Here is a 144,179-nt window from a genome sequence, read left to right on the forward strand (position 1 = left end):
AATGCTAACCAAGATGTTTCAGTGAGTGAGGTTGTCTCTTGTTCATCAATTTAACATTAATATATTCGAGAAGCTCCAACTCCCAGAAGCATTACACAGATTGTTGTGCACATCTTTCCGCCCTTGGGTGCCCAGTAAGTTACAGGAAGTAGTTCTCTGATTGAACCTTGCGGTCACGGCAACATAATGACCCTCAACAATTAGCACAAAACACAAATTGGTCAACACATTGGCCTCATCTAACCCTTGAAATTTTGACACTGCCCTCTGAAAAACCACACTTCTCGCTAGATTGTTGAAGACCTGTACTGAGATGATAACAATTAAAATTATTGCCCCAATGGAAACTTGCACCAAAAGAATCAGCAGGATCCTTAATAAGGATTTCCCGGCAAAAGCTTTTGAAATTCTACAACTCCTTCCTGGTGTCTTCACATAAATTTTACATAATTCACAGATTCACCACAGCACAGAAAGATGTGGGACCAGTGTAGTAATACTTCAGTCTGTCCGTTCAAGTACATTCTGCAATAAACTTGTTCGTACACCAACCAACAAAATTCTGGAATTCAAAAATTATGCCACAGCAATGACCTCAGTGAACAGTCGAGGTAGCAGAGACCCACGCCTCCAGCATTTTCGAGTGCTTCTCCCTGCAATATAATTTCCACATTAAAGGCACTTCAAAAGTACCTCAAACATGTTCTAATCAAGCTCCTTTTTTGACCCTTCAAAACAGTGAAACTTCATCCAAGGTTCCATTCAACACCCAAAGGTTTAAATTTTTAAAACAAGGTAATGATAAACATAATAGAATGCCAAAATCTATGCTAAGCTTTCTAACGTGTCCTTGTGGCCAAAATCAGAAAACAAAACCAAGAACCTCAAAATCAGAAAACAACAGAAACTGTGCAGAGCACCAATCAAACCAGTAGACTTCATTTATAAGAATTCACTATTGCTGCATAAGATTAATAACTTGTAAATTGATGCACATCCAAAGTCTTCTTCTTCATAACAATGTGCATGAAAAATCATGAATTACAATAAATCAAAAGCTTGAAATGAGGAATTTAATTTGGACGGGCTTCAGGCGTCTCATTTAAATACACATAAATTGGCTTTGATATTAGTCCATCATAATGAACGTATTAAAATGTACTTTCAAAAGAATAAATAGCATTCCATCTTAGTTTAGTTTCTGAGAAAGTCACCACTGTTGCACTAGAAGCATTAGCACTAACATATAGAAAACAATTATCACAAATTTATGTCAAAGCAACAAACATGTAGTGCAGAGACCCAGTCATGCTAATTCAGGCAAGGCACAGAGATCTCGTAGTTACTTTTGGTTGTCTCATGGGTGTGGGATGTGGGAGCTGGTGCAGGAGCAAGCATTCTTCAGAACTACCTGGGTGCATGTGCCGTAAGTGTAAGTGTGTGAGAGTGTGTGTGTAATTAATTAATAAACAATATAATAAGTATATTTTTGGCTGAAAATCAAATTTCATTAAAAATGTCATTTTAGTCCTTTTTTTAAATTTTACGTTGAATAAAGTTTTTTTTAAAAATAGTGGCAGACCTTATCGTCCTTTTAAAAGGATGACAGCCTGTTTTCCTTTTAATAGGTAGACAGGCCTGTCGTCCTTTAAAAGGATGACAAGCTGGTCAGAGAGAAAGAGGCTTGGTCAGAGAGAGAAAGAGAGAGAGAGAGAGAGAGAGAGAGAGAATGGCCGGGGAAGAAAAAGAGAGAGAAAAGGAGAAAAGAAATGGAAGGATAAGAAGAGAGGAGAAAAGAAAGAGGGAAAGAAATTTTTTTGCCAAAAAAAGAAATGGGTTTGGTCAACAACAAACGTGTGTTGACCATGCCCAGGTTTGTGTCAGAGCCACACCCTCGTCCAAACCTGCATTGTGTCGATAAAGGTCTGGGTCCCTTTTCGAAGAATCTGTGACATAACTTTTGGAACAGCAAATGTACATAACCAAGAAAAGATGAACAAAATAATCATTCTTGATAGAACAGAATGTTCATGCCAGATGACACCTCCACAACTAAAAAGAAGCATAAGTTGTGGAACTTACGGGTGAAGATCATTTGAATGGACCTCCTTGAACAGATTAACATAAAAGCGAAGGCCCTCATGGCTGACATCTCGGCAAAGGAGACCTTCAAAATAAAGACACCTATAAGCAACCCCATAGCATACAGATAATAAAAAGCTGACTGGCATCGCAGTATAGGTAAATGTACAACCTCTACTTTCAGCTGCAACAAGATGCTCCTTTGCCAATGCAGGAGCAATCCCTAATGTTCGTGCAGCATCACTTGCACTTATCCCCAATCGAAGGGCATCAGGTCTTACCACAAGGCTTTCAATTCTGGCAAAAACCTAAGTTGGACAGAATACGCAATGGTTGAGAGCTTTGAAAGGAAGAAAAAGTACCACAAAATTGGGACAGCAAAAGGAAAACATATGGGATATAATAATCCATAAATAACTTCTTGCAGTAAAAAAGAATGACAATATTAAATGTGAAAAAGTTTACTCCAGCAACTTCTGCACCAAAAAAGATCTTCAAATAAACCCTTCACTAGAATTTTCGAAGTTAGTGCGAGGAGTACCTCCTCATCACTGTGCGTCTTGTTCTGTATGACCTTGACTCCACTGTCAAATTTTCTGAGCATTACAGGACTGCAAATAGGAAAAGACACAATAATAAGAACAAAACACATTGCCTCTCAGCATAAAATGTGTACATACTTGGATCCAAATAAGAACATGAAGTTCTTTATTGTCTCCTTTTCCACAGTAATTGCTAGACAAAATAGCAGCATAGGAACCTGAATGCGAGTTCAGGTAAGGTTCTGGTGTGCATACACATCATATTTCTCCCAAATCGCACAAGCTTGTAGCATGTCTTCTGGAGATATTAACTCTGCCAGGAGTGGCCGATTAGAATGGAGAAAAGACACCTAAGAAAAATGCTGTAGTAAACAAGTACCTGTTCCTCTAGCACGGTTAAAGAGACAATATGCATCTATCAACGCAACCATTCCTCCCGACCTCTCCAGATGCCCTTTGATAAAATCTGCCAACTGCAGAACAAAAAATTAAACATGAAAATAGATGGCATATTTGAACCAAATGTACACTGTGAGCAACATACATAATGGATCCTGCTGACGGCAGGGAGAGAAGAAGAATCAATAAAGACCAAGCAGTTAACATGACATGACATTGTAGCCACACGACAGCTATCATTGGGGCTGTAAACAAATAAAAGGGAAACACAAGTGTAAACCTCATAGGTCCCACAGCAGTTTCATAAAGGCACTTTGAGCTCATATTTTAAGCCCACCAAGCCTGCTTCTTTGAGATTTAAATGGGAACCCAAACGACATAACTCAGCCAAAAACATTCAGACTGCCCGAAAAAAGGTCTGAGAGTAGAAGAACAGTAAAATACAGGATCACATTATCCATATTTCAACTACGGAAAGAGGACAACACAACTTGAGGATGATCATTAGAATGACCTAAGAGAATACCTGACGAGATAGTTGCTGATGATACAGAGCACCAGCTGTTTCTTTCGTAACAGGAGACACAATTCCAACGCTTAGAAGCCAATCTTGCATGTCCTGCTTCGAACCCATTTCTTCGTCGGTTGATGCATTGGTAGCAGATGGACCTGCTAAAAGCTTTACTCTCATTTTCTCAGCGAGCAAGACCATCTCTTTAGCTTTACCCTGAATGCACAATAGTTTTCAGCCACAAAATGGAAACAGCTCCCAGTTATTACACTTTTTATAAGGTGGAAAAAGAATAATAAATGCACAACCAGCAACAAGATTTTACCACCATTTTGTTGTAAATCAGAAAATTTTCGAAAGTATAATTATATAACAAAGCCAATTATTGGGGCAGGTTGTACATCAGTGTATGACAATAACCTAGTGGATTTACAAAATGCATATTTTACAAGTATTACCCATCCCAATGCTTGATACTAGCATGACCTAGTTCAACCTAAATAAAGCTAAAAACTAAAGAATTCCGTCCCAAAACACCAATACCTTTCTAACCTTATTTCTGTAAAATGAAATCATGATTTTGATTTTTTTAAGTTTTTTTTTTTTTTTAATGTATATAATTGGAACTAGTCCAATGGCTAGTTCTCTCTAGGCTTCCCCTTCTTCTCTTGTATAAAAATCTCACTATTCATTGTACAAAGAAGGCTGTTATGAACAGCAGTTTTCTAGTAATTGACTAAAGGATCCTTATTCTCCCACTTGGCCTTGGTGCCTATTTTCTGCTTAGTGACTGTTGAAGTCACATTTTCATGGTATCATAGCCCTGTTGGGCTGATTCTTCATAGGATTTCTAAAGTTGGGTTGCTGCTTCTATTTCTGAAGACTGAATCATCAGACTTCTACCTCTTCGTCGCTATCATTCTCACGTTGCGCACCACCTGTATGTGAAATCTTCTCAAAGACTGCCTGCTTCTAAGTTAAGTTATCTTCTATTCCTTTCTGCTGCACCTCTGAGAAAGGATATTCATCCTAAACAGCACCTCAACATTCAGCTGTTTTGATCTTGGTTTACTGCTGCACTCCAAAGTATACATCCAATTCTAGGCAGAATATGGTCTGAAGCTATTCTAGCCTCAGTTTTTGAAACTGATTTCTCTAAATGTGAAGAAATCAGCTAATCATCATCCACCAACTGTTCGGTGAAACGTCCAAAGTATTACTTAGTCCTCTATAGCAGCTTTCATGGAGGATTCCAAAATTTCGATCGAAGGAGGGAGCTTTCATGCTTCATACAAGCTCGATGGAACTAACTATACGTTATGGGCTAAAGTTTGGAAATACACATCAAAGGAAAATGCTTATGGAGCTTCATAAGGGGTATGTCCATTCCTCCTTCTCTCAAGTTAGCTAAACTAGAAAATGAGATTGAGAAAGAATTGGATAAAGTAGAAAGACAAAATGCTATTAATGAATATTATAAGAAACTAAATGAGGGAAATCAAGAACTGAAGAATTAAAGAATGGATTTATGAAAGCATCGAACCTATAATTGCCCAAAACCTCATGTACTATGAGAGGGCAAGTGAGGTATGAGAATACCTCAAAGGAATGTTTACCCAAAAAGACATGGTCCGGAAGTATCTATTGATTTAAAAACTCAAAATATCAAACGAGGAGAGAAAAATGTAAGAGATTACTTTATGAAAATCTCTAGTGTTTGGAATGAGTTAGATCAACTTAGCCCTAAACTAGAAAAGGTTTGCAAATGTCACGCGATTAGAAGAGATAAAGTTGATGAATTTAGATTTTTTTAATTTTCTTCAAGGGCTAAGACCCGAATTTGGACAAATAAGATCAGACCTATTGTCCTTGACTTCTTCTCCACTTATTCATGAACTTCTTACCCAATTAAGTGGAGAAGAGACTAGAATGAATTTATCCAAAGAAGAAATGAATAGTATTTTCATTTCCAAACAAGAAGACAAAGTTATAGCCGCTTCTAAACCTGAAAACAACATTAGAACTTATAGACCCCCTCATTTTAAAAATCAAAATAAAGGAAGGTTTGTCATTTTTTTCATGAACTGGGTCACATAAGACCTAATTGCCCAAAATTGAAGGGGAACAACAATGAAGGACGATCACAAAATTATGGAGGAAATTTTCATAGAGGAGGCTTACATTCTCAAGGTGGGCAACCCTAGAGAATTTGATCAAGCTCTCAAGAAAGTTGCAAATATTCAAAATGAAGGATGTGATCTTGCGTCAATCTCCTCAATGTTGAACCAAATTATGACGGCTCTTCAACCTATGATAAAGGAGTCAAATTTCGGAGTTCTAGCAACAACGACATCCACCTCCAACACTTCTGGTATGGTCCCTTGGCTTTTAGATTCTGGTGCTTCATTTCATATGACACCTAATATATCCTTTTTGACCAAGTATGAACAAGCAAAAAAGGAATCAAATGTATTTACCGCCGATGGAATGACTTTGAATGTTCAATGAGTTGAAAATTTTGAAAAAGAATTTGGAGAAAAACAAAAATTCTTCATACCAAAAGTTAGTTATGTTCCTAAACTTAATCTTAACTTACTTTTTGTCTCTCAAATTTCAAGTCATTGTTTTGATATAGTTTTTCTCACCAAGTAAATATTTTGTGTAGGATCACCAAACCGATAGACTGATTGGAGTAGGTTTTAGAAAGGGAGATCTTCACTACATGAACAATTTATTTATTCCCAAAGAAAACTTTTGTAACCACGTCAAAAATGTTGACATCAATGTTTGGCATCAAATATTAGAGCATCCAAACATTAAAAAATTATCTTTGATGACTTTTACCAAGGATTTTTGTATTGAGAATTTTAAATGTAATAATTATATACATAGGAAAATGAAATCCTTATCTTCTGGACAAAGAAGTTTCTTTACTTCTATGCGCTTTGAGCTTGTTCATTCAAAAATTTGCACAACTTGGCACAATTTGATGCTAAATTAAAAATCCTAAGAACCGATTCCAGAGGTGAATATATTTCAAATGAATTTAAAAGTTATTTGAAAAACTATGGAATAGTTCATCAAAAATCACTCAACAAAATGGACTTTTTGAAAGAAAACATAGACACATGGTACAAACAACAAGAACCTTACTTATTGGGAAAAATATACCTACAAACTTTTGGGCTGCAGCCCTTGCCTCGGTTTATCTCATAAATAGAATGCCTTCAAAAGTTTTAAAGAATACGACTCCTTTTGAAAAATTATTTAAATGTGAGCTTGATTTCAATCGACTTTGAATTTTTGGATACAAATATTATGCTTTAAATGACAAGACTTACAATCTGAGTTCACAAAGGTTATTGAACCTTTATTGATTATCTGAGAAACAAAAAGGCTATAAATGCTATGACCCAATCAAAGACAAAATCATAGTTTCAAGAAATATAAAATTTAATGAAGAAAATGGATTTGAAAAATGTAGAGAACCACAAAACAACAATGATTATTCTTTTCTATTCAAGTATCTCTCCCAACTTGATGATGAAATGTATGATGATATTGACGATAGTAATATTAATGATAGAAATGATGATGGAGTATCCAAAGACATAATTACATATCATAGAAGAAACTGGCAACAAAACATAGGTGAAGAAGAACACCATGAAACTCTTGATCTTCAATTCCACAAGAATTTACTTCAAATGAAGAAAATCTGAGAAGAAGGCAACCCAATAGGTTTGTGTCATTTGAAACATTAACCCCAACATATAGAGCTAGAATCATTGCCATTCACTCTCACTTTAAAGTTTAAACCATCTACATTTAGTGAAGCCTCAAATTATATTAAGTAGAAGAATGCTATGTTACAAGAATTAAATGCCTTGAGGAAAGCTCAAACATGGGAAATACAAGATTTACCTATAAGAAAAAATACAATTAGATGCAAATGAGTATAAAAAGTAAAAACAAAAAGTGATGGATCTTTAGAAAGATAAAAAGTTAGGCTTGTTGCTAAGGGATATACTCAAGAATATGAAATTGACTATGAAGAGACATTTGTTCATGTAGCTAGAATGACTACTGTTAGGACTCTTATTGCATTAGCATCTATTAGAAACTGGAACAATTATCAAATGAATGTTAAAAATGCATTCTTAAATGGAGATCTTACAGAAGAAGTTTACATGGATGCACCACGAGGTTTGCGACTTCCACAAGGAAAAGTTTGAAGACTTAAGAAGGCTCTATATGGTATCAAACAAGCCCCTAAAGCTTGGTTTGATTGATTTAACTCTGTTATCTCTAACTATGGATTCCATTCATGTTTGATTGACACTGTCTTGTTTGTCAAGAATACTACTGCAGGTATCATAATCCTCCTACTATATGTTGATGACATGATCATTACAAGTAGAGACAAAGAAGGAATTAAAAAATGTAAGAACCTACTATAAAAAAAAACATTGAAATGAAAGATTTGGGTTTCCCAACGTACTTTTTGAGAATTGAGGTTACATATTCCACTAGAGGCTATTTTTTATCACAAACTAAGTTTACTGTAGATATTATTGTTAAGTCAGGTATAACATATGATAAAATTACGGAAACTCCTAAAGCAATAGGAAGCAAAATGAAGATTAATGATGGAGTTCCTCTTACAAATCCTACTCCTTACCGATAGCTTGTGGGATCTTTAATGTATCTCAGCATCACCTGCCCCGATATTGCTCATGTGGTTCATACAGTAAATCAATTTCAACATGCTCCGTCAACCGTTCATAAGAGAGTTATTCTTCCCATCATTAGATACATCAAAGGGACAATAAATAAGAGAGTATTTATGGCTTCTTCTTCCTCTCTAAACTTAATTGTTTATACTGATGCTGATTGGGGAGGAGATCCAAATGACAAAAGCTCAACCACTTGATTTTGCATTTTTTTAGGGGAATCACTCATCCCATGGAAGTGCAAAAAGCAACATAATATTTCTCTTTCTTCTAACGAAGCTGAATATTGAGCCATGGCCTCCACTATAAGATTTTGAGTATCGAACTATAACCCACGATTAGTTTCAGCAAAGGAAAGGTTAAGAGAGAACAAGAAAAAGAAATGAGGAAGGGAGGTGAGTGCTTAGAGTCTCACGCAACCCATTTATATAATGATCCTTCTACACAATTTACAAGAATCCAGAATGAAGCAATCACAATAATCTAGAGTCTAGAATGAAGCAAACACAATAATCTAGAGTCTCGAATGAAACAATTACAAAAATTACAATCATGACCCTACCTAGATAAATGTGATCAGATATAGTTAGACATGGTGCCAAACCATATACAACTTGAGGGAGGATGATAAGATGTTAGATATGGATGAGACTAGATCCAACATCTTATCATCCTCCCTCAAGTTGTACATGGTTTTGCACCATGTACAACTTGCTTTTTAGAAATTAAAATCGTTGATTTGTTAGTCTTTTTGTAAATAAGTCTGCGACTTGTTCATCTGTACGAACATAAATAGGCTGAATCTCCTTGTCTTCCACTTTTTGTTTAATAAAATGTTGATCAATCTCAATGTGCTTTGTTCGACCATGTTGTATGGGAATAAAATCAATGTTAATAGCGCTTTGATTATCGCACATTAACATTGATATTTTAATCTTTTCTCCAATGTCCTCTAGCAAATGTCTAACCATGTAACTTCAACAGTACCGCAGCCATACATCTGTATTCAGCTTCAGTGCTGAATCTTGCCATTGTTTTTTGCTTTCGACAACTCCAAAGACACAAGGTTACGTCCAATGAAAATACAAAAACTAGAAATAGACTTTCTTTGATCGGGATCTCAGCCCAATCTGCATCTATGAATGCCATAAGTTGATGTCCAACAGTTATATTTCCACTCTTACCATAAGCTAAGGCATCTCCTGTTGTCCCTTTTAGATATCTTAATATTCTTTTGATAGAATCCATGTGAGTATCTCTAGATGCATGCATAAATTGAGATACTTGATTCACAGCATAAATATTATTTGGTCTAGTGAATGGAAGATATTGGAGTGCCCCAGCAATGCTTTGATATTGTGTAGAATCTTCATATAACTTCTCGTCCTGAGCACTTAGTCTTTGATTCCAACATGCTTACAATTAGACATACCTGTCTTTCCAATAGATCCAACGTGTATTTTTGTTGTGTCAATGTGAGACGATCATTGTGCCTATCAATCTCCACTCCAAGAAAGATTCGTAAATCACCAAGCATTGTTGTGTTCTAGCTCATCCCCTGTTTCTAAATCAATGGTCAGGCATCTTACGCCGGAGCAGATCAAGGAGAAGCGCCGAAAGGGAGTTTGTTTCCATTGCGACAAACCCTAGGCGCTTGGGCACACATGCGGATGACTTCATATGTATTTGGTCGAACAAGGGGATGCAATGGAAGATGAAGAAGAAACGCTATAGGAGGAAGAGGCAAACAGGAAAACGACGCTAGATGGATCGCCTGAGATCTTCTGGCATGCCTTGATGGGGGATGAGGTGCCTCAATTAATGAGGGTAGAGGGGCGACTGTGTGGGCAAACAATGAATGTGCTGGTGGATATGGGATCCATCCATAAACTTCATCTCTGAGAAATCAACGAAGCTGCTGGGCTGAGTGGTATAGAGACAACCAGCATTCGATGTGGTGGTAGGAGATGGAAGCACGCTGAAGTGTAGTAAAGAAATACTGAAAATTCAAGGACACAGGTTTACCGTAACCCTCTTCACATTGGCGATGGCTGGAGCAGACCTGGTGTTGGGTATATACTGGCTACGAGGTCTAGGAGAGGTGGTCTAGGACTTTATTGGGATGAAAATTCACTTCAAGAAGAGGGAACAAGGACCATTTACATTACAGGCTAAGGCCAAGAATCCAGTGGTTGAGGAATCTGCACTCAAGATTATGAAGTAGTCAGCAGCTTCATTCTTGTTAATGAAGGCAATCGAGTCGGATAGGAGAACCGGAGAGGAGTGGCTTCACAGAGCGAAAATCAACCCTTCAAGGCTGCAGAAATTGATACACGATTACATGGAGATCTTCGCTGCTCCTACTGGCCTGCCTCCCCCCCGTGCGAGTGACCACGTATCATCTTGCAGCAAGGCATTGAAGCAATCAGGTTGAAACCACATTGCTACAGCCGAACACAATGACAAGCACTGGAAGAATTAGTGCAGGAGATGTTGGAGCAGGGTATCATTCAACCTAGCCATAGCTCATTTGCCTCACTCACCTCGTTGGTTCAGAAAAAAGGATGGAAACTGGTGGTTCTGCATTGGATTACCATGCCCTAAATGCAGTACCGATCAAAGACAGGTTTCCAATCCCTATTATCATCGATCTCTTGGACGAACTGCATGGAGCTGCTAATTTTTCAAGACTGGATTTACGCACGCAGACTGTCATCAAATCAGGGTAGCTCCGGATGATGTCCCAAAAACAGCCTGCCATACTAATGATGGACACTATGAATTCAGGGTCATGCCCTTTGGCCTGACCAACGCACCAGCAACTTTTCAATCAATCATGAATGACATATTCCCCCCTCCCCCCCCCCCCCCCACCCCACTCCTACGCAGGTATGTGTTAGTATTTTTTTTTTTTTGACGACATACTCATATATAGCAGGAATGAAGAGGACCATGTAGAACATCTAAAGAGGTTGCTGTCTCTACTGCACCAGCATCAACTCAGGGAAAAGTTGTCTAACTGTTCATTCAGGGCAACATAATAGCCTACTTGGGGCATATGATTAGTTGCAGGCAGGTGAGAATGGAGGAGAAGATTTCAAAGGTGAGAGATAGGAGGACTTCTACAACTGTTTGAGAGTTGAGGACCTTTTTAGGACTTGCTGGATACTACAAGTTCGTGAAGGGGTATTGGATGCCAGCGGCACCCCTAACAGCACTGACAAAGAGAGGAAAATTCCTATGGACACGGCAAGCCGAAGATGCCTTCACTGCAATAAAAGGGGCAGTAACGTCTGCGCCAGTCCTCATGATGCCAAAATTTTCAAGCGCCATTCATCGTGGAATCTGATGCATTAGACATGGGGGTGGGCGCTGTTCTCAATCAGGATCAGAACCCCATCGCGTTTTTCAGCAAGGCCATGGGGGTAGCATTCACCGCAAGGTCAGCATATGAGAGCGAATTGATAGCCATCGTGTTGGCTAGTACCAAGTGGAAACATTTTCTGATGGGCAGACGCTTTACTGTTCTTACTGACCATAGTAACCTGAGATATTGTTTACAGCAACAGAATTTATCAGCTACCTGCAGAAGTGGGTCTTGAAGCTCATGGGATTCGATTTCGAGATACAATACCAAAGAGGAAAGGAGAATTCAGCAGCAGATGGCCTGTCCCGGGCTGCCACTGCTACTGCCACTTACACTACCACTACCACAGCCATGCCAACGTCTGCCCTCTTAACGTTGTCTCATATTCAAGTCGAGCTGTGGAACCAGATTCGACAAAGCCACCAAAATGCCCAATCAGTGCAAGAGATTAGGGAATGTTTGAGGAATGATCCCCTAAGGTGCTATGGGTATATCATTGGGAGGACCCCTACCTGTATTTCCAATGACGTATCTTCATTCCACCTGAGATGGAGCTACTGCAGGTGCTTATGACCCATTATCATAATTCCAAGGTGGCAGGGCACGACGGGGTGGAGGGAACCTACCGAAGAATGCAAGACACCTTTCTGGCCAGGCCTGAAGAAAAATATTCAGGACTTCATTAAAAACTGTGATACATGCCAGCGCAATAAGTATGAAACCATGAGACCAGCCGGCTTCCTGCAGCCTCTGCCCATACCGGAGATGGTGTGGGAAAATATTTCCATGGACTTCGTCGAAGGTCTGCCATCCTCCCATGGAAAATCAGTCATTCTAGTAGTTGTAGATAGACTGTCGAAATATGCCCATTTCATTGCTTTTGCTCACCCTTTCAGCCAAATCTATTGCTAAAACATTCCAAGACAGCATGGGCAGACTCCATGAAATGCCCAGGTCCATAACCAGTGGCCAAGATCCTTTATTTCTGAACACCTTCTGGAAGGAGTACTTCCAATTGCAAGGAACCAGGTTGCAGATGAGCACAGCATATCATCCGCAGACGGACAGGCAAACGGAGGTGATTAATCGATACTTAGAGACATATCTTCAATGCTTTGCAGGGCAACAACCAAAAGTTTGATCTGACTATTTGTCGTGGGCTGAGCAAGCATATAATTCTCAGGTTGACACCGTTTGAAGCTGTTTATGGAAGGCTCCCACCCGATATCAGACGATATCAACCTGACACTGCCAAGGAAGCATCAGTGGACCTTCATCTTTGCTGCCGAGATGCCATTTTGCAAGACTTGAAGCACCACTTGGAACAGGCCTGAAACAGAATGATCATCCAATACAATCACAGGCATCGTAATCAGCAACATGAGGTGAACTCCTGGGTATACTTACACAGGCTGCACAAAACAGCAGCACTCAACTCCCCAACAGGACCTAACAAACTCTCAACCATTAAGTAAGGCCATACAAAGTAATACGCAGGATAGGGCCACTGACCTATGAACTGCAGCTGCCAGAGGGGAATGTGATACACCCTGTTTTCCATGCATTTTAGCTGAAAGACTGTCCACAAGAGATCACAGGTTGGTCTGACGGGACCCAGGTTGGCCCAACGGGGTCTGATTCGGCCCTATATGTTTTTTTAGTATTATTTTTATTTTTATAATGATATTATGATATATATTTTATTATGATTAATTATACTTATGTATTGTTTTATATTTAAAAACATATTTTTCATTTTAACGGGCCAGGCCAGGCACGCTCGAATTTCAGGTGTCAGACCGGGCTTGGGCTGCAGTTACGAGCTGTGACCCGGCCCGACTCTTATCGGGTTGCGCCGGCCCGATGCCCAGTCTAAATAAAGACATCATAGTCACAAAAAATATTTCGGAGTTTTAAACGGCGAGGTTTTTTTCGGGTAGAGCTTGAAAAAAAAGGAAAAAAATAGGAAAAACAATTTTGAAATATTGGATCTTTCATTATTTAAACCCTGTATCTCCTTCACTTGTAGTGATTTATCATTCACTGAATGAGTGACGAACTGATTTAATCTGACAACATAAAGAAGATTGTAATGTCACTTTGTATATAAACAAACCATTCAAAATCTTACTCATTCTTTATGCTTTGGGATACTCACGGACAGAATGCAGTCAATTTGATAATGATCGAGTGACATTGCTTCTTCAGTCCGAACAAAGGAATCAGTTAGATATGATGCAAAATGGACCTTGTTCTATCGTTGATCAGAGATTTCTATATGAAAAATACGAATCGTACAATTCCTTTGTTGTGGGGTCATTTGCCCACGAGGGGTAATGAGAATAATTATAAAATGGATTGCAAACTATGCCTAGATATCGGATAAATGAATTTAAAAAAAAATTAAAAAAATCCTAAAATGAGGAAAAGATAAATGAGAAACTAATAAGATAACATTAAAAAAAGTACATAACGTAACACCATAAATCTCATTTCATCTTAAAAAAAATCATAATTCATAAATGATAAAATCATAAAAGTAAAACAAAGACAAGAAAATGAGGCCTTATCTGAATAGCTATGCACAACAACATAATATTTATTCACCAAACATTGAATCACGTCTATAAAGTATGAAATATTAACTATTATTAAGTTATAGAGTTATCGTATATTAACCCCTTCTATAGAATTGAAACGTCGAACTAAAAAATCAGTCTTCAGCCGAAGGGCTATGCACAAAATATGGATTCCACAGAAATGAAAAAATCAGAAATAAACATAACGCATTAACTATTCCAAGGCACAGAAAATCCAAAAACAAAAACTAAAAAGTTTCTAATGGACAGAATGCATAGCTCAGTTTCTAACGGGCAGAGTTTCTAACAGACAGAATGCATAGCATAAAAAGACCAAAACAACCAACAAAAAGCCAATGCACAATAAACTAAAAAATCCAACACAAATACAGTGAAAAATCCATCGTTTGTAATCAAATCCGGCCGCTGTGGCTGCTTTTCGCAATCGGAGGTCTGCTGGGTGCTGGAAAATGCACCTTTCCGTCGGCAAGTACCACCGTTGACGCTACCGCTCACCGGAAATCACCCAAGGGAGAAACTCGTCGGAAGTCAGAAATTTACAAAACCTAAAATGCCGATGAGTTTTTCCCCTTTCTTCGTCGACTGATTTCCTATTTGTTGATGCAGGCTTTTTAACTTTTAACTTTCAATTTTTATTACATTTATTCTGCATCTACCATTAATTTTTTTAAAAATTACAAATGATGCCACTGTTTGTCCAAAAAAAAAACACATCAAAAAAGATGCAAAAAAATGCGTTTAAACATGTTTTTTTCATTTCGACTGTATTTTTGAAAAAAAAAATGTTTTTTTTTTGTTTTTCTGCGGCAAGTCAAAATTTTGGGTTTTTTACATGTTTTTCCAAAAAAATATCATGTTTTTGTGACTATGAATAAAGTCCAGCGAGATACCCTCCCAAATGCAAGAGGGAATTGGTAAAAGCTGCAGTAGGCCAGCAGGCTTGAGGGTTTCATACTTGTGCCTTTGGCATGTGGGACAGCTCTTGACATACACTCTTGCAACTCTTTTCAGACCCGAACAGAAGAAGGTATGTTTGGTTCTTTGATATGTTCCCTCCACACCTTGATGCCATGCTTCTATGGTATTGTGGAACTGAAACGGCAATTAACTCACTAAACTAGATTGAGGGGTATAAAAACACAGTCCTAGTTGTTAAGGTTGTACGAATTGGATCAGGTCTGCCTAGACCCAATCCATCTTACCTACACACCAAAACATAATGGGCGGTGGCATACCTGTAAATACTTGTTGTTTTTTGTATTTACTTGTAACATAAATTAGGTTATATCAAAGACAAGGAGGAAGGGCCACGGTTGCTGCCCTCTTTTCTTTTCCCTCTCTCTATTGCACGTGCAGTCACCTCTTCTTCTTCTTCTCCTCTTGCATCTACAAAAGATTCCATCCAGTGGTTTGGCATTATATCTCAAAATCTTACATGGTATCAGAGCAAGGTTGTTGCCACTGAAATTGTCCGGTAAGATTCTCTGCCCTAATTTTTGTTTTTCTGCCCTAACCCTAAAATCTTTGACCTAACCCTAAAATCCTTGATCTCTGCCCTACCCTAAAATCCATGCCCTAATTTCTGTTTTTCTGCCCTAACCCTAAAATCTTTGACCTAACCCTAAAATCCTTGATCTCTGCCCTAATCCAAAATTCGCTGTTTTTTTTGGTTGCTATCGTGACCCAGTACCTACCATAAGTCTTCATCCTTATACGTTTAGCCTCAAAATCCACCATGGACCATCACAACCGCAATTCTTCCATATTGTTGTCCAGTTTCCTCTCTCAACTCATTTCCCAACAGTTGAATTACACCAACTATTTGACTTGAAAACGTCAAATAGTCCATTTCATCAAGAGTTACCGTCTCTATGGGCATCTCAATGGCACCACACCTGCGCCACCCGAATGGATCAAGCGAAAGGTAAAGAATGCTGCAAGGCAAATTCAAGAAACCGTTGCTGAAATTAATCCCGAATATGAACGTGGATGGCACATGATCAATCCCTTGTAGCATATATCACCTCCATTTATCAGAAGAAGTCTTCTTCTGGCGGGTGTTGATGATGATCTTTCAGTTGTGGAATGTACAAGCTACCACGTATTCTCAAGTATCAGAAGCGAGATTTCTACAACTCAAGAGGCAATTTCAGGATATCAAGCTAGGAACACGTTCAGTTTTGGAATATATACATGAAATCAAAAATGTCAGTGACCAACTTGCAATCATCGGGCACCCAGTCAGTGACAAGAACAAGGTACAGCAGACTTTGAGTGGTTTGGGGTCAGATTTTGATGTTTTCTGCACTGCTTTAAAGGTATTACCTGTTCTTCCCTCTTTTGAAGACCTGAAAGCAAAATTGATTAAACATGAAGCAAGTCGTGTACAACGACAAGAATTATTTCCTTCTGGCAGTCACAATGTGTTAGTCACCAGGACCCATGCTTTGCAAGGAAGCCGTGATAGGGTTTGGAACTCACAGGCAGGCATGGGGAAATGTATTCTTCCAACGCTAAATACAAATGCTCAGGCAAATGTACCAAGAAGGATACTACTTGCTTTTATTGCAATAAGAGAGGTCATGTGAAGTCAGAATGTTGGTATAACCCTCGAAACAAGGGAAACAAGTCAGACGTGACAATAAGGCAGCAGGGTCAACTGTATCGAACACGATTGTAGCATCGAACATTCCTTCTGATGTGCAACAGATTTTAATGACAGCCTTGTCTAAAGTCAATCTTAAGCAAGATGAAGAAGAACAATGGTATGTGGATTCTGGTGCTGCAGCCCATGTGACCGGTGACGCAAGTAAGCTTTCTAGTGCTCTCCCTTATTTAAAAGGCTCAGTTGTCACAGGAGATGGTTCTCATCACAAAATATCACATATTGGAAATGCACACATATCCATGGCTCATTCCTCCTTTCCTTTAAAGAATGTTCTTGTTGTTCCAAACGTCAAGAAAAATATCATTTTTGTGTCAAAGCTTATTGATGATATTCATTCCTCTGTTGATTTTACTCCTTCTGTTTATGTCAAGGATGCTCAAACTAAGAAGACATTCGTTGAGGGTGTTCGCAAAGGAGACATGTACGTCATTGAAGAACCTCCAAAGGTGTCCAAGTCTTGTGTTTCAGATTCATCTTTTCCCAGTCATAGTGAAGTCAATATAGCAGAGTATGATGAGCCATCCATTTGGCATGGTCGTTTAGCACATTGTAGTCAGTCTTTCATTCAAAGTCTTGTTGCAGACGGACTATTACAAAAGTCTAGTCTAAGTCCAGTAAATGAGTCTAGCATGTGCTCAAGCTGCCATATTTGTAAGAGTCATGCTCTCCCTTTTCAGTCAATAAATAAGCGAGCTTCGAAGTTATTTGATACCATATATTCTGATGTTTGGGGGTCTGCTCCTATTTCTTCTTCTTTCGGGAGTAGATATTATCTTGTTTTTATTGATTCTTATTCTCGTTACACTTGGATTCACTTCATGAAAATCAAATAAGAGGTTTTCCGCTTGTTCACTCAATTCCATGTCTTGGTCCAAAACAAATACTCTAGTAATATCGTGCATTTCCAATGTGATGGTGGTGGTGAGTTCATTTCAAATGATTTTACTGAGTATTTACTCTAGTAATATCGTGCACACCTTCATCTACTCAGACCAACAACATGTCTTCACCTACTCGGTTTTTAGGAGTAGTGTATACTCGACGATCAGTTTCAGCAACTGCTCCAGAAACTGTCCTTGCTTGTCCACGTAGATCAAAACGTGTGTGGCACCCTATTGATAGATGGGTAAGTCATGATAATTTCTCTTTGGATTTTCAGTCTTTTATAACAGAATAGAACAAAAAGGTGGAGCCAAAATGCTATGAGCATGCATGCAAAAGCAAATATTGGGTCGAGGCCATGAACAAAGAAATGGCTGCCTTGAATGAATGTCAAACTTGGGAGATTGTTCCTCGTCCACATGGTAAGAATGTAGTGGGCTTAAAATGGGTTTACAAACTCAAATACAAACCCGATGGCAACATTGATAGATATAAGGCTCGTCTTGTGGCTAGAGGCTTCACTCAGAAGTATGAGGAAGATTATGATGAAACTTTCAGTCCAGTCATCAAGATGGGAACGATCTGTGTTATCATCTCTCTTGCAGTCTCACATGGATGGACTTTATATCAGTTGAATTTTAAAAATGCTTTCCTTCATGACTTTCTAAAGGAAGAGGTATACATTGAACAATTCCCAGGTAATGCTACCAATGATCCAACTCAATGGGTGTGCAAACTATAAAAATCATTGTATGGGCTTAAGCAAGCATCTCGCTCATGGTTCGCTAGATTTTCTCTTCATATACAGCAGGTTGGTTTTCTCCGAAGTTCACTTGATCATTCCTTATTCATATATCATGCAGGTGAAGTTACCACTTGGCTACTCATATATGTAGATGACATAGTTCTTACTGGAAATTCTTCATGTCATATATCTCATGTTAAGGAGGTATTGAAACAAGAATTCAAGATGAAGGACCTCGGCGAACTACGATATTTCTTGGGTGTTGAGCTTGACAGAAAATGTGACACATTAACTCTTATGTAACATAAATATACTCTTGATATTTTGGATAGAGCAGGTATGACAAATTGTAAGCCCATAAATACTCCTAGTGTTCTCAACACAAAATTGAATGCATCTGATGGGACTGATGCAAACTCAAATCCTAGTTTCTATCGAAGTATAGTTGGCATGCTGCAATATCTCACCTTTACACGTCTAAACATAGTGTATGCAGTGAATCAAGTATCTCAGTTTATGCATGCACCCACAGAAGGGCATATGGATACGACCAAACGCATTTTGCGTTACCTCAAGGCTACTCTTGGGGATGGACTCATTTACACAAGATAGTCAACTATTTTGAATGCACATAACATTTCCATCTACACTGATGCAGACTGGGCAGGTGATCCAGACGATAGACGATCAGTTTCAGGTTATTATTTCTTCCTTGATTCCAATCTTATTGTGAAGTTTGTGCGCCTAGGATCGGGTCTGTCCAGACCCGATCCAATTCTTTTATATCCACACGCCCCAATATACTAGGCGGTGGCATACTTGTAATTTTTTACATATTTTTGTACAAACTATTGTAATCTGATTAGTTATCTTAATATAACAGTGATTAAGGATTGCAGGGCGTCTCTAACGCCAACTGCACCTTCTCTTCCATCGGCTTCTACCTTCTCTACTCAATCACTCTTGTTTCAGGCTGGAGAGACACAGATTTCTGGAAAATCTTGCATGGTATCAGAGACAGGTTCAGCATCGTCCTTCGGTAAGTGGATTCAGTCCTGGCGTGATTTGACCTAAATCCTATTTCTGGCATGATTTGCCCTAAATCCTATTTCTGGCGTGATTTTCCCTAATTCCGGTACTTCCCCTAAATTTTACCTCTGTGTTATCTACCCTAATTGTGTTCCATTTAATTTCTACATCACATAATCCTCTAATCCTTCTTGCCCTAGTTCTGTCCAAACTCCAAACCAAACCCGTTTCATTATTCCTCTTCGATTTTTGTTCTCGTTATTCAGCCATGGACCAGCGAAATTCCTCTCTTATCCTCCAGTTTCCTCTCCCAACTTATCTCCCAAAAACTGAATCACAACAACCATATGACTTGGAAACGTCAAATAGTCCCATTTATTAAGAGCCATTGACTCTATGGACATATCGATGGCACCACTCCAGCGCCTCCAAAGTACATCGACCGTGAAGTGAAGAGGACTGTAGTAGCAGATCAAGCTGATGGGACGCCGGCTGGGACTGAGATCAGATTTGAATATGAAACTCTTACTGAAAACAACCCTCAGTATGAAGTTTGGCTGGCTCACGACCAGTCCCTTGTTGCCTACATTACTTCTACTCTGTCAGAGGAAGTATTGGGAGGCGTTGATGATGATTTAACAGCTCTAGAGTTGTGGTCTATGCTTGCCACGACGTACTCTCAAGTATCGGAAGCACGATTTCTACAATTAAAAAGGCAGTTTCAGGACATCAAGCGCAAGACGCGTATAGTTTTGGAATATTTGAATGAAATAAAAAAATGTAAGCGACCAGCTTGCTGTTATTGGACATCCGGTCAGCGACAAGGACAAGGTGCAGCAAGCTTTAAGTGGACTGGGAATAGATTTTGACATATTTTGCATAGCTTTGGAAGTTCTACCTGTCCTCCCATCCTTTGAAGATCTGGAGGCCAAGTTATTTCAGCACGAAGCTAGTCGTGTACAGCGACAGAACTTGATTTCTTCCAACAGCCACAATGTACTGATTAAAGGGACACGCAACGTGCAAGGGAATCGCACCCGTCCTTGGACTCCTCAGGCAGGAATGGGAAGCGGTATTCTCCCAAAACCACCAGGCATGAATACTACATCTACCACGCCTAGAAGGGTTCCTACTTGCTTCTATTGCAACAAAAGAGGGCATGTAAAATCAGAACGTTGGCACAACGGTCAGAACAAAAATAACCAGATCAGGCGTGAGAACAAGGCAGCAACAGGGTCAGCTTCATCATCATCCGGCTCAAATGTGACATCAAATATTTCAGCAGACGTGCAGCAGCTTTTAATGACAGCCCTATCTAAACTCCAGTTGAAACAAAATGAGCAAGGAGAATGGTATGTGGACTCTGGAGCAACAGCCCATGTTACTGGTGACACACGTAATCTCTCTAGTGTTTTCCCTTATTTAGATCAAGGCTCAGTTGTCACGAGAGATGGTTCCCATCACACAATATCGCACATTGGAAATGCACAAATATCTATGGGTCGTTCTTCCATACCATTAAAGAATGTCCTTGTTGTTCCAAATGTCAAGAAAAATATTATCTCAGTGCCCAAACTTATTGATGATACTCATTCCTCTGTTGAATTCACACCATCTTCTGTTTATGTCAAGGATGCTCGAACCAAGAAGACATTCGCTGAGGGCACTCACAAAGGAGATATGTATGTCCTTGAAGAAGCTCCAAAGATGTCAAAACCTTACCTTTCAGATTCATCTCCGAGACATAGTGAAGTTAATGTCGCAGAGTATAATAAGTCGTCCATTTGGCACGGTCGATTAGCTCATTGTAGTCAGTCTTTTGTTCGGAGTCATGTTGCAGACGAACTCTTAGATAAGTCCAATCTGAATTCAGTTAGTGAGTCCAGCATGTGCTCGAGTTGTCACATCTGTAAGAGTCATGCCCTTCCTTTTCAATTAATCAATAAAAGAGCTTCAAAGGTTTTTGACACTATATATTCCAATGTTTGGGGGCCCGCTCCAATTCCTTCTTCTTCCGGGAGTCGATACTATGTCATTTTTATTGATTCATATTCCCGATATACTTGGATCCATTTCATGAAACACAAATCAAAAGTTTTCCGCTTGTTCATTCAATTTCATGCCTTGGTTCGAAATAAATACTCCAGTGATATTGTGCATTTTCAATGTGATGGTGGTGGTGAATTTATTTCAAACGAATTTACTGAGTACTTACTAAATCATGGGATCACTAGACAAATCTCATGCCCGCATACACCTCAGCAAAACGGAATTGTTGAAAGGAAACATAGGCATATCGTTGAAAGTGTGCTCAACATGATGCATGACACAGATTTACCTATGACGTTGTGGACCGAGGCTTTTCATACGGCTGTCCATGTTATAAACCGACTGCCATTGGCTTTGCTTGATGGAAAATCACCATTCTTTCTATTACATCAATCACCATTCTTTCTATTACATCAAGAACAGCCAGATTATGAGGAATTGTGTGTTTTTGGATGTGTGTGCTACGTGCATATTGATGTTTCCTTAAGGACCAAATTTCAAGATCGTGCTGTTTTATGCAGATTTATGGGGTATGCAGAAAATTACAAGGGCTATAGATGTTACAATCCTAAAACTGGGCGTGTGCATATTTCACGGCATGTTGTTTTTTATGAAAGCAGGTTATAGGATCCAAAGGCGTCTTCTGTGACACTCAATGACAAAAATGAGGTATATGATACTTTGTTACATGCTGAAATTTTAAGACAAGGAATGGAAATGTTGCCTGAGCAGAGAGAGCAAGTTGTTGATGAGCCCGAAAAATTTGTCAGTAGTTCCTTGGACAGCACCACTTTCTTGGACAACCTGCCTTCATCCTCTCAGCCCAATGATCCACCTATAGATAACCGCTTCTCAGGCCTAGTGTATTCTCGGCGGTCAGTCCCTACTGCACCTCCACGTAAGTCACAACGCGTACGACATCCTATTGATAGATGGGTGAGCTATAACAAATTTTCCTTGGATTTTCAATTTTTTATGACAGAAGTCAGCAAAAAGGTGGAACCAAAATGTTATCAACATGCGAGTAAGGAAAAATGTTGGGTTGAAGCTATGAATGAGGAAATGGCAGCCTTGAATGAGTGTCAGACTTGGCAGATTGTTCCTCATCCAGATGGTAAGAATGTTGTGGGCTCCAAATGGGTTTACAAACTGAAATATAAGCCTGATGGTAGCATAGATCGATATAAAGCTCGCCTTGTGACGCGAGGCTTCACTCAGCAATACGGGGAAGATTATGATGAAACATTCAGTCCGGTCATCAAGATGGGAACGATCCGCGTAATTATTTCTCTTGCAGTCTCATATGGATGGACTCTCTATCAGTTGGATGTCAAAAATGCCTTCCTTCCTAGGATTCTAAAGGAAGAAGTATACATGGAGCAACCTCCCGGCTATGCTACACATGATCCTCAAAAATGGGTATGTAAGTTACACAAGTCTCTATATGGGTTGAAGCAGGCTTCTAGGTCATGGTTCGATCGGTTTTCTCATCATATACAACAAGTTGGTTTTCTTCGAAGCTCTCTCGATCACTCTTTATTTATCTACCATACCGGGGAAGCTACCACTTGGTTACTTATCTATGTTGATGATATTGTTATTACTGGAAATTCTACTTCACATATATCTTATGTTAAAGATATGTTGAAGCAAGAATTCAAGATGAAGGATCTCAGCGAATTACGATACTTCTTGGGTGTTGAACTTGACAGGACAGATGATAGATTGACTCTTACGCAGCACAAGTATACTCTTGATATTTTGAACAGGGCAGGCATGATTAATTGCAAACCCATAACCACTCGTAGTGTTCTCAACACTAAATTAACTGCCTCTGATGGAACTGCTGCATATCCCAATCCTACATTCTATCGCAACATTGTTGGTACGTTACAATACCTCACTTTTACACGCCCAGACATAGTATATGTTGTAAATCAGATCTCTCAATTTATGCATGCACCCATGGAAGGACATATGGATGCCACTAAGCGAATCTTACGGTATCTCAAAGCTACTCTTGGAGATGGACTAGTCTACTCAAGAGGCCCCAATGTTACGCTTGGACATTGCATTTATACCTATACCGATGCAGACTGGGCAGGAGATCCCGATGATCGACGATCAGTTTCAGGTTTCTGTCTTTTTCTTGATTCTAATCTCATTTGTTGGAGCAGTAAGAAGCAGCGCGCAGTTGCTCGATCAAGCACTGAGGCAGAATATAGAGTAATGGCTGCTGGGACAGCTGAAGCATCATGGTTACGCCATTTGCTTGGAGAACTCAGCCTTCCTATTGTTCAGTCATCCTTACTATGTGACAACCAAAGTGCGATAAAAATTGTCTTCAACCCCGTTCTACATAATCGCACCAAACACATAGAGATTGATCAACACTTCATCCGTCAGAAGGTTGAAGAAGCCGAGATCTTGCCTACTTATGTACCCACCAGTGAACAAGTAGCTGACCTCTTCATCAAAGGACTCACAGGACAACACTTTTGGGAATTGAAGAACAAGTTAAGCATGATCAAATCTCATGCACAACTTGAGGGGGGCTGTTAAGTTTGTGCGCCTAGGATCGGGTCTGTCCAGACCCGATCCAATTCTTTTATATTCACACGCCCAAATATACTAGGTGGTGGCATACTTGTAATTTTTTACATATTTTTGTACAAACTGTTGTAATCTGATTAGGTTATCTTAATATAACAGTGATTAAGCCATTAAGGATTGCAGGGCGTCTCTAACGCCAACTGCACCTTCTCTTCCATCAGCTTCTACCTTCTCTACTCAATCACTCTTGTTTCAGGCCGGAGAGACACAAATTTCTAGAAAATCTTACACTTATTTGTTGGAATAGTAGGAAACAACATGCAGTTGCCAGATCCAGCATTGAGGCAAAATATAGGGCAATGGCTGCAGGCACAACTGAAGCCTCATGGTTATGTCATCTGCTTGGGAAACTCTCCCTTTTCATTGCTCAGTCATCTTTATTCTGTGACAACCAAAGTGCGATCCAGATTGTTTTCAATCATGTTCTACATAATTGTACTAAGCATATAGAGATTGATCAACACTTCATTCATCAAAAGGTCGAGGAATACGAGATTGTTCCTACTTATATAGCCACATCTCAACAAGTAGCTGATCTTTTTACCAAGGGGCTCATAGGGTGGACTTCGAACTTGTATTCTAGCAGTTTGAGGACTCATTTCTGTTGGGTGGGGTTCAGCACCTTTTGCAGCACGCAGCAACGCAAACTACTATGGTCAGTGTGCATCAAAAATTTGCTCTCTAGGAAGTAACGTCTCTACTTTTGAACAGCCATGATTAAGCAATTAACTCCCTTTCATATGCTAACTTACCCTCAAAATTTTTGCCCATCACTTTGCTGAAATATGCTATTGGATGTTTGTCTTGGGTTAGAACTGCCCCCACATCCAAATCTGATGCATCGGTCTCTAGGGGCCTTCATTATAGCTTCTTTCAGTTGGAACAAGGCTCTCAGCCTATCCCCACTCCATTCCCATATATTTCTCTTAATCATATAAGTTAAGGGAGCAGCTATTCTCCCAAAATCCTTCACAAACCTACAGTGATATCCAGCCAGTCCTAAGAAGGCTCTCATCCCTTTAAGGTTGGATGAAGGTTGTCAATACGTTATGGCAGCTACCTTATCACTCTCCATACATGCTACTGGCCAGTAATCGCACGGCCCAAATAGGTGACATGGGTCATACCAAAGGAGCATTTGGATGCTTTAGCTTGGAGTTTGTGGAGTCTTAGTACCAGCACACTTCTAACATGATCTGTCATTTCTACCGTAAATGAGTATATCATCAAAGAACACCAAAACATACTTGTGCAAGCAAGGTAAGGCCTGAAATGTAGCAGGAGCATTAGTAAGGGCAAAAGCCATTACTCTAAATTCGTAAAGGCCCTCATGAGTCTGAAATGTTGTCTTTGGGGCATCATTGTGCGGAATCGGGTGCAACGTTGACCGCAACGGGTACGATCAACGTACCCCGGGTCATTTTTTACCATTTTCAGACTCAGTCAACTTTGACCGAGTCCAAAATTGTTTGGTTTTGAATTTTAACGTTTTTTACAATTTTCACATTAAAATTATCGAAACCCTTAAACGATGATGGTTCTTCTTCGTCTTCACCCTTCACCGACAGACTCACTAAAACAGAAGAACGGCGAATGGCGAGCGGCGATGGCAAGCAGCGACAGCAAGCAGAGACGGCAGGCCGCGAACGTTGTTTTCTTCATTTTTAATCGAGCTCCGTTCTTGTAGAGTGTTAGAGAAGGAAGAAGAAGAAGAAGTTTTGGGTCGTACTGAGTTTTGGATTTTGTGGGGTCGATCAAAGGCGATTCTCTGCTAACGTTCTTGTTATTGTCGCTTTTGGTGAGTGATGTGGAGCTTCTCTTTGTTCTCGTTTTCTCGTTTTGGTGACATGAAAAAGTAGAAACAGAGTATAAGCTTTTTTTTGCATGCCGCTGTTCATTTTTCTTTCGTCCTTTTTTCTTTCGTCCTGGCTTTCTCATGAGATATTGTTGCATGCATTGGTAATCTGTCTTTGTTACCATGATGGTTTTTCTCCTTGATTCTACATTTTTTGTTTTTGGTTTTTCTTTGATATTGATGAGTCTGCAAGTAACCATTCTCTCTCTCTCGCCGTTCCCTTTTAGGATATATTTTGGTTTAATTTGTGGTTCAGATGATACATTGGATTCCTTTTAGTGTTTTGATCCAGCTGGTTTTTAGTTTTATCTTTTCATTTTCGTTTTCCTTTCCTCGTTTAATTTCCTTTTCGAGTTCGGTGTTCTAATTGTTATTTGCTCTATATAGTTGGAACAAAATAAGCCAGAGAAAAGGGCGATTCTGGTTGTTTTGTTCAGTCCAAATCGCCCCAATGATTTTATTTGTAACAAATTTGTGATTCTTATGATATGCAATTGTCACCCTACAATTTCGTCTGCGTTTCTATACTTTTCTTCTACTATGATGTTCTTTTGTACTCTTGTCTTTGTGGTTCTTATGTTGTTTTGGATTCATTTGTATCTTTAACTGCCAGGCTTTTCAGTTATCGCCTTATCGGTTACAGTTTTTTGCTTTTCAGATATAAATTGTAATGGCTGATAAAGGAACATAAAAGATGCCTACAAGTGGAAATGGAAATATGGCAAGCAGTAGTAGTAGTGTTAATACCGTTGCATTAGAAATGGATAATAATCCATCTCAGCCTCTTTGGCGTTGTGTAAAAAAACTAGGAAAAGCACCAGGTGGCGGTGGGAATATAATTTTTTCTTGCAATTTCTGTCATAATACGTTCACTGGCTCTTATACACGTTGCAAGGCACATTTATTGCATATCAAAGGCAATGGAAATTAGACCATGCGAAAAAGTTAGCAAAGAATCGATGAAGGTATTCAAAAAAGAACAAGATGCAGCTGAGATGAAAAAATCTTCAACCAAGTCAAGTGAACTATCTGTTCCTCTTCATGCAATTGAAGAAGGTGAAGATGCTTCAAAGAAAAGAAAAACAAACATGGCGATTGGAGCTACCAAAACATTAGCACAAGCATTCAAAAATATGGGAAGTGTAGAGATGGATAGAAGGATCGGAAGGTTCTTTTTTGCAAGTTCACTTGCTTTTAATGTAGCCAAAAGTCCTTATTGGAAAGATGTTATAGGTTTGGATAATTGCAGTTTGGTTGGTTATGTACCCCCGAGTCAGAGAAGTTGAGAACAGTAATTCTTGCAGAAGAGAAGGCAAACATCAAAAAATTATTAGAGAAGAAGAAATTTTCATGGACACAATATGGAGTATCTATTGTTTCTAACCGGTGGACTGATATACAAAGACGGCCACTGATAAATTTTATTGCTTATTCGCTTAATGGACCAATCTTCTTGAAATGTGATGATGCATCTAGGGAGTATAAAGATGTTGAGTATTTAAAAGGGCTATTTATAGAAGTCATCAAAGAAGTGGGTGAAGATAATGTTATGCAAATTATTACTCATAATGTTCCACTTTGCCAATGAGCAGGGATGAATTTGGCAAGTGATCCAAGTATAATCACATATTCTGGACTCATTGTGTGGCACACAGTATAAATCTAGCACTTAAAAGTATTAGCAACCCATCAAAAGATGATACAAACACTGTTAAATTGTGTTCATGGATTGAGGAGCTTGAGCATAATGTCAAAAACATCAGAAATTTTGTTGTAAATCACAACAATGCTCTTGCTATATTTAATAGGCATTCTGATTTGAAATTGCTGAAGGTAGCAGAGACTCGTTTTGCATCCATTATTGTAATGATGAAAAACAAAGCAGGTGAAACATGCATTAACACTTACGGTGACTGACAATGATTGGGAGTTTTATCGGAGTGATGACATTGTGAAGACTCAAGAAATTAAAAAATGTATTTTAGATGATGAATGGTGGGATAAGATTACATATTTTCTGCAGTTTACAGAGCCTATGTGGTAGATACTGAGAGAAGTTGATAAAGAAGGGTCCATGCTTCATAGAGTTTATGATATGTGGGATAATATGATCGAAAAAATTCAAAACATTATTTTTAGACATGAGAAGAAGAATGTTGCACTTGATGATTCTGAGTTTTTCGATCATGTGTATAAAATTTCAGTAAGAAGATGGAATAGAAGCAATAACCCTTTGCATTGTATGGCACACTCTTAAATCCCAAATATTATGGGCAAACATGGTTGGCAGGAAGTACTGGTCGTGTTCCTCTTAATCGAGATCCAAAAATATCAAACAATAGGGAGATATGTTTGGAAAAACTATTTTTTTATTCTCGTCGATTGAAGATAATAAATAATGAGTTTGCGAGCTTCTCTGGTGGAAGAAGTGATTCAATACAAACTACAATGGCAAGAGAAGAAGAAGATCCTGTTAATTGGTGGTTATGTTTTGGAGCATCGACACCAAATCTCCAACAACTTGCATTGAAGTTATTATCTCAACCTGCAACCTCTTCATGTTGTGAAAGAAATTGGAGCACTTATTCTCAAATTCACAACATCAAGAGAAATAAGCAAACTAGTAAGCGAGCAGAAGATTTAGTTTATGTCCACTCCAACCTACGCTTACTTTCATGTACTTCAAATGATTACAGGTATTTCTTCATTCCGATGGTAGAAGAATTATTGGACAAATTGAAAGGCACAAACATATTTTCAAAACTGGATTTAAGGGCAGAGTATCATCAAATTAGGATATTTCCTAAAGACATTCTACATACAGCATTTCAAACTCATGAAGGCTTTATAAATTTAATGTTATACGATTTGGACAACTGGACTAACTAATGTACCCGCAACCCTTAAAGTATTGATGGATTATGTATTCTGCCAATCTGCCCATATTTGTGTAAGTTTGTCTTAGTATCCTTTGATGATATACTAGTTTATAGTGCAGACATGGACAAGCAATTGGAGCAGTTGACTAAAGTGCTCAGCGTGTTGATGGAACACAAAATGCATGCCAAGACTTCAAAATGTTTGTTTGGGAGCACTCAGATTATTTATCTTGGCCATGCAATCTCTGGCAAAGAGGTTCACATGGACTAGGACAGAATTATATCATCAAGGAATGGCAATTACCCAAAGGAATAAAAGGATTAAGGGCTTTGCTTGGACTCGTATGGTATTACCGAAGATTTCTAAAGAATTTCAGAAAGATAAATGCACCCCTAACTATTATCTAGTGGGGAGAATATTTCAAATTCATACATATCATAACAGCCTACGACACTACATACAACAGAAGAACCTCAATCCAATCTGGCAGAAATAGATGATAAGGTTGCTTGGCAATTATTTTGAGATCCTTTATAGGAAAGGCTCGGATAACTTAGTGGCAGACGGCTGCCAAGGCAGATTGAACAGGACCAAGGAGGAAGTTAGCTCAGATTTCATTCAACACACTAATTCTTCCAACTTTAGACCTTTGAAGCAGAACTGGCAAAGCACATCAGCATGCACTTTCAGTTCGAGAAATAAGGAAAAAGCTGGAATCCACATCAGTGCAGATGTATGGATACAGGTGGTGAGCAGTATATTATCAGTTATCAAAAATGCATTCATCAAGGAGGCAGGCCCAGAGGAAATACAAAGTATAAACTACATACCAAAGGATTAAACACACCCTCTGTGGGCCCAGGATGAGAAGAGAAGGGAGTATGTGCAACAATGCACCATTTGTTAGAGGCATAAATATGAAACTCTTAAACCTGCCAGCCTCCTCCAGCCACTACCAATTCAAACACATATTTGGGAGGACCTATCAATAGATTTCATTGACGGCCTCCCCAGGTCCAAAGGGAAATCATCCTAGTGCTTGTTGATCGACTTTTGAAGTATGTGCATTTTATGGTTCTTGCCATCCCTTAGTAACAAAGGAAGTGGCTAAGGCTTTTCAGGAGAACAACGAAAGTTGCATGGAATAAGTCAATAGTAAGTGATAGGGACACCTTTTCTTGAGCAAAATTTGGCAACGATATTTTTCATTGCACGGTACTAAACTCAACATGAGCACAGCCTACACCAACCGACCGATGGACAGACCGAAGGGTCCTAGAAACCTATCTAAGGTGCTACACGAAGATGCAATTGGATTGATTTTCTGTCTTAGGCTAGTTTCACTTATAGCTCAGCTCCACGTTCAGCTACCAAGATGTGTCTGTTCAAGACCATCTATGGTCGACCTCGACTAGATCAGCGTTGCTTTTAGCCTCATACTAGGCATGGGTTTACTCTTGCCTAGAAGGCATTAATTTAATCCAGTAGCTGACGTACTGCACCTTCATCATAAGCGAGACAATGAAGGAAAACAACTGCGTTGTAGTCCTTACATGTGACGATTTTATATGACGACTAAAATATAGGGCTAAGAAGTAGGAATACCTATTACATCAACAACACGTAACCAATCCACCGACATGCAGCACAAAGGAAAAGCGACCCAAGGTAAAAGGAAAACCTTGTATCGGCTACAAACTGAAGAACTTTTTCTTATGGATGGGTACAAAGTGAAGATTAATAACGATAGAAACAACGATAAAATAGAGACGAGTATTTCTGTTACCATGAGCGCATTGAGATCTTGAAACGCTTCCTGCAAGCTCCGGTCCGTGCTCTCCCATAGTTCCTGCTCCTTCCGGAGAATTCCCGAGACCCCGACAACAGATGCGCGGCTTCCTACTGAGCCCTCGCCCGAGCTAGCAGACGCCCTTCCCGACGAACCCGAGCCCTCACCATCTCTCTTGCTTTCCCAAGTCCTAGACCTCAGAATCTCCCAAAACCGGGTCAAAAACGCATCATGATCCATCTTGCCCCTCATAACCACGTAAATCACCACCGATCGCTTTCCCTTCTCCTCGATCGACCCGTCATCCGAGGCACATAGCTGGATTCCGAGCCTCGGGCTGCGGAACATCTTCTTGATAGATTTCTTCGGCTGATGGACATGAACGACAGCTGATAGAGGGATCGCAGAACCCGAGGTGTAGCGACGATCTTCGCCGATCCAGATGAGCCTCAGCGTGGTGAGGATGAGCACGCCGGCCCGCAGTGTGGAGAAACCAGGAATCTCGTCGGTTTCAATGTCCACAGAGTCGAGGGTGGAGCACTCGACCTCCCCGGGTTGCAACACCGGCAGCCCGCTACTCGTCAACGGCACCGGTGGCAAAGGCTCTGGCCGTCTTCCGTCCATTAATAAAAACAATTGCCGGAATTGACCCAATGCGGCGGAAAGAACGGCTAGACGAAGCGGTTGCTTTATCGCAACGTAGAATCTAACTTAACAACGAAGCAGGACGAAAGAGGAAGGAAGAAGAAGAAGAAGAAGACGCAGTCAACCCCAACTGCAGCCCTCTGGTCGGAGAGAGAGAGGGTGTCCGCAATCGAGTGAGAGGGAGGGAGATCAATAGGAAGGCCGGCAGCGGGGACAATGAGAAAGTGACAAGCGGAGGAGCGAGAGGGAAGGGTTGGCACTTGGCAGAAAGAGATGAAAGGGTGAAGAGGCCGCGGACTGAATGGGCGCGCAACCAGCCGGACCTCCGACGGCCCCGCACCAAGCCGAGTTCGGATGATGGATCAGACCCAAAGGCCCAAAGAGATGGGCCTGGCCCCAGATAAAATTTTCACTTGGGTCGGGCGGGAGGTCATTAGGGCAAGGTATGACGTCATCTTTCCTCCATCCCTCATGCCCCCTTTTCATATATATATATATATATATATATATATATAAAGGCACTATGTCGACCACTCTCTCACACGTTGTTGAGTCTTATCTTATCTTCTCTCCCCCACCCTCCCTCGTGCCCCCTTCTCTCTCTCTCTCTCTCTCTCTCTCTCTCTCTCTCTCTCTCTATATATATATATATATATATATATATATATATATATATATATATATATATATATATATATATATAGGCACTATGTCGACCACTCTCTCTCTCTTATCCAACATAGGTTTTCTCTCTCTAATGCACGGTTCTACGATCTCTTACATTTTGTTTAGATTGAAGGAAAAAATATAGTAAATGATGAAAGGGGAAAAAATGGAGGGATTAGTAATGAGAAGGAAAAAAAAAAAGAAATTATTATAAAATTCAGTTTAAATAGGGGGGAAAGGAAATAAAGGGACTTAGGTTAGGTTACAATAATGCCCTTATCACTATAGCTAATAGTCGTGCAACAACAAATCAGACAAGTCGTGCAATAACAAATCAGACAGGAAATAGTTGTACACCTTAAATGTCCATAACAATATACACATACGCATGACACAAGGTCGAATTTGCATCCATAGGAATAAACTCATTTGAAAGTAGGGAAACGACTGAGACAATTATTCAAGTGGTTAATCACCATTAGCCAAGCCATTCAGGTGCATAACAATTAACTACTATGTAAAGCATGTATTTATTAAGAGTTCCTAAAATATCCAATGCTGCATGCATTTATTAAGAGTTCCTAAAATAATTTTGTGACAAATCTAACTTTACAAACAATTTCAAGAATAAGGTGGACGACCAACTATGACATTCATCTAAGGTATGTACAAGTGACATGTATAAACCTTACATTATATGAAATATGTAATATAAATAATAACCTAGGCAACAATTAAATATCTAAGGCAATTAAAAAAATTCTTCACACGAACAAATAATAATAGGAATTTGTTCAGTATCCAATAACAGACTCAAATGTGAATGGTGCAAACACCATAAGGATCTATTCAGGAATTGGAAACAAGAGACTTGTTGAAGTTAAAATGGTTGTTACTCTCTTTATTTTTTCCTTGCTCGCTTGGTCTATTTTTTCCTTACTGGCTTTGTTTTTTCCTTCCTCACCTGCTTTGTAACACCCATGTGTTTCAGCTCTTACTTCTTTGTGTGTGAAAAGATCAAAACTGTTGGGTGTTATATGTCATCCACAATGTAAAAAAAACAAATGCGGATATATGATCCATCCTTAGGCGATGGCAACAATAAAATAGTGGAAGACATTTATAGATTGGCATATGGTTTAACCTTAAGTGTGTATGATAACTTATATATTTGGTATGTTTTTTTTTTTTGTTCTTTTACAATGCAATTGAATGAATGATGTCTTCAACTTCAAATGTTGTGTGTTCGTGATGAAATACGTATGGGAGAGAACGAGTGGAAAAAAACTTGTCAATGTTCTACCATTATATCTAGCACCACCAGATTGTTGCACTGTTCTTGCTACTGTCAACCTTGTGGCCTCGCTGATCCATCATCCTAACGTTGTCACAATCATCTATGCCTCTGTTGACCTACGCAGTACGCTCATACCTCTATTTGTTGCATCCCTGCTGCTATGCCCTTGTGTATTGTTCTGCCATTCTTGTCTAGCATTCTTAACAAAATGTTTGTAGGCCCTTGCGTAGCGCACGGTTATCCTACCTCTATTCGACGCACTATTCGAACACTCCTGACACTATCGTCATCATCACGAGCCCCTATTCACTGCATTGCTGTTGTTGCTTTGACCATTTGTTGACTCCTAGTCGTCATGTTTCTGCCATCCCCAGCCACTTAAAGTTGCTGATGTTCTCGGCCTTTTTGCTTCTTTTGTCTCCCATCCCTCGCTGGCTTGGCCATTGCGATTAGTTTCAACCACAATTTGTCATGTTGATTTCATTTTGGATGTTCATGCTTCCTATCGTCTCTAGCCCTAGTCGGCCTTCCTGTTTCGTCGTCCTTAGTCCATGTTTCTACCCATTGGGCTCGCTTAGCATTGAAATTGCTATTTCTAGATTTTATACTAACAAAGTTGATTTCCTACTACTTTTTTGTGCCATGTGGGGGGACCGCTCTGCTTTTTTTCGATCTGCATTCCTTTACATGCTGCAACTTCATTAACAGCTTAGCCTTATTGTTATGGCACTCTTTTAATTATCTCGTTGTACAAGAGTGGCATGTTATGTGTGGCTTCTCATTAGCCCATGGCTTACATAGTTCGGCACTTTAACTTTGTCTCACAAATATGCAACCATTAATGGGCTTTCTAAACTGTTACTCTTCGTAATAGTTTTGGCCTCCAACTTTCAGTATATAGTTTTAGGTTCCAATTTTCCATGGGACCTCTTAGTAATGTTGGCTCGCTCTCTCTCTCTCTCTCACACAAGTTTACACTTGCTCAAGTATTGGTTGTTTGATTGCTTGATTGTGGCCTAAGTTGATAGTTACGTTGGCTATTCTCTCTCTCTCAATGTATCAATCATTCTCTCTCTCTCTCTCTCTCCTCCTAATTGAAGGCCTCGACAACTACCTAGGTGCTTTTGATGAAGCCCCTTTTTCATCTCTTAAGACCGGGCTTGGATCATGAAAATTATCCTCCAGTCAACCCGGCTTGACAACTAAGAGGGCCGGGGCCTGGGCTGTAGACAGGCATCAAGCATGCCCAACCCGACCATATCATGCATTGGGCCCGTAGCCCTAGTTGCTCTTCTTCTCCTTTTTTATGGTAAAGCCACAACGGAAAAGTGTAATGCATTACCAAAATGGTACATTTAGTATCTATCTATAACATCAATTTCTACAAATGCAGTGTTGTTTCTCCTATGGATGAAGTTGGATTTATAAAACCAAAACCTCTAATTGGGAAAAGGCATGATCAGGTAGGTAGATACCTAATTAAAGCTTAATTCCATCTTGAGGATACAATAGAATTAATTAGTAATCCCAACGGCAAACATGTAAAATTGGAAATTAACTAAAATCCTAAGGGTAAAAACGTAGTTATAGGACTAGGTACATGCCTAGTAATAGTTATAATTGAAGACCATAGAAATATTACGGGGAAAAAGAAGGCATTTAATAAAATGTTAGGGGTAAACTCGGAATGAAAATGAAAAGGGCACAATAGGTATTTAGCATAAAAGTAAAGGTAAAAATGGAAAACTAAACAAATAAGTGTCCAACTAGTGAACTGATTCAATGGTTTGTGAAATATTTTTTAAAATATTTAATAGAACTTTGGATCACACATGAATCAGCGGGGAGTCCACCTAGTGTACAACCCAACCACATTATCAACAACAACAATAAAAAAAATATAATTAATATAATTAACTACAAATAAGAACAGAGGGCAATACCCCCTAGGGAGGAAAAGTGGGAAGGAGAGAGAGAATGAGCTAGAGAAAGGACGAGGAGGAGAAGGAAAAGGAAAGAGGAGAAGAAGAAGAGGTGGAACATGAAAGAGGAGGAGGAGAGAGATGGCACCTAGGTACAGTCAAATCCTTGCTTGATCAAGAGTTAATCAACATTTTAATCATCTTAGAATAAGGCAAAAGGATGAGATCTTCCCAATGTTAGGTTCTTTTTGTGTGCGCCTAAATATTGGTTTGTAATTGGCGAGATGGCATAAATAATAAAAGAAGATTGTACGAGGACATACATGTTATCTCCTTCATATAACATTTAGTAGAACAATTATGCCACTCTATAAATTTAATCCTATTATACCTAATTACTTAATATAACATGTCAAAGGTAATAGCAAACAGGTCAGACTAAAATAGAAGTTTTCCAAAATTTTCAGAAAAATAAATACACCTTGTTTCCTAGCATCAAAGTAGCTCCTATGGATAAATAAGATTATTCTAAATAATCAATACATATTTCAAATTACATTTTATTCAAAGAGTATCCAACATCATTCTATGTATTAAAATCCGTAACAAGCTCGAACATTATAGAAGTTAATATTTAACAAAATTATGTTCATAAATCTGCACAAGAATTGAACATATGAAGCAACAAGCAGAATTGCAAATGCAACACAAAATTATTAAGGGAAGCCATTCAAGGTATGGAACAACATTAACACACTTGGGCTATGATGCAGCTCATCTTCTAATGCATAAAGGAGAAAATTGGTAACCATAATACTTAGACAGAGAACCTGTCACGGTGTCATAATGATCGCCATAATGACGAAAGAAAGCTGAAAAATAAATAACTCAATTCAGCTCTGAATTTCCAAGAGCACCTGCTGGTCTAGAATTAGTTCAAATTACTTGCCACTGAAGCCAAAAGGAACCCCAACTGGATATTTTAACCACTTTGGATCTCTCAAATGAACTAAAAAACAACAACATAAATTGTAAGTTAGCTTGTTGTCAGAACTTAATTTCCTAAATAATATATGAATGGGGCACTGAGAAACCACTTTCGTGCCTTAAAATGAAAAGAAAAACAAAAGCATATGGTTTTGCTGCTCTTGTAACTTAATTTCCTAAAAAATACCTAGAAGGGACAAACAAACTTATACACTATATGAAATATCAGCAAGATATTAAAACACTGAGGCGATTGCATCGGTTAAAATTAGTCACAACAATTCCTAAACTAAAGTATATCCAACATAAGTTGCACAAGACTTCATTAGCTCATTCACATTAGAAACACTGTGTCTAAACAAAATGAGGTCCACATGAGTACTGAAAACACCAAAGGCACATGGGTATGATCAACCTACCAAGCATGGTCAACCCTTTTTGCATATGTTACCATTGACAAGACATACATAGTAAAAAAGTGGAAGTCTACATATAATCATCTATCAACTTCATTTTCTTTTCTTGGACTTTGCTTTTGAAGTACATTCATGTTAATTATAGTCCCACCCATATCTGCCCTAACCCAACCCATGTTGTTGTCTTCATCAATTTTGTAACTGCCTTCAAAGTCCCAACATATGTCAAAATCATCAACAGTTATACCTCCACCTTCTTCATTCATAGCAAACAAATCTCTTGGTTTTGTATCACTGACAACTTTCCAATAATTATCTAAAAGATCTTCAACATAGAAACCTTATTAAACTTGAGATGCAAAAAAAAAAAAAGACTCGTCTTTCATACATCTACGATTATAATTAATGAGTGTGAAACCAACCTCATCATTTTTCAAACTTTGTAACCTAAGAACATTGAACCATTCACATTTCAACAACATAAATATGAATTCTCCATAATATTGCAGCCCAATAATATTTTCAATAATACCATAATAAGTGACATTTCACCTTCTAAGTCAGGTATCTCTAGCACTCAAGAAACTTGATGTAAGTGCATCAACAATATCGCTGTTGCTTTTTGTTTTTTATTACTTTCTCTCTCTTTATTATAAATTTGAAACCCATTCATGAGATATCTTGTAAACCTTTTTGCGAGTGATTGAGGACCATCTGATAGCCATTTAATTTTTTCTATCAAATCCTTGATTAGGTTGAAGTAACTTTTGCACTTAGAAATAAATAAATGTTTATAAAAGAATTTCTATAAAATAAAAAAATATAGTGAGACCAGATTACGGTCAACTTGTGTGATTCCTACTTGAAATTGGATTTTAAGCATGTTTTTCAACTTCACGTATAGAGTCTATGATGTTGACTTTTTATTTCTCTAATATATTGTTTGCATCAACCATTAGAAATATGTAAGCATATTATTAAATGACATGTATGTATTGATGTAAATATTAAATGACATCCATGTATTGATGTGCATGCTGCATTGTATTGTCATCCAAAAAACATCTTCTCAATTATAAAATTATTCATTCACTTACTTATATGGTAATATCATCATTTCATTGTTTATGATCCAACCACATTAACACATTGTGCAAGTATCAAACATGCAATTTCATGCACTAGTCAGCTAGGTAACCTTCGACAATAGAACCTTTTGGATGACTTTTATTTTAAATGTAAGATTTCAATCTTCTTAAAAATTTGTCATCATGCAATATCATAATTATCAGCTATAAAAAACTTATGGAAAAATAAAAGTATTATAGTGATACTAGTACTAGCACATCTCAAATGATACATCCATCAATGTTGCACTAGACGGCTAGTAATGTCTCCTTCATTAGGTAATAGGCAAATATATCATGATATCAAAAAATGCAGGAGGACAAAACCGTTTTAGATTGCATAATGTAAGGGAAATATTTTCTTCTAAATCTTTCAATTCATTTTCGCACAAAACTTTTGAATATTGTTTGAAAAATTTGCATAACTTCATATTCACTAGAGTCACATGTTTTGGCAATGATCTACATAAGGCCAGTGGAAGAAGCCGATGCATCAAATCATGAGAGTCATGAGACTTGAGCCTTGAAAGTTTGTGTTCTTTAATATGCACACATCAAGAGACATTTGAAGAGTAACCATTTAGAGTAATGATATTTTTCAACACTTTACAAGAAACATCTTTCTCACTTTGTGCATCGAGAAGGAAACTAGAGACAAATATACTTTATCAACTCCTTCAACTTGTACAAGGTGAAAAGAATGTATGATCGACAAAGTTTGTTGTTTGCACATAAAATTTTCCAATATTACATGCATACCGAAATAAATGCAACTTGTTTACCTATACTCACATTCGTTCCTTGCATGGGATTCTATGAGACAGGACCCGACCAATCGGTATGAGGTCCGACCACTCGTGGCACCTTTACAAGGAGTAATTAGACAATGGACTAGACTAAATGTTTCAATTTTTAAATATAAATGTCATCTAAAACCTAAGGAAAGCAAATGTGCCATAATTTTGAAATCATGCATGTCTTAAAATCTAAATAGATATCATAAATAGACTTATGAACAAGAAGAAGTAAAACATGATGTTTGTTTATGTCCCGATAATCATAGATCAATGCAATCAATGTCCTAAATCTAATATAAAAACTAGGTCATATAGTTCCAGAATCCGGTCTTTACTAAGACATGGATGTAGGATGTGGACTAATTAGGAAAAATGGATCTGAATCCAAGGATTAAAGTCATGACCTGAAAATTTTATATAATTATTGTTCTAATTTTGAAATGACAGATGTATAGAAATTCAAACTCACGTTAATAAGCCTCATGATCCAAAATCAAGGTAAAAGATCCAGTAGATTTGATCTTGTATTAATAATAAAATATTCTAAGATCCAAATTCTGAGAAAACAAATCCAAATCTAATGATTGTCATAGTTTAAAATCTTGTATTTGGGCATGATTCTATGGGAATTGATCTATGGTTTTATTATCCAAAACTCAACATATGAAATCCAATCCAAAATCCAAGGCCTGAGATCCAAGATCCAAAATCTAAGGTCTGACATCCAAAATTCAATATCTAGGATTTACAGTTCGAGAGCCAAAATCCAAGATCTAGAATTCAAAATCCACAATATGAGATTTATGATCCAAAATCCATGATTACATATTTAGAGTCCAAGATAATGATTGTCATAGTTTAAAATCTTGTATTTGGGCATGATTCTATGGGAATTGATCTATGGTTTTATTATCCAAAACTCATCATATGAAATCCAATCCAAAATCCAAGGCCTGGTATCCAAGATCCAAAATCTAAGGTCTGACATCCAAAATTCAATATCTAGGATTTACAGTTCGAGAGCCAAAATCCAAGATCTAGAATTCAGAATCCACAATCTGAGATTTATGATCCAAAATCCATGATCACATATTTAGAGTCCAAGATTTGAAATCCAATACTTGAGATCCAAAATACAAAATCCATAACTTGAAGTATGATGTTTGAGATCCATAATTTGAGATTCATAATGTAAGATCAATAATCTAAAATTCATCATCTATTATTGTGATTATTGACTTCTAAATCCAAAGGCATGATAATATCATGTTTTAAGATTAAATCCAATTGAAATCTAGGATTTTGATGAGTAGGGCTAGGTCGGCCACAGGGCTAGGTTCGGTTTCGCCAAAGCGACTTTACCTACCTAAGGATGATTTGATTGTAGTAAATATGCTTGATCCTAGTCAAACCATATGATTTGTGATATAAACTCAATTCGACTTGTGTAGATGGATATTGAGGAAATTGATTAGATCCACATCATGCGATCAGGTTCAGACATAGTGGAGTCTAATAGCCTGTTTGGATGGAGGGAGAGGGAGAGAAAGGAATGGAAAGAAAGCATTTCCTATGTTTGGATGATTAGTTAATATGGAGGGAAAAGAAGGGAGATGTAATAACTGTATTTGGATGTAAGGGAAAAGAAAGAAAAGGGAGAGAAAGAAAATGAGTTTTTAATGTAATTTCAATCCCTCCGAAAATGGAGAGATTGGAAGGAAAAGGAATGGATGATCATTTCCTTTCCTTTCTTCTCCTTTCCCTCCCCATTCTCTTTCATTCCCTTTCCCTTCCATCCATTCCTTTGGTTTGGGCTAGGTCTTAGAGAACTGAACTAAAATTGACTCCACATCTCCATGAACTAGGTTTTTTGAAATCATGTAAAAAGTCGATTTTGAAAACATTTTTAGAAAACTATGATTTTAAATAGTTTTTTCATGAAAACTGGACTATATTCAGGTTTTCACGTACCTAGGCTAATAACACATGGTATGCGACTACCTAACATGGATTGGTTTTAGACAAGGGGTGCATGATGATCCAAGTACGTGTTAAAATAGATGTGCAATGCATGACTAATGAAAGCATGAAAGAAATATAGTCTATTATACATGAAGCAAAAGCAAAAGGCAAGAAATTATGAAATTGAAATAGAAAAGAGAAAAGAGAGAGAAACATACTATAACGAGGATGTGTGCACTAAATTCTTTCGAAAATTAAACTATATGGATGAATTCTAATTTGAAAACAAGAAAAGCGTTAAAACTGGAAAAGATGAAGGTTACTTTGAGATAGACTTGATGACATTTAGAGTCATGAGTGCAATTCCCACACCTAACCTTGTTGATCTTTGGAAATTCATTTGAAAACATTATTATTGTGGATTTTATCATTTTTAGATCCAAGTTTGAAACCTACTTTTATGGAAGATGGCTTAGGATATGGGAATAAGCTTTTACTGGATTTATAGATCGACCAAAATCATTTGGATGTGGATTTGAAAATCCGTTTATTTACAAATGAGTTTTGGAATTTGAATTTAATATGAGATTTTGGATAGAACTTGGGTATAGATCTGAAATCTAATTTATTTGGATCCAAATATAACTTGGTTAAGTTTATGTTCAAATATAAAATCAAATTTTTATTTAATTTGAGAACACATTTATTTTATACTTAGAAACTTATTGAAATTTGGCACTTTTAGACATGGACCGAGGAAATGGATTATGAATTTGGAGAATTGATTTGAAAACCCTGGTTTGATGAAATTGGCATGAATTGAATCTGCCCAGGTATGGATTTTATAAACTATATTTGGATTTTAAAATGGTGGTCTATAAAATTGGATTTGTTTAATGAAATGATATTGGATATGATTTTGAAAACCAGATTGAGTTTTAAATTTGAGGTTCTGAATTTGAAAGCCATTTGAAAATATTGTTAATGTCGCCTCCGGTATGGCTTGAATGCATTGAAAGGAATAAGCCTTGGGCTAAAGAGGTATTGCGAGAGGAGAACTTGGCCATGCATGTGCTTCCATCAAATAAGCGATAATCCTCAAGACGCCAACTGAAGAGTTCTCTCCATCTAGAGACACGCAGATCGATGCTTGACACTCGCTTAGGTAAGCTTTCGATGGGATGTCATTGATTCAACTAAATGAATTGTGGTTTCCCCAACCACACATTCAAATAGGAACAACCTAGCCAACAAGCAATTATTAAAGATTTACAAATAACGACACCCAACCGGGCAGGACCCTAGCACAAAATCCAAAAAATAAAAATTTCTAAATTGCCCCTAAGTTTCACTTAAACATGCATGTACCCATCCCCAATCAAATCATACGATCTGAATCCAAATATTGAGAAATCACGTTGGCCGTTCATTGCTCTCCTTTCAATTTTCTTAGGTGGTCAAGGCAAAATAAAAAATGATGAGGTAGATGCCACCACACTTTATCTTGAAAACCACCAACTAAAAAGAAAACTTTAGTCTTCTATTGACAGAAATATTTGGTTAGGATTGATGATATGGGAAAGAGAATTAAATTCTCTTTCATTTTCGAAATTATTAGACCCACCTAGTCCACATGCAAGAACTAGGTGAGTCTAGGTTCAGTCAAAGCCACAGGCTTTGATTGGACTCTAATTTAGTTATTTTTATTCTAGAACCGAGATTGCTATCTAATTCTAGTTTGAACCTTGATTTTAATTTGCTTATTTCACTTGACCATACATCTTTGGCATTTTACCAACTTGGCTCAATCTTTTTGGAGAGTGTGTACCAAATTGATTGAACTTTCACTGAGCATAATTCACTTACTCGGTATTTCAAGTTCTTTCAACTTGTGGAGTTAGATCATGTGATCATATGCTCTTGATTATATAAATTGATTTGAAATAACACCGAATTAAAGTTTCTAAGATTTTCATTTAGAACTTGCATGGACATTTCAGTCCATAATTCTAGTATTGGAGGAACTGAGTATTGGAGGAATTGACTAAGTCAATGTTTAGTTTGGATAAGGAACTTTAAGTCCAAATCATGAGATGAAATTGGATTTCAGACCTAGCTCATTGGCTTTGGTATATCTTGATTTTTAGAGCTCTATTCTAGCACTAATTGAAGTTTTGAAGCTTAAGTCTAGCTAAAGCTTGAACGTGAAATCTTGTTTTATATCCAGTATAGGATTAGAATTGAGAATTCAGAGTTCCATGTGAGCTCAGAGCTTAAATTATTGAATGAAGATTGCAAGTGACTCCTAGACTTCACTCTAGGGCTTGGGTGTGGTCGGCATCGAAGTACTTTACTTCTGACTTTGCTTAAAAGATTTTGTAGAATTTTGAAATTGCCGCTGGAATTCAGATGACAAAAACTCGAGCAATTACCATAAAAAAAGATTCATATGAGGTTGATACAGAAATTTTGTGACTAAGGAGAATCTCACGTTTTCTTGAGCAAATGTCCAAACCTGGCCACAACACCACCAACCTAGCATCTACACATCCCGTGTCCGATCCGTCACCGAGCAACATAGGTAACCTCTCAAATTCTTATCTTTCACGTGTAATGGATGTTGAATGGGTGATAGACTTTGGAGCCTCTAATCACATGACTAGTCATGATTGAAGTTTAAATGTTGTTAATAATGATCAAATGTGTTTATACAGCTAATGGCTCAAGAATGGTAGTGGCAGGAACAAACAAGGAAAATTTTCTTGATCAATAAGAAAGATTTTGATGTTCTTATTAGTCCTAAGATTGCCTGTAATCTCGTCTCTGTTATTAAAATTACAAAGTCTCATAATTGTTTAGTTATCACATCTCCCAAGGATGTGATCTTTCAAGACATGAACAAGAAGACAATGATTATCAAGGACCAAACATATAGTTGAGTGTGATGGGCTCCACATTATCAAGCAGCCTGTTAAAGCCTTTATTTGTCACATATTGTCGAACATGGATTTTAGTCTGTGGCACTCACACATCTTGATCTTGCCCAATATACAACTTTGAAATTTATGCTTCCTGAGTTGTCTTGTAGTAAGTTATCTTGTGATGTTAGCGAACTTGATAAAACTATTCATTTGCCTTATAAAATTTATAAGTTTAGAAGTATAGAGTTGCTTGATTTATTACATTCTAATGTATGGAGCCTGGCCCGATTGTGTCTATGTTTTGTTTTAAATATTATGGTACTTTTATTGATAACAAATCATGTGTATCATGGCTAAATATCTTAAAGCATAAGCATGAGGTAGCAGAAAGTATTCAAAACTTTCTACAATATGGTAGTTAGTTTGGATTGAAAATTAAAATGTTAGATCTAATAATGGTGGAGGTAGATAAATGATGTATTGATAACCTTTTTAGATGAAAAAAATATTATGCTACAAACTCTTGGGTTGACAGTCCTCAACAAAATGAGGTTGTTGAATGCAAAAATCGACAACTCCTCAATGTTTCTCACTCTATTATGTTCCATATGAAGGTTCCACAATTTTTTTTTGGGCTGATGGATTGTTTGCAGCATACTATCTTATAAATTGTCTGCCAAATTCTAGTGTAGAAACCAGGTTTCTATGGAAATTTTGCGAGAAAAAATTCTCCCTAAATCATGTTAAGGTATTTGGTTGAAAGTGCTTTGTTCACGTACAAGAAAACATGTGTAATAAGCTTGAACCGCAAGCCATCAAATGTATTTTTGCAGGATATTGCACTTTAAAGAATGGATTCAAATGTTTTGATATAGTCACGAAATGTCTTTTTATAACTCGGGACATCAAGTTCTATGAAAGAGAACCTAATTTTATGAAGTCTATTCCTAAGAATATAAAATAAAGTCATGAGAAGAGCATAGATATGAACATTATTCTTTCAATGCCAAATTTCTCTCTGAACCCTCAACTTCAGTTTGTTGAAGGAAGTACTTTCAAAGCCATGAGTAATGGGACTATTGATGCTGCACCCATGATGGAGAACATGGTTGTTGAAGAACCAGCTCATCAGATCTAGAGTAATAGGGAACTTACGCGATCCATTTGAATTTTCATACCATCATCCAAACTAAGAACTTAATACCTTTACTGCTCCCATTTAAAGCCTATTGTTCACTCTATAGAAGAACAATTTGATCTCAGTAGGCTTGGGGAAGGCTGTCGAATGTTTATGGCAATTGCCTATGCTCAAAACAAACCCTCATTGTTTTCCCATTTAGAGATTCTAAGTGGAAAGAAGCTATGAATGAGGAGTTGAAAGTATTAAAGAAAAATAAAACTTGGACTATGGTGTCATTACCTCATAAGAAGACTACAAGATGCTGCTGGATATATAAAATCAAATACAACAATGATGGATCAATTGAATGATATAAGGGAAGGCTCGTTGTTAAAGGGTATACATAGAGAGAGGGAATGACTTCACTAAGGTCTTTGCTCCTATAGCCAAAAGGAGTTATATATGGATCTTACTATCAGTTGCTACAAATAAAAATTGATGTCTACTGCAACTAGATATTAAAAATATGATTTCCAAGTCACAATCATAACACTGGAAAGGTGCGCAAGCTTCAAAAATTTATCGATGGCTTAAAACAGTCTCCCTGGGCATGGTTTTTGAAGTTGAGTAGTGTCCTTATTGAAAAGGAATTCAAAGGCAGTATTGCCCAACTAAACCTTATTTATATCTTGTATTGATAGTGGCTTCATGATATTATTGGTCAATATAGATGATACCATAGTGGCAGGAGATGAGAGACAGTTGATTCGGGTGGTAAAAGACACTCTCCATGGCAAATTTGAGATTAAGGACCTTGGAAATTTGTGGTATTTTCTAGTTATTGAACTAGCCCACTTAGATAAAGCTATGCTTCTGTGTCAAAGGAAATATATGTTAGACCTCTTAAAAGACACAAGGATGTTGGAATCCAAAGTTGTGGTGACAGGGTTCAACATCTAGTGGGGAAACATCGTTCACTTAACTATCACTTGTCCTAATTTCTCCTATGTAGTCAGTGCTATCAATCAGTTCATGCATCAACCTATAACAATTCCTATGGAAGAGGCTCAGAAGATTCTATGATATTTGAAGGGTAGTCCTGGCAAAGGTATCCTTATGAAAAGAAATGCAACATGGACATCGTTGGGTTCACTAATGCTGACTGCATTAGGGACCCTAATGATAGAAGGTTGACTATAGGTTTTTGTACATTCCTTGGAGGAAATCCTGTCACTTGAAAGAGTAAAAAACAATCAATGATTGCTCAAACTAGAGCAGAAGCAAAGTATAGAGTCCTGGCATTGGCACCTATGAGTTGATTTGGATTAAGTCTCTGTTAACTGGGTCTTATCATGAAGCAGCTTATGGAGCTTAAATGTAACAATATAGCCATATACATTAGTACTGGTGTCGTTTTTCAAGAGAGGACCAAACATATAGTGGTGGATTGGTATTTTGTCGAAAGAATCTGTTACATTTCATGTCACTAGTCAAGATCAATTGGCAGATGTGCCTTTACATAGCGAACGACACATGAGGATGGTTGACAAGTTGAGACAGATCAGGATCTATGCACCAACTTGAGGGGGAGCATCTCATCGTTCTTACCATTATAACCAACCTCCCTTTCCCTTCTCGTTTGTGTTTGTCTTTGGTAACTCTACTTGAGTTTGGTAGTTTCTTTTGTGTGCCATTGCATTTTCCTTGTGAGGTTGTTTTCTTGCTAATGCTCATGAGATGGCCATCAAAAAGTTTTTGTATGGCCTTCATGGCTGTGTGTTCAATGAACAAGCAAAGTGAAATATTCTCATCATGGATGTAGGCTACAACACTGAACCACGTAAGTTTCTGGTGTTCTCATGATTGTACGTGTGACTTTTTGTCTTTGTTGTGCATACATAGTTCATGACACTTTTAATCCTAGGCTTCGCCAAACTCAAGCCCCATGCTCATAGCACAAGGTTGAAAGAGCACAACTCAAGCTTTCCCAAGCTGATCTGAGACAAACTTTACTGGTGATCGACTAGAGGTAAAGCTGCTTCTAAGACTCCAGGTGGCCCAAACAGATTCCATGGATATCCTTATATTAGTTAAAGAGAATGATTATGAAAAAGCAGAAGCTGGCGGAACGAAAAAACAAAAGTGAGAGGAAAATGAACTAGGAAAACCAAGTCCCAAAACAATAGTGAAGCCCGATATATTTGCTAGAGAGGCACTCACCATATATCTTAGGGTTTAGGGGCACTTTATATAATGAATATGCAAAAATTTGGAGTCAACCAATATATAAATAAGGGAATTTTATTGGATTGTGTGGCAATTGCTCACACATGCCCACATGTGACTTTCCCATGTCCCAAATTGGGGCTGGTTGAACACATAGTCACATATGCATGTAACTATGAATCCACTTAAATCTCTCACTAATCTAAACCCACTTTAAAAAGCCCATGAGGAACTATCCAATCAGATACAATATTGCTAGTGTGCCCAAACCAGAAATTTTGGATCCCAAAACCAAGAAGTCAACCAAACTTGACCGAGACGTAAGCCTATCGGACCCAAAAATTTCCCATACCTATTGGACTTGGACCTCACCTCTTACCAACCATCAATGAAAGATGTAGTGCATGAAGTTACGGATCTGCTAATACATACCCTGCAAGTGAATTTTGAAAGTGTGGATAGCATGGTACTTGTATCCGACATTCCCATTGCTAGTGAAACTGAAAATGCTACAGAGGACTGCATATGGTTCAAAGTGCCACAAAATTTGTCTCAATTTTTTAGTCATTTCCTGCAGAAAATAAAACTTCAAACCTCAAGATTGTAACATGAGAACAAGTGAAACGGAAGTGTCAGGACTCAAGGGAGAGTCTCTCTGAACCTCAGGAGAATGATGCAGGAGTTGTAACTAAGGTAACCGTGGCGCCCGAAATCCATCAGGAACTTGTTCATTTTTCTATTTTGATATTTGTTCATTCCCTGGCTTAGGTATCTAAAAAAATTAGATATTGTCAGATTTAGTTAGTATGAACCATCTTAATAGGACTATCCAATTTAGTTTGAACGTGGATGCGTTTTACAATCGATGGTCTTAAAATGAATTATGTAGTCTCGCCCTGGTTTCTCTTCATTCCTTCTCCAGCTTCCGTTGAATTCTTGCTTTGAGTAGGGCCTTTTTATAGGGTTTAAGAACAAATAACCCTCCTAATCCTTTGCATGGCACCATAACTAAAGAACTCAGTGGAACTCTAGCTATCCTAAACCAAGAGAATACTGAATTGTGTCAAATTAATGCCATCGGCTAGAAACCATATCGGGAAACCTGACATGATTCCAAAATAAAATTAGAGTCAGCTTTTTCTGTTCTAGGCCCAAAGAGTTGGACAAGATAGGTGAACCATGGCCTTCAGGTTCGACTTCTATGGAAGTCACTTCTTCGTGCAAGCTAAAACTAATTTGAAAAAGAAAAAAGAACTCTTGACGAGCGAAGCTTTTTTCGTACGGCAACAAAGGAGTATGACTAGCAATCAAATCACATCCACCAAACACCTGAAAAGGCCTGAAAAAACTTGGCCGCTTAAGCATGTCCACGCGGCTCTGAAAAGCTACAAAAAAATAGGAATGGAAAAAGAAAGAGCAGAGATCAATTTTGCTTTCACAAACACCCACAGATCAATTAGTGAAATTGTTCTGCCTGCTCATTTACCTGTTGGGCCCAAAACTGAAATTCCAATTTTTGGTGTTCACTCATTAATGAATAGTATTCATACAATATAACAAGTTATATCCTGGAGTAGAATGCGGGAAAGACAACTATCTCTGTCCTTGATATACTGGAAAGAACCATCTCCAGTAGGTGATATACTGGGGATTGTTATCGCCTCATGGGCACAAGGGCCCAAGAAATGCCGCAGAACGATGAATGAACCTCAACTGGCATATAGTACAAAGTTTACTCGAAGAAGAAGTTATTCTCCCAACAGTTTGTGGAGGGCATCCTCCAGTCATATCAGCATTCACCAGATGATCCTCCCAGAAATTTGACAAGGACATTAGAAACTTTTACAAGTTCTCTCTATCGTTTCTCCAAATGTTAAATAAAAAACTTCACTGCAGTGAGCTTGATGAGCTGAAAATGGCAGCTAAACTGTTACCCTTGCGTGAAGACATGAGAAAACCCATCGAAAACCCTACTGCTGTCATAACCATCATCACAGCTATGTTTTCCTCGTCACCAAACCAATAGTCAGCCGCAGGAATAGCTGGTGCCACCATCCAGTTAAAGCAAAACCTTAGTCGAGATCAAGATTCTTTTTCATTGCTTCGTAAACAAGATATGTGATGCTAGCAGATGGCACCACTTTGAGCAAATTGGGAAACAGACCCTTGTAAAACCCTGAAAGACCTTCATGCTTCATGGTCCTCCAGAATACATCAGACATTCCCTCATAGCCAGCACTTGCATTAGAACGCTGTGCCTGCATTCTGAAAAGGTGTCAGGTGTTAGAGAAAAGATGGCATGATATGCCTCCTGGAAAGTACTTATTACCAGCTAGGAATTGACAGGTTTAAAAGACAATTTACTTTGACCTCATTGTCAGGAATCAAAGTACTCATTTAACTGGTCAGGAATTTGTCAGCATTGCCCGAATTGCTTCATGCAACTGTTACAAGATTATCCCCAATGTCCTAATCCAGATCACAAGATCATCATACAGGAAATAGCTAATGGTAGAGATTCATCCCTTACGTCCTCACAATTCGTCTCTCATTTAAGTCCTTTATACAACCATATGTCAGTAGCAACTGCATATATTGTGTACGTACTAATATTAATGGTCAGGAGCAGTATTCGATGCTCATTTGCATAAGATGTGATAATGGAAGATACGAAAGTGCTTAAAGTAGTAGGGACATGGGTGGCACACAGCTGTAGCAGGAAATGTAGACAAAAGTGGAAACATGAGTAGGTAATGGCCCATGTGCATGCTGTCCTTGGTAGAGAGTAGAACCTGCAATTGCCTGACAAAGTGGCCTCAAGGCAGCAATAATGCAAAAACAAGTTATAGGTTACATCTGGATTGTAACATAGGGACAGTGATGGAGACAAATTATTCATACATGTAGATGCGCCTTAAAGATCTACAGCAACTATTTAAATGAATCACAATGCTGGTCCACGGAAGAACCCTACAACATTAATTGTGCACAGTAGCATTCTAAGGATCTATATGCCTCCCCGGGTCTAAAGCACATCTATGTCGCCAAGTCAGGTATGTGCTGCTGGACTTGAATATAAGCTGGTAACGTTTATGTAAACATCAACTTAATTGCTCCTGTATTGAACCATTCAATCACACACAAGGAAGAGACTAAGAAATAAAGGATCCGCTGAATTCAAACAAGCAAGATACTGAGAAATAAGAGTTCCAATTCAGTGGATGTGTGACCACTGACCAGACACACATGCATACACATTCTCATGCATGTCCTAGTATTGAGAGTAAACACATACTAAATAATAAAATAATTGTGTAATAAAATTAGTAGTAATTATAGTAATATAACTTCTATTTCAGCACACCTTGTCCTTATAACCTGGAGGGGATATACACATGTTGCTCCGATGGATCCTGAGATTGTTCCACAGCCAAGTTGTACAAGAGGGCCAGGGTCTACAGAACAAAGATCCAAATGGTAATAATTCAGAACACTATAAACTTGAAATCAAAGCACCATTTCTTTGTTGCAAGCAACTTAAATGACTGAAAGAAAGGCAACAACTTATTACTACTAATAGTGTCCCAAGAAGACTATAGGTGCATGTTTGAAACACTGGAATTGCACTGTAGCACAGAAAGGAAATTCAAATTTTTAAAAACAATCCCTCTCCAGAAAACGCTGGACAGAATTTCAGACCGTTGGAATCAGGATCCATAATTTTGTTTCTGCCTTTCCGGAACACAGGGGTTGGACGAGTTTCCTGGAAATAACTTTTTGACCGCTGTGCAGGTGTGGGCACTGTGGGCACAGACATTTTATTCTCATTTTATTCCCATTTCATCATACAACAGAAAAAGAGTTCTTGGAATGAGAATTTCAAACCATCACACACAATGACAAACAGGAATCTGGAATTTTAATCCCAATCCAGCTTTACCCAGAATGAAGTTTACAGAAACTTCATTCCAACACCAATTTGCCAGGGGAGCAAACACTATCTAAAGGTCCAGTAGTGCATGACCTTGTGCCACAGTCAAATGAAACCAGATGAAAGCTACGTTTTTTCATGGGCAAGCAAGCAAACAATTTATCACCACTGATAGACGATTTCTCCAACCACATAGATCTCATAGTATGTAATGTTGTCCACAATAATCTTAAGCATGCTAACTGATAGTAAAACTCATTAAAACAATAGCTCACATCCAAATAACACATCTATAAGCATGTATAAATAGTTACTAATTATGAACTTCAAAAATATAAATTATTTCACAAAACATATAATGTAAGAGAACTTACCACTGTCATGCAAAATATATGTTCTTGCCATATCTTTCAAAGTCTCATAAGCAGCCAGATCAATGCCTGCATAAGGAATCATCCCAAGAAGAGATGGAAAGAGCCCTCTATAGAAGGCACGAGGACCTTCTTGGACCCATATATCTTTTGATAATGCTCTCAGTTTTGGAACCTTTCCACTTTCACAAGCATACGTCTGTAACCGAGTTTTCACAAGATCCATTGGGTATATTGCTGTTTGTGCAATCGCCCCAGCTACTCCACCAGCCAAAAGGCGGCCACCAGTGCCTATGTCAGCTTTACTCTCTCCTTTTGCGTCCACAATGAAGTTCTTTAGCATTTCATAGGTGTAAAACCTTATGGCGCTTTCAGGTGCAACCTTCATGACATTAATGCCATTGCCTCGGAAAAATCCCAAAAGACGACCTTCTTTCCAGATGTCCTTTATCGCCGGTATGATCCGAGCACGTGCCGTTTGTACTTGCAACACCACTTTTAAGCGATCCAGTGGAGCTGTTGCAGTCCGGGATGTTGCACCTGCTACACCCCCTGCTATCAAATATTTGCTTGCATGGACATGCTTACTGATGCCCTCTGGTACAACAGCTTGTTCCCCAATATCCACAAGGCAAACTCTTTCCCAGTAGTGATAGATGTTCTCAATTGTTGCTTCATGGGGATAAAGAAGAAGGAAATCCCTCCATTCTTCAAAAGTAATTATTCCATTATTATCTTTATCGACATGCTCCACAAATCGTGCAAGTTCCTCGTCATCAATTTCAATTCCTGCAAAATGGAAACTGGGATAGCTTATAATGGAGGAATTCAGGTTTTAAATAATCAAAATGCACCAATTCAAAGGATTAGGTTAGCATTACTGCACTGAAGGGTTCATAGATTATAAAAAATGAAGCATCAAAAAAAGGAAGATGCACCTAAGAACAATGGCTCCTGAAGTTGTACAGATGGAACCATAGTTCACAAAAGCAGCCATTATAAGCTATTCGTTTAAAGCATAGCTACAAACATCATTCTCGACGAGGTTTTTCTCGGGCATTTATCAGCAAAGTTGTTTTTTTGGAGAAAATGTCAGAGTTTAAAAAAAAAACCAAATATGTTAGGTAAAAATACAATAAATGAAAAACCAATAAGTATTGTATTGCATTTAGAAGGTCATGTTAAATACCTGAAAGGCTAAAACAAGAGGAAATAAAACTATGAAACAAAAGTTGAAAAAAATAAAAAAAGAAAATGAAATACAAATAAATGAAAAAATCGAAATAAAAATCACAACAAATTCATTTTTAATGTTTTTTCCAATATATCGCAATATTTTCCCGTTTTTATCGTTTTTTTTTATATTTTTATTAATATCACGATATTTGTGGCTTTAAAGTATGCAGCAACAGAAAATGTACAGCAAGAATAATACACGCAATCAACTTTGTGTTGTAACTGTCATAACCCTAAAGGCAAATTACCTACCTAAAGACAAGTTACCTAAGTAACATGGAAAAAAGGTTGCTGCATCTGAGTCGACACAACTTAGGTGCAGAAACTGACGATTTGCTTTCCTTTTCACTGAATCATTGACGGAATCATAGCTTGTTAATTGTAAATTATATATATATAAATAAACAAATATATATATATATATATACCCGCATCCATGTTTTCTGCAAAAATGCCACACCTGCACCCATGCCCCCACCTGTATGACGTACATATTCCCAAGTGTTCTTTTAACTTCATAAAGCACAGGAAAAACCTAAAAGTTACTGCTGAAACAGAAATCTTAAGAAAGACCCAGATTAACTATCATAGATGAACCAATCGAGAACAATTGGCAGCCAGCCAGTTTAACTTGAAGCCTGCTAGGATGGCCATTTGACTAATCGATTTGTTAAGCTAGAATTTCTGATGTTGCAGAACAATTCAATTTGTTTCTTTTGAGGATTATGTGATTTGATATCATTAGATAATCTAGCCTCCACCATGAATAGTGGAAATTTGTGTCACCAGATGGTGCATAAACATTCAAAATCACTCCACATGCACATGTACATCAGTCTTTCAGGACATTATAAAGTGTGTATCACAACGTGTACTGGTCAGGCCAATAAGTAGATACATAATGAAAAAACCATAAATTAATTTTTTAATGTAAAAACTTCAAAAAAAATAGAGAAAAGGAAAAATAGATGAAAATTCAGAAGTAAAGAAAAATATGTTTTCTACAAAAACATGCACAATGAATATAGCAATGGACATTTGTCAACTTAACATAGAATAATGCCATAACCATTGTTGTAAAAAGTGTATCATAACCTGAATCGGTCAGACTAATAGATACTTGGCATCATAAAGTATTGCAATGTATCGTAAATGTATCATAAAATTTATTTTTTAATTAAAAAAATCAGAAAAATAGAGTAAAAATCAGGAAAACAGAAAAAATCAATAAAAAAATTTGTGATTCATTCCATGCACAAAAATTAGAGCTTTCATGGGTTTTTTTAGAAGAGCCTATGTTTGTCTTCAAATAAGAAAAAAGTTTTATGACCATTAAGTTATTTCAAGACTCCAAGGGGTACAAATCATGCATAACAAAAACTTATTTATTTTGATACCCATTTGCTATCTATTAAAGAATACAAATAGTCATTCATATATTGTCAAAAAGAAATTCAAATTCAAGGTTTATGATAGAATTTAATCATTTATTCAAAGTTTCAAACCAACATAACCAATAATGTTTATATTAAGTTTAAAGCATGATACATTTTACAATACATTTTAACTTTTAAGGTACCTAGATTTGTTTGGCACATAAAATGTGTAGTAGCTATTAGTAACTCCATACACGCTCATGAATTACATGACCAGTAAAACTCATGAAGTATGAGACCCATTATGCATTACTCAATCCTACAGATTGGGAGAAATGTGTTATCTTTTCAGGAATACGTCTAAAAGTCAAACTGAGTCATTGACAGCCCAAGGTCACATTCTTTAAATGAAAATAATCAGAAAAAATCAGGAAAAATCAACAAAACAAATTACATACAATAAAATTAGAGTTTTCATAGTTTTAACCTGCCTTGTACGATGCAGAGTGTATTGCGCCGAATCATATGAAACAGGGTGTATATGGTACAATTGGTATGATATATATACGATACACTAACTATTTGCAATACAGGTGGTGTATCGTATAGTAAAATTAAAAAGAGACGATATGCACCATACAATACAGCTCCGTAGCATACGATACGTACGAGACTAATCAAAACAGAATAAGAAATAAGCTTAAAGTCTTATACATCACGAAATCAACTTGTTCAATGCAAATCACAAATGAAAATATGGTAAGTACCATTACAATGAAAATCAGAAGCCCTACTTTCTCCGACTACAAATCAATCTATCACATGCATATCCATCTTCATATCGAAATTTCTCATCACAGTGGCAAGATCTCGCGCACATTCAACTCCTACGAGTGTCTAGGAGTCAGGTATGAAGGGGCTTTTAACACCCAAGACTTCAAATTGGGTATTAGACCATTAGTTGACAATATGATGTGTACTACACTGTATCATACAATATGGCTCCATAATATACGGTAGTGTGTGATATGGATACATGACACCCATGTAACTAGTTATAGGAGTGTAACACATTGCCCATAACATAAGTTATAATGCATGTAGTATGATACGGCCCTAAATCATACTACAAAACTAATGATGTTGATATGTACAACACTGTTTTTAGGATGTGTTTGGATGTAAGGTAATATGCATCCAAGGGGCATTTACCTTAAACTAAGGGTAACATTTCCAAGTACACCCAAACAAGGTGAACAACCCAAGTAAATGTTCATATTTTCATCCCCAAAAAAAGTTGAAAATTTTTCAAACTCAAGATGCTGGATTTTTTACCCTACCTCTCCTTTGAATAATCAAATGTTTTCCTACTTGTGTTTTTCAACATCACTTACTCGTAGAAAAATTTTATCCTGCTCTCAAATCTTTAAAAAATTTCCTTTTCCAATATGTACCTAGGGCAGTTTTTTCTTGTCTTCTTTTACCCGACCTTTTCTTGCCTTGCATCCCCACACTACCTTAGAAAGGCATATAGAGAGTAGGAATTAACTTAACACAACCTTCAATCTCTCAGCTAATATTTGGCAACGATTTAGAACCACCTATTCACACAACATCTACACCCTTAGAAATGGCTATCAAGGAAAACCTAATAATCACCATTAGTACCTTCTCGTTTGAACAACATTCTAACAAGTGCATGAAACCTTTGCATGTCAATAAGAAAGCATTACATGCCTCATGCCAATTTCACGTGACTCCTCTAGTCTTCTCCCTTGCTAGAGCCACAACCTAATACTAGGTTGATGAGTACCAGGCCAAGAGGTCATGCAAATTTTGGTTGATCAATCACTAAGCATAGTCATGTGAAAGATATCCTTAATGATAGTAGCATGCATGAAAGTTTGCCAGCCAATGATTATTGCTTGAAGAACTGCCCATGCAAATACCCATGGCATTTATCATATTGCAGAAACATTTATGTCTCTATTGAATGATATAAGGGGATCTAATATTTTACCATCACAAACCTTTTACCCTACAGGCCGAACCCTCCCAACTTACCTCCATTTCAGCTCTCCGATCAATAACCAAGAAAGACAAGAGAAGAAACTATGTAAAAAAGTTATATATCATGAACAAATACACCCTCTGCTTCTAAGAAGAAGACACCAAAGTTTCTTTCTAAGATCTCCAAGAGCTACTTCAATACTTCCTATGAGGAAGGTGACAGTTGATTAGTTGTGAATCTCACATGTACAAGCCTTTATTGTAAATAATATAAACACCTAAAAGTATTATCCACTATGTCACACTGGTAATTTTATTTGGGTGAGGTACCCGTGTCGACACTGCTATGACACGGGTATGGGTATGCCCTGGAACACGGTCAAACCGTATCGGGTGCAGTCAACGCACCTATGACCATATCTGTCCTTTTTTGGACTCAGTCAAAGTTGACCAAGTACATTTTTTATCCAGTAGTTAAGTTTTTTTAAACAATTGTGTATAAATGATGAAAATGAATGGCCCTTGACAGTTGACAAAAAACTAAAGGGTTGTTCATGTTCTCTATGGTCTAACTCCACCTGTTCAGCAAGATTCTCCGGTGAGATATCCCAACGACTGGTAATTTTCCGTTGAATTTTCCAACGACATAGTTTTCTCTAATAGAACTTTCTATATTTTTTGTTTATTTAAAATCTTACTTGTTGTGTGTGTGTGTGTGTGGTCGTGTCCCTGTACCTAAATTTTTGAAAGTACTCCATACATGTACCCATATCGAAACTTGTACCAGCACTCGCACTTGTACCTATATGACATAGATTATCCATAAACAAGAAAAACAACACGCATCTAAAACTAATACACAAAAATGAAGGCCATCATCACAAATTCAAAGCATGCACAATTGCCATTTTGTTACAGTCATAGTTAGCATGACTGGTTCAAACGAATCAGCCACATGAAGCACTTAAGCATGTAACTATATTAACAATTCTTTACACCATTGCAACATGTACATGCAAGAATGCACACCATAACAAAAATAAGTGCTTAAATAGCAACACTTCAATAACTACCTAAGCCAACACTAGATACTCCATCCATCAATGTTGTTAAAGGCAGTGAGGCGAAGCAAAGTGTTCAACCCAATGTTATCCGTATCGTACGACACACACACGTATCGTACGATACGTATCGTATAGGTATAAAAAACCTATACGATACGCTTACGATACACGATACGCTCGTGTACCGTAAGCGTAACGATACGAGGAAAAACACAAAATTCTTTAATTTTTAACGTTTAAACACTCATCCCTCTCTTTCTTGTATTTAAAGACTCCAAGAGATGTGGGAGGGAGAGATTTGCCCATTTTCATAAAAAATAACCGAGGATTCATCGATTTGGGGAGATATTATCGTTGAATCATGAAAGATGATAGCTATATGTTTTGAACTTATGAAATTGTGATGTAATCTAAGTCCTAAGACTATAAGTCCTAAGATTCTATAAAATTTTCAAGTTTAAAATTGTGATGGATGCTTATTATGCTATTTTGAATCTCTGATTTCTTATTTTTGAATGTGTTGTCGATACACATGAATGTTCCTTATGTATGATGATCTTTTTGATATTTGAAAACATTTTTCTTGATTTCTGATTTTTTGTTTATTTTTTCAAATTTTTAATGATTTTTTTCTATTTTTTAATATTCCTTTCAATTAAAAAATTAATTTTACAATAAGCTACGCTATGTTTGCGATACGTTACAATACGGCGTATAGGTCGGCCTGACCGATACACTATGCCTTTTATAACATTGGTTGAACCTATCATAATCAAGGCATAAACCTTGAGGCATTGAAGTGCAGGCTTTAGGATCACAATAGCTATATGACCTAAACAACTGATTTGGATTGAATATAGTTATTATTTTGCTAACTAACTGGATATTGATGCATTGCTCAGTTCATAATCCAGTTTGAAATTTAGACAAAGAGAATATATAAACTGTATTTAAAGTCATTGCAAATAACTGGAGTAACAAAAATAGAATTAAATTGCTGATTACACGTAAATTATCTAAGTGTGTTCTGCTGTTTGAATTAGAAGCCAAAGTAATCTTGGATTAATATTGGAACCAAGTCTAACGTTATACCGGAACCATTGTCTTCTTTTTTTCGACAAATTGCATTTTCAAATTATTTTTTCCTTGTAGTTCAAAAAATATTTTTAAAAAATACTCAAATTTATGTTTACCTTTTACATATAATTTCAAAAAAGAACTTTTTTTAACTTTTCTTAGCAACAACTTTATTTTTATGAAAATTGTAAAAAAAAATGACATTTGGAGCTTAAAAGGGTAACTATTTGTTTTTTTTTTTTCAATATTGTTTTCTATCACTAAATTATATCATTTGAGCTAACTGTTTTTCTTCATTCTTCATACTAATGAAAGTATACTTGTTCAAATTCTTACTTAATAGTTTTTATATACAGAGTAATTTCCATTGACAATTTAAAAAATAAACAATTTTTTCTTGACATCATCCATGGCAAAAAGTAGGCCTGGATTTCCCTTTCAAAAGGCATAGAGAGGATATTCTCATCTAGTCATCTAAGCCACCCCATGTCCCTTTCTCTATTTGCTCCCTTTTGCACGACCCCCATTTCCTGTCCTCATCATTAGCCTTGTGCCCAACGCTTGCAAGTGATTATTAGCATTGGTGGCTGACTATGATGATGACAGATGACTATTTCTTCCTCAAGAAACATCAAAGAGCAGGATGACAACCAATATGACTGCCGGAATATCATCTAATAGGGAGGAGGAAGAAGGGGCAACAGAGGCAGAGAGGGCAGATGACCCCACTGCTGACATCTTTAGTTACAAGAGAAAAGTTTTATAGAGAAAGGAAGAGAGAGTAGCACATAAGAGAGAGACCAGGAGAACAATAGGAAGAGGGCAAGCATAGGTTGGGGATTTAGCTATAAAAAAATAAAAATAACAAATAATGAGCCTGAGGCGTACACCGCATATATGAGACATGCCTTAATGAGAACGTGTGCTTTATTTGGGGAAGTGCACATTTCATGTACTGCACTTCACTCCAATGCCTGGAGGCATTAGGGGTGAGTTTTGCTTTGAGGCACATGCTCCAAGGAATGAAGTGTGCACTTCTAAGTTCTAACAACACTGCCGTGTCGTCCATACAAAAGAAGACCCTCTTTCACATTCAGACATAAAGTATCTTGTGTCAAAACTATCGTTTGATGACTAACGCTCAATCTTACACCTGAAGCAGTCATAATTTAGTAGCCTCATCAATGTATTTCAAAATTTTACACATTTGTGATTGATCATCTGATAGGAAGGAGGAAGAAGGGACAGCACAAGCAGAGACGGCGGAAGCCACCACTGCTGGCATCTTCAGTCACAAGAGAAGATATTTATAGAGAGAGGATAGAGAGAATAGCATACGAGAGAGTAACCAGGAGAACAATAGGAAGAGGGCAGACATGGGTTGGGGATTTAGCTATAAAACAAATAAAAATAACAAATAATGAGCCTGAGGTGTATGCCTTGTATGTGAGGCACGCCTTAATGAGAAGCGTGCACTTTATTTGGGGAAGAGCACACTTCACGCACTCCTACACTTCACTCCAATGCATCGAGGCATTCAGGGTGGTTTCGCCTTAAGGCGTATGCTCCAAGGAATCAAGCATGCACGTCTAACAACACAGTCATGCCGTCCATACAACAGGCGAGCCTCTTTTGCATTCAGACATAAAGTAACTTGTGTCAAAACTATTGTTTGATGACTGATGCTTAATCCTACACCTGAAGCAGTCATGATTGAGTAGCCTCATTCTGATTATTTCACAGCATAGCTTTCGAGTTTTACCTTTCAAATCACCTCATCTCAAAAGGTCCATAAAAAGGGACCCTTATCAGTCTGCTATTTTAGATCAGGGTAACTTTAACTGATAAAAGTCCGCTTCATCCACAGTTCAGAACATGATCTTCATATTCATAACATTCATTAGGAACGATAGTAATTTGATCCACTAAAAGACAATGATATATATATATAAATTATTGAATTTCTTTTTGCAGAAGAAAATGATTGTTCACCTATTTTCACATTCTGCAAAAAGCCGGGACATTAAGCAATACCCAAAGGAGTATTTTGGAAATCGTTCTGATTCCGTCTCTACTCATCAATCTGTCTTCTAGTCGTTCAGTCTTTGTTTGACTCATTGATGTGTGATATTGTGAATCCTAATTACTGGTGGCACTCAAATTCTCTCCAGATTGATCAGAAGATCCTCTCAATCTGCTGGAATTTGTCACTTGAATGAAAATAGATCTTGTTGATTCATCTTCTATACCCCGACGCCACATTTTTGAAGGCACAATATTGAGTTCATGGCCAGTTGCTAACCGTTCCAAGAGTGCCAGATGCTCATAAAGAAAAAATAAGCAATACAGCTCTTATTAGTTATTATTATTACTTGTCTGGACTTACAGCATAATTGAGTGTTGCTAACAGTTCCAAGAGTGTCAGATGCTCATAAAGAGAGAATCTTTGACTAAGTAATACAACTCTTTTTATTATTACTTGTCTGGACTTACAGCAAACGGACCTAGTTGATGGTCTTAGTATCCCTTTCTTCACTAGAGATGTGCTACTGCTACTACACAATGCTTTTCTACATGCAGAAGTAGAAAATGTGAAGGTGCAAAGGAGACCAAACCTTCTTTCTCAGTTCAGGTAAGTTTATCAATTAAACTAAAACCTCATATCTTGGAATGCGGATTTTGAAATCTCTCTGCTAAACTAGAAGAAAAGAGAATCCATGGGTGCTACATGTAAGCTAACTAAATGATGACTTAGTTCTTCTCATTAGATCCTCCAGACTTTTTAGCCCACGTAACATGGCTTCCACCAAATATTTAAGGTTCTCAATCTGAAGAGCTATTAAGCAGCTATAGTATGATTAAAATTCTTTCCTAATCTTGTCGTTATCATTTGGTAGCTTGTGCACGTATTTTTTTTCACTTTGGCTAGCAAGAAAAAAGGCGTACTGATCATGGACTTAGTCAGATTATTGTCAGTCCATTGAATTAGCTACTCCAATAAGTGAAATAGTATTCAGTGTTCAGCAATTCCGGACAAAGTTTATACAACATTGAATACATGGAGTTACCAATATTCAAAATTCATGAATGAAACATTCTGAATAAAAAATGAGGAAATGAAACAAGAGATATATTTCATAGAACTGCAGCCAAAGAAGAACAAACCACCTATCTGAATTTTGTATGTGCAACATACCTGCTCTAATAAGTGCATCCCATAGCTCTTCTGGCAAAATGCATCCGTTATGTTCAACGTCAATGGCTTGAAAAATGCGGTAAAGCTCAAGTTCTTTATCATCCATGTAGCGCTTAAACTCCTGATAGTTAACACGCCCGTCCCTGTCAGCGTCACAAACTTTGAGAAGGTCTCTCGCATACTTATACTCTGCAGGTATCTGAAGTGCCTTGAGGCCCAACTCTATGTGTGAATAGTCAAGGTAACCACTATTTGAGGCATCAAAGAAGTTAAAGAGACTCCGAATCCTAAGCTCCCTCTCCTCCTTAGTCTCCCTCAATGCCAAAAGTACATGTTCCATGGACACAGGACCTGACTTCCGCACCGGATTGCAACATCCTGACTTCCGTTCACTGCCGGATTTCGTTGCACCAGACAAACGATCCGACATCGATTTCTTCTCCGCTTTTGAGAATCCGACATGTTCAACCGCCTGTCCAGCACCTGACATTCTTCACAGATGTCACACTAATCTACAGAATCACCGTCCATGAAACGTCCAGCGCCACTAATTTTTCAACCGGAGACCGATCGTTGGGCATCAAAACCCGTCATAGAAGGAAAAAAGTGGACGTAAAACAGAGTTGACAACCAGAAATTGGCAAGACTATACGCTCAACTGAAGATGTAGGTCCATCGCTGAAACAAGAACGTAAGGAGCGAACGAATTGACGCCGTGATAAAGAATATTTTGGGCTTAAATTATCAGATACCGTATCCAGAGAAGGTGAAATTCAAACTCACCAATAAGTTCAAGAGAAAAATGAAGCAAGCAGGTGATCAACGTCAAAAATCCATCCAAGTTCCGATTCTCCTATTACCGCACAGAAAAAAATATATCAAGAACTGTGCGCGGACTGATCCGAATACTTTCTCAAAACCATCGATTCCACCCAAAAAACTGGAATCCGGCCAAGAAATCCTTTGCATGAGGATCAGACAAAAAACCACAGGCTCGCAGATATTAGGTCAAGGTTACCAGTGGTCGAAAGATCCAGTCCCTTCCGTCGGCCGGAAATCCTTACCGGGATCCCGCTATTCCATCGTTTTCGGGGCGGGAGTATGCCGGAACAACTCCACGGATCGCGAATCGCCGGGCGAGCCGGAAAGCCAGGTCTCCATATGAGGGAGGGCGAGGGGGAAAGAGAGATTTAGAGTTGGCTCTTCGTCATCTTCCCTTCTCCTGTAAAGGAAACGATGAATGATAAAAACGTATAACCAGACGCATATTCTTCAAAAAATATATCTGGCGTAGCGTCTCTTGCGACCGGCCATTTCTCCCTTTCCCTCTAACCCCCACTCCTTTTTGCCCCGCACTTTGTACCCAAGTTATTTTCTCTGGCTTCCAAAGATGAGCAGCTGGAATTTGTAAAGCCTCCAAATGCCTCTACCTTTTCCTGTATTCCCTTTTTCGACGCTTTGGCTTCTGAAACCTTCTCCAAATACTTTTATTTATTTATTTATATAAAAGCCAATCTTTTACAAGAAAAGAACACGGCCGATCCAATTCCAGAGCGACGGAAAGATGCGAATTTTAAAATTAAAATAATTTTTCATTTTTTTAAACAGACGGGTATGTCAACATGTCATTCATTTTGGAAAATATCCGTACAGTGTTTTGCGGCGACGATCGATCCGCAATGGTATTAATAGAAGGGAGAGAGATATTATTATATATTAAAAATGACAAATACCCTTTGTCATTTTTTTAATAAAAAAAAAACAGTGAAACACATACGCATATGACCTTCAGACAGAAGGTCTTTTAAGTAGTATGATTTTCACAACGAAGATCAGCTGTCAACTTCAACTCAAATAAGCTTGTAACAGCTTTTCTTTAGTTTAATTTGGATCCAGCTTTTTACTACTTCACCCTACTCCCTCTCTGGCGTCGTGCTATTGGATCTGGTTTCAATTTTGGACTCACACTTGAACATCTAAATCAGATCTTGATTCGACTTGCTCCCAAACTTTATTATCAGAGCGGAGGCACCTCCTTCACGCCCTCTTGTGAAGGATCCAAACAAATAACCTGCTCGGAAGAAAAAAACGACTATCCGGTAAAATTTTTCGGAAATGTGAGGAACTTTATGGCAATATATCTAGCTTGATGTTCCTAAACAAAAAAATACTTTAATTTTCTAATAAACTGCAACTTTCACCGTCCATGAACGCATTCTTTAGCATTACATGACAGCCCCTATATTTTGGGAAAAAAGCCAAAGGGAAGGGAGGGTGAAAAATTAACAGAATTTTAGAATAGCAAAGTTGATTGACCAACAAACATATTCTATCCATTCTTCACACTTCCAATTTGATAAGTTCATCTAAACCTTAAAAAAGGATAGAAAGAAAGAAAGAAAGAAAGAAATTATTTCTTACACCCATAGTGGTGGTGTCATAATTTTGTACAATATATTGCCCTTAACGCCCTACTTAGACTAAGACTAAGCCCAAAGGATAAAGGAAAAGGGAGACTCGGAAGAAGGAGAAGAAACGATTGCTCTTTAAAAAAAAAGAAAAACACACACACACGTGGCAGAAAACAGTGCATTAATAGTGATACGTCAGGAGAATTAAAGGATGGATGGCCCTTGGGCTTGGAGAATCAGTACGAGTTTGGGGGGATAGGCACTGGAGCTTGACCTTTGGGTACTTCATCGTGTCACAGCATCATCCTCCCGCCGGGTGCGTTTGGTGTGCCTTTTCCTTTCCACCCTCCCAACGTTCTGCTCCATTATTTTATTAGGCTTTTCTGGGAAGCAGGAGAAGAAGACGGTACCTCCACTCCACCTTTCTTTTCCTCTTGCCGCCAACCCTGTGGCCATGTACTAACGAACGCTCTTTACTCGTCAACGCCCGAGCCTTCCCCATGTTGGCTCGGTCCGTCAAGGCGGCGGCTCGATCTGATACCCAACAAATCCTTTGCAAATTAACTCCGCCTTACCCGTATACACAAAGGCAATGTAAGGCGTCCCAAAAGGTGGAAAGAAAAAAAAATAATAAAGTGTTGCGGTGTATGAGTATTATACAGTAAAAAAATTATTTGTTATAATACGGGAAAACTATATATCTCAAGAATATAATCTCGGTGAATTTTTAAAAACATTTAATATATCTTAAAAATTATAAAAAAATACAAAAAAGAGAAAAATGCATATAATACTCATATTATACCCATTTTTCTTTGTTTTGACATTTAAAAAAAAACGTGTTTTTTTTCACGGCTTATGTTTTTCGTTTTTTTTTTTAATAAAACTTGTTTTGTGTGACAATGAATTTTTCTCTCGCTTCCAAACATGCTTGTTAAAAACTATGAATTTAAGCACAGAAAATCAAACTTTCTAAATCTGAAGACTGGATTTCACGGAAAATCCTACCTACTACCAAACCACAGATTTCATATCCAAGGATTTAAGATCTGTAAGTTTGGAGATCTGAAGTCCGATTGGGACGGGGTGTCAGACTTTTGGCACGGATCTCAAATCCATACAAGAAATCCAAAAGAAAAAAAAAAAAAAACGGTAGCATAGATGGTTTGATTACTTGAAGCAGATGGAAATAGTTCAGCGCATGGACGGAACCGAATGAATTACATGCTTTTATTTAAACATTTGCCAAGGCTGCCAAGTAATTCATTGTCACAAAAAATAAGCAAAGGAAATATGAATATTTATCATGCGGGTCACTTGTGGTCTTTAACATCCAATAGTTTGTTATACGCATAGTCCTTATAAAGCTGAAGGAATGGCTATTATAATAAGGTGACACAAAAAGTGGCCATCTGACCTTTATTCATATATTCGTATTCGATCTACATCTCGGTCAACTTGATAAAAGGAAAAGAAGCATTTAATTTAGTTTGGAGGCTTAAAGGAGAAAACAGAACAACCCATTTTCTGTATCATCATTGTGGTGCCCTAGGGCTCGCTCCTCTGTTTTTCGTAGAGGCAATGGCGGAGGCGCTGATGTGGGCATTTCTCGACATCAGCCCATACAAATTCACTTACGGTCATATTGGTACTTCATTATCTTTTTATTAATTTTCATATAGGTGCCTCTTCAATTAAAATTTAAACTAAAAACTAATAGTGCTCGTTAACTAGAAATTTCTGACTCTACTGTTGGGGCCCAGAAGACGACTGCTTGTCCTTGGCATTGTTTCACCATGGAGTAGGTGATCCGACAAGATGCTGTTTTGAGCATCCTTTCTTCTCATCACATCATTGCTTGGGCCTTCATGGTTGGGCCAGCCGGCTGCCTGGCTCGATCCCATGTCCAACCTTAATTTTGAACTCTGCCTTTAGCTACAATTAAGGGAAATCAAGAACAAAAAGCAGGAATATAAAGCGGAAAGTGAACGACCAAAACTTAAAAAATAAAGAAATAAATAAATGAAATATATATATATATATATATATATGGATCCTTACGTATTGAATTCAACCCAGTTTTCAGACAAAAAGAAACAACGTAGATATTAGATAATCCAAAACTACAGTCTAAGCATCGACTTAACTGAACAATTGCCCTTGGGATCTGATATACATTGGATCTGGATCTGTTCTACATATATCACAATTGGTATAAAAGATGATGAAGACAATTATGGTGTTGGATAACTTACCACTTTCAGTAGAGAGAGAAAGCGGTTAGAAAAAATTGTTTTTTTGAACCGGATTCTAAAATTCTAGCTGCAATAGTGCGAGCCTTATAATATTTACTATATTGATTGGTAGAATTGGCCGATTCGGAGTGAACCGGCCAGTAGTTCAACCCGAGCTAGCCAACAAACATGAGGTATAAATTGAACCGCCGAATATGATAAGGCAGTTCGAACGAGTCCATGGTCAGGCCCACGCGACTTGGAGTACTTTTACGACTCAATATTCATTTCCTTTTATTGCCAAATAAATATATGAGCCTGAATGTCTATTCAGGCCCGTTTAGCATGTTTACTTTTACAACTAAATAGGACTTCCTTAGATTTTTGGAATGCTTGCGTTGCGTGTCATCAAAACAGGGTTGAGGGAAACTAATTTTTCACAAAATTTGGTACTGTAAAAGAGAGCAAAACATCTCTCAGGTTATTTAAAAGAAACCAGGTTTTTTGGGTATGTAATTGAAACAAAGAAAACAAGTGTTCAAAACTACTCTAGGTTTTCTTAACACCAAGTTTAAGAGTGTCATCCAAATGCCCCTTAACATGGCAGGCAAGTTTGACTTTTAGAGGTCAATTTTCATGTGGGAACGCTGTTTGTGCATCAAATTCCACATCTTGACCAATATGTATCATATCACCTTCTACTGTTGGTCTCTCTGTTTGTTTGTTTTTTTTTTTTTTTCCCTGGTAGTTTCAAATTTAGCCAATTCATAAATAGTTCGTTAACAAAAGATGCTGAGTATTCTAAGTTCAATATAAGAGCCATCATTTCAATTTGCAGCTGATATATGACCGATACTGACAACACTCGAACAATAATGTTAGCATTTGATCAACGTTCATTTCAGTGCCTTGGGTCATCCCAAAGCTTTTTTTTTTTTTTTAAGTTTTGAAAAGTTGTCGTCGGTAACATAAATATCGTAACTGAGTTTCTGAAAAGATTTAGTAAAGTCTTCCTCCTGCCTCCACGGGTGGGCAGTGTATTCTCAAATTTAGGTGGCAAGAGGTGGGGTTTTTTTTTTTTATCTTTCTTTCCCTAAAAAAAAAAAAAAGTCTCGTGAAGCAGGGATTTGGCGACAAGTTTATTAATGATAACTCATCTATAGATTATCCAAAAAAGGGGAGCCAGTCAGGCGGCCTATCTGTAATTGGTCTCTTTATGATGGAAGAGCTAACCGTCATGGCCAAAATGTGAACCACATTATTTATAGCGCTGTTTCTCCCTCTACAATTTATATTTGCACTCTGCTCTTATATACTTCTGGAATTTAAGGTCTTCATGTGTGACTTTTAATCGTTTGATTCTTTAATCACATGAAGTTCCCCACGTTGGAACTTTGTTGGGTTGCGCCCAGGGATGTTTGCAATACAAAGCATCGATCCGTAACAGCTTAACCTGTAACAACGGGCAGAAAACAGGAGGGAGAGATCAAGTAGAAAAGCAAATGTAAGTGTGAACAATTTTACGGCTTTGCCTCAAGCAGCCATCGTACTCATATCTACCTTGTATGCATCTACTGCGTTGATAATAAGAGGATCGTAGGTTTAAACATAAAGCGGCCGCCGCCTTCGGCATTAGCAGTTACGGGCCTATCGTTGAGTCGAATTCATTTTTCTCTTTTTTTTGTTTAAAAAAAAGCTTGTAACTATTAGTGGTGGCAATAACCTTAATGTTTTAAGGGGCACCTATATATAAACAACCAAACATACAAATTTGTTAACATAAAAATAAGTACAGTTTGTAAAGCTGGTGTGGGTAACTGTCCCCCACTGCTTGTAACTATTTTAATAAAGTTGCAATACCACCTCATGTCCGATCAGCAGGCCCTCTCATCCATTAAGGGTCGTGGCTCTAGCTTGTGGCCACAACCCAACACCTCTTTTAGTTCTTGCTGCAAAAGTTGCATCATCGTGTTAGGGTCGGACCAATGGCGGCAGAAATATGCACTTCCATGGCCGATCCTTCTCCAAGATCTATGAGGTTGTTGCCGAAGTATATGTTTAAAAAATTAAATGCACCGAATGGTTCCCCAACCGGACAGTCACTCCGGCTTAAATTGTAGGTCAAGATTAACAAGTAAAGCTTCCCAATCCGGCTTAACCTACTACAAAACAACTAGGGGTGTGAAGAAGCTTATTACAACCGTAGCATACAAGAGATTTGGCTCCTCACTCATCAAACCATTCATCCATTTGTACAATCCCTAATAGGCCAAACCACACCCTTGACCCCAGGGAGGCTTTTCAACCCAGGAATCGTGTCTTTAGCCCAAGGCCTTAGAGGGATCCTAGCCGGTTGAAGGTGTCCGAAGATGGCTCAAAGCAAGAACACCCAACCCACGGTTCTATAGGGTGAACCGGATTTTACCTTCCGAGGCCTCGCTCGGGGACTCCTCGTGCTCACTAAGGAGAAAACCGGCAGTCTAAATCTGCCCCCTTAGTATTTGGCTCCTCTTCAATCTTGGGCAGCAAACTCCTCCTTAAATAGAACAAGTAAAAACCAAGAGATCACTGTCCAATCAAGTTATAACCGCAAGAGAGAGAAGTGAATTTAATCACCCGATCACCGAATAACCCCAAGAGTAAGATTTGTATCGATTGGGGGATGCTATCGCCAATATCACCGGGTGAGTGCGGTTTCTTCCCTCTGGGCAGCAACTCCATGCACGGTCGTGGTTGATGCCTCGCGGTTCGTGGCTGGAATTCAAGTAAAAGAACAAAATCCAGCAAGTATCAAGACTTAGAAATTGAATAAGGAATCAATTTTTATGTAAGGGAAGTTGTCACTGTAGAGACCGTATGAACCCCGGTCTTTGTATCGATTGGGGGAGGTTGTCACCTTATATGCCAGCAATCATTGCGGCTTCCTGCAAGGTTACACTCCTTCTCCTTCTGAAAGATGTGGGAATGCACTTCACCGGATCAGATTTGAACCCCATGGAACATATGTCGAATGGGGGAGGCAAGTGTGAAAAGTGTTCACACACGCATGTCTTCCGTAGTCCGGCGATCGGAGCTCCTTCCGGTGAGGGATGTTAGTCGGAATCTGGCGGTAGGGCTCTTCTCCTCCTAGGCGGCCTTGATGGACTTTGAGTACTCCAAGGTGGGTTGCCTCCTTCCTCACGTGAGCTAGGGTTTGGAGTTGCTTATTTGGGTCGTGATCCTCCTTCCAAGTCACGTGATCCTCCTAGATCGGTGGATTGATTGAAGAATTGCCAAGATTGAGGAGGTCACACGTTGCAAGATCCTTTCCCAGAATATTGCATGTTATCTCCTCCTTCCAAGCTGGGATAGACCATGCGAGCTGCTCCTTGCCACGTGGCGTCTCCACGAAGAGCCACCTCAATCGTTCCTTAAACACCCAAGGTCTAGATACATTGAACCTAGGGCGTGAGATGAACACTTTCCAACTTCGTAGGATCGGATGAGATCACGCGGCCCTTCCTTTTAGGGACGGTAGCAAGGTGGTGCACTCTCTTTGTCTATTTTGAATTCTGTCCCAAAATGACGCTCAGCTGATTTTGGCGCCTTTCCCCACTGATTGACACCTGTCCTTCATGAAATTAGTTGCAGATCTCCATGCCAAAAACGTTGGCATTGGATTTGGAAAGAGCTGATCGGCGCCAACACTTCCCTATTTTGGCACGCTAGGGTTGCTTCTTCACGAGTTGCACTAGGGTTTGCCCCTCCTTCTTGGACTAAAATGTCCTTGGTAAAAGATTAATAATGTAGGTAATGATAATTCCAAAGCAATGGTAGAATTGAAATTAGTCACTCAAATGACAAACTGGCCAGAATATTGGGCGGCAATCTGAACTACACCATGGATTCCGGCAAACTGGCTGTCAACAAGCAGAGAATAGTAGACAACGATTTGATAGTCAATCCTAGTCTGATCATCGTGAAATTTAGTATGATGTAGAAAATTTGATTACGAATCTAACAGTGTATGACACGACCTTAAACTCCTAGCGGATCTCCACAAACCGTCGCTGCAACAAGCAGTTCTGCGGCGGTGGTTTCAGGGTAGCGGTGGTAGAACTCATCTCTGTTTCTCCATGGATTTGACTGTCTTCCCAAACTCCGATCACCACCAAATTTTAGTATGTTGAAAAGGACATCCAGAGTTTTCCAACGGTATATGGCAGGTGATCTAACTCTTGACGGATCTTTAGCAATCGTCCTTTGATTAGGGCTGTTCTTCATGGTTTCCAATAGGGTGTTGCGGCCGAGCTCCTTCACCCGAGAACTTCTTCTTCCGCCTTATTCTTTCAAGATCCATGCCTTTAGCGATTTGGCTTCAACCCATGGGCATTAAATCCTCCATCCAACCATAGAAAGTCCAAGATTAGGCTAGAGTTAGACTAATGCTCTCGCAGCCGAATGCACTGAGAGCTTCCAACACTTGGATCTTCGTTCTACCTTAATGCTGCTTGACCAAACCTAATTTAGGGGAGAGAATCTCAGATGCTTAGGTAGATATAACATTGATCTCATAGAACGGAACATGATCAAGCATCTATGCTAAGTATTGGAAGAAGAGATACTTAGCTTTGGTGTAGACACCCGCCAGTAGTCGAACTTGAAGAGGAGAGACAGTTGCTCCTCCCATGAGTGCTGCTTCCTCCTTCAAACTCCCTATGAGCAGATGCCTTTGAACCCCTTCGTAGTCAAGGGGAATGCACGAGAGCTCAACCAAAATTTGGTTTGAGAAATGGTGATAGATCTCCCATTCAATGGCTTCCAGTCACCATCTTCACGAGAATTCTATCAATAATCCTACGGCAATGGTATGTATTGTTGTGTAGTGCTTCCAAGGGAAGCCACGCCCTAAGGACCAATGGTACTCCACGAGAGGGAGAGAAAAGACTCAAATTTTATTAAGCAAGAATGAGAATAATGTCTCGGTTTTTTTGCTTATATACAAGAGCTAAAACTTGGTCATACAAAGTCTCAAGATAAGACGTAAACCAAACCGAATCAAGCAAAGCAAAACGGTACAAGTAAATAACAAGTCTTTAGAATCAAAGTCAAACCAAAGCAAAAGTCGAAGTCTAAATTTGTGGCCAAGCCCTCATGCTCCCAGGTTTGGCCTGAGCTCCTCGAATTGAATCTTCAAAGTGAGCTAGAGCCCATCTCGCGTAAGTTGCCCTAGGCTGCTCCGAGTAACTCCTCTCCATGCCAAGCCCACAGTCTTCTTCATCTACGCTTGGTGCGCCTAGGTCTTCCTCCCGTCTCGCGCTCTTAACCTCCTTGAGGTTTGCAACACGTCTTGTACTTCACTTCATCATACCCAGCTCTCAAATGATAGCCTCCCTAAGAGAACCCACGTCTCTGCTAAACAGTGCCTTAGTTGTTCTTGGAGAATTAGCCTCCTTAGGCTCTTCAATGCTCTCCGGAGCTACTTCTGCATATGAATCCTTAGCCTCCCTAAGATCTTCTCCACTTCCCATAGTCGCGCCCTCGTAAGAAAAGATAGCCTCACTTAGATCTAAGGTGCTTTCGGTGGAGGTCCTGGTACAGGATGACCGAGCTCTAAGTGGGCTCGTATCAACCTCACCCTCCTTAGATCGAGCTTGTTCCCAAGGTCGTGATTCAGGGAAGCATAGGTGGATATGTTCCAGCTCCTCCCAAGAGGTTCCCCCATCAGGACCGTAGTGTGGCTTCAGTCAGGTCACGTAGAACACTGGATGGACTTGAGTAGCTTGGGGCAATGCCAATTGATATGCAGCCTTTCCCACTCTTTGCAGTACTTGGTAAGGACCATAGTATCGGGGAAGTAGTTTGGAGTATGGTTGCCCCAAGACAGATTCCTACTTAAATGGAAGCCGTTTGAGCCAAACAAAATCACCCACATTGAATTTGCTATCTTTCCTGCCCTTATCATAAACCTGCGTCATACGATTATGGGCTTTGCTCATGTTCAATCTGAGTGATTCTAAGATCTCTTCTCTTATGCGAACAACACTATCAATGTCATCGTTCATGGTAGTTTCTTCTTCATAACATGGAATAGTAGGTGGCGGGAAACCGTATACAACCTCATAGGGTATAAGTCCCGTATTGGAATGGAGGCTGGTGTTATAAGATCACTCAGTCTAAGATAAGTATCGAACTCATGTGTTGGGTCGCTCCTCTGCATAGCATCTATCTCACTCTGGCCATCTGTCTGAGGGTGATGAGTAGTACTAAAGTGCAAATATGTACCTGCCAATCTCATATACTCTTGTTTGAATGCCCCCAAAAAGATTGAGTCTCTGTCACTTGCAATCGTATTGGGGATTCCATGCAATTTTCCCACGTGATCTTGATAGATGGAGGCAACCAACAGACACTGATATAAGCAAGGTAGAGGGATGGAATGTGCTTGCTTTATGAGTCTGTCAACCACCACCATAAATACTACATTCCATTCCAATCTAGGCATAGCCTCTATGAAATCCAAAGAGACATCCCTCCAAGGACGAGTAGGGATCGACAAGGGGTTTAAGTGCCCTAGAGGCTTGATAGCCTCATATTTCTCTCACTAGCAAATCTGGCACTTGCGCACAAACTTCCTCACATCTGCCTTCAAGCCCTCCCACCAGAACTGGGGCTTGATCCGACCAAGGGTCTTGGTCACTCCTTCGTGACCCTTGAGGCTGCATCATGGAAATGGCGAATCAGCTCTATCTTCAAAGGAGACGGTTTGGGTATAACTACTCTACCCTTGAAATGCAACAATCTACCACACATAGAGTAATTAGGAATAGATCCCTCGTTTTGACTCACGGATGCCTTCAGCAGACGGGTGCTATCCTCAGCATCCTGTTCTTTCTCAATCATTTCCCACCAATTCGTACCCAATACTGACAGAGTCATCATCATTTGCTCCCCTAAATGAGAGAGAGAGTCGGCGGCTATGTTTTCTGGACCTTTTTTATATTCTATGGTGAAATCATATCCTAACAACTTGGATAACTAGTGTTGTTGGATTGAAGTAGTAGCACGCTGGTTCACCATATACTTCAAACTATTGTAGTCGGTCCTAACCACAAACTTGCGCCTCAATAGGTATGGACGCCACTTCTGTACTGCAAGAACCATAGCAAGTAACTCATTCTCATAAGTAAATAGAGGTCTTGCTTGATTTGTAAGGGCCTTTGACATATAGGCAATTAGATGCCCTTCTTAGCTCAAAACCGCCCCAACTCCAACATCGCTCGCATTAGTGTCTATAGTGAATTCCCGCTCAAAATTCGGTAGAGTCAATACTGGCACAGACATAAGTGTCGCCTTAAGTCGAGTGACTGCCGTTTTCGACTTATCCAACCATACAAACATACCCTTCTTCAACATTTGAGTCAAAGGTGCTGCTCTTGACCCATATTCGCTAATGAACCATCGGTAATACCTTCTAAGTCCCAAAAAGCCCCTTAGACCCTTTGGATCTTTCGGTAAAGGCCACTACTCGATTGCAATCAACTTCTGAGGCTCAGCTCTCACACCATTTTTAGACACCATGTGTCCCAAATACCCCACTGAAGTTTGACCAAACGTGAACTTGGACAACTTGGCATAAAGCTGGTTGTCTCTCATTATCTTCAACACAGTACCTAGTTGCTTAGCATGCTGCTCTAGTGTTGAGTATACACCAATATATCGTCGAAAAACACCAACACAAAGTTCTTCAAGTAACTCCTGAAGAGGTCATTTATGCACCTCTGAAACGTAGCTGGTGCATTGGTCAATCCAAAGGGCATCACGAGGAACTCATAGTGTCCATCGTGTGTTCGGAATGCCGTCTTTGGGAAATCCTCTTCATGCAAGCGTATTTGATGGTAGCCTGCTCGCAAGTCCATCTTTGAAAAATAAGATGCTCCAGTCATTTCATCTAATAGCTCATTGATAACTAGAATAAGATGCTTGTCTTTGATTGTGACCTCATTGAGGGCACGATAGTCAACACAAAATCTTCATGTTTCATCATTCTTCTTTACTAATAACATGGGCGATGAGAATGGACTATTACTAGGCTTAATCACACAACTATCGAGCATTTTTTCACTAGCTTCTCAATTTCTGCCTTCTGACTATAGGCATAGCGATATGGCCTCACATTCACTGCCTCGGCCCCCTTATGCAAGGTGATCCTGTGGTCATAGGACTATCTAGGGGGTAAGGCCTTAGCCTCGGGTATTTCCTCCACACTTGACGTCGTAGGTGCAACATCCTTCACCGTAGACACTAACTAATACGCGGGTTGATGAACAATGAGTGCTCTCTGGGCTGGCTTTGGATCCACATTTGACTTGATAGCTTCTAAGGTAGTTTCTCCTCCACCCTCCTTAGGAAAGGTCATGGTCATATTGTCAAAGTCCCATGAGATCTTTCCCAAGGTTCTCATCTACTGGATTCTCAAAACCACATCTACACCTCTAATGGGAAGGAGGTATAGATCTACCTTGAAGGGAATCTGATGCATCACCAAGTCCACATCTTTACAAACTTCCTCGCACGTCAATCTTGATCCATTGCCAATTATAACATTGAAGGATGCTTGGGTGCTAGTATTGTCTCTCACTATGTGTGCCAACCTTGAATTTATAAAATTATGGGTCGCCCCGGTGTCAAGGAGAACCACAACCTTATGATCGTTCCCATGACCCTCATTGCATTGACTCCATTGTTCGTAAGAGCATGGCACAATCTCTCATCCTCAACCGATGGTTCTTCTTCATGACTTGATGGTGCCTCATCTTCATCATCACTAGAGCTGGAAATGTTTGCACCTATGACCTTTTTCCCATTTTTCTTCACAATTGTAACAAAGGCCTTTCTTGATTCTTTCCTCTCTTTTTTGGCGAGTGATATATTTGACGGGTATGCCATTGTGGACTGCTGGTCTATCTTCCACCTTCTTGAAGGTTTGAGTTGTTTTCACAATCTGAGCCCTAGCCTTAGTATCATTGAATTTGAAAGACTTTTTCAAGGCATCAAGTCGACGGTTCTTTTCTTCAAGCTTATGAGCCATAGCAAAACAATTGCGTAACTCCGTAGGTGGTTGTGACAACATTTCATTTTTTATCTCATCTTTGAGCCCTCCTATAAACGTGCCAATCAAAGCTTCTTCCGGCCAATTCCTCACCATACATGCTAAGTTCTCGAATTGGCTTTGATCCTCTTGTACCGTGGAGGTTTGACGTAGTGATGGGACTGAGAAGGATGTTTTCTCTTCTCTAAGAAGTTAAGCTTTTCTTCTTGTCTTAGGAGGTGACTACTCATTTGTTCCATGTTCTTATTTATGAGGGCGAGTTGGCTAAGGACCAAATCCATTTTAGGGTCCGATGTAAGCCCTTGCTCAACTACGTGAGTCTCTTCCACAACGAGTCTACTCTCTTCTTCAACCTCATGGGTTTCAGCCTCAACGGCCATGCCTTTTTGTGGGGCCATATGCAATCGACTTAACTATTGAAAATAAGCTGATATTCACACAAAAAATACTGCTAAAATACTGAAGAAAACTTATGAGAATACTGAAGAAAACTGCTGAGAATCTGAAGTAAAAAGCTGCCAAAAACTGCTAGAAAATCAAGAGCTAAATCTACCAAAAGCCGCACCAAAACTGCTCCAAATCTGCTGCAACCTTCAAGATGTTTTTTGGCGACCTTCAAGATAAAAACCAGCAACCAAAATGTCCTCCAACCACTCTGATGCCAACTATTAGGGTCGGACCAACGACGACAGCAATATACACTTCCATGGCTGACCCTTCTCTAAGATCTAGGAGGCTGTTGACAAAGTATAGGTTTAAAAATTTAAATACAATGAATGGTTCCCCAGCCGAACAGTCACCTCGGCTTCAATTGTATGTTAAGATTAACAAGTAAGGCTTTTCAACCCGGCTCAACCTATTGGAAAACAACTAGGGGTGTGAAGAAGCTTATTACAACCATCGCGTACAAGAGATTTCACTCCTTACTCATCAATCCATTCATACATTCCATAGTCGGCCAAACCACACCCTTGAACCTAGGGAGGCTTTTCAACCCGAAAACCATCTATTTAGCCCAAGGCCTTAAAGAGATCCCAGCCGATTGAAGGTGTCCGAAGATGGCTCATAGCAAGAACACCCAACCCACGGTTCCATAGGGTGAACCAGATTTGCCTCCTGAGGCCTCGCTCGGGGACTCCTCGTGCTCACTAAGGGCCCGTTTGACGGGCCGGAAAAATACTATTCACCGAGAAAAGAATTTCAAAAATTCAAAAATTTTCCATCCTAACAAACGCAGAAAAATATTTTCGACCGTTGAGGTTGATTCCAGAAATATTTTTCCAAAAAAATATTTCCACTTGAGAGATGGAAATATTTTTTCAGAAATTTTTTACGAACCGTTAGGGCACGGTCGTGCGTATTGCCTCTTCCCTCACTCGCCTCTCGCAGCCGCAGCCCTCTTCATCCTCACGCAACGCAACCTCTTCGTCCTCACGCGCCGTGAAGCCGCAGCCTTCTTCATGTTGCTGCGAACACATTTTGCCGCCTTTGGGAATGAAAAGGGATGGGGTGCGAAGGAGATGAAGAAGCAGAGGGGGAGGTGGAAGGGGAGGGGACGACGTCGTTGTTCCCGCTTGCTTCTGTCTTCCCCATCTCCGCCGATCGATCGTCCTCGGGTGGTAGCAAGCCTCAATGGCTCTACAATCCGAGATTCTCTTTTGACGTCTCCAAGATACATGACTCCGTCGGTGCCGTCGCTTACGAGCCGGGGCTAGAAAGTGACGAGGAGAAGCGCGTCGAGGTTCGCGAGCGTCCTTCCTATGATATCTAGGAGTCTCTGTCCTTGTCTGATACCGAGTATAGGGAGAGGCAGAGGAGGAATAAGGGCAAGAAATGCAGAAGATCGCATGAAGAGGTTAAAGATGTGACAAGGAAATCCAAGGTTCAGGCGTGGGCGGGTTTGGGCACGAAGCAGGACAAGGATTATTACTTCGATGTCCGTGGCGACCGAGACAATCTCGCTGTCGGATGCCTTTATAGGTAAAACTTTGAGTTCTCCTTTGTTTCCATTTGGAATCAATCTCTTCTGAACGTATACTCTCTCCATTTGCTGCGTCCGATTTGGCAATGTCGACAGCACCTAAGCGCGGTTGTGGTTTTGTTATCTGTTGAATTACCGTGAGGGTCACATAGTTCGTGCTTTTTAGATCCCTAAATTTTGCTTGTAATAGGCATGGATGTTGAACTGCTTGTGATCATTCAGGCTCAGCTATTTGCCACTCTTCATGGCTGTTCTTATCAATTTGTTTAGTAGAACTAAAATGATTTGGGGGCTTTTTTATATGCTTGTGCTTGTGAATTCTTAGATAAGTTGTCGAGAAAATTAATGTGGTTTGCTTCAATTGATGAGCTGTACCGTGCTGAATACTGGGAAATTGAGTTGTTAGTTTAAGACCACCAACTTTGAATGATTTGGTCTGGGAAGGTGTCGTTGATAAATTGCTCTGAATAAACTGATGAAATTCAAGATTCAGATGGCTTAGCGAAACCAAAGGCAACATTGAGGTGTTCTGATGAAAAAAACAGGCTTTCTTCAATCCGTAAAATATGATATATTTTCAGCAATTTTTTTTATCTGTAGGGTTGGATTAGGAAAAAAATGGAAAATCTGAAAAAAGAAAAAATACAACTAGAATGAACGTAGAGAGAGAGAGAGAGAGGGAGAGAGAGTGAGAGAGAGAGGGTTATATGTCTAGGCTTAACTCTTCAGTGTCTTCAAGTGCGAAATCAAAGGAAACATGATTTAAGTGTAATATGTATGAAACACTTATGACTTATCACATATATCACTGATCTTTATAAAAAAATGCGAAAAGCTAGAAAATAAAGAAATACAAAAAATGATCAAATCGTTATGTTTTGATAGGTTATCTATATATTTGGTAAATGAAATGTTAATGTAGGTCCTGATTTCTTGTGAGGTCTGAAACTTGGCCCTCTAGAAGTGGCAAGGTAACTGCAGTGATTGACCACCTTCTAGTTGCTGATCTTCTCTGCTATGATTGCAAACTAGTGTCAGCTACATTACAGTAGATTCTCAAGATAAGTGAAATGTGTTAAAGTTCAAGGGTTAGTTATCGTCCTTGAGGATGCTCCACACAAGGTTCCCATTATTCTTGTTAACCTCTAAACACTAGAAAAATGTTTCCTTATTATCAAACTAAGAATTAATTTTCTAGAAATCTGGAAATATATTTCTATACCATCAAACTCAGAAATATAGAATTGGAAATATATTTCTGACTCATCACACACACACCAAAATTGGAATCGTTAAGATTTTTCCCATTCCATTTTTCCATTTCCTATATTTCCAGAAATATATTTTTAGGCATTCAAACGGCCCCCTAAGGGAGAAAACCGGTAGTCTAAATCTGCCCCCTTAGTATTCGGCTCCTCTTCAATCTTGGGTAGCAAGCTCCTCCTTGAATAGAACAAGTAAAAGCCAAAAGATCACTGTCCTATCAAGGTATAACCGCAAGAGAGAGAAGTGAATTTAATCACGCGATCACCGAATAACTCCAAAAGTAAGAATTGTGTCGATTGAGGGATGCTATAGCCGATATCGACCGGTGAGTGCGATTCCTTCCCTGCAGGCAACAACTCCACGCATGGTCGTGGTTGATGCATCGCTGTTCTTGGCTGGAATTCAAGTAGAAGAATAAAATCCAGCAAGTATCAAGACATAGAAATTGAATAAAGAGTCAACCACATAGGGGAAGCCGTCACCGTGGAGAACGTATGAACCCCGGTCTTTGTATCAAAATGGGGAAGTTGTCACTGGATACACCGGCGATCGTTGCAGCTTCCTGCAAGGTTATGCTCCTTCTCCTCCTAGTCACGACCCCAATTGAGCCCTTAGATCTTCTCCTCCTTGCTTGATCAATTGTTCAGGGCGATAGTTAAAGTCCAACCAATAAGAAAACGTGAAAGATGTGGGAGTGCACTTCACCGGATCAGATTTGAACCCCATGGAAGATACATCGAATGGAGGAGGCAAGTGTGAGAAGCGCTTACATGCACATGTTTTCCATAGTTCGGCGATCAGAGCTCATTCTGGTGAGGGATGTTAGTCAGAATTCGGCGGTAGGGCTCTTCTCCTCCTAGGTGGCCTTGATTGACTTCAAGTACTCTAAGGTGGGTCGCCTCATTCCTCACGTGAGCTAGGGTTTGGAGTTGCTGATTTGGGTCGTGATCCTCTTTCCAAGTTGCGTGAGAGAATCCTCCTAGATATACGGATTGATTGAAGACTTGCCAAGATTGAGGAGGTCACATGTTGCAAGACCCTTTCCCAGAATATCGCACGTTATCTCCTCCTTCCAAACTGGGATAGACCGTGGGAGCTGCTCTTTACCACGTGCCATCTCCACAAAGAGCCACCTGAATCCTTCCTTAAATGCCCAAGGTCCAGATACATTGAACCTAGGGTGCGAGATGAGCACTTTCCAACTTCATAGGATTGGATGAGATCACACATTCCTTCCTTTTAGGGACGGGCGCTAGGAGGCGCACTCTCCTTGTCTATTTTGAATTCTGTCTCAAAATGGCGCATAACTGATTTTGGCGCCCTTCCCCACCGATTGATACCTGTCCTCCATGAAAGTAGCTACAGATCTCCTTGCCAAAAATGCCGCAATTGGATTTGGAAAGAGCTGGGCTTGGCATGGAGAGGAGTTAGGAGGCGCCAACACTTCCCTATTTTGACACGCTAGGGTTTCTCTTTCACTAGCTGCGCTAGGGTTTGCCTCTCCTTATTGGACTGAAATGCTCTTGGTAAAAGATTAATAATGTGGGAAATAATAATTCCGAAGCAATGGTAGAATTGGAATTAGTTACCCAAATGCCAAACTGGCAACTACACCACGGATTTCAGCAAACTGGTTGATCAGTGTATGACACATCCTCGTATGATTTAGGAAATTTGATTATGAATCCAACGGGGTATGACGCGTCCTCAGTCTTCCAGCGGATCTCTGGGAACAACCGCTGCAACAGGCGATTCTGTGGCGGCGGTTTCAGGGTAGCGGCAGTAGAATTCATCATTGTTTCTCTGTAGATTTGACTGCCTTCCCGAACTCTGATCGCCACCAAATTTTAGTATGTTGGAGAGGACATCGAGAGCTTTCCAACATTATATGGCACATGATCTAACTCTTGACGGATCTCCGGCAATAATCCTCTAATCAGGACTGTTATTCATGGTTTTCGACAAGGTGTTGCGGCCGAGCTCCTTCACCCGAGACCTTCTTCTTCCTCCTTCTTCTTCCAAGATCCACACCTTTAGTGATTTGGCTTCAACCCACAGGCATGAAATCCTCTATCCAACCATGGAAAGTCCAAGGTTAGGCTAGAGTTAGACTGTTACTCTCGCAGCCGAATGCACCAACCTTCACCGAGAGCTCCCAACACTTGGATCATTGATCTACCTTGATGCTGCTACACCAAACCCAAATTAGGCAAGAGAATCTCGGATGATTAGGCAGATCTAACATTGATCTCATAGAAGAGAATGTAACCAAGCATCTATGCTAAGTATTGGAAGAAGGGATACTTAGCTTTGGTGTGCACCCGCCAGTAATTGAACTTGAAGAAGAGGGACGGCCGCTCCTTCCATGAGTATTGCTTCATCCTTCAAATTCCCTATGAACTGATGCCTCTAAACCTCTTCTGTTCAAGGGGAATGCACGAAAGCTCACCCAAAATCTGGTTTAAGAAATGGTGCTAGATCTCCGTTCAATGACTTCTGGTCACCATCTTCGCGAGAATTCTATCAATAATCCTATGGCAATGGTAGGTATTGTTGTGTACTGCTTCCAAGGGAAGCCACACCCTAAGGACCAAAGGTACTCCACGAGAGGGAGAGAGAAAACTCAAATTTTATTAAGAATGAGAATAGTGCCTTGGTTTTTAGCTTATATACAAGAGCTAAAATTGGGTCATACAAAGTCTCGAGATGAGAGGTAAACCAAACCGAATCAAGCAAAGCAAAACAATACAAATAAATAACGAATCTTTAGAATCAAAGTCAAACTAAAGCAAAAGTCGAAGTTTAAATTTGTGGCCAAGTCCTCATGCGCCCAGGTTTAGCCTGAGCTCCTTGAACTGAATCTTCAAAATGGGCTAGAGCCCATCTCACTTAGGTTGCCCTAGGCTGCTCCAAGCAACTCCTCTCCATGCCAAGCCCACCGCCTTCTTCATCTAGGCTTGGTGCACCCAGGTCTTCCTCCCATCTCATGCTCTTAATCTTCCTGAGGTTTGCAACGCGTCTTGTACTTCACTTCATCATGCCCGGCTCTTGAATGATAGCCTCCCTAAGAGAATCCACGTCTCTGCTCAGCAGTGCCTTAGTCATTCTTGGAGAATTAGCCTCCCTAGGCTCTTCAACACTCTCCATAGCCGCTTCCGCACGTGAATCCTTAGCCTCCCTAAGATCTTCTCCACTTCCTGTAGTCGCACCCTCGCAAGAAAAGATAGCCTTACTTAGATCTAAGGCGCCTTTGGCAAAGGTCCCGGCTCGGGATGGCTGAGCTCTAAGTGGGCTCGTATCACATCACAACCATTCTTTGTTTCTCACAGAGCATGTTGTTTCTAAAAACCTAACATTTAGTTCTTAAGAGGAATCTGATCCACCACATAGGCCTGAGCATCGAACTGGTCTGGCCGACTCGATAAATTTTTTCTGATAAAGATCCGCTTTTGAATTAGATGGACTCACTACCCAGCCCATTTGTAAAAAGGGGTTGGGTAGAAGATGTCTGAGGCCCAGACCGTTTTTAAACCGTTAAATGGGTCGGGTAGGGTTGGGTCGTCATGTACCCAAAATGGGCTTCGGGGCTCGGTCACTCGAAAGCAAGGAGCGATGGTTGGGAGGTAGCAAGGGGTAGGGGTGACAGTGATGTCTGGCGGAGGCAAGGGCGATAGTGATGTCCGAAGGAATGAAGGTCACCGGCGTGGTGACGACAGGGAGGTAGAGGTTCTCAGGCGACGATAATGAAGAAGACTAGCAAAAGTGATAGTATCCGATAGGAACTCGAGAGTCAGGAATGATTGTGCACTGTAGGTGAAAGCAGTAGGCGAGGGAATCAGGGGAGGCACATGGCGACGACAACAAAGATGGTGATGATGAGCACCCCCTGGGGACGATGGCGACAGTGATGGTAGCAGCTTTAGTTTTTCAAAGTTAAGGTTGGGAGAATCATGAATTGGGAGGGACATGCAGCTCCGGCAGTTGGTAGGTTCGGTGATGGCCGTGACAGCAGTGAGTGGCGGGCTATAGAGGCATGGACTCATGGCGAGTGGCAATGACTTGCATGCAAGAATTGGTGGGTGACAACGTCACAGTGAATTGTTTGGTGACGACACAATTCTTTCTTTTATAGTAATTACTCAAGACCGTACGACGTGCTGGGTTTGCAACCTAAGCCCAACCCATTATTGTGTCTGGTTGAGCCAGGCCCGACACAATATAGCCTGCCATACTCGCAAAACTATTTGAGCTCGGCTCGTATTGGGTTGGGTATAAGGGTGGGCATCGGGCCGGGCCGGCCAGGCCCGATAGCCCGGGTCTCAGCTCGGGCCCATCCTGGCCCGTTTAAAAATAAAAAATAATTTTTAATTATAAAATAAAATTTTTAAATATAAAATATATTTGTTAATAACAAATATATATTATTAAAACAAAAATAATTTTAAAAAATTTATTTTTAATCCTAAACGGGCCGAATCGGGCCGGGCTGGCCTGACCCGGGCCCGACCGGGCTGGGCCGGGCCGGCCCGACGCCCAGGCCTAATCGGGTACCCGGCGGGGTGGCCTGGCCAGATGCCCTGTCCTACCTCCACATGCCTCCACTTAATTACAGTAATTTCATGGGTGTGGGTTTGGTCATCTCTAAGGAGGAATCCAAACTTTTCCTATTAAAGAATATTTTTGTCACTAATTGATTTTAGGCACCCAAACACAATTTTTTTGGGGCCCTATTAATATTTCACAAAATAGACCTTTTTCTACCCAAACCTGCCAAAGATCATTCTATGGCCATTCTAATAACCGTCTTGCCTCCTTCCAGAGAGCGACTCCTTATGTTTTTTATTCCTTACAAGGCCTCTATGCTTGCTTTCTTTAGTCTGAATCGAGTTCCTTGCCTGGCGTAGCAGAGTTAAAAGGGACTTCAACAATGTTTTAGTTTGAATTGTCGAGGTGCGCATTGTTAACCCAACTTTTCCTGGTTGGCTTTGCAATTTGTTAACCCACCTTTCCATAAAAAATCAATCATTTAAGTTTATGAGGACTTTAAAAATATACATGATGTGATTTTAGAGTGAGGTACTTTTAAAAAATATTTTCAATATAAACCCATAAAAATTTGTTCATCAATAATAACCTTACCCTTTCACGACAGCGTGAGTCAGGTCCAATCCATGAAGAACAAGATTAAGAACCATGTGTGCAATGAGAAAAAATGTTTGCTTAGTTTGTTAAGAATTAGAAATTAACATCTACATTGTTAGTATTGTAAAATAAAGGACTAGTTACAGCCATGCTTGAGGTCTTCCAGATGATCCAATATGTTTCACACAAGCAAGTTGTCAAGACCTTTGCTTTTAAATTTACGTTGAGTGCCCTCCTCCTACAGATTCACCTAAAGAGAAAACTACAACTGGGTACCAACATATATACAACTAAAGAAATATTGTTATTAAAAGGAAACAAACCTAAACTCCTAAAAAGAACACTAAACGATAACATGTAATGACACACAATTAATAAAACCCTATTATTAAACTCATTAGAGTAACATGACACACACCTAGAAGGAAATCCTACCGAAGGGCACGACACTACCTAGGTTGTTTCTAAATTATTCTAAGATAGTACCTGCTGTATGTTAGTAACTAATTAACTAAATTGTAGACTCTGTCAAAAAGGTTCACTCATGTAAGGTCACCTGAGTTCCAATGAAACACTTTGCTGGGGGTTAGGTCCCTAACCTTTATTGCAAAAGAATGAGTTATATACAAGAATAAAATTTTGTCAAAAACAATCAAAATTAGCCAAACTACATGACATAGTAGCTCCAAATCCCTAAAAAAAGATCTATACACTTGCGAGGACTTGCTGTGACTGGGAATTAAACAAAGTTGTGATCTCCCATCCACGACTCATTCATTCATAACCAGCTGCCCACTTTGCTGCCCAAACATTCATTAGAGACCTCAATTCTGTCTGATCTTTCTTAAACACTCCTCCATTTTCTACTCCATCTTTGTTTACTTTCTAGCAATCTGCTTAGGCGTCTTTTTCATGCCTTATTTTTGCTAGTAACCACTACTTTTTCAACTCCCAACTTGGTATTATTCAGCACCCACTGTAAAAGCTCCATTTTTGCCAAGTCATTACTTGCATCAAGCTCCTCACTATGAATCATCACTTCCAAGCTTAAATGAGACTCCAAAACCACAACTTCCCTTTCGTTAAGATTATTCTTAACCACAGTGATACTCAAGCTCTACTCCCTAATCAACGACAATTTGGAATCATGGCAGATCAAATTTGTTTGGCTCCAAATCAGTAACAACAACCTCCATTTTTCCTGCAATAGGCTAGCTTTGAAGTTATATAATCAATCTTGCCAAACGATCAAATTTAATTTGTCAATTTTACTGTCCTTCATCCTATCATGCATCAACATGTTCCTAGCCCACCATAGATGCCAAACCACCATATGAAAGACAACCCTCCAGCATCAGTTCTGCCACTAAGCACTCAAATCTACCTTATGCCAAGCAAGAAACTCCAATTTAACTCTCTGCCAAGGAATTCTTCTTTTATCAAACTTCCTCACAATATTTCCACACCTTAGCTGCTTTAGGGAATTTGATAAGTGATTGATACTTTCTTCCTCTCTCATGCAGGGAACACATCTACTCACAAGGCTGAACCCCATCTTCTTTATTCTATTTTGGGTAAGCAGCTTTTTCTCACATGCAATATAAACATGCCATGGCACTCTAGTTGGAATCCATTCCTTCCATACATCTTTTCCCCAAACCTCATTGCTGCCCTGCTTCCTCGATTGCTCCCAAATGTTCACAGCTTTGAAAGCCTATCTTTCGCTATCCTTCCATAATAGAGCATATTTCCCCTCCTTAAGAATATTGCCTAGTTTCTGCCTCATACCTAGCTCCCTCGCCTTCTGCAACATTACAGGCTTCCTCCTATACATAGGTACATAATCTTCACTCTCTAACCTTTCAAGCACTCCATTTATCCTATCAGAACTTGATTTGATTCCCTCACCCAACTCCCCACTTGATCAAATCCCTAACTCTCGACCAGTCTCTACCCATACTAGCCCACCCCCATGACCCTTTCCAAGGCATATTCAAGGTTCAGAAGCTCCAATGATTACTCAAATACCTTGTTTGAAGCCACTTCCAAACCATAACTTCTTGGTTGACCACCTTTCATAGTCTACTAGATAGAAGGGTTTCATTCCAATCTTTCATGGGACAAAGGCCTATACGCCCTCCTCCTTAGGTCTGAATAATACCTCCCACCTTATCAAATGGATCTTTCTCTTCGCATTGAGATCTTCATCTGACAAGAAGGCAGACATAATTTTTTCCATTCGATAGAGGCTCCCTTTAGGAAACAAAAACGCTTGCATCCAATAGTTGGTGATTGATGCCACTTTTGGTAGACACCGCCGGCCAAGGCGCTGCCGAGGCTTAATCAAACACATCCTACCACTATAAGACAACAACATACATTCTATAGAGCATGTTTCTTCTCGAACTTCAACACTAATTCAGAACAGTCCTCCTCTTCAACTGCATCTACCGTCAAAGGAACTCCTAGTAACACATTGGCAAACACCCCAGCTTCCACCCCAAAATACCTTTCAAGATTTCTTCTTTCCCCCTATCAACATTAAAGGTTTGGAGTGTGGACTTCAAGTTGTTAACCTGCAGGCCTGACCTTCTTTCCACCTCAGCCAGGAATGCCTTAATCCCTTTTAATGAGGGAATGTGGCTCTACTAAAGATATTACATCATTTGCAAACATGAGGTTTCCATTCCCTTCCTTTAGAAAAGAAATGCATGGAGCAAGAAATTTACATCTTCTCATCATAACTTTCATTGCACATGCCATGATTTCCATGACAACTATAAACAAATAGGGTGACAAAGAGTCTCCTTCTTGAAGACCCCTTTTTCTATAGAACCGCCTCCCTTCTTTTCTATTAACAAAAACTGAAAAGAAAACCATGTGTACACACTTCATGATAAGATTCACCTAGCTTGAATGGAATCCCAGTTCAATCAAAGATTTCTCCAAGAAAATCCATGAGACCCGATCATAAGCTTTGGATAAATCCATTTTAAGGACAACAACCTCTTTCTTTCTCCCATTAAACCAATTCATTATCTCTTGAGTCAAGAAAATTTGGTCATCGATCGTTCTCCCCTTAACAAAAGCATCCTGATTTTATCCAATTATGCGAATCAACAAATCTTTTATTCTATTCAAAATTACTTTTGAGATGATCTTATACAGGCTATTACACAAAGCAATAGGCCTAAATCCTCCACCTTCTCTGCCCGTCAAACTGAGCCATATCATGAGATTAATACAGTTTATATCTTGAACAATCTTCCCTGATTTGAAGAAATACATGGCCCTTCAAACATCATTACCTATCGAGGTCCACATAGACTGATAGAAGAAATTGAGAAAGTTGCCCGATCCTGCAACACTTTCCTTGTCAAGACTTCTGACCACCATCCATATTTCCTCCTTAAAAACTAACTTTAGGAGTTAGACAAATCTCTTCCTTGGTCACTTTTTCACCATCCCCACATCCCTCGAACAGGCAATCATTTGCTCCATCATGATTAACAAACATTCACAATAGATGGAAACTGCCTCTAGGATTTGATCCTCCTCTTATATGCAACTACCATTCACCACCAACTTAGAGATATAGTTTTTCTGTCTTCTCCCTCTAGCTATTGCCTGAAAATATAATGTATTTTTGTCCCCCTCTCGAAGCCATCTCACTTTTGATCTATCTGTTCATGCAGCCTCATCTAGGTACATGTATTTTTTTAAAAGTCATCTCGCTTCCAGCTCCTCCTTTATCTTCTCACTATTACCTTGCTCAACCTCTGCCTAAAGAGTGCCAAGTCTACCCTATAAGTTTGATATATTCTTATCTAGCCTACCAAACCCTCTTTTATTTCACCCATGAGGCCTTCTTTTCACTGCATCTAGTTTTTGTAATACTTGGAGCATTGGGCATCCTACACATTTTAAATTCTAGTTTTCTTTAATAATAGTCTTACCTTCCTCAAGTAGGATCCATGGCTTAAAGAACTGAAATCTTCTATATCTTTACTTTGACTACCTGTCAGAAGTGGCCCTTGTTAGGCACCTCATGCTAAAACTCCAATCTCCTTGTTCCACCCACATCCTGTTACAAAAACCCAGCCTAATTTGCAGAAAATTCTACCTTCTCGACCAAGCAGATTAGACCATATATAGGCTAACTCAGAGGTGCTAATTTCCTTCAGGCCACAACACCCAATAAAGGAGTTAAAGGCTCTAGAAGAATTCAAATCCAGCACATGTCCTGCTTTATTTGTAGGAAACCTCATTGCATTAAAGTTTCCAGCAATAATCTACCATCTTTCTTCTTTCAAGAGAACATCTTCTAGTTTAAGTAATGAGCACAATCTATAATTTTTATGAGTAGATAGGTGCACTTCAGCTGCCAAAATGCACTGATCGGCAGCCCTCACTCTGAACTTCCCCACATCCACCATCGAGGTACTATCCATCTCTCCACTACAACTTTATCAGTCCCCAGAAGCATGAAACACGTCCAACAACCTCTGCATATTCTGCATTAGAGGCCCAGTTCAGTTCATCGCATGTCGAGCAATCATCATGAGCGCCCAATCTCTAGCCATAGTGTTGAGTAAGAAACATATCTCTGGCTTCTCTCCCATCATTAGATCCTTGAGTTCCATTCATGGAATTGCTTCAGCTACTCCCCTCACATTCCAAGCAACAATCTTCATCTAAACTGAGATGCAACGGGCCCAATCAAGCCCACTTTCTCGTTCTCACTTCCCTGTATTCCAGGGTCATTCTCTTTATCACTCATGCTCTAGTCACCTCCTTTATTCAGATTCTTTTTCATCTGCCTACTCGTTGTAATCCAACTTTCCTGTTCTTCTTGTGACCTGCTCATAGTGATCACTATGGGCGTAGAGATATCCTTGCTTTTATTTGTTGGCTACTCCCTCTTAGATGTCCCTTTCCTTTGCCTGCCTTCATCACCATACCTCCTACCCCATTTGTTTTAGTCACTTTCTCATTCACCTTTGTTGTCCTTATGTTACTAGTATAAAAGTAAAATCCAAGGGAAGTGCCTTATCCATATGATCTTTCTTAAAATTTCAACGAGCAAAAGGATTGCAAGAAATTAGAATTAAAGTTGTGCCTTTAGCCCCTGACTGTGGAAGCTTTGCTATGGAGCAGGACTATTCCTTTCCACTGAGGAGCAGGAATATTCCTTTCCATTCTTGGCACATCACTCACTACGCTCTTGACTTGGTCATTTAGAACTCTATTTCCAATAGGCGCTTCCCCCTTCACCATGTCGTCTTTCCTAACATCCCTAGTTCGGTCCTTATACCCCCTGACCATCCTCAGTTTTTCCGTTACGGCAATTAGCATCAGTGTGAATGAGAGCTTCATAGCAATGGCAGTATGCCAGTTGCATTTCATATTCAATGTCCACCATCAAGGTTTTCTCTTCTTCCAGGCTAATCTTCACCCTAGAAATGGGGAAGAATCCAATTGAAACTTCTACCACTATTCTCGCATGCCCCCCAAATTTTAATGCAGGTGTCAGCTTCTATAAACTCTCCATGCATGGCCTTAGCAACCCCTCAGAAGGTGTAGTCGCTCCATAGCACGGCTGGCAATCCAGTTAATCTCACCCAAATCAAAACTCTTTCCTCCTCAAAAATTTTCATCTCTATTCTTGACACCTACCAACTCTCAATAAAAAAAAGCACACCTCCTCAAAACCCTTTGTAATTCTTCCTCATAGTCAACCTAGTCAGAAAATGCCCATTTCCAGCAATGGAAAATCTTGGGCCAGCGATTCCACTCAACTACTTTCGAAGACTTTCAAAGATAAATTGGTACTCTGATCCCTGCTGAGTGTGCCCTCTTGATACGGTCCAACCTAGGACCATGCCGGGGCTGGCCGAGGACGTGGTCGAGAGTAGCCATCGTGGGCCGGGGGGGGGGGTGGGGAGCCCGCCTTGCAACAATTTAAGGCCAACCAATGCATTATTGACCTATGTTTGGGTCAAGAGGGTGGTGCAGATCAAGGCCTTAACAATCAAAAGGAGGTTAATCCAGATCTTGGAGTTGGAGCAGAGGGTGGTGAGGGTGGAAATTGCAACCGCTCTAAGACATGGAATTGGAATGGAACACCAACACTAGGGCATGACTTCTTCAAGCAAAGGCCAAGGCGATGGACTAACCTTGGTTTAGTTCAAGTCCACCTAGGTGTTGAGTCTAGACCCAAGCGGTTAGGGCCGGTCTAGGACGAACTTAGGCAGGTTGGATGACCAAAACAATGCCCCAAATCACACGGGTAGGGGAGGTCATGCTATTAGGTTCGAGACAATTTGAGTCTCGTTTTGCTTTTGCAACTTTGCTTATGCACATATTTGATTTTGCATTTGCTTTTCGCAATTTGATTTAAGAGAATGGATCGGTTGAATTGTTTGAGAACCGAATTGATCCAAGACTATAAGTACTTTGTAATTAGTTGATTTGGGATGGAATAAAGAAGAATTCAGTTCATTTGACAATTGTCTCTCTCTCTCCTCACGTCTCTCTCTCCCTCTTGTGCACTCTCTTTCTCTCCTTCACCCTCATCAAGAGCTGGCCTTGACTGGTTTTCTTTCCTCACGCAAGTCTCTCTACAACTGGTGGCCAATCTTCTTCCTCTCCTTAGTTTCTTGATCTCTTCCTCATCCACTCGACCAACGGAATTGGTGGCTAGAAGATCAAGGTGAGTTCCGGCATATTGCGACTTCAACAGCCCACGTTTTCCCCAATGCAATTCATGGCAATCTAGGTGCAGCCTTCATCAAACACAAGTGGAGGTTAGAGGCCAGATTAGTCTAAGGGAAGGCTATTCTCATCCAAGGCGATGAGGGTGATTGTGGCATGCGACAAACATTCACAAACTCAAAGGTTAGTGAGTGATTTCTTTTGGTGAAAGTGTGCAACGTCGTTGGATTGTTTTAAAGTTAGGTTCGGCAAAGGTACATTGAGTTCACTCCCTAGGCGACATCCCTAGAGTTTGAGCAGCAATTTCCATGATTGAAACTGGTTTTAAACCTCTCCTTATGAGTCACAAGCAATCCTTAGAATAATCGTATTCTTACTTGAGAGTTGGAAGCAATTCTACCGGCAAAAATCCAATGAAAATAACAAGTTCAAGCCACGGTTTGGGCCTGTTTTTCACGCTGGAAAACAACAAGATAACAGGAAGAAAAAACATTGAAAAGGGCGTCAAAAAAGTGACGAAAATAGAAAAGTATCATCACGCAAGAAAAAGAAAGAAATCAGGAAATTTTGGTGAAGTTTGGAGTCAATTTGGTGAAGTTCTAGTGCTCACGGAATTCTGAAATTCCGGCGAACACTGCCACTATTCCGGTGACCTCTGCTATTTTTCCGGCGTATATTTGGTCAAATTTGGCAGAGGACAAGTTAGCCCTTGAACTAGCAAATGATCATCCACATTTGGTGAGAGCAAAGTGGAAAAACATGCGGTTTAGTTGAAGGCTCGCCTAGGGTTTCATCTCCTTAGTTGCCGGTGCACATTTGGTTCAAACGGCTGCCAATCCTCACATTTAGTAAGTGGAATTCATCTTTGACTGTGTGGACTTGCAGCCATCCATCAGGGACACGTGGCACCATCCTAGGACGTGTGACATCCAGCTGGACCAGTGCATCTAGTCCTTCCACATTTGTTGGCAATTGTGCGCCATTTCCAGCCTACATTTGAGGATCCATTAGAGCAAGACTCCTTGCATTTTAGGAAACCTTGACCCCACACCGACCATTTGGCTTATCCTCCATCTTGTTCGCACCCTAAACAAGATAGCAGCCCCAACATTTAGGAACAGCCCCTCCTTCACTCGCCACACCTTAGCCCCACGTTAACAACATTTTATCCACTAGACCTACCCTTCCTTAAAAGTAGGAGATCGCATTTAATCCACCTCCTCACATACCCTAGCTTTCGTACATTAGGTCTCCTAAACCTATTCTACCATTTCCCCACGCCTTTTCCCATTTCTATTTCCCTTCTCCATTTCCATTTCCATTTCCATTTGCTTTAGGTGTACCCGATCTAGTCTAGTCAATCCGACTTGACTTGGTCCAACCCTACCCAAGCCTAGGCACTCTCTACCGAGCTTAGTCTTAGGTTAGCTCACCTATACCTAGTCTACCTGAGTTAACCTAAACCTATCAGTCCTTCACTTAGGCAACCACAGCCCTATCTCACCAAGGCAGACCACATACTCCCTTGCAGCCTTGGCCCATCTCGTGGTTGGAAGGTCTTCATCGGCAGCTCACTTCCTAGCTGCCGCACTTGGCCAGGAGGGCCAAGTCTTCATCCTCACTCTCGGCCAGGTGAGCTGGGATCTATATCACCTTCAGCAACTTTCTTGGACTTTATTTGGAGGTCACTAGCAGCAGGAGGCTGCCTTCATTCTCACCCCTTTCAGCCATCTTGAACAGCGAGTTACTCCCATTGCTTGAGGTCTTGGAGGTCACGGGTGCTTGGAGGCATTCTTCATCCTTGGCATCAACAGGTGGATCATCTTCACTCTGGACTTCTCATACATGTCGCTGCATTACCCGGGGGTTGGCGTTCACCCCGGGCTTACTTGCCAATCATAGCCAAGCTTGACTTGGCCGGTAATGATTCTAAACCCCCTATAGATTCGTGGGAAGGTTGTTCATTACGTCTTTGCTCGGCTTCGGCCTCTACTCTTTCTTGTGGTACCTCGGAGGCTCTTGGCTTAAGACACGACCACTAAAGAGTTAGCCTTCCTATTGGGTTATTGGGTGTGGATTGCACAATTAGGCATGGTTTGTTATGGTTTGATGAGTGAGTTGTGAGAGCAATTGATGTATCACGTGCGCTCTTGTACTGGCCTCTTACACTTTAGTTCTTGTAGTAGGATTTGCTTGGATTTGGGTAACCTCACTTGTATCGTTTGTCCTATAGGGTTTTTGCACTTCAGGCCGGGTAGTGTCTTTGTGATTAATCTGTTCTAGGTTCAATTCTAGGCTCCTCCGAGTGATCTTGGGGATAGGTTCGGCAGTCTGGATTGGGTTTTGATCGACAGTAAGGTTAGATCCTATCACCTCCCGTCAAGCCCGCCACTGCAGCAAACTCAAATGGCTTTTGCATTTGGGGCAAGAACATTAGGATGGATCTTAATCACTAGGCAATCTGAGGAAAACTCAATCTCCATGTTAGGAACTCCTTTCACCACCACATTTTCCAATCGTTCAACCATTTCCACCCACAACCTCCCTGACCCTTGCACTTCTTGCTATCGATGCGACCGGGTCTCATCCTCCATCGCAATATCCTTTGTGCTCTCCCTTGGATCATCTCCTGCATCCTCATCAAGCCCTAGGTCCATCGCTTCCTGCTCCTCCACTCTCCCTCGCTCCATTGCTCTCCTCTCTCCCTCACTTCATCATTAGGTGGATTTAGAGAGAGTCCATAAGCTTACCCGAGTTAAAACCAAAGTCATCGACACACATGGTAGGCCATATTCTAGGCTTACACATAGGTTGGTTTCAATAGAACTCATGTCCCTAGGTGGGGCCTACTGACTTAATTGCATTAGTTTGATTAACCTAAGATAAAGGTGAATCCTAACCTAATGTTATTTAATGTTAGTTAACTAAGTGATAAAACCTAATTGGTAAAAATAAAAACCCTAGAGTAGCTCTACAACATCTAAAATGGAAGACCTATATCAATGTGGGTCCGATAAGAGGGTATTACATTTGGATGAAGAAAAGAAAGAGAATTAAACGGGGAGAGAAAGAGAAAAGGCAGGAGGAGGAATATGAGAGAGAAGAGGTAGAGAGGAGAAAAAAGGAGAGAGATGAGATGACACTATGAGGCCCAATATCCTAATGCTAAATCTCTAACTAAATGCAAAATAGATGCAGTACAATATACACATATGAAAGCAAAGGCAGCCTAATATGTTAATATAAAACCTAATTGATCTAATGTGGGGCCCAAAGAGGATGCTGACATCTAGATTCAAAGGAATTTGAGAAACACAAGTTATTTCTTTGGGGCCCACATGGTCTCTATTGTATATAAACTCTAATATGAAAATTCCCTCCAAAACAATTATGAAGCACTGACGCTCTTTTAGTGTTGGAACTTGTAAGCTCCGAAGCAAAAAGTGTGTCGCCATTGGCTTCGGTGTAAGCCTCATTGCTGCTTTAACTTCAACAATTTCTACCACGTCAGTGGTAATACACTCACTTTTTTTTTCTCATTGGTGGTAGTAGTGACACCTTTTCTTCACATCAGAACTTCATAAGCTTCAACGAACCCAATCACGCCGTTAATAGTACCAATGACATCTTATTGTGTCAAACCTTTACACAACAATGGGAGAAAGTGGCATCGCTACTACAACTTTAGCAAATGCAACCATGTCGATGTACTAAGGCATTGCAGATGCTTTTCCTTAACATTGAATCTTGACAAAATGGAGCAATTCAATGTTGGAACTGATATATATATATATATATAAGGAAAGAGAAAGAGAGAGAGAGAGAGAATAAAAAAATAATTAACATTTTATATTATCAAAAAGATATTTTTTACACAAAGAAAAATTACACAAAAAGTCTGACCATTTTAGTTACATCACAAAAAAAAAGTTGCGATTACACAAAATGGTGGACCTGATAGAAGCTGTATCGTTGAACCGAGGTGCATGTTCTAGCCCTTCCAGGATATGAAAATATGATGACATATTAAAGCAGCATCTGTGTGCTAGTTCCTGCATTTGGTTTTTAAGCATGGCTCAAGAAAGTAATCCTAATGACAAAAAAGGAGGCGTAATAATGCATAATAATGCACAAACATGGAATATAGAAAAATAAAAATAAAAGCATCAATGGCAAAACACTGACTAAGTGAAATATCTCACATCTTGCTTTTCCCAATGAATTTAAAGCCACTTCCATAATAAATCATCTTCAGGATATGCTGCCTACCAAAAATGGATATCGACCTAATCGTGGGTGACAACTCATAAGGAAAAGAAGAAAGCAAAAGAAAAATCAGCATATTTCCCAAAGGAGAGGACAAACGTGCTTTCGACTGTAGCTGCAACATGCGAGTCGAAAAAAAACCTTTAAGAACCACATGGTAATGAACTTCAATATTTCAAAGGTGGTAGTTGTTGTCAAGCACCTATTTCTTAATGTATGAAATCTAGCAAACAACATAACAAGTAATGCTTCTATTTGCAAAGAGATTTTCATCTTTAGATACGAGCATAAAATTATTGTGCATAAATATGCTGAATCAAATGGGAAACATTCACTGAACTCAAGAACCTTTTTTTTGCTGGATTCACATTCTACTAAAAAGGTTCACAAACCTAACTAACTAGCTTACGAAGGCAAAGATTATCAGCAAAATCATGAAACTCAGATCATCACCCATTTCTCCCTCAAATCCATCATCTTCATCTTCTGTCTTAAACCCATCCATGTCATCATCATGATCCACCTCATCTTCATTTTGAAGCCATTGTAACCAAACTATTCAAAAGCAGAAAAGAAAATCAATGAAGTTAAAACAAATTCAAGACATTGGCCTTTTGACAATGCGAATGTGTCATACTAAACCATCTTTAATACGATGAACCATGAAACTATGATGCATCACCTGCAACGGTGCAACCTATTCTTTGTAAGCAACATGCAGATCAAGGGTTGTTATAAAGTTGTATCCTATGGATCCATCTGGTAAATGACCAAGTGGAAGAGAAACAGAAAGAGGAGATGTTAAATCCAGGGGGCAAACCTTCTTATTATGTTCCCTATTGTTATCAAATTGAAGATATTGAAATGATTAATTGTGCCTTCACCTAAGTAAAGCAAATAAAGGACATCATAGCAAACAACTACCCACCCTAAACACCGGATTATTACACACAACTTAAAGAACAGTAACTCAAGCACCAGCCTTTCCTTGTCAAGTATAAAGTAATTATGCTAAACTCGTAGAAATTACAAGAGATGACAAGTGAACAAAATTGGTTATCCAGAATAAAATACCAAAAGGAACACACATTCATCATACAACACATGAAAAATCCTTAACTTAGATACATATTAGTTACACCATACTCAAATTACTAAATGAGACAAATACTCGGTCACAAGAACATTGTAGATGGGTCTCAGAATTGTTGCAGCCCTACTGACCATTTAATGCATTATGTATCATTAATTGCCTTGTTTCTAGGAAACCATCCTAGATACAAAAACTCTTACTGTAGCAGATGAAGTATTTTTATGGAGCCCATTCATTTCATAATAGGTGGCCTTACCATATGTAATCAGGTGGCAGTTTCTCTGGCGAAGCTAATCATCTTAATTTCCATTATCAGACATGGGTTTGAGTAAATCAAGTGAAAATTCAATATAAGATGATGCAAAATGGCCGAAGCAGAAGTTAGAATGAACCAATAAAAATAAAGGGTTAGCTTCCATTTGTCAAGTACATGCTGAAAGGATGCTAGTAAAGCAAGGTCTAGAGTTCAATACTCAGAAATGACCATGGGAAAAGACTACCTTCTATAAATTTTTCTAATAATTAGGGCCTCATTTTTCATAAAAATTGCCAAACAAGAGTATGAAGTGAAATTCTATTAACATGATAAATTAAAAATATTGGATGCAAAACAATTCTTCAACATTACCCTCTACCCCATTTTGGTGCATGATTCCAATGTCAATGGGAGAGATGTGGACACCATCAATTGACATAATAACATCGGTTTTGTTCTTCTTGGGTCATGTGTGCCGAATCAAGTATGGCAAATTTCCTTATCACTAATTTTGTTGTTATTTTCCTATGCAATTATGTCTATATATAAGCCAGGTCATGCATGTTTAAATTATCCCAAATCTATCTATATTTGTGGTAATGACAGTAAGCATCCAAGCCTATCTAGATAGCTCAGCAGGTTTTCAATTGACAGGCAACTGAATTAAGTGTAATAAGGTGCAAAACAAATACCAGCCAAATTAAATATAACTTATATATGAGATCAGTTTCTCAAAAGCAAAAGAAAGACATGGCATAAAGCAAGCTGAGCATTACTACACCAACCATGGTAGTGACATACTGGAAGACAGTGTACCACCAGCAGCTGTCTGACTTGTCTCGCAGTTGATCTCACCACAAGCAACCACCAAGAAAACTGCTTGCTTGGGTGTTTAGATCCTAAAATGACGAGTAAATTAGAATTGGAAAACTAGTAACGTGTATCATTAAAGGAAAACAAATCAGAATGACAATTACTAAATCTAATCCTTGCTTCAAAAAGGTATTCCTTTAGAGGTCGTTTGATGGCCACAGGACACGCAGAACAGGACACGCGTGTCCTGTTTTGTTGATTTTTTCATCAAACGTTGGACATAGGACAGGCTGGACAGGACGGACGACTCAACTAGGGTATAAATAATTTTTTGGTTCCATCCTGTTTCGAGCTAACCCTCGGAACAAACAAGACAAAAACTTCGTCTGCCGCCCCCGACAACCACGACCCCAACCCGAGCTTTCGATGCCATCTCCTTCTCCTCCACCTCTGCCCCCATCTCCCTTGCCTTTCTCCTCTTCTCCGCCCCCAAGCTGCCTTTCTCCTCCATCTCCGCCCTCGTCTCCGCCCCCGAGCTGCCCCTAGGCCTTCCTGTTTCTCTCCTTCTCCTTGGTCGTCCGAGCTGCCCCTAGCCCTTCTTATTTCTCTCCTTCTCCTCTGTCTCTGCTGGAGGGTGACCACCGCAGCATCGCTTGCAGCTTCTCAGCGGGCGTCCTCAAGCAAATCCTCAGCAGGGTGTCTTCCAGCGGGTCCTAAGCAGCGGCGTTCAGCAAGGCAGGGTGACCATTGCATTCCAGGTACGGGTCTATTCCCATCTCTCACACACACACACTCTCTCTCTCTCTTTCCTCTCTCTATTGTTCGATCCTAATGCTAAAGCTCCTTTTGCATTTGTTGTAAATGGCAACGATTACTGGATTTAGGCTTTTTACTACAGAATGGAAGATGCTCCCAAAATGTTTGTGGAAAAGCCTGACCGACATCTTGTGTCATGATAAGCACCGTGTGCACAGTGAAATGTCTGTGCACATGTATGTTGTCTCTTTGACATGGGAAACCCTTGTCCTGAAATGCTTGATCCCATTACGGTGCAGGACCAAGCAAGGGAGAAAATTGGCATCATGACAGAACCCAGGCACATCCACAATGACATGCACGGAGGTGGATTCAGATTCAATCACATACAGCTCATGTTTTCATGGTTTTCGTAACTTCTAATACATTTTTATGGCATTTCCATTAATTTCATTTTCAACATTTTATTGGTTAAAAAATAAAGGAAAATGTTTTACCCTGCTTTCTGAAACACGCTGTAGTTGACAAGCCAAAGCCACGTCAGTCAGTTAACATATCATGTGACATGGATGTGGATATATAATCATGATATAAGCACACAGTATACATGGATCAAAGCTCACCTGATCTACCACTTAAAATTAAATTTCCAGCACACCAAAGTGTTTTTAGTTCATGGGTCACTAGGTAACTAGAGATTTTAATTTTGTGGAGCCAGTGTTTTGAATTATGAACCACTATAGCGAACTTGATGACCATTCTGCAATAAGATGGACAGTTGCAGAAAACAGCAGTAACATCTAAAGAGAAAGACAATGCGTTGTCAAAACAATGAACAAAAGGTATGAGAATGAGGAACTTAAAAAACATAGCAAGTTAATGCACATATCTACACAACTCAATCCACACAAATATAAACAACAAAAATTTTCATAAGAACTGCTCTTTGGCCCCCAATCTCCCTAGCATGTAGATGAGGATACTCAAATTGGTTATCAGCACAAGAATAAATATACGATATCATCATGGTGCCTTCAGATTGCTGCCTGTAACATGGCATATAACTCTGGGTAGTCATCCAAATAATCATTCTTTTTTGTGTGGAAGGGAGGAAGAGAGCTGTTATTCTATCGCAAAGTTGCCAAGGTCACATGGAGACAAGTGTGCAAAGTTTGACAGGAAGGGAATTCCCTGTATGGAAATTCAACGGGGAATTAGATTTTGGTTTGGTTAAGTTTGAAAGGGTGTTGTTGTAATTTTCTGTTACTACAGCATTGCCCTAAACTCCATGTTAAAAAGAGTCAGCATTTTTTGCATTTTTGTTTTGTTCAAATAGTAGAGGTCCAGTGCTTGAATGTAGGAAGGCCCTTAGTCTCTCTTGACCATATAAATCCTTATGTTTTGTATGTTTTCTTCTTTTCTTGAGAGGGCATGGCTCTTAGCACACAAGGATACCATCCAAGTTCCCTTGGGTGATCAATTGGCAAGGCCGTTGGTCCTTAATTTTGAAATTGTTACGTGTACTAGTAGAGTAACCATGGGGATTGAATGAGTTGCAAATCGATTTGATTCATTGCCCAATACAAGGTACTATGTGTCATAAACTACATATTTACTTTTTATTATTTTATGATGGTTTTAAAATTTTCCTTATTTGTTTTTTGTACTTTTAATTTTGAAAAATGTATACAATAATATAGTTTACTTATTCATAACCTGGTCAATGATTTGAATTGGCGAATTCACTAACAGGCTAGCTTTGTAGTTTGGTAGATACAATTCAATTCTTGATTTTATTTTACAACATTGAATCAAATATCTTGTTCACACTCCTTCAATGTTCGTGATATTGAAATGAATTTTTTTCCTTTTCACTATTATTATATTTTTCAACGAGGCATATGGAGAGTACTTCAACAACAGGTTGCATATTAGCTAGCTGGAGGCTTCCAGTTGTTAAAACTCTTAAGATTCCACCAGACTTAACCAGAAGTATTCTCAGTTTTGGCCTTCACCGCAAAAGACAAAGAATGCCTTCAATTAGTTCAATTAGACTTCTGTTTTCTTCCTCTTATTGTATACAAAATTGGTTTCTTTGTCGCCTTCCTAGGCTATGACAGGCTTTAATGGCCACTAGCATGGATCAAAAATTTGAATTTCGAGCAAAATGCAACAACATTTGAAATAGATCTAGTTGGTGGTGCATTGAATGGTAAATTGTATCAACCAAAAGCTCGGCTCCTAGAATGAGTTAACATTGCCATTGTGTGGGAGGGAATAAACTTTGTTGTTCCATATTGCTGCAACATTCTCCTCAACATTCTGCCAATAGGTGACTTGGGTTTATCATCTGGTAGCAGATTCTTGATGACTGAAGGCTCAAGTGGCTTAATCGCATCTAGCACAAGTGAGTACTCGCCAACTTCCATCTCTAGATCTATAAATTTGAGATTTTGTTCTAATTGGTCTAGAATCAAGTCACCATATGTAAATTTGAGTTTGTCTCTTTTGCCTAGAATTGCATTATGTAAGTTTGAATTTACCTATTTTTTGCTTAATTTTCATGTATTTTCATGTATATGCTTGCATTTTTGTGGTTTATTTATGTTTGGCTAGAATTGTCATATGCCAACTTGAATTTTTTGAATTTATATGCTTTTTTGTTGAAATTTCACATATGTGAGGTTGAGTTTTTCTTTACGCACATGAACTGAAGCATGTCTCTTTAGAACTGATAAGACATGTCACAAGGCATATATTTTTGCTTTACAAATTTTTATTTATGGTGATTAGACGTGCAATCGATGCGTCCTCTGTCAGGCCTTTGATGAGATTAGCAGCTTCATGTTTTAACATTGAATGAATGTCGCCGGTGTCCTTTCCCCCTAGAATTTGGCGTCAAGGAATCATGCGTTCCTATTGATTTTGAAGGGTACATCAACAACAGCTCTTGGCCACACAGTTCATCTGAGTTTGACGAATCTCTACATTTCAAGTACTACATGAGTATGTGATCATAGCTGCTACAGAAGAATGCGTAACCCATGGCCTATACGCAATGCCCAAGAACAAGAGAAAGAGCGAGAGAGGAAACAGACAACCTTGGTTGCTTACCATTTGTCGTCATGAAGGCGGAGCCTTTTCTTCAGCGTTTTATTGAAGAACAGAAGAGCAAGAAGAAAAAAAAAAAGAAGGAAATTGTAATGTTGCCTACTCTTGTCTCTATGTGTCCCAATCACATATCATAAACGAAATTTTGTTTTTTATAATGATTATAAAATTTCTGAAGTGAATATAGTGATTATTTGGTCGTTTGATATATATTATCAAATTTGTTTACTTGAATTTAAGTTTGAATATAATGTCATATTGCATCGGAACCATTGACATCCCTCTTAAAACCCAAAGAGGTTCACGAGAAAATCCCTCTTAAAACAAACGTCAGACAGGACAGACAGAACAAACGTATGTGAAACAAACGCTGGACAGGATGAACGTGGTGTTCTGTTCTTAAAATCATCAAACGGTAGACAAAGAACACTATTGTCCATGAAGACAGGATAGTAATGTAATGGACAGGACGTCTTGTCTGTCCTGTCCTAATGGACAGCAATCAAACGACCTCTTATAGTACAAAGCACATTATTTGTATAGAACATATATAATGATTACAATATGATGAACTCTATATCAATTTCGCTGGTGAAAAATTTTTACTACCTCACTTCACCTAATAAAAAGGCCCTCCTACTCACTCCAGATTGAGATTTTCAAAAACCCATGCTCCATTAACGTGGGTTAAAGCTCAGATATGACGTACATCGTAGACAGCAAGATCTTATAGATAGGACTATAGATCTCCATTGCACGTGCTCTCCGAGATTCATAACCTTGTTGCAGTTGCAAATCATCCCTGAGCAAGTGGACAGCCTAATCTACTCCTGCTTCATGGTTAAGCAACTTTATAAAGAATTTTGGGGCCTCAAGTTCATACAAGTTTGTACCTTTCGTTGATTACTTACTTCCATGGAACACTTTTTAAGGGACCGGCTCGTTTTGCAGGGTTTCGGAGCAGCCCAAAAAGTCAAGCGGGGAATTATATGCCAAATGAGCTAGGATGCTGCAATTCTGTCATTTTGCACATTGTTTACGGATAGAAAGAAACTCCAAAGGTCAACCAAAAACGACACATCGTAGCAATTAAGATGGACGTGGACCTTCATCAGAGAAATAGACTAGCTCTGCTTGCTAAGCGGAGTTGCATCCCAAATCCAGGCATCCGATCCAGCATTGGCATGGTTTTGCAACTGCTCCAGGTTTATTGGCTGCTGTGCTGGTATGCTTCCATCTGATTTTATCTTGATGCTTGACTCAGTGCTCTCAGTTCCATTGGATCCAATGCCAGCTACTGCGGATATGTCTTGATAACATTCCCCATCAAGCATGGTTGGGATGTCAAGAGATCTGTTGCGGGGACTGAATGGAAGTGCAGAGGGTGTTGGCTGCAGGAGTTGATGGTTTACAATGTTTGTGAGAGGTCCTCTAGCAACCAATTCTTGTGCCAACTTCACCTGTAATTTTGATCAAGATGAAGGAAAGGATTGTTTGGGCACATGAACTTAGGGTAGCATGCCAAATTACTACATAATCAAGTTGATGTCCATACAACGAAATCATGAAGCACAAAATATTGATGCTAATGACGCGTATATATGGTTTATAAACTTATGCAGCCCTGGCTTTGTCCACAACTTTTATGTTGTATGTCAGCCATGGTCCTCGCTGTTCCAAAATCCAATGATTTCGGTTTTGACCGAAGAAATCTTCAGTGCCTTTCGAGAGCCATACCATTTTTATAAAGGGAACAATGTGCTTTCTGACGTGGGCTGACGCATTTTGGCATACATCAATGATTTTAAAACATTTTTATATTAAAACGTAAAAATAAACGGTAAATACTAAAGTATTTCCTTATCATCACATAGTGAAATGTTTCTTTATCAGCCCCTGCATCATTTCAGTGAGAGGCTGATACATGGGTTATACAAGCTAAATGCGCCAAGACAATGACAGCATTAATTGGAAGAACAAGACTGGACAATCAAGAGATGAATAGTTGATATTGATGACATGCCAGAAGAACACAGGATTCATTTATTTTTTTATGCATTTAACCCAGAAGTTGATGCAATTTATAAAGAGGAGGAGGAGATAATTATAGAAGTAAAATAGCTCATAGTGAACCATACCGTTGCTCTTAGGGCTTCAACGTCTGACTTCAGAACACGGTTGTTGATTGCCGCATTTTCACATTGCTGACTTATTTCCGTTAGTTGCTTGTACAGTGACGAGTTCTCACCTCTAAGTTGATCTACCTGAGCAATTTTAATACAACAATGAAGTTCAAAGGCATGCACACATCACTTACAAGGATGATCCATAGAAGACACAGAAGATTCATCCAAAAGTACACTCATAAACGGCACATCCCATACCAGATGGCCTTCCCATAATAAAATATTAATTGCGTGGACTAAAGTACCAGTCCTTCAGAATTTAGATCATGTCATCCAATTTTTTGGCCAATTAATTAACAGTAATATTCAGAAGAATCCAGATGATATACGTTTTGAATAGCAGACTCTAGGCATCATGGAACTGGTCTTCACAACTGGTGTGACTTAGACCAATAAATGCCTCAGATACGACATTAGAATTTTATTTGCATCTTTAGCAGTATAGTCATTATTTTAGTCAGAAAAGAGTTCCTGGAATGCAATCTCACTGTATGGAAAAGATGTGAATAATTTATGATTTACGGCATAACCTCTTGACTAAAGTTTGACACATATTAGAGATACCACGCATGGACCACGCATATATGATAAAGGATCAACATTTCATACTTGTGACTCCAGTTCATTCAAATGTGCCTGCTTTCTTTTTCTTGATCGCCTAGCAGACTCTCTGTTAGACACCATCCTGTATCAAACGGAAACATAGCTACAAATAAACATCATTTTCCACACACATATAGAGTTGATATAAGTCTTCCTAGAAAAAAAGAAAAGAACAGTTTGATCTGGAATGTGCAGCACCTTTCTTTTGGTGATCATTCAAATTTTTTGCTTCTCATTTTAGCAAAATGTACCCTGCATAGTGTGTGTGTGTGTGTGTGTATATATATATGTATATATATATATATATATATTCATGCATGCATGTATCTGTGTGTGTGTGTGTGTGTGCGTGCATTTGAACTTTGTGAAATACAGGTCCCCTTTGCTGTTAGACATACTTAATTAGTGGTACAAAAAAGAATAGTTTTTGATATACCTCAACTCATGATTCATAAAAAATGACCATCAAAATGAGTGCCGACCATCAACAAGCAATCTTATAGGCTGATGAACATGTGATAAGATGAAACGTAGCATAATTTAGTGAAAGTGATGAATTATAGACAAATGAAATAAGATATGAACTTACCGTCTCATGCGTCTCAACTCATCTTTGTCTATGCTTTGTTCACTTGGTCCAACTTCTATTTCCATGTCATCATCATCAGAATGGCCCCTTGATGAACCACTACTTGCAATATTTGCTTGAGTGTCTCCACCTTTAGGTTTACAAGGCAACATTGGACTTTCTCCGACTCCTGGCTTTGTACATCTCTGAGTTAAGCCACTACACATGGATGTCAGACCTGCGGAGGGAGCATTTGAGAAGATTTTTATCTGTCAAGAGTTGCTAAGCAAGTTAATGCCAAACAAGTAAAAGCTGTGAGGAACAGGAGGTGGAAGATGTATATATTAAACTGACAAAGGTTGCAGCTTTGTGGCATTATAAATCTCCAAATTTGCTTATGAATTGCAACCATTCCCAAAGTTTTTCTTAAGTTTTGGTACTACAGACATCAGTTAGCTATTTCTTTTTTCTTTTTGCAGGTATTAAAAACAAATTGCCTCGCCATAAAGTGCCATTGTTAGTTATTGGAAGTTGTAGGATTAGAACACAATTGATTCAATTTGGCAGTATATTATACTAGTAGTAGAAGCATTGCTGTACAAGTTGTAGAGGAACATGCCAGATTGTCAGTGGAAGCGTATCAGATTTGCGCTCGTCTCTGCATCTTCCATACATCATGACCAGGAATGTAAAACACATGCAAAAAAAGACAGCCACCTAGACTAAATTCTATCCAATAACCAGAAATATGCTATTCCAGTGGATTTCATTGAACAACGAATTTGTTGCCAACTTCCCTAAGCATAAGATGAGGATGTCTTAGTGCAACTCTGTTATGTGTGTGTCTGAGAGAGAGAGATGGTACCGTTACCTATATTATTCGAACCAGTGAGTGATTTTTCTGTAAAAATATGTCGATGTGGCATTTTTACATTATACATACATTATTTTTAATCCATCGCACAACCAAGCAATACTGTGAAAGCCAAGCAACCGGATAAAAAATTTGATGCAGGAACTTAAAGAAAATGTTGCATTACTTGAGGCCCTGTTGATCGGAGCAGGGGACCATCCAGGCATTGTGAATTGTCCACAGCTTGTAAGGCCGTTAATAGAACCCTGGCTTCAAAAAGAAGAAATTTACAACTTACCCATCAAATTTACCAAACAAAATTCAGGTATAGCAAAAAAGATATCATTCAAATCCTACAAATTAGTGGCCAATTGTTTTCCCTCGGTTTGCTGTCAAAAAAGCGAGAGAGAAAAAAAAAATATCCATTTTTCCCTTAACCCTTTATTGAATCAGCTTAACTGCATGAATTACGTATGTCCAAGCCGAGTTCAAGTCCCATGAAATCAACTTCCTTGCTTAAGGCCTTGCATTCCACAAGAAACGTCGAGAGTCAGGTTTCCTGGTTGATTACTGTTGATCTGGACGGATAAGTTTGGTCCCCTCGAAGAAGCTATAAGAAAGATCCAGTATAAGGACCCAATCAAAAGATAATCACAGAAAATGGTCATACCAAACCACACATACTTAGGTCTCACTCTCAGGAAGAGACCTGGCACACGAATCAAATACTCGAATACGTTTCTCCGTCACAAAAACAGTGTACATTAGGTGATCATAGTACTCAACGGAATAGCCCGAGTACCTTCACTTCCAACAGGAACAAATACTCTAGTACTCGGTTTGATTACTAGGTCCCTGAGAGAAGATATTTTGAACCCCGACCGTAAATGGCGGCGGTAATGCAAATGGTACACAACGGGACAGGCTAAGGTATATTCCCTGTTGTCATTAGAAAAAAGAAGAAAAAAAAAAACCCTCATCCCCAATCCACAACATGTGCAACTATAGTTACAGCTGAAGTTAGCGAAGGACCTAAAAAAGAAAAATCAAAGATATACTCAATGAGATTTCATTAGCAAAACTAGATGCACGCGCCTGACACGTAAACAAAAAAGGGGAAAAAAATACCGATAGCAAAATAACTGTACGATTAAACAAAAAAAACGTGGTTTTGGACAAAAAAAAAACGTCGTCTTCCTCTCCTCAGGCACAGAACCGTCGTCCTCTTCCTTCTTTTTCAATTTTTTTTCATCAAACAAAAAAAAAATTTCAAAAAAATAATTCGTATGTAACAAACAAAACGTGGTTTTGAACAATTGGAATTTTATTTTCTATTCATCATTTATAAAAAAAAATTTCTGAAATTTTTTTTTCATTTTCATATTTCCTGCCATCAAACGGCCCCCTAAAGATTCATTCAAGACATTGACTTATTAGCCACATGCTAAACATCTCCACGACTTCCGAAAAACGCTGCCGCCTCTATAGTACCAACAAGGCTTGGTCACCATATCACGTGCATAAGCTCTTTAGTAACACTAACAGTCTTTCATAGTCTTCTTAATAGTAAGTCGTAACATGTTTCACGCTTTTATGCCAAAATATTACACCACCATCAGAATGCACGTTGCTTGGCATACTTTTACAGCAAAGTTGAAACGTTTCTTGTCATACCTTTTCAGCATCATATCTGGGTATCACGTCCAAGCACAGAAACGTTTCAATAGAAAATGATTGTTAATAAAAAAAATGCTATTAACGTCTCGTAGATCGTTCTGTTCATTAAAAAGCGGTCTCAAAATGTACCAAGGAATTTACCTTTTTCTTTCAAATTATCATGCACTTTTCTATTGTTATGCCATTGACACAAAAGCGACGGGCTCAGAGAAACTTAAACTTCTGAGACCATCTACCCGTAAACTGATCAATGTACGGCATCTAAGGTGCCTGAAACTGTGGAACAGTTTTGCTATTAAGGTCTTTGACTAATCTGCTACCTACTACATGCGTTCGGACCCTATTTATGAACTTGAAGTTCAGCAGGGCTCTGCACATGCACCCACCGCAACAAGCTAATCTTGGGTCTGATTCCTTAAATGTAGTATAAATCTAAGCGGGTGTCACCACAAAGAGACTGAAGGGAGGGAAAGTGCAACCAACGGAGATGCAAAGTCTAAGAATCAAACACTAGTTTGGCAAAGAAACTAAATTTTTTGGAAGCATCTTTCCTATAATCACAAACTTCTGGTACCAAAACATATTTACCCATAAATAGAAACAAACGTTCCGTATCCCTTGGGTTCTATCATTTGAAATGCCTACGGTCGTTGATGTCTTGACTTGTATGAACGTTCAAATACTAAATGACTTGCAAAAAGAAAAAAGAATGGAATCTTATTGTACAAGAAAAAAGAAAGGAATATTGAAGAAGAGCTGCCAATCATCATTAGTCTTAGATCTTATCTTTCATTTGATTAGTTATACTTTCTATCTCCTATTTGTTTGTAGCTTTCTGACACCAAAAACACATTCTTCGTTGCTCCTTTACAAGTAAAACCAAACGAAAACCAAAGTTCCAGAAAGCTGATCCGAAAGAAGCAATGAGATGTTTGCCTCATCTTTGTGTGTGCACTCATGTTGACTGTGTTGACCAAGAGTCCGGAGACCAACATCCCCCTGTTCATTTGAGCTGAAATACAGACACAAACCCTTTTCTAGTAGCGCCTTAAGTGAACCAACGGGAACAAGCTTTTGCAGGGTACAATGAGACGAGCCATAAAATGCCCTGTTAACGTCTGTGTATCTATGTGATGCACATGCATCCAAGTTTCCATGTGTATGTGCAAAAGTGTACACATATCACTGTGATGCGGATCTCCATACTGAATTTTTGGTATATCATTATATAGTCATCAAGTTAATTGATCTTTCGTTCCATATGCATGAAAAACCATACATTTTTCTAGCGTCAGAGTACTACACTACACTGGTGGCCATCTAAAAAATGTACACTTGGTGGTGTTGTATATAGACATGCCACAAAACTGGCTGACTTGACAATGTTTTACACGCTACCAAACCGACTAAGTCATTTCATGTTCAGATCGCCAAGTGAGTGCTTAACCATAAGGAAGAAAACTTTACCTTGAACCCAACGTAAACCCAACCGAGAGGAGCAAGGAAATACTCCATTCTATATAAGAACCCTGCTTTTTAAATGGGCAAAAAGAAAGTAGATTGTGCTGTATCGAGTCACAAGGAAGGCGTCTGTGCCTGTGCGACACAGGTGAAAGCCACGGCTAAACCAACTCATGCTAATTACATTAGTTTAGTTAATTAATTTATAAATCACAAACTAAATCACTTGATTATTCCACATCGATTATGCGCATCTAAAAGAAAGGATTGCGTACAGGAAAAGGCCTAGAAATTCTCACCCGATCGCCGCGGAGCACTTCAAAGATGCAGTGGTCGGTGGGAATTTCGGGGAAGAACGCTGGACCGTCGCAGGAGGCTCGATTTTCTCCCTTGATGCCGAGGCCGCCGCCGGCGCCGTCTACGTCGCCGTTCAGAAAGAAGATGTCGTCGAGGTTCGGCTCCGATTCGCTCCTCTTAATCGCGTGGAACCCGTCGCCTCCCGTCCCTAAGCCCGTCGACAGGCCGGTCGCAGCTGGATTTCCACCGGCCGTCGAGTTCAGGGCCAGTGAGTCGCTAAAATTCACGCCCATCTCTCTCTCTCTCTCTCTGTGGAAAGGCGATGAGGGAAATGATTCCTTCGTCAGGAAGATCACGAAGAGGGAGAAGTTTAAGTGGAAGTGGAAGTGGAAGGGCGAGGGTGGTGGGTACGTAAAACAAAGTCAGAACCTTTTCGTATCTCCCGGTAATACCCTTGTTCCATCTTGCTAATGAGCTCTCCTCCCATCACCCCGTACATGTTTTAGAAAGAAACTTTATTCCACGGTTTTTGTGGAACCGGAGGCGTTCGATAGCCGGGTAGAATTTTTCACTCTTCCATATACGAAAATTTTGCAAACAAAAGTTCAGGCTAAAAAAATTCTGAACCACCTCTACAGATTTTATCTCCCACCAATAACATAGCCACATGTGGGTCAGGGTGGGCAGTTGTTTACACAGGTCTTTAATTTTTTTTTATTTTTATATTGAAAATTTTAAATTTTAATATTTATTTTTATGCATATATAAGTGCCTTAACATATAAATGTTTTGTTTTTAAACATTTACCCCTCCTTTTCTTACTCCACCAATGACTCCCACAATTTCTTTTGAAGTATTTCACGCTCTACAACTTGAAATGTTTTAAAAACATTCCGAGCTATCAAACATTCCCAACTAAAAGGGGAACCTCATTATTGGCATATATATATATATATATATATATATATATATAAAAGAAGAGAGAGATATGAAAACAAGTAGTTACCGACTCTACTATATTGGACCTTGATGGGATCAAGTCGACCACTATTTTAAAAGCTCAAAATGCCACTCAAGAAAGACCAGATTTAGTTTAGGGCGTGTTTGCTACCGTAGATTCCACTCTTTTAAGTGGGATCCCATCCAAATTTTTGAAAAATTGGATGCCTCCAGCAAACGCACTAAAAAAGTCCCAATATCAGAAGCAAATCTGGATTCATTTATCCGGACGGATTTTAATACCGGATGTCAGAAGTGGGCTAACGATCAAAATTAGTGGGGAAAAAAAAAAAATTGCCCGTTAGGGCTTTACATCGTGCATCGCTGGTCTCTCTTCCTCGTCCTGGTCCACGTCTGCTGCTGCACCTTCGTCCCTCTTCACGGCTGCGGGCTGCGAAGAGTTATCCACCAGCACTCGGCGGCAGCAAGTGGAGTTCGTTTTCCGACGTGCCGCCTACTAACCTGAGCTCTCCTGATTCCGACCCTTTCTCTGAGGTCGGTTCACATCCCCCTTTTGGTTCATGCGTGGTGTTCGTTTTCGGCCCTTTTCCTCTGTCGTTGTTCTTTCCAGCGTCATCAACAGGCGTCCTCATCGGTTACTCACAGCAGCATTCCTACATAGCTCTGGTGGCTCCTGCTTCCCCCATATGAGCTCCACCGCCCGCGGCATCCTACTCGAAGGGAACTCTCTCTCTCTCTCCTTTCCACCGGCTTTCACCCAAAACGTAGTTGGTATTTTTGGGGGTTTCAGGTCGCTTTCAACCTGCCTTTCACCATACTTCTTTCCATCTCATTATAACAAAGGTGGGTCAGTTTGTCAAGCGCTTTGTGGTAAGTTGTTATCTTTGTGTCAGTAAGCCCACCAAACAAACAACAGTAGAAATGATATTGTGGATCCCTCGTCCAAGATCTCTAGGAAAGAGATCCTAGAATTATTTCCTGAGGCCATCAAATGCTATTTTGAGGAGACTCATTTCTTTTCCTTTTTCTTTTTTAACGCTTTTAAAGGATATCTCATACTAGTAGGACTTTTATATTTACAACTTAATTTCTGTTGATCTTATTGAAATCAAGGCCTCGATAATTCTTAGCGAATATAGTATACGAGAGTTTGGTAACTACTTGTGTAAATACTAGAATTGGTTGTGTTGTCGATTTTAATAAGATTGGAAGGTGGAGATTAAGCTGAAAAAAAGACACAAGCGTATTGTCTTTTCAACTATGTTACCGTGGTACGCCGGGTCGACCCGCGTACCCGTACCGGCGTACCGGTACGTGGCAGTACGTTTGGATCTGGTTTTGGATCTAAACCAGATCCAAACCACATTCCCAACAAAAAAAATACCCGACGCTCGACGGGGGGCGACGGGCCGATGGCTTCTTTCTCTTTCGTCTCAACTTTGTGCGTAGCAGGCTTTGGGCAGCGACGGCGAGTGGTTGTTGTCACTTTAGGCAGCGTTGGCGGACGGCGACGGACGGCAACCGGCGACTGATTTCCAGCTGGAGCTTGGGCAGTTTTTAGGGTTGCTGCTACTTGGGGGTTTGAGAGTTTTTATGATTGCCTGCAACCGACGGATTTTCAGCGGGAGTTTGGGCAGGGACTAGTGATTGGAGGAACAAACTTAAGATCTAGGCTTTTCTTTCTTCTCCTTGAACAGAGCCAACAAAGAAACACCAGACACCTTAACCACCTTGAAACGGACTCCAGGAATATCACCGACGGCGTGCCCTTTCCGTCCAAATCCAGCAATTAGCACTTCATCCTGCAGGATTATTGTTGCAGTGTTTCATAATCTTGATCAATGCAGTCAATAATTTGATTATTCAGTCCTAAATGCAATGGGCGGAGAAATATTGAAAGAACAATGGAACGAATCTATAGACAGGGTTTCAATCGGAACTCAGAATCATGGTTGGCATTCCACGGATACGAATCAGGCAAGGAACTTGGTAGGTCAGACGACCTGCATTTCATTCGTTAATTTTTGGATAAAGATCCACACCTGTAATTGGATATTTTCAAAAGCCTATGATCTTGACCATCTTAATTCGAGGTTTAATTCGAGGTTAAATGAACCGAGAATGTTGCAGAGGTGAACATGGACGAGGAATAAGAATAGAAAGCCATTTATGTTTTTTTTATGAGATTAAATGTAAGAACTATGAAACGAACATTTTATGTTTTCTTAATTTTTTTTATTTTTTAATTAAAAAATTGATATTATAGCAGTAAAAGTTTTTTCTACCTAAAATTGTAAAGTATCTGTACCCGTTTTCTCACCCAGGTGACATAAATTTTCAAAAGAGCAAGAGATTAAATTAAAAAATATCCATTTGTTTTTCCTTTAAAGGGTATTTATAAAGTTTAGTTCCTATTTTTTTAAGTTGATCTCTATCATGATATCTCTTTAATATAAACGGTCCAAATGATACCTTAAACCTTCACTAATGCTCCAGTAGTAGCCATATTTTAAATAATAATATTTCAGTTTTTAGCCATCGACATATGACATGTGGCATATCTGAACTCTCATGTATTCATATTGGCAGTTTCATATGTTCATATGCTTGATTAATAATTTTAAGAAATAATAAAATGTGACTAAAGTTTTTTAATAAACTATCACACGTGCAAGAATAAAATGCCAGAAGCCTCAAGTTGAAGAACTTAAGTTCCAGCCCTGAGATCCTTGCAAGGCTTGGTGGAGGCTAACTTTGAGCTTGGGAAAATAAATAAGGATGGTTTGCAAATGAAGGTAAGATATTATAGACAACCTATCTTTTTATGAGAAGAGAGAGAGAGAGAGAGAGAGAGAGAGAGAGAGAGAGTACACATGATAACAGATTCTTTCAGCTTTTTCTAAAAAGCTTTCTTGTTTTTATTGTCCTATACTCGATTGCCATTTTACAGAACCAAGACATGCAGGAAACAATAAAGCACAAGTAGTTTTTCATTTTATACGTCATTTATATCTGTCTTTTTGTGCATTTAATAAGATTTTATACGCCACCATTTCTTGTTACTTGCAGAACAAAATCCAAGCGAAAATCTAGAATATTATAAGATGTTTGCCAAGTTTTACTCCAAAACTAATTTTATACGGTATTATCTAGATATAACGGATTCAAATAGAATAGTTGACAAACGGATTTGATTTGCTGACAGATTCAAGAATACAACGTGTCATGCATTAAATATATTTTTATATATTTTAATACTTTTTTATTTTAAATGTTTTTATTTTTTAAAATTTTAATTCGTTGGGATGATTCACCTGAATCGGTGAATCCGCCAATTCACCGAATTGGCAGGCAGCACTGATTCGGTTCAGAAACCGATTTTCAATTTATAACAATGGCCAGCGACTCATTGTGAGACTTTTTGCTCATCTGAAATATTTCACTTAAACACAGGTAACTTGGAAGGATTTACCAAAAGAAAAAAACACTCAATGTTCATTTACTTTATACAAGCCGCATGCTTACACCAGAACACCCCAAGCAGTACGTATGTATGTGACGCAACTGAGCCTGTCGTCTCCTATTTCATTCTTTTCCAACAACTCTTTCCCAAATAGTAGTGTTTTAAACTAAGGCGGGGCATCGGGCCGGGCCGAGCCGATAAAAATGTAAAAAACAAAGCCCAGCATTAGAAACGGGCTGGGCCGGGCTCATGTAATATCGGGTCTCGGGCTTCGGTTTATGCCCGAGGCCCGGCCCGGCCTGATTGTTAACGGGCCAGGCGGGTTGGGCCGGGCTTTGAGGCAGGCTGGGCCAGGTTTGAGGCGGGCTGGGCGGGGCTTTGGGGCGGGTTTGCCTTCTTACTCCAATGATATATGTCAATCAATATTCATCTTGCAATTCTGCTGGGATCCGCCTTCAAGAATTCTAAGGCCCGCCCTTCAATCTCCTTATGTCCTCATCAAGCTCTAAGATAAACTTGACTTTCACTATAAGAAAACATCCTAATGCAATTGCCGATTAAGGCTTTGCGGGTTGCTAGCCTCTAGCTCACTCAAGAAAAGAGCACAAACGTAAACCATGTGCACTTAACAAAAGCAAGAAATTATACTAGTAAACTTAACCAAGGGTTTATAATAAGAAGACTCTCGTTTGATGTAACACATCCTTAAAAAATAGAAGTTGCAGGCCCAGCCACACCTGTTTCTTGACTAATATAATCTCAACGAATTACCAACATTTAGCCAATGAAAACTATAAATTGTCAACAAATTATCAATATTTAGCCAAAGAAAACTATATAAAAATTGAATATATTGAAAAGGTCAGCAATATATGAGACTGAATCTAATAAAGAGCATGTATCACACCATTCTGTAAAGAATTGAGCACCTCAGTCCATTGCAATATAAAATCATTTAATCAATGAGCTTGGTTACATATGTTTCACTAACAAATTTGAATAACCCTCTAAGAGGTCTATAGACAAATGAAAATCACTCAATTAGTGGCCTGGTTACATATGTTTCACTAACAAATTTGAATAACCCTCTATGTCAACCGTGATTGCAGTCCTCCTCTATGTCCACCATGATTACAGTCCTGCTGCTCCTGCACTTGCAATAGCCCAATGGCAAACTTGGATTTCACCTACAAGAGCAATAGTAGGAAACATAAGTAAAAATTAATTCAATAAAACCTACACATATAAAAGGTTAAGTTGATTAATATAACCAATAAGCCGTTGGCTAGCTCCAACAGCCAGACTAGCTCATTCCTGCCCTCTTTATATAATGAGGGCAGCTTCTCTTTGTGAATACACGTTTTTGTATTTGAATGTTTCCTTGTCTATTCACCAAATCTATATAAATGTAAAAAGGTTGCAAGCACTTGAGCATGTACAAATACATGCTCAGAAAAGGAGGAACCAACTGGGAAAAGCCAAAATCCATCTCAATAGTATCATACATTATAATAATTTCAGACCCTTAGATGACCCATGAGCAAAGAAAGTCACTGATCTAGCACTCCTGAACACACAATAAGGAACAATGTTGATGGTTACAAAAATAGATACCCTTCCATCTCAGCTCCTTTTTCATACATACTGGTTTACATGCAATTCTTTAAGCTGACAGAGTTGAAGCATATCATGCAGAAACCAATGCCTTTAGTTAAAATTTCTATACATTGAAAAAAAAAGAAAAAGACTAGAGACAAAATGCTTACATGAAGTGGCAAGTAAGAACATTCAAATTAGCATTGGTTGCATGATGCAACACATCGACAGCATGAGACCAGCATGGGACTGAAGTGGAACTGCAAATGTGACATGAGCTGCTTAACCTTTGCAAGCATGTGTAGGCATGTGAATTCACAAACAGATATAATGCTTTAATTCAAAAATTATCCTTGATGGGCATGCATGCTGCTATGCTAGAGTGGAGCTAGCTATATTATATGGACACTTGCAAAAATTTGAAGGCACTCATGTGTGTCAAGGAGATTTTTTAAAATGTCAAGGAAATGTTAATAACATTTTACTAGAAGAAATATGAATCATGCTAATTCATCACCAGAAGAGTCCTCCTTATCTTCAAAACTACAAAAACACATCACCACAAGCAATCTACAATGTTAGTATATCACAAAAAACAAAAGGAATGAGCAAAATTTAACATTAAACAATGAACATCTTACATTTCGCATGAGTTATCTTCATCACGAATCCAACTTCGTGTACAAACTAGTGCTTCAACAGTTTCAGGAATGGTTGAACATCGATAATCATTAATGATTCTTCTATCTGTACTGAATGAAGACTCAGATGCAACCGTGGATATAGGGATTGCCAATATATCTCGAACCATTTTGGATAAAACTCTATATTTACTTTCATTTACCTTCCATCAATTTAATATATAAAAGTTTTCGTTAGGCTGAGGTCATTCTATTGGATCAGTTAAATATGCTTTCAGATCCATGCGAGGTACTTGAGGAGATACAGAACTCATGTAATATGTGAAGAAGACACCTCTTGAAAAAGCTGAAGGCCTCTCTTCTTCAAATTCCACATTGGCATTGTTTGCATTTTCATTTTCTTCACCATTTGTTGCATACACATTTTTGTACTCAGCATACAATTCATGAAGACTTCTCTCTACTTTTTCATATTGTACCATTGCATCACGTTCATTTAAATACTCAAGCACATACTTCAAATATCTCAATTTGGACCTGGGATCTAAGACAAATGCAATTGCAAAGAGGACATTGTAGTCATTTTTTCAATATTTGTCAAATTTTTCTTGCATTTTGACGGCTAATTATCTTATATAATCATTGTCTGCCACATTATGTGTATGCAAATAGTTGCGTACCTTCTGTATTTCTTCAAAAACCACATTAACTATTACATTTCTGGTAGCAAAGAAGATATTTGTAACATTATAGAATAACTTCAACAATTGGCACAAGGTAGTTGCATAAGACCATTCATCCTTAGAAGGTAAATTTATATAATTGGGATCCACAGAAGCCAAATGTTGAAATGCATCTTTGTAGAACAATGCATCTCTCAACATGATATATGTAGTGTTCCATCGAGTTGGAATATCATAAGTTAATTTCTTTGTACCAATCAGGCTCACTGTTCTTATACAATCCTTAACGGAATATAACCGCTTTGGCGATCCCTTTACATATTTAACACTTTCACGAACTTTTGAAATTGTATCATGCAGATCCTGCACACTATCTTGAACCATAAGATTTAGAATATGCGCACCACAACAAATATGAAAATGTTGCCCTTGCATTGGAATAAGATGTCTTCTTCCTAAGTTCCTTTTCAGTATAGTTATTGTACTATCATTCGTCAAACAATTGTCAGCAGTAATAGAAAATAGCTTTGAATGAATGTTCCATTTAGAGATGCAATCTAATAAAGCCTCATACAAACTATTTTCATTATGTGGTGGAGGTACATGTACAAAACTGAACATATGAGCATGCAACTTCCAATATCTATCAACATATTGTCCTGCCACACATAGATAACCAAATGTCTGTTGTGAAGTCCACATATCAAATGACGATGAAGCTCGTTACGTAGAATCATTTATAAATGCTTCAAGTTGGGCTTTCTCAGTCTTGTACATTGACATGATTTCTCTTTTCAAAGTTCTTCTAGAAAATGGAACGAGCCTATGGTTGGAAGCTTGAAGAAGTTTGTTATGATATTTATATTCTGTCAAATTGAATGAAAGCTCATGTGCTATTACACACTTTCACATCAACTTTCTTATATACTCTATGTCAAATTTTTGTATACATACAGAAGTGGCACCAGAGTCATTAACTGCAAGTGATAAAGTTTTTTGTTTTCATTCATTGATTTGCCTACTTAAACAAGATTTTATGTGTCGACTTAAATGACTAGTTCCATGAGCACTACTTGCTTTCAGTCGTTCTCCACAATGTTTGCACTTGGCAAAATCTTCTCCTTCATATGTCACCAATATAAAATCAATCCATACTTTTGAAGTCTTTTTTCTCTTGGAGACAGCTTCTCTCTCTGTAGATGATTCGATTGATTTCATATTAGAAGTTGGACAATATTCTTTATCAGAGCAACCAGGCGACATAACTGACATAAGTTGAAGTGACACATGTGAATGAACTTATTGAAATTGTTGATAAACAATAACTAAAACAGAATAAGTTGCAACTTGTTGAAAGAAACAAACATACCAAAACATGATCTTTATGTGAAGACCTAAAAACATGTTTCATATATGGGCCTCATGTTTCCTTTTTTCTTGATAAAAGGTTTTCATTGTGTTTAGATGACACCCTTAAATGGCGTTGTGGATGCAAAAAGATCCATTTACCTCTCAAACCTTGTCTGAGGTCTGTTTAGGTGTAGTCAAAATTAAGTTTGTGAAAAATCTAATTTTGATAAAATGGTTTTGTCAAAAGCCAATGAATACCCTACTTTCCCCTCGAAATTTTCGCAGAAAATGTTGTTTTAAATTGTCATCAAAACATATAAACTATGTTTAAAAAAATGATTGCAAAAAAAAAAGTTATAACAAAACCTCCTATTTAGATAACAGCATTTTTGAGAGTGTCATCCAATGTTGTTTTTTTTTTACTTTTACTGGCAACTATCAGTTGAAGATAAAGTTTGATGACCTTTCTTTAAAAGGTAAACAGAAAGGCAACTTTTGATTTTGGGCTGACCTTCCTTATAATTTAAAAAGATTTTTTTTAATGTTTTTAATAATTATGGCACTTTCAATTTGATAACTTCAAATAAACGTTTGAAGTGAATGCATGATGGCTGCGATGCTTTTCCATTGTTACCTCCATCACGAAATTACATTTTTTATTGCCTTAGCTAATAAATTTTCTTTTTCAAATCAACAAATTTTCTTTGAACCTAAGCACATGAGCTGCTGTGTTCATGTATACAACAGTTAAAAAAGGATAAGCATGTTAACCAAAACTACACAATTATAAAAGAAGTGTGCTTGTTGAAACTGTACTATCATAAGGAGGCAGTCACTCCAGTCATTAGCACCGCTCAAAAGACCAATAAGTTTCCATTGGCTTACCAAAATCATAAGCCCTAAGAAAACATCTATATCTGAAAAAGGCAGATCGTGGACAAAACTTCTTAGCCAAAATATGTCTATTACAATAGATAATGGAAAAATTGGGTACAACATTGTAACGTAGTACTTTCTACTGTTCAATTGACAATAGAATAAGACAATATAACAAGAACTGAGAAAAAGACAGTCACAAAACCATCAAGCAAAGTTTGCATGGTGTAAGACCAACATTCCCCAACAATCACAGTATGCTCATTTAATTCTGATAGGGAAGAAAAAATGATGCCAAACAGAATGAGACGGACAGGAAGAAAGGGGGAAAGTGACACACCTGCAAGAAGGGCGGTCAGGGAGACAGCAAATGGGCGACTGCGGCGATCGACTGGGAAGTGGGATGACCGGAGGAGGCAGCCGATGGGCGACAAGGACGGCGACGACCGACTAGGAGGACTGGAAGAGGCAGCAGATGGGGGATGGCGACGGTGACGACCAACTGGGAGGACTGGTCACTGGAGAAGGCAGCCAATGGGCGATGGCGATGGTGACGACCGGAGGAGGCAGCCAAAGGGCAACGAAGAGGCAGCCGATGGGCGACGAGGAGGCAGTCTCGAGTCTCGACGGGGAGAAATAGGAAAGCTAAAACTAAAAGTATCATTAATTCATTATCAACGTTATTAAACCCTAAGTTCATTTTTCAGAAAAAAAAAATGTCAGGCTTCTCGGGCCGCCGCTGATCACAGCGGCTGGCCCGAGCCCGACCCATTAATTACCGGGCCGGGCCAGGCCGAGCCCGGTAATTAACGGCCCAAAAATCAATTGCAAGGCCCGGGCCCAGGGCCCGAGTCGGGCCGGGGTACCGGGTACCCGGCGGTCCAGCCCGGTGCCCAAGCTTATTTTAAACAGTAAATCAGAAATACAGAAATTTTCTTTCTTTACCCTTTTTTTCACGGTGATCTCTTTACCCGCGTTAAGTTGGGGACATTTCCGTAATTCCTGTCAAGAAAAGTCACTAAGCTACCTATCCAACAGATACCCTATCAAGAGAATATGGTAGTTTACAGAAGAAGTAAGGGTAGTACTAGCTGGTTGTCTTGTTTTTGCCGTAATTCATGAAAATGCCCTGTCATCCACGCTAGACTCCTAGAAGGTCTGCCCCGAATAGTCTAATTTGAATCCGTTTAGATTCGATATGATTCAAGCGTGCCCCGTTTCATGTATTTAAATTTTTGAAATTACTTTAATTATTTTTATAAAATTTTCATTTCATTTGTTTTTAATATTTTGGCGGCTTCTGAAACTATACTTTGTATAATGACGTGCCTAGGTAAAACTAAGCAAGTTCGATGAATAAATGATAGTATCAACTACTTTTTGTTAGTGGAAAATACATTAAACTTTTTCTTTTGACTTGAACGAACAATAGGTAAAATTATAAAATTTCATATTGCTTGAAACTAATAAATTTTGGCACGATGTTTTACTAGAGGCTTCACATTGTATGGTCTGTATAAAGGAATTAAAATGTGCCATTTGGTTTAATATAATTTTGTCACGTTTGAGTGGCTTGGACATTGGACAAAGCTTCTCTTCTTCTTCTCTAAAAAGTAGAAACCCATGGACCGGCAAAGGGGTCGGATTTACGGCTGACGAAATGCATTACAAGTGGAATCCCTGGCAATAGAAAATGACATGGCCTTCATACCAGACCTGGCCCATTTGATGTAACCCTGGTCTAAGCAAGCCAAATCTAGCTACTCGACTCACTGAACTGATCAGTGATTGGGATCCAGGTTGAATGCATAATAAGTTGGTGAGCCCACGTGCTCAATCGTGTCCTGTTTCATGTTACGCACATTGTTTGTTGTTTGAAGACTAAACATATAAAATTTAGTTCTAAGCTTAGGCTGAATCTTAGAATATGAGTTCTAATTTCAAACCTTTTATTTGCAAGACAAACACTTCAACAGCAAGTTCTTTTGCATCAATCACATGACAAAGATACGGTAGCATTATATTAATGTGGGTATTTGGCTTGCCAAGCTCGTCTTGATGAATTCAAATGAATGGTTTAAAAGCTAGGCTGTGTTAACAATGAACATTCCGTTTGTTTAATTCCTGGCCTACACTCTCAAAGGATTGGGCATTAATACTTGAACTTTGCCAGGATAGATTGGAAGATAAGTGGTGCTGTAATGATTGACTTGATCTTATAGTGTTCACTTGATAAATTCGGCAGTTCTGCAAGTTTGTTCTACTAAGGATGTCAATAGGTCAGATTTTATTAGTCACTAGCCAAATCTCGATCCACAAATTATTTATGTAAGTTAAGAAAATTAGAAATAAAACTAAGGTTTGACAATTAAACAGTTTTGCATTACTTATTTATTGTGTCTATGAAGAAAGAAGTTTTCAAACATTGTTATTGGAGAATGTTTTTTCCCCATTTTTTTGACAATATCTTCAACTTCTTGTGAGTTGCTTTTTGTGATTGTTATGTCATCCATATATATGAAGATGCAAATATTAGTGCCTCTAATGAATTGAGATATATATGTTGATTTTTCAAAACCATATTGAAAGTTAAGTATCAAACTATACTTGAAGGATTTATTATAATCCTTGGAATGCTTTGTTCAAATGACACATATGTTGAGGACCTTTAGAGGTCGTTTGATTGCTGTCCACTGGGACAGGACGTCTTGTCCATTACACCACTGTCCTGTCCTCATGGACAATGGTGTTCCTTGTCCACCGTTTGATGATTTTAGGAACAGAACACTATGTGCTTCTTGTCCGGCATTTGTTTCGTGTGTGTCTGTTCTGTCTGTTCTGTCCGTCCTGTCTGACGTTTGTTTTTGTCTTGTCCGATCTATCCGTTGTGTCCGATGTTTAATCTTGTCTGACGTTTGTATTGAAAGAAACCTTCAATTTCAATATCTCATGTATTTATTTCTAGAGAATATTTTATTTACAAGTACAACTTCATCAGCCATAAATAAAAAAAAACAAAAAACTTAGAAGCCTTTTATCAGGAATCAATACAAAACGCCAGTGAACAAAGGGAAAAGCATTCACATCATATTGGAAGGAACATATTCAAATAATGTAAGAGCGTGCGCCCTTCACATCGGTTCTGAAAGTATTTTAAATGAACTCTTCTTGTAAGGAATAAAAGCATACATTTAATCAAATACACAAGAACCAGTTCAAAATGTCACAACCACAGTTGTGACAAAGCTTTTATGAAAAACTGGAAGAACAGTTGACAATCTCACAAGAAGAATGTGATGGAAAGAAAGAGATCTGGCGGGTCTCTTAGCCACAACATGACATCTCTTCAAATATCTTTACAGTTCAAGCAGGAAAGGCTTTCAATTAAACATAAAATGAATCATTCTTCCTAAATGCCATAGTACAAAAACGGACATCTCACAATTTTCCCTATCAATGTTAAATAGTATTAACAAGTATTGAACAATTACAAAAGTATCTGATAGATGAAGCAGTGATTATTACATCGACTGTAAAAACAAAGTACAACATTGACATATTCACCTGTACACAGCATTGTAGAGAACAATGAGGAAGATACCATCGTCAACTTGCTTTCAATGGTAACAGAGAGGCACCTAGCCACCATCCAAAGGATCATGTCAGGGCAGAATCATGCCCAGGCAATGCCTTCACCACCACTGATGAACTAAAACACCATGGTCCCGTACAAATTGTTTAAAATATTCAATTGTTGTAAGCCATAGAACAAAAACAACTATGACAGCTTGCTGATAACTAGTCTTCTGTCCTGCACACTACTCTTCCCATCAAAGTCATGCAATACTTGAAAAGATGCATCACCGTCTGGTTCCTGCATTTCAGAAATTAAAAAGACAAACAAATAATTAGGTTATCACCATAAAGTATTAAAATAATCGAGTATAATTAAAACAATAACATATAATATAATGAGAATGTTACACAATCAATATCTTACTTGAAACATAATCATTCCACATTGTTGAAGTAATCTGCTCACGAAGTTCATTGTTGCTACCACGTATTTGCGTTTGTTCAGTATTTTTATCATTATCTATAATTTCACTTACTTCACTATCATTTATATCATCAGAGGGAAATTGTTCAGCATTTGGATTGTGGTTGATTATAAAATTATAAAGAACATATGTTGCATGTATAATTTTAACTTGAGTGGATATTGGATGTGACACATGATTCTTCAAAATCGAAAACCTTGCCTTAAGCAAACCAAACGCTCTCTCCACAGTAGTGCACAAAGATAAATGTCTATAGTTGTACAATTCTTCTTTTGTCTCAATTTGCCTAGATCCAGACACATTAAACTCAGATAGATGGTACCGACATCTTTTGTATGGAGTTAATAATCCAACAATATTTGGGTATCCAGCATCAGCAAGACAATATTTACCTATTTCATAATCAACAATATGTGTTTTGTCAGTCAAACAATTAAATTAATGATAGTAAATTTAAATCATGAATCTTTATTTTCTTACCATGTGAAATTTCTAATGGATGAAGATTATCTTCCAGTGCACTATACAATACTCTTGCATCAGTTGCACTTTCTTCCCAACCGGCTAGTATGTAGTGAAACCGCATATCGAATCCCACCACTGCTAAAACATTTTGAGATAAGAACTCTTTTCTATTTCGCCAACGATTTTGGCCATCTCTTTTGACATATATTGGAATGTGTGTACCATCAATTGCTCCCAAACAATCCTATTGATACGCAATATGTGTTAGCATTCTAAATGTTTTACCATAAATAAAAATGTTGACTATATCTATTATGGATTATAGTTGTTTACCTTAAAATATGGAAAGAAACGTGGATCTCCTCTAACTCGAGCTGGTGTAGTATCATCTCTACGTCCCACGTATTCATGTGCAATACGAAGAATTGCTTTCAAAATTAAGTTGAAGTACTTACTAAGTGTTTGTCCTGAGTGCTGAAAATCATATTGGGTTCGTCGATTTCGTTGATCATGTCCCAAAGTAATGAGAAACATCGCCACTTATTCTTCAATTGTGATTTCTCTTGCATCACACAATAACTCCCTACTTTTTAGCAAATTGCATAATAATGCATATGTTCGTTGATCTACCCTCAATAGATCTAAACAATTTCTTGGGTGTCTATGCATATAGTCATGCACAAATTGGGCTCCTGCTAGTCGATTAGTATGTACTAAAGTTCTAGTACGTCTATTTTGAGTTTTCAAGCGTTCCATCATCAACAACATAATAAGAATAAAGATAACTGTGGATATTTCGTCCATCCTGATAATAAATACACAAATTTCATGAGAATAAACATTATTTAATTGCAAAGAATTGTGAAATAAAAAATAATTGCAAGCATGAGTTCATAGCAATTTACTATATATCACAAATTATAAACAATTAAAAACATCAAAAATACATTATTACAAACAATTATTATATATCACAAATTACAAACAATTACACACATCAAAAGTAATGCATAAACCTCCATAATGATACTCAACTACAAACATTACCTGCCGTTTAGCGAATCTGCATGTGCAACCAAGTAACCTGCAACTCACGTGCATCATAAGAAAAGTGTTTGCTTTATCAAAATTAGAGAGTAAATCGACTGATCTGAAAAACAAGTGATTATCTATTTTCCCTTTTGCATGCATATCTCTTAAAATTGCTCCACATAGCTGCAGGTTGGGTTTCCACAAGTTGCCGTATGTACTCACCAATGGTTTCAAAAGTATCATCATTCATGGTTGTAGAGGTTCTTGCTCTTTTGTTTCCCCTCATGCTGTTAAAGGTTTCTCCTTGAGTATGAGTATTGCTATCCATTGGTGAAGTAGGTAACTGAAAATCATTCTCGTCTTGCTCATCCACATTTATTTGTATATCATCTAGTGACCTACTATCTATGCCACTCCTGTTGTCACCCAATGCAGTAGAAGAACCCCAAATTTGTATTGCATGCTCATAATATTTCCATGTTGCTGGCAATTTATATTTTTTTCTATTTGGGTACTTTTGTATATTTATTTTCACACGGTATCATCCGCTTGTATAATTTTTTTTATTTGGGTCCAACCCAAATCCTGAAGTAGTAAGCATCTCTTTCATCAGTTGTAAGTCAGGTTTTGCTCTTTTCAACTTGTTTCGAATTTTCTCTAATGTAAACATTGGTCCATATGCTTCTATCATTTTTTGTTCAACCACCTTCATAACAGTTTCTTTTAGTCCACCTGATGTTCGCTAAAACTTAGCTTGCTCTAACATCATGTCAAATAAAAAGTGCACTTAATCTTCATCCCACTATAGTTTGTCATGGTGGCTACTCATCTAAGTTTAACAAATAGAAGTACAAGAAAATCAAACAATTTAGTTACATGAAATAAGTTTAAACAATTGACTGTTTGTGCAAATAAGCAAATATACAATCAGCAACATCAAATAAACAAATATGTTTAAGCAATGAACAAACCGATCAAGAAGTCCCCATTTACATTATAGTTCGACTCTCTGATAAGCCATATCAAGGATGGCCTGTAAGATTGTGATTGCATACTTGAAACATGATGACCAAAGTATCTGTACTTATAAAGCTCATCGTTTAAAAAATCTTCAATGCACATTCGTCAGAACAACTCCAAAACTTGCCAATTATGTCATTTAGAACGTGGCATGTCTGTCCCTACTAGCCCACACAAATTGTTTGATCGACAAAATGAAACAAAAACCAACTTCGAAATGGTTCCGTCCAAATGCAGCATACTGACCAACATGTAAGTGAAATAATAGCTTCTTCTCTCACTTTATTAATATAAAAGATGATTTTCAGCCCGTGCGCATTCGGGTGACATTTAAAAAAAAGATAGGCGCTGAAACAATATTCATTGCATTGGTCTAAACCTTTTAGAAAGCAGTATTTAAATATGCACTGTCCAGAAGTAATAATGGCCTTGAACCAACGAATTTAGAACTCGGCCAAAATAAGAGTCCGATAATAAAACATTTAACAAACATAAAATGCTGAAATCGATCATGTTGGGTGTTGATAATCAAATATGCGGATGCCAATGCCCCATCAAAGACATGTGCACTTTGGTGATGATATAATGGACATTATTAAAGCAATTACAAGCAACTCATGGAGCAAGAAGGTCATTTTTTCCCCCTTTCTATGGATTAATAGGGCTCTTCTTTGCTATAGTGCAGTGCATTGATCTTGCGCATCTAATGGTAGAGTTGTGGTTGGAGGGACTGTGGATAGCTAAACTCTAGAAATATTAGAGATGTTTGGAATCCAGACAGTTGTACTCGTCAAAGAGAATTTGCGGCCCTGGCCTATTTGGATCTTCAATGCACATTTTCAGGAGACTATACTTATTAAGCTTGTTAAGCTTCAGATTCTCAGAAGCTGAACTACAGGACCAGTGAACACACTCATGAACAGTGTGGCGGTCTGGGACTTGCTATGTAAAAACTAAGAAGAACTGAAAAACCATTGCAAACAGAATTATGAGGGCCATGTTGAATCATCTTCAACGTCAGATAGAACAATTCATGTGGGACCAAGATTTCTGTGCATGAACAATTTATTGCATGGCAGAATGATCCATGACAGACAGGCTCTCTAGTGGTTGTCTGTCCTGCTTTAAAGTAGTGGTGAACATGACAACTCTTTTCTGGTTGACTGTCCTGCTTTTCAGGTAATGATGAACATGACAACAAATAGGTGGAGCATAGTGCAGAGGTTATACATATAAAGTCATCTTATAGGAGGATGATATATGGTTACTTTTGAAAATGCGAACGCTAGTCTTCCTCTCTAGCATGTGGACAGACTAACATCTAATTCAATGCTATTGAATCTAACTTATGAAACTATTTCCTGCCTGCAGTCTTGTTCTCTGTCTACCAATCTTAGTGGCTGAGAGTACTCTACTACCCAGGTTCCATTCAGTTTTCCTGATGAAGTACCAGGAATATTGAAGCAACTGATCAATGCATCCTTATGAAAATATCTGGTTATTATAACATGAAGGAAACTACAAGTGTATTGATATATCTATCTTCACATTGAAAAGGGGAAAAAGGGCGAAAAAGAGGATGACCTTACCTCGACGACAAGCTGCTGCTGGGCTGCAATGGAAGCTACGGTTGGTCTACTGGTAGCCTGCAAATGACAAACGGCAATGGGAAAAGGGCAAGAAAAAGAATAAGAATACAGTAAAATACAGTTATCATGCTTGTTCTTGGAAAAAAAGGGAAACAATGTTTTCACAGGCAACAAGTGATTACCACACCATTATTAGATCATTGTAGAATAAAAGCAAACATCTATAAGAATTTTTGTTTATTTAACCAAAAAGAAAAAAAAAGGAAGATGCCAAAATGAACCTCAATTAAAATCAAGAGGAGCAGGTTGCCAAACCCAATAAATGAATACAGTGGCTAGACTTCTCATTTCAGATGGCAGCACACAGAAAAGAATACCAGTCCTTTTATGGCACTTATAAAATGCTTACTATTTATATTTGGGATATTATGTTAGGTGTGAAAAAAATACGTATTTGTAGTTTCAAATTTAAAAACTCTCTTTTAACAGGAATAAAAGGCCAAGCCTTTTCGTTGTGTATCAGTTTTCGATGTAAGAAGGGAATTCCAACAGTACCACTCAAAGCCAAGTTTCTATGTTCTGTCACGTGAAGGAGACATTTATTTTCCCTTTTAAAATGGAAAGACAGAGGAAGAGGATGGTGACAATATAATGGCCTGGTCTGTACACTTACGCATAACAACTGCTAAAAAGAGAGAGAAAGAGAGAGGGAGAGAGAGAGGATGCACATTACGACAAAAAAATATATATATATTTACTTTCATTTGGTAGATAATGTAAACAATTAAGGTTATATATTACAACAAGTATTTTATATACATCAAATTGGTAAAAATGACATTCGATAAACAAGGCCTCTTCAGCTAGAGTGTACACATCGTCTCAGCCTCTGTAACAAAAACAGAGACGGCCGACTAGTATTACAGCGACATCTCAACTTGTCGAAGTTGAGTAAAATGGATCATGTTCAAAACAGAAGTAGCGAACCAGTAAAAATGGATCTCAAACTGTTGACATGATTACAAGAGAGTTCTTGCATGAAGGTAGTCACAGAAAATGTGTGTTATTAACAAAAAAGCACGTTTAAAAGTTGAAAAATAATTAACTGGTCAGGCGAACAAAGCCTGAAAGCAAAAAACATGTTTTTTTGAACAAAAAAATGCATTTTATTTTCATGTTTCCCCCTTTTTCATTTTTTCGTGTTTTTAACATTGTTTTTGGTTATGTATATGTGTACTTTAGCTTAATGGCAACGACCATGACAAGAACAGGCCAGCTTCTGATAAAGAAGAAGGGATATTCAAACACTCAGTCAAACAAGAAAAAGGATAAAGAAGTCAATGGAACTGATTGAAAGAGGTAGACAGGAGGGAAGGGAGACAAGCACAAAGCAGCAGTCTGAAAAGTGAAACAAAAGAAAGATCAAGAAACAGGGGAGAGACTCTGCCTCATGCTTCCTAGTGCTTCTGTCCTGTGTAAATAGGAAGCCTGATGGCTATGAGGAATATGGTAATCAGTCCAAAGAGATGATGGAGTGAATCAAAATGGAGATCCCACTGGTGTGCAAGTTTGCAAACTCCACCACTCTGTTCTGGTTGGGCAACTGAAACAGCAAGCTCAGACTCAAGAACACAAACAATGCCGTCGCCATCACCACGGGACCAGAATGCAATATTCTTCTCTTCGACTCACCTTAGACCCAGAGACAGAGGAAATGCACACCTCCGAAATGAATTGCCCATCCTTCACAATCTGGATGTGCATTCTCCAACCCCCTCCTCTGGCTAATCTATATAAAAACTTCGTAACCTTAACCAGATTTTATATTCCATCTGCTCTCTCAAGAATAAAATAGTGACATGACCAACTCGTGAACCATTTTCTCTTTTCCTTACAAAGAATCACATAGTATTCTTAAAATAGAGACAACAAAGATAATAAAAGAAGGCAGCACGCAATGACACCAATAAAAGAGTAGGCTCTGGTTCAGCTGTACAAGTACAATTCTAAAATTGGTAGGAGAAAACAAAAGAGGCATGACATGTATTGCATAAGGAAAATCAAGGAGAGACAGAGACAGAGCAAGTATAGCATATATGAGGAGCAAGCCACCGACTGCAACGGATCCTGCTCAATTTGCCCAAGATTTTGGTCTCACACCGTTGGGGATAAAATTAAATAGCAAGTATAACACAGAACAGAAAAAGGATAATATGCTAAATCAATGATAATATGTTTTCTTTGCTAAATCGATTGTAAACGAGTGTAACAAAGATTAGAGTGTTTAATAGTTTTCGATATATATGTCTACCATGAAGTAACAGGCAATTGGTAATGTAAGGGAGATAATATTTAACGATGGCCGATCAGGAAAGCTGGTAGACGCATGCGAAGGTAGCAGTAGTAGTAATCATCTCTGCACTGTACAAGGAAAAAATGCAAAACCCAAAATCTTCAATGTAGTCAATTGTGCCGATTCCTCAGGTGGAGCAGAGGAGGCGCGGCGACGGTTCCTCAGGTGGAGCAGAGGACTCTGCGACGTCGAGTAGAGGAGGACGATTGCTAAGGAGGAGCAGATGAGTCTGCGAAGCTGAGAAGAGGAGGCGCAACAAAGATGCTCTGAGCTTTATTAAATATATAGGCAAATATTGTTATTGCATGCTATTAAGCTTTAATAACATGAAGTCCCGATAAACATATCCATAAACCTAGCCTAACCAAGTGATCATGTAAACTTTCTGGCCACAAAGTCAACCGGTACAGTCTGATTACAGATTTGCCACGTAAAACCTTAGAAGGTTTCAAGTGGATGATTCCACTCCATGAAAAATGTAATGTCTAAGTGGTTCGGTTGAGAGTTTTACAGGATTTTTCCTCTTCTGCGAAAGGTAATTTTGTCTTTTCTGTTTTAGAATGAAAGCAACTTCTGCATCTTTGTCATTTTGGGGGCTTTTTTTTGTCCTTATCATTGAGTTCAAAAATGGATGCCCAAGTGGCATTCTACTATGGGCCCTATCAGCACATGGTGACAAAAAATAGGAGGGAGTTGGTGGGTGCACCACTATACGTCCACAAAAAAAAAAGATGGTTAGGGCTTAAGATATTTTGAAAATTATTTCAAGATAAAATATTCTTTCTAGTTTTTCATTTTTTAGTTTTTTGTTATTATTTTTTATTAATTGAGAGCATTTTTCACTATTAGTGTATTGGCATGTGGAAATTTTGTGTATCCCATGGTGTGCATAAAATAGGCTGTAGGTAAGCTTAAAGGGGTTCTCTGCAGCAAAAGATCACTTTGATAGCAACAGGTTTGAATATATGATACGTTCGCCATATCTCGTCTCACCAACCTTTATATATATATATATATATATATATATATATATATATATATATATATATATATATATATATATATATATATATATATGCACACACACAATGTTGTAGGATGTGGTAAATACCAATTTAATGATCATTTTTAGCTACAAATTGTTAAATTTGGACAACCAGCCACACGAATATATAATGAGAGAGAGATACCATTTTTATGTGATGGGCCTATTGTCTTGTAATTTGACACACAAATTCTTTTTAGTGTTATTAAGGGGTGTTCAATGAGCTTGAAGTTGAAGAATTTTAAAATTAAAATTATTGTTTTCTATGAATAGAAAATTATATTTTAAAAAAACAATTTTTATTCTAGAATTATAAGCTTATCCTCAAATCAAAATTCTGAAATTATGATTATAATTTCAGAATTTAAGAACTTTTTATTCTCCCTTTAGGGCACATGTTATGATGGTTTGAATCCATCAGTTATAAAATTTTAATTACTATTTATCAAACAAGTCATTTTCAGTTTTGAAATCAAAATTTCATTCTATCAAACACAACAAATTCATTTTCCTCAATAATATAATATACTAAGCATGTGCTAGTGGCGTACAGGGGAGGGCTCAAGTAACATGTGGCCCTTATATTTGTAAAATATATTTCATTGGGTTGCTGGATCCACTTACATATTGACATGTAAATCTTATATGTTTATCCATCTTTCTGTAACGATACTTAGCCATCACTTTTAATTCACCTATGTAAGATATTCTGGTCTGGTTCTGGTTCATTCGTGCACCTTTCCCCCCCACCTCTCTCTTTCATAATTCAGTAATTGTCATAAAAATTTGAGAAATTCACAAGTAAAGAATCTGCTTTTAATATATCTATAAGTAACAATTTAATATTTGATAAATTGTAAAAAGTTGCTTGACATGGTAAAATGATTGACAAACACCTGCTTGATTAATTGAAGAAAAATGTTAAATTCATGAGTAATTTCTACGAAAAAAATGAAAACTATCACATTTTGTACATACACTCTCCCTGGGCCTTTTTTATTAATGTTGATACTTATAAAATCAATGGAAATATTTGAGGAAAGTGACAAAAGATGTGGCCCATGAAAAATTTTCCATTTAAAGGTATTTTCTTTTTTATTAGGTTAAAATGGTGTTTTTCATATGTTTTAAAATTTTCTATTATTGGGGCATGTGTCTGTAAGTTATTGTATAAATATAAATGGTTACTTGTCACTTTCAGAAGGAAAATGCATCAAACCTAGTCGGTCTCATTAATTATCTGCCCAGTCTAATTTATCTGGTGATATATATATATATATATATATATATAGATATATATATATCAAGTGGTGCACAGACTGATGGGTTCGATTCAATGACGGTAAGAAGGTATTCATACCCCGCCTCATATATTGCATTATTCGTTCTTTAAAAGAATCTCAGCTTATGCTGATATACCATGAGGGGTTCTTCTCAATGACAAATTGTCATTTATTACATCATCATGATAGCAACGGTATCAGCTTGGTTTCAAATTGAAATAACACCTGGTAATAGGATATATAGCAAAAAATTTACAACTGTTTTGTCTCGATAGAAATAAACTCAACAATATTTGCAATTATTTGATGTGTTAAGAATAAAATTCTGATGAAATGGAGGTGCTTTGGGCGTCACTCTCTTTCACTGTAGAACATGGGGAAACAACCTGCTCACAAAATGATAAAGGTTGGGGGCTTTCCCCCCAGAAAGCTGTTACTCCAACCTGCTTCCCAAATGGAGGCACTAATTGGGTCTTGTTATATATGCACTGTTTTAACATATTTTAAGATAGTATTTAATTAACTTTTTTGTATGTTGCATTTTGAGAAAAAGATGACTTTTAGTTTCTAATACTGTTCGAGGATTGACAATTCATTCAACCAAATCGGTGATAAATTTCTGCATCTGAACTGGTTGAAATCACAATTGTAGAATCAATTTTTTTGATGGAGTATAATACCCAGCACAATGTTTAGGAAGGAGAACGTAAATTAATTCATGCATTATTGCACCACAAACTACAGATAAATGACATGTCTATGATAAACATGAAAATAAGTAACCAACACAGAGAGCTCAAAATTTTGAGACCCACTTTGTAAGCTTAATTCATTTCCTCCTTTCCTACCCACGTACAGATCCACATTTTACAAGTAACTCAGTTGTTTTCTAATGCACTACTGTCATTTAAAACATCTCATATTTCATCCTTTCATTTTATTGATTTTTTCAAAGCTATTTTTTGTAGAATGTTGCATTCTTGGATACATGTTCTATGTGGACATCACGTTCTTGTTGCAGTAATGCAAGGCGTATGTATGTCTAGATTTGATTGCTGCATTTAAAGATCATTTCATATCTTCAAATGTTATGGATGGAACATGGTTTTATTTTTTATTTTTTCACAATCCTACTTGGAAAGTTGCAATGAGAAGGATAGCACGTAACATGAAAAAACAAAAAAAAAAATTACATCAAGCAAGCAAAAAGTCATGTGGAACCATCTGTTGAGTGCTTCGAGTAATATTTATTTCAAAAACATTATTGCATAAGTTAATGTACAATATTGTTAGAAAAAAATTAAAGATGATGTGAACCTAAACTTTTGAGACCAATTTGTTTTTTAATGACGGCAAATTTTTTATTGAAGACATAGCACACGGAAATAATTTTTCAAACATCCATAATTTTTATACTATTAAGCATCATTACAAACTATATTGACAACAAACCACTATTATTTAGAAGATACACTGAACAAGTCAACCGAGTCAAATCTTAGAATAAAAGGCATAAAATTTTCATGATTCTAGTCTTTAAAATTCTGGTACATCATTGACCGGTTTTGGCATAACAAGGCCATCTCAGGAATCCTCCAGTGACATTGCCAGCCCTTTGATTTGCAATCACCTGAAAAGGGAAGTTGGGGATGAGAAGTTTGGAAAGTTTCCAAAACAATGCATACTATTAACTTATTCCAGCTTATGTTAAGTAATTTGAAAGTGTTGTCTCACTTCTACATGAAACTGAGAGATTCAATATATGGTTTCAAGAACAAATATTCACACCAAAACATGTAACAATGAAAAGTACAACATTCATGAATATGAGAGATTGTTTTGTCTGCCGCTTCATGTTTGTAATGAGCATATGCTGGATGTGGTCTTTTCATTGCCAAATATTACATATGCATATGCATGAGATAACAAATAGGTACGAAGTAACAAATAAGTAGGAGATAATGTTTATGAGAAAACAAAACATTTATGAGATAATGGATGGACCGATGGATATATGAGGCAACACTAAACATATATGAGTTGATGTTTATGAGATAATAAAACATATGCAAGATAATAAGATAATAGATGGATGTATGAGATAATACTGAACATAAATATGAGATAATGCTTTTAAGAAAATAAAATACTTATAAGATAATGAGATAATGGACAGATGTATGAGATAATGCTAAACCTAAGTATGAGATAATGTTTATGAAATAAAAAAATATTTGTGAGATAATGAGATAACGTTATGAGCAGGGCAAAAAAACAAAAAAGCTTTTTTTACTACTTAAAGGAGTATATTCGCCATAACGATATATATATATACACCGATAAATTTTATCCTTACCGAATCCTCAAATTTTATTTTTGTGGTTTTATTTTTTCTCCCTACAAAGAGTTTTTTTTTTTTATTAATCATGGGCATGTTTTGTCATTATTAAAAAGGCTTACAAAATTGCATAGACAGGTAACCAGTTTTGCATGAATGTTAGTATCCATGCATGCAATAGTTAACATCTATCTGAAATTTTTGCAATTATATTTTAGTTTCACTTATTAATTAATTGTGGGTATAATGTATGCTGCTATTATGTTTGTCTAAATTTAGTTGGTCCTTTAGAAAATCTAGTAGGGTCTTAGGAGGGAGAAGCTCTCCTAGGGTTTTTCAGGGCTCCTTTCATAGGGTTTTTCATTTCTCTCTCTCCCCTATCTATGCTTCTGGGAGACGATGCAACAACTGTGAGAAAGCAAGGCCCCCACCTCGGATGATGATCCCAGAGATGACAGTGGAGAAAATGAGGTGGTCCTCGATCCAGCAGACCGACAAGGAGGATGTGCTCGAATTTGTGTGGAATGAACGGAAGTCGATCCCTTCACAAAGGTTCAACTGCAGATAGGATATGCTCGAATTTGTCTGGAGATACTACATTCCTTCACGTTCTGTCCAATGGTGGAGTTGGAGTGTGGCAATTATGATGATGTCCCATCACAATGAGTTGAACGAAAAGCACAAATAAAATTTTGCTCAAGATGGAAGACAACGTCTCATTTAATGCAGGACCATAATGTAGTAGACACTCTCCAACCACATCAAGATCCCCGATGGTTCAAGGTTGAAAGCATCTCACCATCTCCAAAAGAGGTTACCAAAGTAGACAAACTCCTAATGCTTCCAATATCACAGAGTTTCAGCTCAATGCAGTGTGCAATAGCATTTACAAGATCATTTCAAAAGTCATGGCAGCTAGAATGGAAAAGATCCTGATTAGAACTGTCAATCAAGATCAAGGAGCATTTCTGCCTAACAAACATATTCATGAATTGGTTTGGATGCTACTAGATGGTTAAAAGCTTAGCTAACCATAACTGCCAATCAATGCTTCTGAACCTTGATATGTCAAAGGTGTAGGACAAAGTTAAATGAAACTTCATTAGGAAATCCCTACACCACCTTGGTTTTTGTGATAATTGGGTTTCCAAGGTAATGATTTTGAAGAAACAAACACATATGCACTCATTATTAAAGGAATAAATGAAGTTTTTTTTTTATAGTGGGGGGATTAATCAGGGAGATCCCCTCTCCTTCTATCTTTTCACAGTTGTGGTTCAATTTTTTTTTGTGCGTAGGCTTGAATCGTCGGTTCTCATAAGGAAAATCAAACTTCTTAAATTCAGAGGGGTCTAGTCAAATATTCTAGGTATCTATCATGCAGATGCAATGATTTTTTGAAGGGATTAAAATAGAATGTGAGAAGTTAGACATATCCTTAGAGAATTTGAAAGTGAAGTTGGAATGCTCTTGAATAACCAGAAATCTACATTCATCCTGTTTTATGTTAATGAAAGTGGAGTTTAGTTTACTTCCAAGACCCTCAGTTGAGAGTTGACTCTCTCCATGCCTCTCTCTATTCTTGAAGAAAATGAACCCTAAAAGTTTGTGTCTGTCTTGTTGAGAAAGTGGAGAAAAGCAGTATGAAAAAAAAAATCTTCTCTCATACTCTGATATACTATATTTAATTGTTATGTTTTGAATCAGATCGTCAACTACTAGATGATAGCTTTCTGACTGCCCAGGTCTGTTATGGTAAGGTTGAAAGATTGCACTGTCATTTTCTTTATGCTGACATTAAGAACAAAAAAAAAGCACCTCATGAGATAAAAGACCTATGTTACCCTATAGAGGAAGGCAGTGTTTCAGTTTGAAATTTACATTTCCTAAACAAAGCACGCATGATCTTTTTGCTCTTCTAGGCAAGAACAACAAGCTTGTTGTGGGCATTGTTTGTGCAAAACAAATATTTAAAGACAGACAGTATGTTGATGTGTCATGTAAAGTCCCAGTGTTCCTGATCATGGAAAAGCATCTTGTGGGGTTGGAATGACATTAATCATCTGATTCAACGGATGGTGGATAATAGCAAGACCACCCATTTATCGTCAAAGAGTTGGGATTGGGCATAGTAGAATACCTTCTTTATAGTAAAAACTTTCTCTTTTGCAACTTGATCCTAGAGACTCCATTGATGAGATGAACAGTATTCACAAACAAGAGACTAGTCAAAGTTGAACTCACGTTGGATTTCATGTCATTCAGCATACTAGTTTCCTTTATGACAAGAACATCTTGGTGATGGGAGACAAAATAGTAGCAACGGTTCACCACCTAAGGCATTAGACAAAAGTAAACTTATAATGTGAAAGAATGTTGCCATTTCTAGAGCTAAATGGTGCACCTTTTTTGGCTACGGAGGTATATATAATGACTTATGATAGAACACAAAGAGTTGGCTATGCCTTAGCCAACCAATGTGCGATCTATGATAGACAAATTGAAACAGTAGATCATGTCTTTATCCACTATTGATGTGCAAAGAAATGGTGAATGTACTTGGGCATAAGTTTGATGTAAACATCCCAAATTGAAAAAGTGCCCAAGAGGCAACCCATTGGTGGTGGAAGAGATCTCTAGAGTAAAATGGTCTTAGCTTGTCTAGCATCTTAGTCTACCTATGACCTTTGGGCATATTTAAGAAGTTAAGAAACAACATCTTTTGTGATACTGATGCTAACATCAATTGGAAGTATCACGAATGTCATTAGCAGATCGTCATGGTTTTGGTAGCATATGGAAGAGGCGTATTGTTGGATGACTTTATCCATAAGCCTATACCTCTGGCCTTATTAGAGGTATTGGCATTTATTATGCAATCAGCAAATGGGATATGGTTTGTCCTTGTTGAATGCACATAGCATGAGATTTTCCTTTCTTCGAGGCAACACCTCCTTAGATACGTTGCACTTGGAAAATCCCCCGGGTGCCAAACCTAGGTAAGTAGGGAACCGTTTTACACTGTTTGGTAACCAATTTGGTCTCTTTTATGTGTGTCCCTCTCTATTCCTATGTCTTTATTTTTGTTATCAATCAAAGGGTTACATTGGAATTGGCCCTTAAGTGAAGAAGTTGGAAAGTGTTCATAACAATTGGCATGCTCAAAAATATAAGATAGACTCAGTTGCAAAACAATAAAAAGACTTAGATAATGATTAATGAACATTGACCCCTACTCAACCTCATTAACCTAGGACAAAAGGATAACGCTCTTTCCCTTCCCATTCCATGAGTTAGAAGTCATGCCACCTTAACCAATTGAGTAGCTCGGACCATATCATGGCTGGGCCAAATAATCCATTCATTGTTGGCTATGAACATGTTCTCAAAAACATATAAAAGCTTCACAGACAGACCCAAGCTTGGGAATTTTCTTTAACAATTAACAAAAATCAAGGGGGGATACAAAAATTATTTCCTCATGAACTCAAGTTTTAAATGGAAAAGTCTACTGCAAACCCACATTTGAAATTTCAAATAAATAGACAAAATGGAATAAATTTTCAAACCTAAGAACCTTATTTTTTAACATAAAAAATTTTTGTTTCCAATTTTTGTATAAATGGGGCCGGAAAATGGGGCCATGCTCTGCCATCTATTGTTTGCGAGTCCTCCTATGACTCTAACCACTAGCGAGGTCACCAACAGCACTCTGCTGGTCAAGCCCATGGCTTTTTCTCACTCGATTTGTCCTCATTCTAAGGCTTTCAACATGTGAAAAGCCATGGCTTTTTCTCACTCGATTTGTCCTCATTCTAAGGCTTTCAACATTCACATGTTGAATCTTAGCCGAACAAAGACTTTCTCCCTCTTATGTAAGGGATAGCAAGGGAGGCTACACAAGTGCAACACCCTTATTGATTCTCTTTCTTTTCCTTTTAATATCTATTATAGGTTTAAAGAACCTTGCTACAGAGTCACAATATAGGAGGTAAATGAGAGAGACATAACCAAATATTAACTTACACGGTTTCAGCCTAAGTATGTCTTAAGTCTACAATACATCTTCACTAACTAGTCTTCCAACTTTGGATAAAATAGTGAGTGGTATAACTCTTATTTTGTGTGAGTCTAAGTTTACAAAAATGTACAGTAAGCCCATTTAGCTTTTGATAATTTTTTTTTCCTTATAAGATATGTGATCCAACATTTTCCTTTTAGATTTGATATGATTTCTAATTTTAAAAGCACAAACTTCTTTTTATTTTATACAAGTTTATCAATAAATTTGTCACTCTTCTCTCTATTTTATATATATTTTTTTTTGCCTCCCACGGGTTAAGTTTGCCACCGTCACTCACTCCCTTTTCCTAATTGTCTGTAATTTTTCTTTCGTCTGTTCTCTAGTGTCCCCTTGTAAGCTAATCTCCTTGACATGCATCTTGTTGACTAGCATAACAAATTGCGGCCCTAAGATATCTACTGCTTGTTTCTTTGAGTTTATAAGCTAAATTTCTATTTCTCCTTGTGCAACTCTTCATCTCACAAAGCGACCATCTACTTGTAAGTTGCATAAAGATTATTAGACTATATGAATGACCTACCATGCTTAATACTAAGTTCATGTGAACACTATTTGATCGATAATGAATATGAAAGCCTTGCAGCAATGGCCTTGTGTTCTACATCCATCCTCAACTTGGCCATTGTTAGTAGTTTTGTAGTCCTCTGTGATACCTGGATAGGCAAGATATTCTTGAGCTGATCTTGAGTCATTAAGGCAGTTTGCGCAATTGGGTTTAGGGAACATAAGCAGTTTAACAGTCTCCTATATAAAATATTCCCTTAAGATATATTATGATCCGTTAAACATGTCTTAGTGATCTAGAGTAGGTGTTTATAAGAACTGATGAGTTTTTATTCAATACATCTGTCACATTTAGCCCACTGAACAAAATGTATTTTAAAGCTCCAGCTATACTCTTGTATAAAGTAGCACATGAAACTATTTTCCTTTGATGTGTGGATAATTTTCACATTAGCTGCAGCAACGTTGTTGACTAAATTTACTTGAAGTCGAATGTTTGTGAGAAATCTGTATATATTTCCTATGCAACAACACCATTCAATCATTTTCATAAAGTATTTCAAAATCTAAAAAGAAATTTAGAGTGCTCAGATCTTTGATAGAAAATTCTTGAGAAAAGCTTTTAATAAGATTTGCATAAAGTACTTTCCTGCCTACAAAGAAGTTTAAAGTTCCCAAATCTTTTATGGAAAATTATTGAGAAAAACTTTTAATAGGATTTGCTATAGCCTTCTTACTAGTAGATAATACCACATAAATTAATACTAGTAATTTTTGTAGTTCTTAACAACAAATAAGTAAAAAAGAGTTAGCATTAGAATCATCAAAGCCAAGATTGAATAAACAATCTTTGAGTCTATAAAACCACACACAAGGTGCACGTGTTAAGCCATTTAAGGCTTTGTTGTGATTAAACAATTAGTTGAAGGTGAGTTGGGGCTTTCGCCATCATGAGAAGATAATATAGGATGCCATTGTTTGGACACAAGTGTAGTTATAGAGGAAATAACCAAGACAAGTAAGTTGTTGGGTAGGTTGCAAATTTCTATTGCCCAAGGATATGTCACAAATTTTCTAAACATTTATTGTAGGCTTTGTATTACAATAGAGAAGGTTTGTCTCATTAAACATAAAATGTCTCACAAAAAATATATTATATGTCATAAGATTGTAATAGACAAATTACTTTTCTTTCCAATTAATACATAAGGGTAATATTTGGTTTTAAGCTTACAACAACACATTTCACCAAGATATGAAAAGTGTTTATAGCTTAATGCTTTCCAATGATCAATAGCAAGCTTCTTACCAAAAAAATATTCATATGATGGCTGGTTTCCTTGATTTTTGTTAGGTAACACTTTTGTAATATTGTGTCATATCTGAAGCTGTATAAGAATGAGGGCAAGATATCCATTTTTCGATTTTCCCTTTTATCCAAAAAAATTTAAAGATCTATGTTAACAAACTCACCACCACCATCACTATTTGATTTTTCATCCAATATGTTTCACTTTGAAATAAGTCAAAATTTGACTTTTGATTACTAAATAGGAAATTTTAATTGAATTACTGAACAAATATTGAAGAGGAGCAAATAATACATGTTTTTTTTATTATTTTAATTGTAACTATAAAATCAGAATCGCTATTGTGAAAAATTGGGCACAAGTAAAACAAAGCTAAATAAGTAGTAGAGAATAACAGACAAGGCACTTTACAATTGAAACAAATCATATAGCAATGTTATTATCTTAATTGAAAACTTCTACACAATAGCTTACCACTAGTTGGTGCTTTAATAGACATCAGCTGATAAACATACAATTATTAAGCTTATCATTATGTCATACTACTCTAACACTTCCCTTATCATGGTAGAACTGAATTTTGCCAATGGCTTTTATAAATATGTCAGCTACCTAATTTTTTTTTACATGAACATGGTTTTTGGCACACAAACCTGTAAGCTTATGTGTCAAATGACAATCAATCACTATACCTTTTGTACATTGATGAACACTAGATTTCTGGAGGTGAGAGTAGCTTGTTTATCACAATACGTATGAACTGATGAGCTTGAATATATTTTTAGAACGAGACTACTTTGCAACATGCATCAACCATGAAATGATATTTGACGTCAACCAAAGTTCTTGACACAATCAACTGTTTCTTTGTTTTCCAAGATATAATACTGCCACCTAAGAATAAATCACATAAACTTTTATCTAGAATTCATTTATGCTTGGCATGAAAACGCCTTAACTGGGACAATCTTTTACGTGTATAACCACCTTTAGAGCAGCTTCCCAATTATTGTTGCAACGTTTTTCCATATAACTATTGTTAGCATGTCAGACCATGTAATTGTTACGTTGCTTAGTTTCTTTAATAATCTCATACTTTGTATCGTCTATGATGTATTCTCAATCATTTTTAGGCAGATGTATGTGTTCTTCCATTGGTGTATCAACAAACTTTGCATCTATATGACAAGGGTTTTCAGTAATATCGAGAGCATACTTCCTTTGTGCTAAATAAATTCCCTATTTTCTTCTTGCAAGTTCAAGACCTGAGAAAAATTTCAGTTTTCCCAAATCTTTCATATGCAGAAACTTAAGTAATTCTTGAAATAGTTGATCTCTTCATCCTTATTTCTTACAATGATAAAGTCATCTACGTGGACCAAGACAATAATAAAACTTTCACCTTTGGGTAGTGTGAATAGCAAGTAATTAACCTTTGATTATAGAAACCAATAGCTTGTAAGCACACTAGAGGAACTTGATAAACCAGTTTTGGGAAGCATATTAGAGTCTATAGGATAATTTGTTCAATTCACAACTTCTATTTTTCCCTTGTTAGCCATATCCTTCAGGTAGAACAACTTCAAGCATGCCAACATGTAATAATGTATTGTAGACATTCATTGATGTGGGCTCCAATTCAATTTTGTGGAAATTGTAAGCATCTCACAAACACTAATTTGGTAACTAGTACATATGGTTCGTTATAGTTCAGCCCCTCTATTTGCCCATATCATTTTAACAGTTCCATCTAATCTAAACTTCATCTTATATACCCACTTTCAACCAACTGATCGAACACTAGGTGGACAATTTGTAAGAGTCCATGTTCTCATGTCCTCCAATGCTTTAGCTTAAGCTATCATCAATTAATGCTAGAACTTGTGCTTTACTACTTCAAAATATGATCGAGGTTAAGACAAATGTGAAACAATAAGCAGAGATGGTTCATAAGAGAAAACCTTTGAAAGGATACATAATTGGAAAACAGGATGCATGACCTCTTGTCAATGGCTATTTCCTTGATCATTGTTGTGAGCAATTTGAAGAGGTAGTTGGATGACTTTGCTTATTATTGCTAATGTCATAAACACTCTGTTTTAGGAACATATTTGTCTTTAAAGTTTGATCAGTAATGGGGGGTGGAAGAAAAAAAATTTACGTTAATTTTATATTGATTGAAAATTAATATTTTCAATAAAACTTCTGTCAGTATTGAAATCATATACATTGTGTTTTTTGTTTAAAGCATACCTCCAAAAAATACATCTTTTTGATCTTTGATCAAATTTTGTTTATGTTTGATGACAGTTTCATAGTAGAGAAAACCAAAAACTTGCAGTGAGTAAAAGCATTTTTTTTTAAAATAGCATTTGACATAGTATTTTTCCTTTCAATAGTGGAGTTGTTGCTCTATCTATAAAACAAATTGTTGTTAGAATACATTTTTCCCAAAATCTCATAGATAAATTTATGTGAAATCTTAATGAATGAGCTATATCTTAAATGTATTGTTGTTTCTTTTTCACAACACTATTCTACTGGGGTGTATAGTGGCAACTAAGTTCATGGATGACACCTTTTTCAGCAAAAAAATCCTTAAGTTCTTGGTTTCAGAATTCTGTGCCACTACCAGACTTGACTTTTAAGATGTCAACTTTGCGTTGGATATTCAAAAACTTGAAAAAAATTCACAGTTTAGATTTGTTTTCATATTTATGCTTTGTAGAAAGTATCAACAATGCACGAATGATCATCTACAATACTAATGAAATAGTGTAAGTTAGTTATGGATGAGAAGGAGTTAAGTCCCCATAGGTAAATATGTAAGAGTTCAAGCAGTTTTCATTGATATACAAATAGAAGTGCAAGGTAATCTTGTTTTCTTAGTAATTGAACAAACATAACAAGTATTTTGATTTAGTCTTATATTTTGATCATAAATAGAGAATATTTTGTGTCCTAATATCCTACGCTAGCATTCACTACTCAAGCAAAATGAAAAAAAGTGGCCAAACTGACAAATGTTATGCTTTTTCAGGTAATAGAGCCCTTTTCTGACTTCAAACCAAGCTGACCATCATTTTAGTTTCCAGGTCATATAAAACACATTTAAGCACATCAAATGAAACAAAAAATTTTGAGGCTTCAACCAGTTTTGTGATAGAAATAAAATTGAATTTGAATTGCGGTGCATAATAGACATTATTAAGAACCAAAACGAGGATTAATGATGACATTTCCATGACAAAGAGCATCAGTGCTTCGATTAGGATTAATGATGACATTATATGGATGATTGAGACATGATATGGAGCAAATCATGTAATTACTCGCTCTATTATTGATAATCTAAGGGTTTATGGGTCTATGATATACTAGCTAGACTTGCAAGAGGCATGGTATATCATTTTTCGAACAACTGCAATAGTCAATTGTACTTGTCCGAAGTGATGGAGGGTGTAGCACTTTCCTTGCCACCAAACGAATTTGTTGACAACGTTGAAACAAAGTTTGCAGTGGCATTATAAATAATTGTGGAATTTTCATCATATCTCATGTCAGGGTTTGATTTAGATACATTCACATTTGATGGATGGTTGTGCAACTTGAAGCAATGGTCATGAATATGGCATTTGATACAATATTAAGAACATATCAATTATCATCGACAAGTATCTTCACCTTTTGGTTCTTGGAATCACCCCTTAGAAACTGCACCGCCCATTATTTTTATTGAATTTCAAATTTTTTTTCATTGCCCCCTACAAAAATACTAGAAGAGAATCATATGAGGCCAACTCATCCTAGTTGGCCTTGAATTTCATGTAGTATGCTGATATAGAAAATGCATCTTCATTAATCTTACTAATCACAATCTTAATTTGAAATTTGTGTGGTACTTTGGTAAAAACATTCTTCAAAATATAATTGTACTTTTCACTCTATGGAAGTATGTATAACACTATCTTCTATTTTATGAGATAATGAGTTGATGATCTAGAACAAGAGCATACAATTGTAATAAGATCTCAATGGAAAATTTAGAGAAAAAACTTCAAGCATAGGCAATGAACCATTAATGAATGATATTTTGTTCTTAGTGGCAAGTGCCATTATCATTGGCCATGTCCAAGTGCCATAGCTATTACCACTGAGATGCTAATTCACCAACAAATCTCATAGGTTGTCCAAATGATGCATCAAATAAGGGATGTCAAATGTTGATGTCAGACAAAGTATTTGAACTGGAGGTGATTGAGTTTTCTCTAGTAAGTGAATTCATATTTGCATTTGTTTTTGCCATATGTTGACCAAGATGAAAGTGCAAGCAGGGATGACCAGATGATGATCAGTAAATAACCACATAGCGGTCAGTAAGAGACCAAGATCATGATCAAAGAAAAAGTGCTTAGAGATCTGATACAATAATAAAATCAAAACTACGTATGGTGGAAAACAAAGCACAAGTAAAACAGAGAGAAATAGGGTATTAGAGCAAAACCAAAAGCACATACACATGCGATGGAGAGACTAAAATAGCACTTCCCTAGTTACTAAACTCTTATAGTGTGCAAGAAGTTTGTTGAGAAGAATCAAATGATATCTGTCCTAATTACAATAAGTGCCCTTATAAATTATTAATAAAACTATTTTTTGCTATTTACAATTAAATTTATCTGCTGGTAATGATCCTTATCTTAATAGAAAATATTCTGCACAATAGTTCTCCACTACCAAGTCCCTCTAGAGATTACAGCAGATGAACAAACTTTCACGTAACTTCTGATTGTGCCACAGCAGGTTAACAATTACAAGTCCTCATAGGTCTACATGCATTATTTAGAAAGGAAAAATTCTAAATATGCTTAAAGATTTGAAATGGCAAACGACCACATTTTGTAAGAAGGCCATTAAAACATATTTCTGTATTTTGTTTTTTGCCTTCAAAATAACGTCATCATTTCTCAACAGATTCATCACATAATTACTAGCCTATCTTGATCTATCATGCCACAGAAAATTTGAAATTGTAATATGACAAGAACTAGCAAATAAAGATTCAAACTTATGGGATTGGTCCACTTTATTCCAGCCACTTGCCCGTTTATCCATTAGCTAGACATACATTTTTTCTTTACCGCTTCCCCTCTCCAAACTGCATTTTCTTGTTCATCTCATCCTTAACCTAAAGAAAATAGATTTGTTAACTCAGTATTGCACTTCTTACCTTTGCATATATTAGATATGGATAGAAGATTTTACTTTATTTCTAAAACATGGTCATGGGTTAATAGAAACCTCTTATTTTTTAATTGATTTGCCTTAATTTGCCATTGGGGCATGCACATCATTGCCTACCATGACACCAACTAAACCAAAACACTCATATTTGGCATCAAACATATAGACCTAAAGTCGCAACATGATGCACAGTACTTGTATTTGGATGCCATTGATTGACTTGCCTTGACTTCGTAGTCATTTCCATGAACGCCTCTAGTAAATTCTAGCAATCTTGGCCATTTAATTCCTCCTACCACATAATTCACCAATTACTTGACTTTTATATCCATAATGAACTTGGATATATACCTTGTCCTACACTCTAGACTCATTTATCACCTCTACTACAACCTCTACCTTTGCCAAGGTC

The 144,179-nt window shown here is 38.3% G+C and overlaps 3 protein-coding genes across 8 annotated transcripts; all 3 read right to left on the reverse strand.

Moving 5' to 3' along the window:
• Positions 1-370: 370 nt before the first annotated feature.
• Positions 371-31,751, reverse strand: LOC116267852 (vacuolar protein sorting-associated protein 36). The gene is made up of 8 exons (XM_031649781.2): positions 30,742-31,751; positions 3,550-3,750; positions 3,004-3,097; positions 2,880-2,937; positions 2,624-2,693; positions 2,255-2,390; positions 2,083-2,167; positions 371-653 (listed from the first exon to the last, which is right to left on the reverse strand). The coding sequence occupies exons 1-8, from the start codon at positions 31,366-31,368 to the stop codon at positions 596-598; spliced, it is 1,329 nt and encodes a 442-aa protein (XP_031505641.1). The 5' UTR covers positions 31,369-31,751; the 3' UTR covers positions 371-595.
• A 16,581-nt stretch (positions 31,752-48,332) lies between these two features.
• Positions 48,333-62,486, reverse strand: LOC116267857 (calcium-dependent mitochondrial ATP-magnesium/phosphate carrier protein 3-like). Of its 5 annotated transcripts, none has more exons than XM_031649795.2 (6): positions 62,156-62,486; positions 61,875-61,944; positions 61,092-61,769; positions 51,136-51,921; positions 50,195-50,285; positions 48,333-49,095 (listed from the first exon to the last, which is right to left on the reverse strand). In XM_031649795.2, exons 3-6 carry the CDS (start codon positions 61,579-61,581, stop codon positions 48,903-48,905), a joined length of 1,560 nt encoding a protein of 519 aa, XP_031505655.1. In that variant the 5' UTR covers positions 61,582-61,769; positions 61,875-61,944; positions 62,156-62,486; the 3' UTR covers positions 48,333-48,902. The 5 variants fall into 5 exon arrangements, with proteins under 5 accessions (XP_031505655.1, XP_031505651.1, XP_031505652.1 ...); XM_031649791.2 differs by having other exon boundaries at positions 62,110-62,486; XM_031649792.2 differs by having other exon boundaries at positions 61,092-61,944.
• Positions 62,487-101,235: 38,749 nt separating this feature from the next.
• On the reverse strand, positions 101,236-109,634 carry LOC116267832 (basic leucine zipper 25-like). Of its 2 annotated transcripts, XM_031649754.2 has the most exons (7): positions 109,183-109,634; positions 107,873-108,179; positions 104,623-104,701; positions 103,604-103,820; positions 103,021-103,096; positions 102,364-102,489; positions 101,236-101,685 (listed from the first exon to the last, which is right to left on the reverse strand). In XM_031649754.2, the coding sequence occupies exons 2-7, from the start codon at positions 108,161-108,163 to the stop codon at positions 101,350-101,352; spliced, it is 1,125 nt and encodes a 374-aa protein (XP_031505614.1). In that variant the 5' UTR covers positions 108,164-108,179; positions 109,183-109,634; the 3' UTR covers positions 101,236-101,349. The 2 variants fall into 2 exon arrangements, with proteins under 2 accessions (XP_031505614.1, XP_049931304.1); XM_050075347.1 differs by lacking the exon at positions 109,183-109,634 and having other exon boundaries at positions 107,873-108,342.
• Positions 109,635-144,179: the final 34,545 nt, after the last annotated feature.

Source organism: Nymphaea colorata, unplaced genomic scaffold (genome assembly GCF_008831285.2).
Source record: "Nymphaea colorata isolate Beijing-Zhang1983 unplaced genomic scaffold, ASM883128v2 scaffold0001, whole genome shotgun sequence".
Taxonomy (NCBI): Eukaryota; Viridiplantae; Streptophyta; class Magnoliopsida; order Nymphaeales; family Nymphaeaceae; genus Nymphaea; species Nymphaea colorata.

What these genes read in the sequence shown, in the direction of transcription:
- LOC116267852 (XM_031649781.2), bottom strand. Translation starts at nt 31,368, where the DNA reads ATGGACGGAAGACGGCCAGAGCCTTTGCCACCGGTGCCGTTGACGAGT. An exon ending in AAGATCTCAATGCGCTCATG is followed by an intron (nt 3,751 to 30,741) that starts GTAACAGAAATA and finishes TTGTGCATTCAG; the next exon opens with GGTAAAGCTAAAGAGATGGT. An exon ending in ATTTGGGAGAAATATGATGT is followed by an intron (nt 2,694 to 2,879) that starts GTATGCACACCA and finishes TCCTATTTGCAG; the next exon opens with TCCTGTAATGCTCAGAAAAT.
- LOC116267857 (XM_031649795.2), bottom strand. Translation starts at nt 61,581, where the DNA reads ATGTCAGGTGCTGGACAGGCGGTTGAACATGTCGGATTCTCAAAAGCG. An exon ending in ATATATTTTGCATGACAGTG is followed by an intron (nt 50,286 to 51,135) that starts GTAAGTTCTCTT and finishes TTTGTTCTGTAG; the next exon opens with ACCCTGGCCCTCTTGTACAA. An exon ending in CTCCAGGTTATAAGGACAAG is followed by an intron (nt 49,096 to 50,194) that starts GTGTGCTGAAAT and finishes ACACCTTTTCAG; the next exon opens with AATGCAGGCACAGCGTTCTA.
- LOC116267832 (XM_031649754.2), bottom strand. Translation starts at nt 108,163, where the DNA reads ATGGGCGTGAATTTTAGCGACTCACTGGCCCTGAACTCGACGGCCGGT. An exon ending in AAGTGCTCCGCGGCGATCGG is followed by an intron (nt 104,702 to 107,872) that starts GTGAGAATTTCT and finishes TTTTGAAGCCAG; the next exon opens with GGTTCTATTAACGGCCTTAC. An exon ending in TGAATGAACTGGAGTCACAA is followed by an intron (nt 102,490 to 103,020) that starts GTATGAAATGTT and finishes AAAATTGCTCAG; the next exon opens with GTAGATCAACTTAGAGGTGA.